The 144179-nt window shown below is 39.7% G+C and overlaps 2 protein-coding genes across 2 annotated transcripts; one reads left to right on the top strand and one right to left on the bottom strand.

The window, feature by feature from the left end:
* Positions 1–30464: 30464 nt before the first annotated feature.
* Positions 30465–110882, bottom strand: SHQ1 (SHQ1, H/ACA ribonucleoprotein assembly factor). The gene is made up of 12 exons (XM_032210713.1): positions 110783–110882; positions 104960–105132; positions 103235–103296; positions 102381–102503; positions 100594–100742; positions 91030–91142; positions 87741–87847; positions 79285–79439; positions 75971–76024; positions 75630–75753; positions 73438–73558; positions 30465–31486 (listed from the first exon to the last, which is right to left on the bottom strand). Exons 2-12 carry the CDS (start codon positions 105100–105102, stop codon positions 30904–30906), a joined length of 1734 nt encoding a protein of 577 aa, XP_032066604.1. The 5' UTR covers positions 105103–105132; positions 110783–110882; the 3' UTR covers positions 30465–30903.
* A 1300-nt stretch (positions 110883–112182) lies between these two features.
* GXYLT2 (glucoside xylosyltransferase 2) lies at positions 112183–142539 on the top strand. Its single transcript, XM_032212202.1, has 7 exons — positions 112183–112756; positions 127483–127675; positions 127928–128059; positions 134792–135043; positions 136769–136892; positions 137546–137718; positions 138312–142539. The coding sequence occupies exons 1-7, from the start codon at positions 112458–112460 to the stop codon at positions 138492–138494; spliced, it is 1356 nt and encodes a 451-aa protein (XP_032068093.1). The 5' UTR covers positions 112183–112457; the 3' UTR covers positions 138495–142539.
* The last annotated feature ends 1640 nt before the right edge of the window (positions 142540–144179 follow it).

Raw genomic sequence — 144179 nt, 5'->3', positions numbered from 1 at the left:
AAAAAGCCTGATTTGGCTTATTATCTGGGGAAGTCTTATTTTCGGGGAAACAGGGTAGCATTGAAGAAACTACCTAGGGCAGTCAGGAGGGTAACACTGAATGGTATAAGAAGCAGGTGAGAGGAAAGAAGTACTCATTTGTGTAAGTTTCTGTGATATCACAACCCTCATTTTTGACTCTTGACCATTCATGGGGTATTCATGTGCACTAAAATTGTTACACTGTTTTTTGTTATGTGCCTGTTAATCACATGAAATCTAAATACAATCAGGCTTCTTCTCCTTCACTTTCTCCTCCTTCCTTTTATATGATAGCAATGGACTAACTTGTGAGTCTTTATCTGTCATACAAACACGAATTGGGAGCGGAAGAAGAATGCTAAGTGAAGTTAGCAATAGCAATAGCACTTTGATTTATATACCATTCCATAGTTCTTTACAACACTCTCTGAGTGATTTGCAAATGCCCCCAACAATCTGATTCCTCATTTTACTGACCTCAGAAGGATGGAAGGCTGAGTCAATCGTAGGCCCTGTCGAGATCAAACTCTAAGCTGTAGGCAAAACTGCAATACTGCATTTTAACCACTGCACCAACATTAGATAATCCTTTAATTTTGGTGGAATCGGTGGCCAGAGTAGAGAGGAAATAAAGAGATTATCTAGTTTCTCCATGGCAGAAAGCACCAGAGGCCAGATTATTGGAGTTTTTATTTGCCTGTTCCCAAGAAAATGGAGTTAGTCTGGTGAAATTCTTGTAATTAGGTGTTCAACAATTTAAAAACCCTACCTTGGCCTATACATGAAGTTGTTCTGATTCCTTGTTCCTGTGCCAATCCAGATAAGTGACAGCAGCAGGAACTTCCATCAGTTGCATCATAGCAGAAAGATGGCGGTAAGAGGGCCAATTCTAGAGGTTTCTGGGAGAGGACCTGGAGTTCTTGACCTGGTTTGGTAGCTTGGATCACTAGGCCTGCCACATCCCCAAACTGGTTCCCCGGGTGGCACCATCTTGTTTTTCAGTTCTGCGCATGCGCAGAACTATTTTAATTGCATGGCACGCACACAAGCAAACCAGCAGTAGTGCCTGCTGGAACCCACCCGACTAGAAACTTGGGGTTCCAGCTACCAGATGTGAAAACTCTGGAACAGGAAGGAAGTCTTAGCCCCTCTCTGTGGCATGGATTTGCTTCTTCTTCATTTGTATCAGAATAAGAGCAATTTTCCTAACACTAGTTACAAAAGAGTCCTATTTAGGATTTGATTCATTTAAAAAAGAAAAAAAAAGTGTTCCAGACTGAAAACCATGAAATCCAATTTCAGTTCAGGCTCATAACAGGTTTTTTTTCTTGCTCCCTCAGAATTTTCACAGGTTGAATCAACTTTTCATGTTCAGAAGGGATTGAACAATCTACACTTTGCCCTCATGAGATGTAAATGTGATCCCTTTTGTATGAAATGTTTCAAATCATTTAATAGCACAAACCAATGTTTTCTGTAGAACAACATAGGGGAAATTCAATCAGCAATATATTTTTGTTGCTATAAAATCCCCTATAGTAGTTACACATTAAGCTGTTCCACATTGGCATGCTGCTAAAAATTTACCAAAAAGAGTGGAAATAAAATATGAGCCCTGTTGTAAGTCATACAGAAATTTGGGCAACTTTTATTTTTCTTTCTGTCCACAGAAGTACATTAAACCTGATTTTTCCCCCCTGTTTTACTTCCTTGTCTGTGCCATTTTGGCACCATGGTTAGAATGCAGCATTGCAAGCTAATTCTGCTGGTTTCCAATTGTTCAGCAGTTCAATTCTCACCGGCTCAAGGTCGTCTCATCCTTCCAAGGTCAGTAAAATGAGGACCCAAACTGTTGGCGGCAATATGCTGACACACAGTGGCAGATTAAGGCTCACTGGTGCCCTAAGCACTGACAAATCCTGGTGGCCCTCCTTCATACATGCTATGAAAATCTCCACTGGTTTTTTCTTTCTTTCTCAACTTTGTGGTGCCCCCTTGGGCCTGGTGCCCTAAGTATGTGCTTAGTCCGCTTAATGGTTAATACTGCTGACAGCTTAGAGAGGGCTGTAAAGCACTTTGAAGCTGTATATAAGTCTTAACTGCTATTGCGATCTTAGCTTTATTGGGTTCAGCCTAATTATACAGAAGGAATAACTTTATATTCTATTATAAACTGAAGTAACTATTGTATCTTTAGTTGTTCGTTCTGGTTTTACACCCATGATTATGCAAGCAAAATACATTTGTTGATTGCATTTTCTTTTCAGCTTTTTGTTTCCTTCCTCTTCCTTTCCTCTTTTCAGTTCTATGTCCTTCCTTTTGCACCTAAACAGCTGGACAGATGTTCACAGTAAATCCATCTATTGACTGTGACAACTAAGCAGGAATCTGAACCCATCCTCCCAACTTCTCATTCAACACCTGAATCATATTAAAGAGTGTCTCTAAGTATTTGTTTGAATTGAACATTACAAAGATAAGAGTTGGTGAAACGGCTAAATCTAATAAATTCCTTAGCTGTTTTCTGGAACTCAACCCCCAAAGCACCAATTATTCACATTTAAATGGATCTGGGGGCTTTCAGTCTAAACACAGAAATCGTCTGTGTAGCAGACGCAATCCCTGTGTTTGGCCTGGATCACCTTCATTTGTTCTCATCAGCTGATGGAAAACACAGAGACAGGAGGAGGCAAGCAATTGATAAAAGATGGAATCAGACCCACTCAGGCTAGGGGAAGCTCTTCAAGAAGCACTGGTTCTCACTGGGTGAAATTATGTGCAGGAGAGGGAGGGGAAATGTCTTCCCAACTGCATGAAGTGCTGCTCACTCAGCTCAACTTGGATTTCTTGGCCTGCTGTTGAACCATGATGGCTTAATATAATATACAAACAGACATGGATTTGCTTGTGGTTTATGTGATCTTGTATGAAAAGAACCAAGATTGATATCATGGTTTCCCCCCGCCCCAAGATATAAAACCACAATTTGAACTCAAGGCTTGTTGGCTTACAGTCTGCAATTGTAGCTGAGTATGAATGCAAAAGGGACGTGGGGGCTCACTGACTAATTTATTTATTTATATTTATTTATTTAATTAACTTGTATGCCGCCCACTCTCGGAAGACTCAGGGCGGCTTTCAAATAAGAAGGGGGGGGGGGATACAGAAAAATAAAAAACAACAATTAAAAAAATCAACAACATTCATAACTTAGGATGGGGCTGGATGGGGCCTGCCGGAACAGCCAGGTCTTGGTCGCTTTGCGGAAGGCCAGAAGGGTAGTAAGGGTCCGGATCTCAATGGGGAGATCGTTCCATAGGGCTGGAGCAGCTATAGAGAAGGCCCTCCCCCGGGGGGTCGCCAGCCGACATTGGCCGGCAGATGGAATCCGTAGGAGGTCTAGTCTGTGCGATCTAATAGGTCTTTGGGAGGTGATTGGCAGGAGGCGGTCTCTCAGGTAGCCAGGTCCAATACCATGTAGGGCTTTAAAAGTAACAACTAGCACCTTGAAGCGTGTCCGGAGACCAATGGGAAGCCAGTGCAGCTCGCGGAGGATAGGTGTAACGTGAGTGTACCTAGGTGCACCCACAATCGCTCGCGCAGCTGCATTCTGGACTAGCTGAAGTCTTCGAACACTCTTCAGGGGCAGCCCCATGTAGAGCGCATAACAGTAATCCAGACTAGGATGCTGAGCTTGTCGATCAGAAAGTTTGGCGGTTCAGCGGTTCGGCGGTTTGGCGGTTCGAATCCCTAGCACTGTGGAACAGAGTGAGCTCCTGTTACTTGCCCCAGCTTCTGCCAACCTAGCAGTTCAAAAGCACATAAAAATGCAAGTAGAAAAATAGGAACCACCTTTGGTGGGAAGGTAACAGTGTTCCATGCACCTTTGGCATTTAGTCATGCCGGTCACATGACCACGGAGAACTCTTTGGACAGTGCTGGCTCTTTGGCTTTGAAATGGAGATGAGCACCTCCTCCTAGAGATGGGAATGTAAAGGGGAACCTTTACATTTATGAATGCAAAGCGGGACAAACCATTTGTTTATGGCTTTCTTCAATATTCCTGGTCTGTTTGATTTCTCACTCTCAAGTTAATATGCAGAAAAAAGAATTTTTAAAAAGTAAGCTGTATTCAGAAAAAGTTGTTCGTGCTTTGCTCATCTGCAAGACTGACACAGGATTATTTCTGGTCACTTTGGTTAAAACAAGCAAAATACAGATAGTCCTTGGCATATGACCACAATTGGGACTACCTTGTTAAACAAGGTGGCTGCTAAATGCATCACACCCAATTTTATGACCTTTCCTCCCAGGCTTGTTAAGTTAATTACTGCTGTTGTTATGTGAATCAGGTGGTTATTAAGCCAATCTGGCTCCCACCACTGACTTTGCTTGTCAGATTTCAACTAGGAAGGGTTGCAAATATGATCACATGACCTCAGGATGCTGAAACATAATCATAAATATATGCCCATGGCCCAGGAGTAAAATCAACTTACCTTTGCTACCGGTTCGCAAATATGAGCGCACGCGCCACCTCCACGCATGCACAGGACCTTCCGCACATGTGCAGAGTGTCAAAAATGGGACACGATGATGTCTGGGTGGGTGGGCGGAGCCTCCTGCCGCCACCGCTACCGGTTCGCCCAAACCGTATAGAACAGGCTGAATTGCACTGCTGCAGTGCTCAAATTTTGATCACATGACAGTAGAGTTACTGCAACAGTTTTAAGCGCAAGGACCAATTGTAAGTCACCTTTTTCAGCACTATGCTAACTTTGAATGGTTGTTAAATGAATGATTTTAAGTCGAAGATCATCTGTACTGATGCATCGTAAGAATGCAGCCTATATTGAAAATACTGTGTTTGGTCCCAAATGCTGATTGATTCACATGGTTTTGTCCATGATATGCAGAAGCATTTCCTTCCCTAGACTGATCTGATGAGAATATAGGAGTAGAAAGCAATAAAGGCCATCCCAAATGAAGAGGAGGTATGGCTCCATTTTCTTAGGATAAACAAAAACAATAAGGAGAAGAGATATAAAGAGATTTGAAATGCAAGCAAAAAATTTTGGCAATCACCACAACCCAGAAATAGGAATCCATAGTAATGATTTATGGTGGAAGTGCTGGTTAGACATCTCTTGGATGTGAAGCAGCTGCTATATTGGAGAAAGGTGGCTTATAGTCAACCATCAAAGACTAAATTGTTTCTGTCAGTTAGACTGCTTTTGGATTCAGTGTAATGAGTAATTACTTGTACTACTATAAAATACAGGGAAAACTAGCCCCTTAGCAATTATTCCACCGTAAGTGTGAATACTCAAGTGCTTTCTTGACAGATGTAACTTCAGGGTTTAGGAGTACCTGTAAGATTTAATTGCCAGCATATTGGAAGGAGGTTCTTCTGTGTTGGAATGAACTGTCTATTTACAGAAAACAGAAGATTTAAAAGAAAAATCTCAGAGCTGCATTGCCTCTTAATTGTATGACAATATTTGGATGACTTTAAAAAAATTAGGAGATGTTTGCTTGCAGTCTTTCTTCCCCAAACCAACAAATCACAAAAGCAAATTGGACTTCTGTAAATATGACTTGAATGGGGGAATTATGGTAGTCTACTGAACGCCACATCATGTGTTAAATGTATAACTCTAAGCATCTTTCTAAATCAGATTTGGGTTCAGGGGTACATCTGAATATAATTACATAAGTTCAAAAAATTACAGAGCTGAGGTGGCGCAGTGGTTAGAGTGCAGGACTGCAGGCTACTTCAGCTGACTACTAGCTGCAGTTCAGCAGTTCAAATCTCACTGGCTCAAGGTTGACTCAGCCTTCCATCCTTCAGAGGTGAGTAAAATGATGATTCAGATTGTTGGAGGCAATATGCTGACTCTGTAAACCGCTTAGAGAGGGCTGTAAAAGTACTGTGAAGCTGTATATAAGTCTAAGTGCTATTGCTACATGTATTGTCCTGTTCAGAAGGTTTATATAAACTCTGAATTTAAAGCAAAGAATAATTGAAATTTAAGCTCAACCTTTTCCCACAGTGGCTGGGAATATTATAACACAAGTTTTATCTGGTTTGGGGAGATGAAAATGAACTATCTAAACAGTGTCATGCTTAATGGTGCAACTCTTAATGCCTTTTTGCTTTTTCCAGTTTTCTGTATTGTATTGTGTAAGACTTGCCTCTTTGCCTTTTCACACTTTACAGAGATAAAAACATCTTCATCCATTGAAGAGTAATTGCAATTAACCTGTATATGCAGTTAATACTTTTTAATCTTTCCAAGCCACCAGAATATTTGAAATGAATTATTTAACGTGGATGCATCAGCAGAATAAGTACTCAAACACTGGAACAAACGTAAATGGTATAATGGAGGAAGCCAACAGTCAGTTCCAACAATGGGTTGGATTCAAGTGGGTACTACAGAGAAGAAGAAAAATCAATCAAATATCAATAATGCATAGAATATTATTACATAACCTTATAATTTATTAAAATATATTACATTAAATTTGAGGTTGATCTTATACTTGGACTGTATGTTTATCCATTCTATTCTTCATACTAGATCATCCTAGCCTTGTGGGAGCACAAATTAAAATTTCCTACATGGCTGTGAGGGAAAGAGTCATCTTAATACACTCATCATACATTTCTCTATATTACTATCTGTAGAGAAAAACCATTCCCGAAAAATTCCCTCCAGTGCAGGGAAAAGCCCAAAAGATAAGAGAGTCAGATTATTGTCATATCCTCCATTCTAAGATACTCCCTCCCTTTTTCTTCCTAGTTATGCAACCAGATTACAGCTATTATGAAGAAGTTGGAAATGATTTCCAAAGTCATGCTCCATATGTCTTGAGTACCCTAGTCTTTTAATGATACAACATCAATATGGTGGCTACCACATTGGTTGCCAATATGCTTCCAAGTAAAATTTAAAATCCTGGTTTTAATCTATGGATTCTTTCATTGCTTAGTCCCTAGGTAACCTCAGTACCACCTCCTTCAAGTAAAGCCAATTTGTGCAGTGTACCTTTGCTAAATTGGGATGTTGAGGGTTTTCCTTATGTGAGGTCCAAGGACATGAGGACAAGATACCATGTTTCTCACTCTTTGCTCCATTCTTTGGAAACAGCCTGCCCCATAAGTTATGGCTGATCATACTTAGGAGAACAATAAAAGCAGATTTTTCTCCCATTGTGGAAATGTAGATTTATCAATTAAATTTGTTTGTGAAATGTAGAGTCCTCTTGATAGGTGGAAAGCGTGAGAAATCAACCAAGCTATCTCTATACAACCAAAACTCATTATAATTTTAATATTTTTGAAAATACCTTTTAAATTATGATAAGATATGTTGTGTGAACTTGCGCTTTGAGTTCCTATTATACCAAGCAAGATACTAAGGGATTAGCACTTGAGACAGGAATGAGATTTACTTCAGAAGAGTTGATGCCAGAGCACTCACATGTCATATCCTTCCCAAGCTACTAGAAGATCGGGTCAACCGGATGCTTCCTGTATGGCTGACCTACCTCAATTCTTCAGTGACAAAAAATGAAGCTCAGCACCGTAGGAGGGATTGTTTTGACTGTAAGCCAAGCCAATGTCAGTCAGAGCTGGGATGACTGCAGCCTGTCTGAAAGCACTCTAAATAAATCACTGCGGCCATTTACACCCACGCACCCTTCAGCTATGAGTAGACTGTTTGAGAAGAAGGAGTTGAATGCCAGCAGGCTGAGTCTGCTTTGAGGGGATGAAAGATTGCAGCGATCAGCTGTGTGAGGAGAAGAGATTTTTCTCCATCTGTCCATCCTTCAAGTCCTATTTCCTCATAAACTATTCCCTCAGTCACAGAGAAAATTGAAGTTGTTCAGAAATGAAAAAGATATTTAGCCCGCAAATCAATGAATATCTGACACAGTGACTGACTTCCATGGAACATATGGGAAGCAGTCAGCTGAACTGATGGATTTTCTGCATTCTTCTCCTGCTGATACTTTTTCTTCTTACTCCTTTTGAAATGAGACTTTCACAACAAACCAACCCTTCTCACAAATTCATAATAGAAAGTTTCCGGGTAAGACACCTGAGAACTTTGAAAATCAAAGTTGTATGGTCTTGTTACCCAGCCCAGGAAAAATAATGTGAAGACCCTAATTTGTTTTTGTTGCTACTGTTTAATCATAACATTTTAAACCAGTGTGTGTTTATTTAAACCAAACAGTGTGCAACTGGAAGCCTCAGAGCCCACTTGTTTCCTGAAAGTGTTATAGATATTGTAGCCCAGTGGTGGGATTCAGCCAGTTCGCATCTATTCGGGAGAACCGGTTGGTAACTTTCTAAGTAGTTCAGAGAACCGATTGTTGGAAGAAATCTCCTTTTATTTTTTCCAATTTTACAAGGCTAATCCTGTAAGGAAGGCAGGAAGGAAATATTCTAGTGTTGTTTCTAGCCTAATCTTTATTGACCTGCTTACAGAAACTGCCTCTCCGGTTAACCCTTATTACATTGTAACAGCTAAAACGAAGCATCCATCGACCTGAGTGACCTTGAGTTGGCCACGCCCACCCAGTGACATGACCACTGAGCCCCACCTACTCAGATGGTCATTAGGGCAGAGAACCGGTTGTTAAATTATTTGAAGCCCACCATTGTTGTAGCCCAAGAATCTAATCCAAAGTTGTTACCAAATTATATTTTTAATGTGACATATGCTATAACATTACTAAAGACAGAGAATTATTGATTTAAATATATGCAACTGTGAATGATTATAAATCTAGGAGTTAAATAAAGCAAGTTGACATATTGATCGCAAAAAATCAAGTTGACAAACTTGATTCCAGAAAATACGACTTCAGCAACAGAGTGGTCAACGCTTGGAATGCTCTACCTGACTCTGTTGTTACAGCCTCATACCCCCACAGTTTCAATCTCAAACTGTCTACTGTGGACCTCACCCCATTCCTAAGAGGTCCGTAAAGGGGGTGTGCATAAGCACACCAGCGTGCCTATCGTCCCAGTCCTACTGTTCCTATTTATTTGTACACATTTCCTGTGTTCATGTCCATGTTATACCTGCTATCTTGTACATGTTTGACAAACTAATAAATAAATAGAAATATCGCCTTGACAGACATACTGTACTATCATCCAAATGAATATGAATACAACTCTTTGAGATCTTCTGATTTAATGTTTGAGGCTGCAGTGAGGAAGATATGGGATTTTTAAGGAATTGTATGTGCGGGGGTGGGGGGAGGGGTACTGGGAACATGTAAAGAATAAGGGCGATGACCTTGATAGAAATATGCAAAAACAATTTACCTAAGCAAAGAGGACAGGGAAATAGGATAATATTCAGAAACAGGGGATTACTCTCTCCTTATATTTGGCCAAATGATGAACAGGACAATAATGAACAAATCAGAAAAGCATGCAACACCTGTCAGCCTCACTATGTACATCAGATCACAAAATCAACTCCACAGGAAGACTTGAGCTACACTTTATTGACATTAGTTATAATACAAATACTCCTCAATTTATAACCATTTGTTTAGTAATCATTCAAAGTTACAAAAAAGTGACTTATAACTGTTTTTCATACTTACGACTATTGCACCACCCCCATAATCATGTGATCAAAATTCAGATACTTGGCAACTGGCATGTATTTGTGACAGTTGCAGTGTTCCCAGAACATGTGGATTACTTTTTGCAACCTTCTGACGAGCAAAGTCAATGGTGAAGCCACTTACCAACAGCCTTACTAAGTTAACAACAGCAGCAATTCACTTACCACTATGGCAAAAGAGGTTGTATAATGGAGCAAGACTCAGTTAACAACTGTCTTGCTTAGCAATGGAAATTTTGGGCTCAACTGCAGTTGTAAATCAAGGACTATCCATAACAGAATCTTGCCAGCCTCCCTTCTCCTTTTATAATTCGGTGAATTTGAGATTTGCCTGAGTTGTTTCTGAATATTATCCTATTTCCCAGTCCTCTTTGCCTAGGTAAAAATTCTTGCATGTTTCTATCAAGGTCATATCCCTTATTCTTTACATGTTCCCAGTTGTCGTCTCCTCCACGCCACACACATACACACACAATTCCTTAAAAATAGCTTTACTCCAATACATGACCTGAAGGCAGAAAGAAAGGGAGCTAAACACAGAAGAGTCAGCAATATTCTGAGCTGCTGCCCCACTTTGTTTCTCATAGATAGGGAGAGGATTCACAATATTTTGGCTTCAAAGCTGTGTGTGTGTATAAAATTACCCTCTTGGCACCTGAATTTCCAAATCATGACAGCTGAACCCTCGCTCTGCTCAAGTGCCTAAAAAGTCAGACTAGATGAGGCATGCAGTTCTCCTGCCTCATAGTAGAGGCGCTTTTTCTTTATCTCTATCTCTCTCTCTCTCTCTCTCTCTCTCTCTCTCTCTATCTCTCTCTCTCTCTCTCTCTATCTATCTATCTATCTATCTATCTATCTATCTATCTATCTATCTATCTATCTATCTATCATCTATCTATCTATGCCAGCATGCACTCTCAGTGACTCTGAGTGACTTACAAGAAATCCAAAAGCTTGTATGCTATTTAGTGACATTTGAGATGAATAAAATCATCACCCCTAAGCTAGCCTGGGGAAATCCCTTGCTTTTTTCCCAAGGTTAGAGTTTGGAGATTCTGTCTAACTGGTCAGCTTTCAATACTGTATCTCCCTCTTAATTCTATGACCTGATCTGGCTTTTGCCTTCCCTTAGTGGTTTTTCACAGGTGAATGAAATCACCAGAAAAAGCTGCTGAAAGGATACTGAAAATTAAGGTCCTGCCTTACATAGGGAATCTCTCCTGGCGGGAGGTCACAGAGCAGAGAATAACATGTTTGCATTGAGAAGAGGCTGCCCGAAGCCAAGAATAACTGTTTGTTTTGGGTGATCCCTGTGTGAATTGCTTGCCTGATTCTAAATAACTGGCACTTGCTTTAAAACCTCCACTGGAAAGGGAGATAGATGTGCCTATGAAAACAAATAAAGGGCCATGTGCCACACTTTCCACATATATTTAGTTTATTGACAAAATTGGGGAGATTTGAAGTGGTGTGATGTGAGAGGATTCGTGCCTTCTGGACATTGCTAATATTTGGAGGGAAGTTGGTCACAAAACATGCGTGCAGTGAACCAGTACCATCTGGTACAGGAACCCATGCCTGGTTCTTCTGGAGCTTTTTTGCAAACTCCAAGTGGACTTTCATGTGTTTTGCACTGAGGAAAGGCTTCTATCTAGCCACTCTGCCATAAAGCCCAGTTCAATTGAGGGCTGCAATATTGGTTGTCCTTCTGGAACTCTGTCCCATCTCCACACAGGATCTCTGAAGCTCAGTCAGAGTGACCATTGGGTTCTTTGTCACTTCTGCCTAGAGAAAGAAATCTAGAAAAGAAAGTAAGGGGAAGATACAGAACCCAGACAATACACTATTAAATGGAAAAAAGGTGGGGGAGGGAGAACAGAAAAGAAAATACTAAATATACAATTACTGTACATATTCAAGGGTGATATATAAAGGGAAAAAACATAGTTAGGTTAGACTAGCAAAGGAAAGGGAACAAGAAATGATACTAAACTATATTTGAGTTTGTGGAAATACCATCCCAAGAAAACATAAATTGAGATTTGAAAGAGACACCTATAACAACAGAAAAAGAAAGGGAGAATGGAGGAGAGGACAAGAGTAAGAGGAGGGAAGGAAGAAAGCAGTAAGGAGAGGAGAGTGGAAGGGAGAGAAAGAGAAGGGTAGGAAGGGGAAAAGGAATAGTTGGAGTAGGGAGAAGTAAGGGAAGAAGGAAGGGGAAGGAGAGGAGGAAGGAAGAAAGTAGAGAAGGGAGGGAGGGAGAAAAGAAAGGGAAAATAAGGTGGTGTTAAAACAGGTGGATGGGATGGTAAATAAAGCAACCCAAACTGTATATTATAACCATTTAAATGGAATAACAAATGTATGACAAATGTAAAGAAGAAGAATAACTATGTAAATGTATACCTATAGTTATATGTAAGAGAATAAAAAAAATAAAAAAACAACAAATAAAGTGCCATGTGCCACACTTTCTTCGTCACTTCTCTTTAAAAAATGAATTTCAACAACTGTAGAATTAGGCTGCAACAAAACAAAATTGACAAAAGTGAAAGGGGTCTGAATACTTTCTGGATGCAATGTATTTGTATGTTTCTGCATAAAATGCCAAGTTCAAATCACATATTTAGAATCATCTTCATCCTTCAAATGCTTCAGAATTACTCCTTCTTTGTATGAGATTCTGAACTACCTGGGGGTGGAGTCAATATTTAAATATTCATTGCATTCCTTCTCCTTCTCCTTCTCCTTCTCCTTCTCCTTCTCCTTCTCCTTCTCCTTCTCCAGGAGCTCACAATCCAGAGCAATTGAACAGGGTTAAACATGTAAATGAATAGGAGTAATAAATATGAACTTGTAATAAATATGCCAATGGAGCTTTGAAAGAAGCTGAAAAGGAAATAAATTACAGAGCAGCTAAATTCTTTGAAACATAATAGGGATTCTTGTTACTGAGTTTTCTTGGCCCAGTGAAAAGGCGTCTAGATGATAATTAAGCATCTAGGAAAATTTAGAAGCAAGGCAGAAAGGCTAGGTCAAGAAATTGTTCTCTTTTTCTAAAAACAAAGCTATTTTTAGGTTTTAAAAAATGCAGTTAGGAAAAGCAGCTGTAAAGATAAAAATAAAGCAGGGATGAGAGACGCATGCATCTAACTGTTGAGCAGGAATTATGGGTAGAGGAAATGTGGGGAATGACAGAGGCATATTAAATAATGCATGACAAAGGAAATATTCGGCTTCTTGCAAAATACAAGAACTTGGGACATCAAAATGAAGGTAAATGACATGAGATTCAGGACAGACCAAAGAAAGTCTTCACACAATTGGTGGTGTAATGACGGTCTACATTTTGTTCTTTTAAAATATAGCAGACAAATTCATAGAACACAAGTAGCCACTAGTTAAGATCAATACATAAACTCTGCAGTAAATTTAGTAATAGTTGACTTGCATTGGTGCTTCTCACTGCCATCTGTTTGGCAACTGTTGGAACAGAATATCACATATTTATATGTCTTTGGTTCACTTCAGTCTGGCACTTCTGATGATTTTAACATCAAATTCCTAGCCTCATTAGCATAATCCAGAGAAAATTAGATCCAGCCTAGCAGAAATTCAACAGTTAAATTGCTCCGTTCAGAATATGACAGATTGGAGGGAGCAACAGTGGTGTGATTGAGAACCTGTACTAATCACATCAATTGATATAAATTACTTTGACAGCTCCACTATGCAGCTGCCAGTAGGATTTACACCTCATTAAGCTTCCAAGAGCTAAATGAATCAATAGGCTCAGCTCTACCATTTTTAATTAATTGTTCTAGTAATAGGGCAAAAGGAACATGGAAAGATTTCATCAGAACTTTGCTTTACTTTTGTAGCTCCAGACAAATTCACAGATACAGTCTACCAATTTGAAGATGATTCCTTTTAAAAACTAGAACAATAAGCAATGCATTGTTACTTGTGATTGATGTTGCCCTTTTGGCTGTCCAAAACACAAAGTAATCCTTGTTTCATTCAAACCCTTAGATCTCTGCTATGCTTTTTAGCAGACATATCTAAGCCCTGGAAACTGAGTGAAGGAGATGATGTATTCAAATGTTACATTAACTAATGGTTTAGTATGATATGAACAAATTGTACTGGATGTTGGTATTAAAAGTTCTATTTTTGCCATTATCTTTTCATATCCAGCTCTAAGACTTAGAAGTAAGGATTCACTGCTAAACTATCTCCAAATCTGGACATCCAGACTCAGTTTTAATCCAGGGATATATATAAACTCCATAATATGAGTCTTTAAGGTGAAAAAAATCTCATTCAATATAAGTCGAATCTCTATCCCTTTATCTGCTTTTCTTTTGCTTGGTTGAAGCTTGAGCCATTTGTCCTTATCCAGTTCATTAGCCATTGATTTATAACTTTGAGAACGGGAAGAGGCTGCTGATGGTTTGTAGGATGTAGTTGGTGTGTCTCTAGTCTTGCAACTTTTTGAGACTGGAAGATTGGAGACAGACTAAAAAATTTTTCCAGTTTGACAGTGCAGTAAAATACATATGAAGGTCTCAATTCTTTTTCTTTTTTCTTTAAATAGGAAAGAATCAACCACACTGGAATCACATCCACCTCTTAAAAAATAATTATGCCTACTCATTTAGCGAATTTTTCTTCCTTCAACATATCACCTAGTCTTATTAAAGCACATACAGTCTCATTTTCAGAACCTATCCAAATTTAAAGATAGTACAAAGTGAACCCCTGTCATCCATGGTATCTAAAATCAGCAAGATATAGTTTTGGTTATGTACAAAATATTGTGCAGATGTATCAAGGCGACTGATTGAGTAGGCTCCTTATATGGCTTAAAACTAAATAGGCACTTAGATTGTTTGGGGAAAAAGTACTGTACGTGTGTAGAAATATTAGGAAAAAGGAGAGGAATCCTAAGAACATAAGAAAAGCCCTGTTGGGTCATCTCAATCCATTCTTAACCAACATTTTTTTCTTATAATGGTTCTGAGTTACTCACCAGTAGAAAGTGGACATATATCCCTCCCTCATGGTTCTTCCTTTGCGAGTAGTATTTAGAAACATGCTATTCCCAACTAGGAGTAACAATCAATCTTCAAAACCAATAGCTTTTGTTATACCTATCCTCCATAAATGTATTCTATCACCTGTCTTCTCTCTCTCTCTCTCCCTCCCCCATCATATGTATTGTATATTAGCTGGTAACCCGGTTTTGCCCGGGTATTTATTTATAGGGGAGAAATGTCTGGACCAAAAGTAATGTCTAATGTTGGATTTTCCCCCTGACCAGAGGGAGCCCCCTTGTGGAGTACTGTGAAACCATTACCATAGCAACTCCACTGCACTGTACAGTAAAATCCATTTTATGGCAGTACACTAGAATCCATTTTAAGGCACAACAGGCTGTATCTTAACAGAACACACACACCGAGGGGTGTTGGGGATGTCCTACCTCCACAGTGTTTTTTTTCCAGAGAGCAAGTCATCTGTGTACCAAGTTTGGTTGAAATTGCTCGAGGTGTTCCAGAGTTATGCTGGAACATGCACGCGCGCGCACATACACACACACACACTTTTCACTATGTGAAGAAATGTTTTGTTTACTTTCATTCTTAAATGATATGCTTGGAAGGAGTTGAAAAACAATGGGTAATCGTGGATGGAATCAGGCATTTGGGGGGAAATCCATAAACTGCTCATCTCCAGTCTATGAATTAACAGCTAATTACATACCTAGGGCTAGGCATTCTCTCCCAACAAGTAACTTTGTTACTATGTACAGATTAGTTAGGGAAGTGCTTGTGCTTCTCTAGAATTCCCAAAGCTTTGAAATATCTGAAATAGAAGATAGTTTTCTTTGCGTTTACTTGGAATTAACAACGAGGATCATAGAATCTGATATTTGGCAGCTACCTATGACTGCACTAATATCACTCTTTATTTATCCTCATGGGTGTTGTTCTTATTATTCCTATGATCGGGAGCAAAATGCATCTGAACGACATCTTGAAAACAAATACCCGGAATGGCCATTGCCAGAAATTTTGCAGTCTAACAAAATATTCAAAGTTTGCTGTCCTAACTGCAGAGATGCCAGAAATTCAAACAAGATCTTATTGGGAATCTATTTCTTTTCTTTATAAAGTTGAATAGTAGCTGCTTCAGTTTCTAAGATACTTTTCTCTTACTTTTTCCATAGCTTTATAGTCCGTGCTCCTCAGTTAAGAAACTGGTGCTCAGGGTGAGTCATACTGAAAAATAAGGGATTGGAATTTCAATGGAAATTTTTTTAAAATTAATTAATACTCAGACAGCTCAATTTTATTAATGAAAAATACCAATGAAGGGACACAGTGGCTCAGTGGCTAAGACACTGAGTTTGTTGATCAGAAAGTTAGACAATTCGAATCCCTAGCGCCGCGTAATGGAGTGAGCTCCTGTTACTTGTCCCAGCTTCTGCCAACCTAGCAGTTCGAAAGAGTGTAAAAATGGAAGTAAAAAAATAGGAACCACCTTTGGTGGGAAGGTAACAGCATTCTGTGCGCCTTCAGCATTTAGTCATGCCAATCACGTGACCATGGAGACATCTTCAGACAGCACTGGCTCTTCGGCTTTGAAACGGAGATGAGCACTGCCCCCGAGAGCTGCCCCCTAGAGTTGGGAATGACTAGCACATATGTACAAGGGAACTTTTACCTTTACCTTTTTACCAATAAAGGAGAACATTTATAGCTCAGGGTTGAAATAAGGGATCCTTAGTCCTCCGAGCTTGCTTGTTTTTTTGTAGATGTTTCATTATCCTAAACTCAGAGAGCACCAAGGATCCCTCATTAATGAAAAATATTCAAGAAGTCCTTCATTACTTATTTTAATTTAAAATAGTAAAATCACAATTGGCTTATCATTTGTAAAGTCAGCTCTGTTTCTATTCCTAAGCTACAGAAGACTATTTTGTGGGGTGGGTAGAAGACAGAGAAAAATAACTGGGCAGTTTTTGGAAGTGCTCTGAATAAACCCTTCCTATTCTGCTTGATGGTTTTATAGAGGCAGCTAATACTTTGTATATGGAAAGGAAATGAAGGGGCATCTCCTTCCTAGTCTCTGGAAGCAAAATCTCTTTGTCTAGCCTGCCCATTAGCAACTTTGGATTTGGGGCCAGGGGTGTCAAACTCAAGACTCGTGGGCCAGATCTGGCTCATGGGTGTTTAGATCTGGCCCGCAGGGCTGGCCTGGAAACAGCAAAGCCTCCTGCAGTCCTCTGCCAGCAAAAACGGAGCACAGGGGAAGGGGGGCACAGGAAAGGAGAAAGAGGGAAGAAAAAGAAGATGGGAAGAGAGCAAGGAAGGAAAAATAAAGAAAGAGGGGAAGAAGAAAGAAAGAATGAAGAGGGAAGGAAAAGGAAGGAAGGAAGGAAAGAAGGAAGGAAGGAAGGAAGGAAGGAAGGTTGGTTATAATGAGAGTGAAGGAGGGTGTCAGGAAAGTCCTGCCTTAGCGCTTGGCCACTACAGGTGCCCCCGACATGAGTCCCATGTCATGCCCACCATGGCCAACCCCTAGGCCACCACCCCCGGCCCTTCAAGGTTAAACACAACCCTGATGTAGCCCTCAATGAAATCGAGTTTGACATCCCTGTCTTAGGCAGTCAGTACATGAATAGCGCTTTGCTGGGCTTCAAATTCCAAGAGGGAAAAGGCAGCCATGTTGGAAACTCTAACCACATCTTTTCTCTCTGCAGCTGAAGTAGATCCCAATACTGGGAAAAGATACATGTGATTAAAGGACTTGTCTACACATATTCCAAAGCACCTTTTCCCCTTCAAAACAAAGCACTGCCAAGCCAAGCCCAATAGGAGTCATGACATGAGATCATGAATCCACTATTTAGCCATTTATTTCTTCTTATGATGATGACAATTGGACCAGAATTTCTATTGCTAAATAAGGCAATTGTGAAGTGAGTCGTAACCTGATTTTATGACCTTGTTTTGGCCATGGTTCTTAAGTGAATCACTGCAATTGTTAAGTTAAACATGGAATCATTAAGGGCATTTAGGTTTTCCTATTGACTTCGCTTGTTGGATGCCGGCATGGAAGGTTGCAAATGGTGATCATATGACCCAGAGGATACTGCTACCATCGTAAATATAGGCTGGTTGGCAAGCACCTGAATTTTGGTTACATAACTATGGGGATGCCACGGCAGTGATAATTCACTTTTTTTCAATGCCGTTTTGTCTTTGAACAGTCGCTAAATTGATTGTTAGGGCCGATTGAAGGAGCTGAGGTGGCGCAGTGGTTAAATGGAGCACTGCAGGCTACTTCAGCTGACTGCAGTTCTGCACTTCGGCTGTTCAAATCTCGCCGGCTCAAAGGTTGACTCAGCCTTCCATCCTTCCGAGGTGGGTAAAATGAGGACCCGGATTGTTGTTGGGGGCAATATACTGACTCTGTAAACCGCTTAGAGAGGGCTGAAAGCCCTATGAAGCGGTATATAAGTCTAACTGCTATTGCTATAAGTCTAACTGCTATGTTAAAAGCGAAGGACTATCTGGAATGACTTTCCCAGATCACATTTGGAAAGAAGGCATATTTCAAATTAGGGCTTCATGTTCAAATCTTATTCAAATGGATTTTTAACTAACTGGTGCCTATCTGTATTGCCCAAGATTTCTACCTTGCAATTGGGCACTGTCAATTGAAAAAGCATTTTATGAAATACTATCATGAGACAAGGAGATAATTTGTTTTTAATTTCCTTGTTTGTTTCATTTCCTTCTCAAGGCCTCTCCTTGCTTCCATTTCCTCTTTTCTTTCCATTCTTTCCTAGATTTTTCACCCAGTCTGCTAATCCTATGGAGAGTACAAACTCCTGGAAAAACCCAAGACCTAGATTCGGTTTAGATTATCCAGAAGTGGGGATGAAGTTGTGATCAATTGCTGACAATTGCTCCCCAAAGCTCAATGAATATAGGCCAGTGATGGCTAACCTTTTTGTTGTTGCGTGCTGAAAATAATGCAATGAATGTGCAACCCTCCTGCACGCCCCGCCCCCAGACATGACCCCCTGTGCTTTCCCGCCTCCTGCACATACACGTGTGAACCCCTGCATGCACCCTGTGCATGAGTGTGCGACCTGCCAGCCCCTGCACATGTCCCCCACGCATGTGTCTCCCGCATGCACCCCGTCCCTTGCACATGCACGTCAGAGACCTGAAAACCAGCTGGCCAGCAGGAGGTGTGTGTGCATGCACATGCACAGCAGAACTGGGTTGGGGTGATTGCTCACATGCCTGCAGAGAGGGCTCTGCATGCCATATTTCGCACATGTGCATATGTTCACCATCATGGATATAGGCAGTACATTATCCAGAGGCGCATAAGTACTCCTTTCACAGACTAGGGAAAACAATCATTACTGCTTTATCTTCTCTGAAATGGATGATAATTTCAAATGAATATTAATCTTATTAGTCTTATTGGAGAATCCATTCTTCCAAGATTCTTCCATTTTTTCTTAGGGAAAACATCATAAAATGTAGTCGCATGACTGTGGGATGCAGCAAACATAAATATATTTGTGTTGCCAAGCACCTGAAGTGCAGTCAAGGGAACCCAATAGTTGGAACCAGGGTGGAACTCCTATTTGCAGACCGGTCGAAACTTCAAATGGATGCTAAGCAACCTGTTGTATATCAAGGACTACCTACCTGTAGGTTGCCAACAGTTAGGCAATTTCCTGCTGGGAAATTCCTGGCCCTTCCATCAAGGACTTCTTTCATTGATTTAGTCTTATAAAGCCTATAAAGAAAAGTACTTTGGAACTTCCTGCTCAGAATGATAGCTCATAAGAAAACCTTACAAATGGTTTGAAAAGGCAATTTTGCAATCTTGAACATGGGGCAAGTTTCAATTAGAAATGATATCTTAAAACCAAGTACGTGTAAAACATTCTGAGTATGAACAATTCTTTGTTTTGGGAAAAGGCACTTTATCTGGTCATATATTTCATGTCTGAATACAATGTGGTTTTAGAACGTATTCAAAGTTCTTTGTGGAGAGAATAATTTCAGAGACAGAATTGGTATCTTCTGCTTCCTCTTTCTTTTACTTCTTGAACACTCCTCACCACTTTGTAGATTGTTGGGGACAAGGGAGAGCAACTCTTCATTAGAGCAATAGAGCAAAGTGCTCCATCTCTTATATCCTATAAACTGACTAGTGATTGAAACTATTTTCACAACAGACAAGTCAAATAGAGTTACACTGAGAACTTCTGCATTGGAGACAAACTCGTTGTATGACTAATCACAGTTGGCCAATAAAGAATTCTGTTCCGTTCCATTCCATTCTGTTCCATTCCAATTCTCATCAGCTATCTCTGCTTATAAGCACAGGATAGGCTTTTTGGAAAGAAAAGATAAATTCTACGGTATCTTTTTAGGATTCAGATAGAATAAACTCTCTTAATATTGGTTTTCTTGTGATTGTGATGTAGCAAAAAAAAATAGAGGTGTCATTCATGTTTGTATGACAGATGAAAGTAATAATCGTGCTCACTCTTAATAGCAATGGAAAACATTAGACAAAGTGAAGCTAAAGTCCTAGCAGAAGATACAACATTTATCACTGATTAATAATTTCTTTTATTTATCCTTAATATTGCTGTAACTGAATTTATTTAAATTATTACTTAACCGTTTGAACAAGAATTCTTTCCTGCTCAAAATGTCACTGGTTCCTAAGTGAAATCCTCATGATTTCCTTTACAAATACAAGAATGTTTAAACAGTATTGATTCCCCTGGATTTAAACCACGTCCATAGAGAATAGAAATTCCTCTGCCTCATTCTGACTGCACATACATATCTGAAAAGGTGCCAGATCCTTTTATACACCCTAATTGCTTTGGGGTTTCCACTCAAGAGTTCTACTTGGCAACACAAAGCAAGGAAAAGCATGAAAACCATGTCCTTCTGTGGAAAGTCACTTCACACCTCAATTACAGCTTCTGCCAACCACTTCAGATGTGAAGTATAATGTTTTTTCCAGCAAGAGGATGCTATTAGCACAATATGCTGTTAACACCGAGGCTGCAAACTGAGCAGCACCAGGGGAAATCACCTCACAGTGGAAGCTCTGCAGATGTCAGCTTTCATACCACTCGGAGGAATTAGTTCCATGGATTCAAATGAGCCTCTTCCACTGCTACTATTTTGGCCTCAAATGACCTAGGTTTGTGAAAGGATTCAGGTCTGAAGCTGCCAGGTTAGGACTGAACATGTTTGCAGAAAGGCCTTTTGGGGCAGCTCTGAAACTTTTACACTGGCTGGGGAATTGTGGAAGTTAAAGTCCACAAGTCTTAAAGTCCCCAAGTTTGACGCCCCTGTTTTACACATTTTGGGGAAGGGAGACTGAAAATCTAATAGTTGGGAAACTAATTTGTTTTTAGTAATTTTTGGGTGGTGGTGTGGGGACTGGAAGCTCTTTAAAATATATCTTTAGTAAGGTAGAAAACTAGACTGAAAATAACTGAATAAAACTGAACAAAGACAAATGCAAAACTTTCCCTTAGGAAACAGAAGGGAGCTACAGAATGAAAGATACAACACTGGACAAAAAAAAAAACCCTTCCCTTTTTTAGGATCTTGACAAAAGTACTTGTAGAAATGTCCTTGGAATAACAATTCCAACTTGAACACGTTACTAAGTCAAATGTGGCTGAAAAACAGAGTTGCATCAATTGAGAATTGGAAAATTTGGCCACACCCAGATAAGATAGGAGGCTACTGTATTTTTCGGAGTATAAGATGAACCAGAGTATAAGATACACCAAGATTTTGAAGATGTAAATTTTTAAAAAAAGTTTTTTGCACTCTGCAGACCTCCCAAAAACAGCCTGTTTTTTGCAAAATTGGGCCCTTTTTGTAAAAAAAAAAAAAAAAAAAAAGGGAGCATGCATAGCTTTTAGGAGGCTTATAGAGTGCTCCTGGGGGCTGCAAGGGGCAAAAACTAGCAAAAAATGGCCCATTTTACCTCATTTCCGCCCTCCCCAGCCCCCAAGAGCACTCTGGAAACCTCCTAACGGCTATGCACGGCCATTTTGGTGAAGAGGGTGGGGTTTTGGGAGGCCAAAAATGCTGTATTCAGTGTATAAGATGCACCCAGATTTTCACCCTCTTTTTTGAGGGGAAACAAGTGCATCTTGTACTGCGAAAAATACGGTAATCTAGAGAGGCTAGAAGACTGAAAAGAACAAGATATGATAGAAGATATATTTTATCAAAAGCACATGGATTCCTTATTCTCCCCTGCTCTGCACTGGTGCGGTCAGACCTGGAAGACTCTGTACAGTTCTGGACACCACTTTTCTAGAATGCTATTGGCAGGTGGAAGTAGGCTTAGAGAAAGTCAACAAGATGATTCAGGAACTTGAGATTGAAGATGTGCTTAAACTTGAGGTGGTGCTTCAGGATAGGTTGAAGGAATTTGGGATGTTCATCCTGGAGAAAAGACAACTGAGGGGAGACAAGGTAGACAAAGTGGTCAGTTATGACGGACCTCTCCACAGTTCCTTATGAACCTATTTCAAATTCACCCTCCCCCCCTTCTCATAGTAACATCATTGCATTTTGGGTGCTTGGCAACTATCCTGCATTTATGGCTGTTTGCAGTGTCCTGTGATCACGGGACCATGGTTTATGTCATTTTTACTGGAAATTACATCTGGTAAAAATGCTCATTGAGTACAATGGATTTGTTTAATGACTGCTGCAAAAAACTTGTAAAGCCAGACAGTTACTTGGTGATCCACTTAATTACCGGTGTGACCTATGACTGTGATTCCAGTGCTGTTATAACTTCAAACAACCACTAAACGAATGTCAAGGACTACCTGTATATTGATACTGAAGTGCAGGATTTTCACTGAAAAAGAACCTATTACAAAAAGCAGGACTGAAGGCCAGAATGGATAAAATTGAACTGACCTGAAGTAAGAGATGGATGAGTCTGGGAAAAGAGACTGCTAGGAGAGTCTGAACTCCAGCTTCAGCTACAACTTTATAGGCACACATCCACACGAATGGAAATGTACAGGTTTTTCTTGCTACAAACACCAGCTCCAAAAGCATCACTTCTAGTAAGAGAGAGGAAAAGTGATCTCTACTGCATCTCTACTGTTCACTTCTCTGCATCTATTGTAGTTTCAGGATTCAGGGAAACACAGGAGCTCAGCACCCTTCTGTCCAGCTCCCACCTCTTTCCTTTTCCCACTGCTTCCATTTTGCTCAAAATCCTTTCCCTCTGTAGGAAGTTAGCACCCACCCCTCTCCTAGGAAAATGAGATATATTAGGAAATATTAAAAGGGCAGAATATTTCCCCCTAAAAGGGAGGCAGAAACTCAGCCCTTTGTCAATGGGCCATTAAGGCCAGAGCCAGTCTATTCTACATAACAAAGATCTACCTCCTTCAGGCAGAGTCATAGTAGGAATTGCCCGAAGCCAGAGGTGGGTTCCTACCGGTTCAGCCCAGTTCAGCTCCGAACCGGTTCCCTGGTCACCACCATCACCATCTTGTTTTTGAGTTCTGCACATGCGAAGAACAATTTCCATTGAACTGCATATGCGCATGCACTTGCAAAGCATGGACACAAGTGAACTGGCAGTAACGCCGGCCAGAACCCACCCTTGCCCAAAGCCCTTTCATTACATCATCACCCTGCAAGAGTCAACCAAGCTTGGGACACAGGACAGCCTACAGAGTTGCCCTGCATGGCCACATGGGAGTCTGACAACCAATCAGAATGCAAGCTCAAATTCAAAAGCCCAGAGAGGGCATAAAACCCAGGCACTCTCAGCATTACCCCCCTTTTTTTTCTTCACCCAACATCTTCAAGGTATGTGATCCTGTCCACCATTAAAACCATCTTTCTAAACAGCCACCATGTTTCCAGTGTCTTTCTTCCCACTTGGAACTGAACCCAGAAGGACATTTCTTCCCACACCTCCAAATCACTGAAGCCGACAAAATCAGGTGAAACTAAAGGAGAAAATCATGACAGAAATCCCTGTTTCCTTTCAATTCTTCAACTATGCCAAGCAGGACAAATTCAGCACTCTGTGTGTGTGTGTGTGTGTGTGTAGGGGCACACATGTTCATTTCCCCCCACCACACCCGGAAGAGACCGCCTGTTCCAGAGACACCTGTGTGAGAGATGCCTTTTCCTGCTCGCTACCCCTCCCTCCCATTCTGCCCACTTCCCTGGCCTCAGCTCTGCAGGAACAGATGGGCTAATCATTGTTCTCCTTCCACAATGAGCTCCCCCCCGCCCCCCCCCCCACTGTAGCTGTAAGCCTTCTGCAGTTGCAATACAACAGTGTACAGCAGGCAGAGTTACGTCCAGAAAAACACTCACTCTGGTTGATTCTAGGTCCACGAATGGGACTCTTTCTCGCCAATTACTACAAAACTGTGACCAGAAACTCATTATGCCAGTGCTGGGAAGTGGTATGGAGGGAATGGGAAGCCTCTCCAATCTTGGCCAACATCAAGAATATTTAAGGGTGGGATTTATGGGATTAGCTCCTCGTTTGGCTCGCAAGTGATTTATGCTTACAAGTCCCATTAACATTTATGACTCACTGACTGGAACCATCTTTGTATTCATGTTTAATTAGACAGCGCATTGCTCCATCTTGTCCCTAGCTTCAAGTGGAACGGTACGATTATCATTCTGTGCAGCCAGACTCCATGCCAGGAGGCTACTTGCTGCTCATTCACACATGAAACAGCATCATCAGGAAGGTGGTATCCTTGTGCAAAACTGCTGCCTGAAGAGCTCCCAGACAGCTTTATTGCCTGACGTCTCAGATTCTCAGCTTTCCAATACGGACAACTCGCAGTTCAGCTGCCAAGATGCTAAGCAATCTGTTATTAAAACCGTGGATAGGCAAGTGCCCACTGACTTCAATTAGGCAGAAGGGCTGCATTGCTGTATTGCTGCTGCTGCACGTTTTTTACTTCGGGAAAACTGATAGGCGTTCACAGGACTGGAGGATTAAACACGCAGTAAGTCTATATTTATAGAGACAAACACAAATGACATCAAATAATACCAATTAAAGGCACAGCTGATATCCAGTTTGATGAACAGATAGTCCTTGACTTATGACCGGTCACTTAATAATAGTTTGAGATTACAACAGACACTCCTCCCCCAAAGGTATTTACAGCCCTGTTCCAATAGCTCCACCCCCATCCTCCACCCTGCCAGGCAGTCATGTCACTGTATTTCAAGTGCTCAATGACCAGTCCACATTTTTACAGCTGTTTGCAGCATCCTGTGATTTATGACGTTTTTGTCAAAAGCCAACATTTAATTTTGGTTTTCAGCTAAAATATTTCATACCGAACTGTTCTGACCCCCTCCTCCGTCCAGTAACGAAAGCTGAGACAAGCTTAATTAGAATGTCCTTTAATAACAAGACCAGAATCTTGGTGTCTGAAAGCCAAGCAAACAAACAGATAAGGACCTTGGCAGCAAGTCCGACAAACCTTGGCAGCAATTCAGACAAACCTTGGCAGCAATCCAGCCTGCCAAATTAGTTACATTCTCTTTAGTCAATGTGTTGACTTCTGCAAGAGGGGCGTGTCACAAGCAGTCTTTTTTATAGTCTGGAGAGGAGCCTAATGACCACCAGCTGAGCGCAATTACCTCCTGTAATTGCGTAATTGTTCTTGACGCTGAGTAGCTCTTCGATGGCATGCATCCAGGAACAACTCACTGCTGGTTTCTGGATCACTCTCCCTTGCCTCCTCCACACTAGTCCAAGGCTCAGGTGCCACCTGGTGGCCAACAAGTCTCTCTGCGCCCTGCTTGGAGTTGGGGTCCTCCACATCTTCCAGGGCCGACTCATAGGGCCCCTCGCTGTCGGCAGCTCCAACGGCTCCTGCTGGGCCACAACACCGAACAATGAGTTTGCTTAATGACTGTGGTGTTCGCTTAACAACTACAGCATTCACACTACAACCGCCACATTCACTGAATGACTGCTGCAAAAAAGATTGGAAAATCAGCCGAATCATGTGATAACTTGCTTTGGCAGGCTCTACTGTGGCCATTAATCAAGGACTATCTGTTAAGGCATCAGGCTTGAAACCAGGAAACAAGGAATTCTAGTCCCACCTTGGGCATGGAGCCAGTTGGATTACTTAGGGCCAGTCGGTCCACTGAAGATGTTACCTAGCCTGATAACAAAATGTTTGAAAAGCAACCCACAAGCTCAGAGAACGAACCTTCATCCTCCTAACAGCAGTTCATTTAGTAACCGTTCAAAGTTACAATGGCATTGAAAAAAATGACTTACATTAATTTTTTACAATTGTTGCAGTATCCCCGTGGTCATCAGAGGTGGACTGCTCCCAGTTTGGCCCAGTTCGGCTGAACCGGTAGTGGCGGTGATGGGAGCCTCTGCCCATCCGCTTCTGAGCATGTGCAGAAGCAGTGCACATGCGTACAAGAACCCATGTGAGTACGAGTGAACCAGTAGTAAACCGGTTAGCAACCCACCACTGGTGGTCATGTGATCAAAATTCAAACACTTGGTAACTAATTCATATTTGTGATGGCTAAAGGGTCCCAGGGTGATCCCCTTTTGTGACCTGACAAGCAAAGTCAATGAGCCAGATTAACTTAATAACCATGTTACTACTGTTAACAACTGCAGTAATTCACTTAGCCACTGTGGCAACAAAGGTCATAAAATGGGTCAAAACCCGCTTATTGACTGTCTTACTTAGCAACATACATTTTGGGCTCAACTGTGGTCATAAGTCAAGGACTACATGTAATTGTCACTTGTCACTAATGGACACAAGCCACTCTTTTTCACGTCCCCTGAAATTCCATCTCGCACCCACTAGGGATGTGGGCACTCCCAGAGATTGGGAACCAGTTTCTATGTTCATTCTACTCCTCTGAGCTGCTTTGAGGATGTCCTGCCTGATCAGAGAAAGTCCCACTCGTAAACAGCTCGTAAACAGCCAACCCATTTATCTGCTTGACCTACATTTCCCCTGTTTTCTTTGGCCTTGACACAGTTTTCAGAACATTTAGCTCTGTCATTGATGGCAAGCTGCACACTCAAAAGTTACAAATCAATTGCCCTGGTACATTTGTTGCTTATTGAAACAATCAGAACCTCATCAGTGTTACCTTCACTTGATCCAAAATAAATTCTACATAAGTTCCTGGGATGAGAGAGAAAGATTCAAAGCCAAGTAAAAACTAATGTAGCACATTAGCATTATAAGAGTGTGGGGTATCATCCAGAAGGCTTTCCTCCCCTGAAAGTTTAGTCAGAATTTACTTTAGATAATCTGAACTGACAGGCCTTCTGTTTACACTAAGACACAACTGATTTGGCCCAGTAACTCATTTGAAAGGATTATTGCATTGACTTTCACATGACTTCAGTCTAACCAGTATTTGGCTTTATTGTATAGTCAATTGCCAGACATACTGAGAAGCAAAACATAAAGAAAGACTAATTCGGGGGGGGGGGTTCCCCCTTCAGTAGATCATTAATAATAAACAATGACTCCACTCAGGCTATGTAGAGGCTGCGAGGCTATGGCATTCAAAATAAAATAGACCTATTGCTTTTTTGTGGTTGTTGATCCTGCTTCTCTGACCAATTTGCTCTTTTCTAGAAAAAAATTATCACCTCAGATTACGTCTGCAATTATCAAGTATCAATAAAAGATTCAGATTTATTAACATGAGATAGAAAGTTTAACTACCTATTCACTTATTAACCTTGGGCTTTTAGAAGCTAACTCAAAGTCACAGTATTTTCAGAAATGCTATAGTTCTGTCACACCAAACTTAAGTTCCAGACAATGGAAGTTCATCTCTGTATATTGTGTAACATACACAGTGTTGTTAATTTATTTTTCCAGGATAGTCACATTATGTTTTGATGTTTTTGCTTCAACCAGATGATGGACTGCGATCTCTGAAAATTTAACTCAGGTGTGACTGACCCAAGATGGCTGGGTCAGGACAGAACAACTTGAACTGGCTAACTCTGACGTGAGGACAATTCAGTCCTCTGTAACTCTCTTCAGCCTCAATGGTGGGACTCCTGCTGGATAGGGCTGCTGCTGCTGTTGCAGTGGGGTAAGGTGAGGCAAGGAGAAGGACAGGACCGCCCTGATGCCCTTGGCTTATTTGATGCCCTGGGCTCACATCCAGCTGGCTATCACTGCCGGCCAAGGGGCCAACAGCTGCAGCTGCTGCTGGGCACCACCAGCCTGTGCGCTCACCACCTGTTCGTGCATGTAGGAGTGCCCAGTCAGACTGGGGTGAGCCGGGGTGGTGGGGGCCACTCCCTCACCATCACCAGAGTGGCCCTGTGGGCCAGATCTAATCATATCGAGGGCCATATTTGGCCTGTAGGCCTTGAGTTGATTTAAATGATCATAAATTAGGTGCCACCAGACCTAATTTTTGTTAAGAAGCTTCAGGATTTAATAGCACTTTGACTTTGAGGAAGAACATGAAATTTGGACTGAATATATGTGAGCATGTAGTTCTGTCAACAACCCTTGGAAGAAGCTTTATCTGTTCCTGGATTTGTGCAGCTGTCTTGGAATCAAGGGGAAATTAACATGTTATGTTTCAGGTGTTGCTAAGAATGCTAATATTTTACATTAATAAATACCAGTAAACAATAATCTCATGCATCTGTTGTGGGGAAAGTATGAAGACGACCTGAGTAGGAACATCTGCCCCACAGATGTTAAATAGGAACTGGTGGAATCATAAAGAGAAGCATGTTTTTTTCCCTATAAGTACTTTTACAAATATAATAAATGAATACATTTGGAGAGAAAAGCAGTAAAGATTAACAAAGATTGACAATCATCTTGATATCTGAGAGGGTTGTGATCATGGATCGTAGGGTGGTTAAAAGCCACACTGAAATAGGAATAAGATTTGATTGAGTTTTGAAGGGATTCTGCTCTGTCCACTTTAAAAAAAAAATATTTATGTTAAACCTATATTGGGCTTATGTGGAAGGAGTGTTGCTACATTATGATCTCATAGCATAACTGTTACCGATTATTGTAGGAAAGCACATTCTAATATTATTTTAAGGAAACACTTGAACATAATATGCTGTTTTCAGAGGCAGCCTTATGCCATGCCTAGAGCATAATTCAGTCAAAACAAAAACTAGTTCTAGAATTTCATATATTTCTAAAACATAAAGTGAAAGCTGTTGTTTTCTCTGAGGGGTAAACAATCATAAATATCGGGAGTGTGGGTGAAAAATCAACCCCCAAAGTCACAACAAAGTCAGATTGAAGTAAAGATTTTGATTATGTAGGAAAAGGGTGGAATAAAGAGTGTATTTTCATCAATAGAGCAGTCAATTCTCAATGAGGAAGCACACTTCATTGCCTGTCACAAAATGGCGGGCTGAAAATGAATAATGGGCCACTTACATTTTGCAGTAACAGTTCCAGTGCTTGAACGTATGTATACATGATATCTCTACAGTTTTATTTTCAAATTTGTACAAACTAAACATATTTACCTAGCTGGTGCCTTAGGTGCATTTTCTATGTAGTTTATTATTATCACTAATCACTGTGGAAATACATTATGAAAAATTGCAAATAATATGAAAAAGTATGCCAAAGTATGAATACTGACATACATATTGTGCATCTTGGATGCAAATGAAAAAATACAGCTTTGCCTATTAGTAGCAATAATATTAAAAAAGAACATGATTTGGGCATATAGCTGTAATTGAAAAATGTTCATCTGTGCTCATCACACTCATCTTTTATTAAGCCACTGATATAATTACAACTATATTATTTCCTACAGTTCAGATCTGCATTCTAGCCAGCAAATCCCATTTTCTTCAGCTGAGACATAGACCAGTAGCATAAAGATAATCTACAATCAAATGTTTAACCATCAGCAGTGAAATATAAATATAGTTACATCTCACAAATGAGGATTTTGATGGATAGAAATCTATCAATTTTACTCTCCATGAGTTTTAATCCTTCCATCCCAGTTTTTAAGTTTCCTAATCTTATTTTTACATTTTTAGCAAAGATTGGTAAGAATGTATTTGTACTTATAATTCTCATTCATCCAAATATACATAAGATAAGGTGGGATTTTTGACTATATACCCAAAGAGAATACATATCAATTCCTTCTCTTTTTGTCATATGTATAGCTAAAACAAATATCTTAGCTGTTATTGATTTTCGTCAATAACATTTACAAGTATTTCTCCTAATTATACCAATATTGTTGATTCAGCCTCTGAAATTTGCATATTGATTTTCTCTGTGGTGGTGAATGATCACAATAAAATATTTCAATATATATCATGCACACTGTATGATATAGCTAAGCATACATACACAACCTAATTTATGTTCAAATTTTTGAGAAGATAATTACATTTCATAATTTGCATAAAAATAAATATTGAGAGATATCTCGATTCCAATTATATTGTTTAAAGAATTGAATTTAGATTGGTTCATAGTAAAATATTAACTGAACCAATTTTTTCCCCATCACTGTCTGTAGTAAGTCCCAGTAAATTCCACAAAATTCAGTACTGGGAAATATTATTACCATTAATCTGAACAGATATTGAACATGCTGCATATAGAAATCAACTTGGAATTCAAAGATACTACATGCAAACATCTGGAAACTACAAGGCTTTTTACTTCTACTCAGGCACAAACACCTCAAAATAAACAAGATATTAAGCTGTTAAAAGAATTAATTTTAAAATACAAAAACAGTTAAGCATACTTTTTTCCATAAACCAATAACCTTCTTCCATATTTTATACTTTCCTAATGCAATTAAACTATTGTAATGTTAAGATTATAGAAAATCTTATTTTAAGTTTCAAAATTAAATTAGACTTTATTACTATTACATATTTATAACACTTTTATCTCATAAAGATCTTGATGAGGGACACCCATATTAAAAAAAAATACTAGTTTGGCTTCCATATATTAACAAATTCTCCCTAATTATTGTCTAAGAAGCTTCATCTGTAATACCCAAAAACTTTGGAGTCACCTCCAAGAAACATTCCTTTTAATTAGGATCCAGTAAAATGTTCCTTGTAATTAGGATCCTCCAGGCTGAGCTGTGCAGTTGGTTCCCATGTCTTGCGAAGAGCTGCTGCAGTCCTGGCCATCATCCTTTAGAGAAGGTGCAGCTTCAGGCAACTCCGTCAGCCTTACTGCCGCTTGCATTTTCTTTTCTAATTCCTCTATCAGTCCTCCCGAAACAGATGTAGACTGTAGAGAAAGCTTTGATTTTTCATTACTACCCTCCAGTGTCAAAGTCCCTGTGTCTCGCCTTAATCCATTATCGTCAATAAGTGGGGCTGTCCTCTCCTCTAGGAGTGTGCATTGCAAAGGATTTATTTTCCCATCTTCACTGGCTGAGGACTCTTGTTCATCCGAATCAGAGACTTCTGTCTCGTATGATGAAGTGCTGCCCGAGTCCTCGAATTCACTGGCATCTTCTCGGGAGGGAGGAGGCAGCTGCTGCTCAGAATTGCCTGCGTCAATCGCTTTTAACTCTTTCTCTTCCTCGTGTACCAGAAGCGCGGCTGTTTCCAGCTCATTTAATTCGAAACCCAAGTCCTCCTTACTCAGCTCTGCTTTCTGCATGGATTCAGCGAGTGCTGCCAAGTTCTTTGACCTGTGGAAGGGAAGATCCAAAATCATTCAGTGTCTTGAATGACACAAATGCAAAAGTGATTAAATCAGTGGCTCCCAAAATGGGCCCAATGCCCCACAGGGGGGCAATTTGATTTTTAATGTGGGCAATTTAAACTTTGTTTACACCATGTTAATGACTAGTAAGGCTTCCTCCACATGAATAGAGTTCACTTTTTGAGTAAAGTAAGAATTATATGTCTGGGCGGGGGTGTGTGTGTGCCAGGATTTTAAAGATGTTTAGGTGGGTCATGGCCAAAAAAAGGTTGGGAGCCACTGGACTAAACCAATGCAAATAATACACAAGACAATAGATAACAAGGCTCCCATGAGTAGATTTTCTGATTATTCATCAGCGGAGCGTCATTCATGCTTCTGGTTCTTTTTGTCTGTTTGATTTATTAAAGCACCTTTCCCCTTAATTCCATGATTGCTACAATTCCTCAGTAAATTCAGTACTGACGGGATGAAAGGAGAGACAACATTCTTCAGGGGGGGGTGAAAGCTTTGACAGCTGCCCAATTGTTAGGCTTGGCAATGGACAATGGGTTGACCGGGCCAAGAAAGCTTTTCTTCCTCCCTCCCTTCCCATTGTTCCTCTGATAAACACATATCCCTGCAGACTAGATTTATTTTTGTACTTGATGAGTTTATATAGCCACCCATCTCACACACATGCCTGTGGGTGGTATACAAAGATAAAAACACAAAAACAATAGAATGAAATAACGAAAGAAAAGCAAGAAAATTCATTTTAAACTTAAACATAATACAACCCATTATGTGAAAAGCATAATTTGCAGGACGATGAACTCATTTTCAAAGTAGCAATACAGCCACTCTGCAGGCTCCACACCCACTTCATCAGGCCTCCCTAGACCTAGTGACAAAGTCATCCCTTCAGGTCCTTCTGGGAGGCCAGCAAAGTTGGGGCCAATCTGACCTCAGGGAGAATAATGTTGCAAAAAATGGGTGCCAATGCAGAAAAGGCTCTTCTCTTGGATTCTATCAGGCAATACTACTTGCTGGATGGGATCAGCAACATGCTCTTTATGCTAAATCTGATGAGGCAGGTAAAGGTAATTGGAGAGAGGCAGTCCTTCAAATAATCTAGCCCCATGTTATATAGGGCTGTAGCAGTAATTACCAGCCCCATGACTTGAACACAGAAGCAAACTGCTAACCAATGTAGCTAGCAGAGCAGAGGTGTAAAGTGTACTGATCTAGGTTCCCATGTCATTCATTTTTGTACCAGCTGGAGTTTCCAGATGCTCTTCAAAGCCAGTCCCATGTACATCATGTTACAGTAATACATGTGGGAGGTGACAAGGGCATGAGTGATTTGAGTGCAGGGTCTCCTGGTCTAGGAATAAGAGCAAGTGGCATATGACTCAAAGTTGTGCAGAGTTCTTCCCAGCCATGATTGGCATTTGCTCATCGAACATGAGTCATGAGTTCCACAAGGATCGCCAGATTGTGCACAGAGTGTGTCTGGAACAGTACCACCCTACCCAAAACTAAAGATGGTAAATTCTCAAGTGCTGGTGGCCCTAAAAGCCGCCAGTGTTGGGCTGAAGCCTCTTGTCCCCTATCTAAATCCCCAAGTTGATATCAAGACAGGATATCAATAGCATTGCTTATTTCACTTGATGTGAAGCAAGCAATTTGAAAAGAAGTGTGATGCATAATGATGATACCTCACCCCATGGCTAAAGATGACTTATATCAATTGCTTCATGTAGATCAGGGGTGTCAAACTCATGGTATCACATTGTCATCATGTGACGTATCACGATTGTTTTCCCCTATGTTAAATTTGGGATGGACGTGGCCAGCTTGTGACACATCCAGCCTGCGAGCTACAAGTTTGACACCTCTGATGTAGATGTTAAACAGGACAGGAGATTTTGGCTGGGTCAGGATAGTTAGAAGAATAAAATGTGAAGTACTACCCTCTCCCACTGTTCTTAATCAGGATCAATGATCAAATTGTATTTTCAGGATTAATGGCAGTATCCCTCTGAATAACAACTGAGAGAGGATGTCTTCTGCATGTCCTAGCTGCCGAATTGCTGGCTAGCAGATCTTTATAAAATGCTTTTCAGACTCTCGCCATTGTATTATTTTATTTAATTATTTTATTTATTGGATTTCTATGTTGTCATCACAATCTGGTGACTCTGGGCATTTTTTACAATATGGCAACAGTTAAAAAGTGTTTAAGAAGTTAAAAAGCAAAAAAACCCAGTTAAAATAGAATAAAATTCTACATATTAAAATTAAAAAGCAAGATGATGATCAGCTTGGAACTTTTTCTCTATCTCATCAGCCACCTTCAATGTAGCGGACTCCTGTCAGACACCAGACCAAAAGGTAGACAAGTTTTTAGGCTCTTCCAGAAAGCCATTAGTGGGAGGGAGGGGGAGATTTCATCTCTAAGAAGAAGCTATTCCTGGTCTCCTCTAGAGGCTGGTCTCCTCTAGTTGCAATTCTTTGGCTGATGGGTAATGAGTGAGGTAGGTTGATCCCATAACACTTTCCCTAACATTCTCCTTTAAACATATGGATAATAAAAGGCTGCATTGATTTGTAATCTGGAGAAATATGAATTCAACAAACTGCAAAGGTATTTCTAAAACATTAGAGGGAAAAAGAGCAACCTCTTTCCCGCTCCCCTCAATATTCTAAAATCATTTCCTGATACTATTCAGCAGCCTGTAAACCACTGGACACTTTATGCTACATCTATTTACTCATGATAGCCACCAATATTTTAAAAAAATATAAAATTAACATAACTCTGAGATCAATTAACAATTACAAGCCTGATTAAACAGATGCAGGTTTACAGATTTTCTGTTTCCTGAAAGGGCCAGAGGTAATTCTTGAACGCTTTGTTACCAAAAAGGTCAATATCACCACTTCAAATTATGCTTGAGAGGGTCCTGGCAACAAATGCCCAATACCCTATTATACAAGCTTCAAATGATTCCTGTAAATTCAGTGACAGATGAAGATCAAGTTGCATTTTCAGAGTGAATACAGTATATATATTTCTTTCAGAAGAATGCATGGCTGTTTGAACTTTAATCCTAAATCAACTCTCTACTGACAATGGTAGTCTTGTGTCTGGATTAAATGGTAGCTTGTTCTCCCTCATCCATGTGTCACTGAGTTTAGACAATGCTTCCTTAAGAGTAGCTGGAAAGCAGAAACAGATCATTCCAAGTTCTGAATGATCACCCTCAGTGTTTCATGTAGCTATTGAATGTCAAGAGGGATAAGTTGGAATCTTATGGGATATTAGAGGTCAGAAATCCAGGCTCATATAGTAAACTGCAGTATTGTGCTTAATATCCAATTCTTCCTGACAATCATGAAGGATAGTCTTAATAACAGAAGTTGTGAGCAATTCAGGAAAATTAGCAAGTCTGTATTTATCCCATCCAATTTCAACCAAGACATTGCAGTACTTATCTTGCTTGAAAGCCCACCTGAAATGGATCCAGATAGTACATTTAAGCACCTTTACTGTTGGAAGCAGGGGTGGGTTTCAACCGGTTCGCGGTGGTCCCCGCGAACCGGTTGGTCAGCGAACCCGGAAGTAAGTAACTTCCGGGAACGGCGAAGGGCCCACCCGCCCGCCCTCCTTACCGGTCTTTGAAGGCTTCTGCGCTTCCACACAGGAGCATGGCACATACAGCGCCTGCGCGATTCTCCGCAAGCAGCTGGATGGCACATACAGTGCCTGCGCAAGTCTCCGCGAGCAGCTGGAGCATCGCGCAGGCGCTAAGACGCATGCGTGAACTGCGCACGTGCATGAGGACGCCGTTGGAACGGGATTAGCAACCCACCCCTGGTTGGAAGCAATGTGTGCCAAGACCATTATTCACTCAGCAAATGTAAACTGTGGTCTTCTTTATTTCCAACATCAACTCCCAGTACCAAAAATTAACAAGGGATTTCCCTTCCCACATCAACTTGCCCAGAAGCCAATCTGGGCATCTCTAATCTTCAGAGAGCAAAGGAAAGGCATAAGAGTTGTAGTGGTGCAGTGGTTAGAATGCAGTATTGCAGGCTAATTCTGCTGACTGCCAACAGTTCGATTCTCACCAGCTTAAAGTTGACCCAGCCTCCCAGTCTTCCAAGGTCAGTAAAATGAGGACCCAGATTGCTGGGGGCAATATGCAAAGCACTATGAAGCAATATATACAATAGGTCCAAGTGCTATTGCTATTGCTATAAATGGCTGCTTGTGGTGGGAGATGGAATCTCAGGAATGCCAAAGAAAAGAAGAAATATTTCATTGTAAATTAAAATTCTTCAGCCTCGCTTAAAAAGCACAGCACAATTAAGAGGACGTGGAAATATGCTTCTTAAAGAGCCCCCCAAAAAGGTTAATTTGTAATACTTTGTGCCAATGACATTTTCTTTGTGTGTGTGTATGCTTGGGAATGTACTTCCCCTTTTTCCTGTTTACATTTTTGGTCACATTCATTTCAGTCATGGCATTGCTTCAATTTGGTAAAAGCCTATTAATACAAGCACATGCAAACTGTTCAAATTAAAAAAAAGAAATGGTGCATGCCTCTTTATCACTCTCACTGGGTAGGAACAACACAGTCGCAATTAGCATCTCTCCCTGTCAGCATGGCATGAATGATATGTTTGAAGGCATGACAATTGTATAGATGAGCAGATGCAAGTGAGAATTGTTTCTTCTACAATCTTTTCCCATTTTATGAAAGCCACCTGCTTCTTAAATAAAAAAATGTACAGTCTGCACACTTATTTAAATTCCCTGTCTCTATAGCTATGTCATACAGGAACAAAATGTGTTAATTGCATTAAGGGAAACTGAACTGAAATTTTTATGTGTCGTTTTTTTCTTAAAGACTCTAGAGAATTCAATGTTATTTGATCGTTTTTAAATATTTCTACATAGATAATATTTAGGGAATATAGAAGAGCAAGGGCAGATCCTTCAGCATAATTATCATCATTATCTCCCACTCGCCAGGTCTGCAACAGCTGTTTCTCCAGGCTCTGGTTCCTCAGATTCTTTTAAGTGGCAGCATCAGGAATCTGAACTTAGCATGTGCTCTCCACACTTAGCTGCTGAGCTACCACCTTTCTCTTAATAGTCTTATAATTGGGGTTGAACATTCTGCTGGAACATGTTTTCAGAGGCTGCATTGCCCCCTGGAATGAAGGTAATTTAGAAAGGGCTGAGAACATTAAAAAGAAAAAGAAAAAACCCACGCCATCCAGTTGTCTCCGTCCTTTCCACGCACTTTTAAATAAAATTCCTTTAGGAGATTAAGAAATGCTCTCTGTGTTATACTGAGTAATTATCCCTCCTGGGAACTAGAATATAAAGATCTTTAAAATCATTCGGCTGAGAGAACAAGCACTTTTAACTTTTGCCTCACAGGAGTTGTGTATTACATTATCAGCTGCTCGCTCTGGTGTCACTGTGTCATGCCTCGCAGGTTAGTAGACTTTGGCAGAGGAAATGAAACCCAATCAGTTACAGCGGGATTTATTGCAGACCTGCTGTTGCAGGAAGTGGTGAAAAGTTGATTGATAGCCTGAGAAAAAAAAACCCCCAGTGCTGCAAAAACAAAATAAAACCCGAACAAAAAACTACAACTAAAACAAAAAATGCCAGCATGTGTCTACTATTCACACTTGATTTCCTTTTCCTCCTTACCCTTATTCTTGTTCATTTCATGCAATAGTATTGTTTTATTCTCTTCTTTGTAAAAAATGTATTTACATACATCCAAGAACTCCACAAATCAACCAGAACGTAATATATTTAACCTACCAACATTGTAGATTTTTTTCTACCGTTTAATTACATGACAGGACAGCTACAGCCATACTTAATATAGGGCTGTATACTTTGGTTATTTTAGAAATGGACTGATGTAAACTTCCCATTTGTCAGTTATCTATCTTTGACTATGTAGAAAAATAAACTTCCTATGACCTATATACTATTTAATCTCCCTATATAACCTTAAAGAGATATACAATAATTATATTTTGTATTTATTAAAGACTTTTTTGACACATTAAAAAGCATTTGTAAATCAGTTGCAGATTCCTTTTAAAGAGAAGAAAAAAATACTGTGTTCTTTGCTGTAATCTTTCTGTTTCCTCAGCATTAAAGATGGAGAGCTATTCAAGTATTTAAACTCTAGTGTGCAACAAAGAAACCTCGTAACAGCAGCCGTTCCTTTCAAAAGACAAACATCCATGTTATCAGAATGAATATTACATATGTTTGGCTGACAGCCAGATCAGCAAACTTCATAACACCAGGAGCATTATAAGCACTTCACAATTCTGGCAAGGAGCCAGGCAAACGTATGACTCATTCAAACAAGACACTGGTGTTTATTTTTAAAGATACAGACATAATCTCTTGTCTTCCATTTGTGCTGCAAATCACAGTCCTGACATCTTATCAAAAGCAAGGATATAACATGCACTCTGCTCAGAAAACAAGCACAACAGGCAGAATTTCCTGTCACATGGGTACCTCCAACATGTGTCTCTTTTCCTGACAAACAAGAGCAAGTAAAACAGGCCTTTTTCAAACAAATTCAGCCACAAAGTCAAGAGGATGACAAGTACATGCCATCTGAGGAAGACAGTTGTATTATCAAGAACCATTCCTGGACTATAATTCCTGAGAAGGAGAAACCTCGCCTGAACCAATTTCAAGCTATTCAGGGGGCTTCTTGGTGTTGTGCATATGAAGGAAGAAGCCTGGTTGAGTTGGACATAAATCCTGGGGAAATACAGGAGCACATCTGTGTATCCTCTCCACAATAGGTTGGGGCTGATTTGGCGTGGAATATTTCCTCTGGAAATATTTTTCAGCTTCCCGGTCTAGTCATTCCAGCATATATATTCCCTAGGTAAATAGTAGGGTGTAAAGCTAAAGTTCACCTTACTAGCCTTATAATTTAAAACAAATGGAAAAATTATCACTGGGGAAGCAAGAACATGCTCTTAGAAACAGATCTTCAGCTGTGCTTTCAACACTGTTCTTTTTGCCCTTTAATTTTTTAAGCATTTTTTAAAAACCTAGAATAATTTGTTTCTTGCTCCTAATGGTTTGCGTCAGTTTCTGTCTCTACTTTCCTGTCCACCTCAACCTTCCCCATCCAGTAGATCCTTTCTTTGAAGAAATCTTCCATCTCTGTCTTATCCAGCCTCCAGGCTTTCTCCTGAGCAGTGCAGGTATCATTTTCCTTGAAAGAAACTAGGAATAGACCCATTCAAAGTAATTCCACTACAATTTCATTACTATCATCACAAAAATCAAATTTCTTTGCAGATTTCCCCCCCTTAAATGAAGACAAGCATGTAGCCAAAACCCATTGTGAGTATGTTCCATTTATCAGAAAAAGAAAAATAGTGCTTTGATATGAGAGAAGACTTGGAGAAAAATAGTGCTTTCATGCTTCCATGAAAATATTGAGTTTACTATAGATAGTCCTCAATTTGTTCAGCGATTGTTGAAAGTTAAAACAACGCTGAACGATGGGGGACTTACAATGAGTTGTGGCTACCAGAGCACCCCCTCAGGACATGATTGTGATTCAGGTGCTTTGCAACTGACTTGTACTTACAATATTTGCAGCATCCTATGGTTACATATAAATCCAATAAACAAACAAACAAACAAACAAACATGATTGCCACCTGTGATCCTCACTGCTGATTTAGGACAAGCAAAGTCAATGGGGAAGCCAGCAGGAGGTCACAAATGGCAATTATGTGATGCCATGCTTAACAACTGTGTGGGATTGAATTGACAACAGTAACTGGAACTGGTACATTGACTTTCATAAGTTGTTGTGGTCATATCACATTGTGTTTTATGACTGTCACTAAGCAAGACCTCTCAGTCCCAATTACTGTCTTTAAACTATGGCTATTTATGCCGTAAACTGTATTTTAATGGTAACAGATGTATAGAAATGTTATACTGTACCTATACAGAAAAAAAACATGGGTTGCATGCTGGCTGAAATATTCCATAAAATGGGGGCCATCATTGAGAATGTCTGTTACCCAAACCATATGCCATGAACTCACAAGGTGAGAGGTACAGTAGGCCTTTTCTAGATTATTGGACTGGATGGATTTAATTTTGCCATTCAATGTTGATGTATTCCAGTGTTTGCTGTCAAGCTTTAAAATACTAACCAGCACTTGTACTATACCAAGATGTCTACTGACAATGTAGTAACTTTAGAATAGGTATTATTCTTGCTTAACTGGACTGATCCATCAGGAATCTAGTAGCTGCAGTTTGCACCAACCATTGCACTAATCAAGTCTGAGGGTGGTAAGTCATTTGTTACGTTGTCAAGACTACTTAGCACTAGCTGAAGCTGGACAAAGCCTGCCCTGTCCATGGCTTTCACCTGCTATTTAAGAAGGAAAGCCAACTTTAGGAGAATTTCCTAGTCATGAACCAACTCTGTGGGGAGAAGCATCATGTTATCCAGAGTATCTTTGGAGTAAATGTTATAAGATCACTACAACGTCTATGGATGACAAGCAATTCATAGAGAGGTTCTAGGGGCTTCATCACTGTAGGTTAGTGTGCCTTTTGGTGAGGTTAGGTTACCTTTTGGCCATCATGTGCCAAAGGCGGGGGGAGTGCAGGGGAGTCATGTATGGATGTGCCAACACCTATAATTCTATGCATGTGACCCCGCTGCACACATGCATGCATGACCTCTGCCCTCCCCCTGCTTTTGGTCCACGATGGACCCATTTCTCACCTTTCCCAGGCTCCTGAGGCTTTTTAGGAGCATGGGGAGGGCGAAAACGCCCCCCCCTGCCCCCCCCGGAGGGCGCTTTCAGAGCGTCCTCTGGAGAGGAGGGAGAAAAACAGCCCTACGGGCAACCCAGAAATCCATTCCCGAACTTCCGGTTTGTGCGTCAGGTTGTTTTCGTGTGAAAAACAGCTGAAAATGAAGGCCGAAATCAGCTGGCTAGTGCGTGCATGTGCGCTGGAGCTGACAGTGCAATGCCTCGTGTGCCCTAAGAAATGGCTCCGTGTGCCACCTGTAGCACCTGTGCCATAGGTTTGCCATCACGGCTGTAGGTTTTCAAAAAAAGACTGGGCAGTCACCTGTCTGAAATGGTATAGGGCAGTGATGGCGAACCTTTTTCTCCTCGGGTGCCAAAAGCACAAGCACTATCATGCTCGCTCGCATGCCCACCACATAATTTAATGCCTGCGCCATGTCCCCTGCGCATGCACGCTCATCCCCTCATCCCCTCACGCATGGCTTTCTTGGAGCCTGGGAAGGTGAAAAAGAGCCCAACACGCAAACTGGAAGTTCGAGAACTGACTTAAGGGTTGCCCACTGAGATGTTTTCCTTCCTCTGGAGGTCTAAAAACAGCCAAACGTGCAACCTAGAAGTCTGTTCCTGAACTTTTGGTTTGTGTGTTTGGCGGTTTTTCGCCCTCTAGAGGGTTCAGGAGGTTTCCCTGAAGCCTCCAGAGGACAAAAAACAGCCCAACATGCAAACCGGAAGTTTGGGAAGGGACTTCCAGGTTGCACGTTCAGTTGTCTTTTGTCCTCTGGAGGCTTTAGGAAAGCCTCCTGAAGCCTTCAGAGGGTGAAAAACTGGCAAACACGCAAACTGCCCACTGTATGTTTTTAAAAGAATATCGGCTCAAGCTGAGGTTACAATAGATAACTGGGGATTTTTGCCACGTTAATGATACGTCAACCATATTATGAATGATCTTCCCCAGAAATTTCTAGTGAGTGCTAAATAATATGGGGGTTGAATAACATGGGGGAAAGCACCAAACATCATTAAACCCTATACTGGGTTTTCCAGAGGTTTTAGTGCTATTCCCTGCTATGACAATTGATTTAGAATGCTCATTGAATTAGCAGTAGAAGTACTGTCAAACAATACCCACAACCTGTAATTCTCATAGACAATTTAGAAGGATTGAGACTGTCAAACATCATTAAGAGAACTAATAGAAGAATGAGTGTACTTCCCCTATTGAAGTACAGATGGAACCAACCAGAGTCACCAATGCAGCTCCTCTCCTATGACCAGATCCAAATCTTCTCTGGACAGAATCTAGGGAATCCATTTTCTCTAACTACTTTGCTGCCACCTTTTCAACTACTTTTGTAAGAAAGGGAAGATTGGAAACTGGACAAAAGCTGCCATATAAAGTTGCCTTCTTTAAGGTGTGATTTAATATCTAATAGACCTGAGGAGTACGGAAGGTGCAGAAATCTCTCTTCTCTATTACAGAAGAGAGTCTTGAATCCAAGGGAGGAGAATTGTGAGAAAGAGATTTCAGCAATTCTGCTGTCTTAAAATTGTGAGGGAGAATTACTCCGGTAGGCTTTCAAAACTTTCTCACATTATGCTGCTGGCAGTAAAAGTCTTTCCAGAAATCCATGTACTTTTGGTTTGCGAAGCTTGATAATGAAGTAGTATTGTAGTAATGAAGTAGTGAGGGTATAACAAGAAGCAATGGGTGGAAACTAATCAAGGAGAGACGCAATTTAGAACTAAGAAGTAGTTTCCTGACAGTTAGAACAATTAATCAGTGGAACAACTTGCCTCCAGAAGTTGTGAATGCTCCAATACTGGAAGTTTTTAAGAAGATGGAGAACCATTTGTCTGAAATGGTATACGGTTTCCTGCCTAAGCAGGGGGTTGGACTAGAAGACCTCCAAGGTCCCTTCCAAATCTATTATTCTATTCTATTACAGCCTCATCACTGACTATCTCCTAGTGCCAGCTGCTCACACCTCTTCCAGCATCCAAAAGAAGAGAGTCTTGCTTCAGCCTGCAGGTGGCAGAATTCAAACCATAGAGAACACTGTTAACTTTTTCAAGCTCAAGATGAATCAAATCCCCGGTAGCAACAGGGGTGGGTGGTGGGTGGAGGAGATACTTTTCATTAAAATAGATCCTTCCTAACTGGAGTGGTTATGAACAACTTTATCAAGAAACCTGAAAAAATATAACTTTCATACCAGTGGTGGGTTCCGGTACAGTTGAAACGGGGCCTGGCATCCTCCACATGAACGTGCACAGCGTGCACATGCGTCTTACCATGCGAGTGCTCAGAAGCACCAAAGACTTTAAAGACAGGTAAGGAGCACGGGGGGGGGGGGGCGCGGGCCCTCCGGAGCACCGTACTGGAACAGTACCCAGTACTCCGGGCAAGCTCTGGTACGCCCGTACCGGGGCTTACCGCCTGGAACCCACTACTGCTTCATACCTATGTTTTATCCCAAAATCTTCTCTAAAAGGTTAGGTTAGGTTAGGTTTAGGTTTATTTAGCTTGTATGCTGCTCTACTCCCGGGAGACTCAGGGCAGCTAACAATAAGAAGGGAAGGGGATACAAAAATGAAAACAACAATTAAAATTCAGCAACAGTCATAACATCAGATGGGGCTGGATAATTCAACAGCCGCAGGCCTGCCGGAACAGCCAGGTCTTAATTGCTTTGTTGATCATCTCAACAAGGCTTCAAGTGGACATCAGCAGTTAATTAAGTATTTGTATATTTAAGCTCTGTGCTCTTACTATCACTATGCCAGAGTGCTGAGTTCTTACCAGCATTCAGTCATGTCAACTAGTTTTCTCTGTTTTTTAAGTCACTTATTCCACCACAGCTGTTTAGTAAACCAAGGGACTGCTAGGGATTGGCAGCAGTCTCCTCAGTTCAACCTCATATAGTCATCTTCCCATTCCTTAAAACTATCAGACATGAGATAGAATTGCTTTCCAAACCCATACAGAAGAATAACAAAATCCATAGTAAGGTGTCCCACTACTCCTGACAACTTCCTAGCTAAAAGGGAGCATTTATTTAACAGCTAAATCTACACCAATGAGAACAGCTGTTGTAAGAATAGTAGCAGCAGTTAGTTCAAGAGGGTTGTGGGGAAGGGAGAAAGGAAGATTTTGCTCCATAAAACTAGGCATTAAAAAAAATTAAAAGATGGAGTTTGCCTGTGACTTCAGGCAGTTTAACTAATTATATAAAAAAGATGTGTCTAAAGCAAGGCATAGAGACTTGGTAAATGTACCCTGAAGTTTTAAACTCCTTTGATAATTTAGGAAGATTAACGCAACTCATTTTAATTTTCCCATGTGATTAATTGAGCCTAGTGAATACATTAAGGTGTACTCAAATCATATGTACATTTACAGCAATGATAGCTTGTTATTATGCCAAGAGTGATCCTACATAAACAAGCATAATACGACTTTTTCAAAATGTTGTTTGTGGTAATTATCAGTTGCTATGCTGCTAACCGCTTAAGGAAAATGTTTAATTGCAAGCTAAATGTATGCATGCTTTTATTTAACACATACCTTCAGGAAGCAGTCAAAGCAGTGAGAGGCAGCTTCCCAAAACGTGCCCATACATCAGGCATAACAACTGATATTTACCACTGCATTACTATGGGTGGGCCTGGTAGTTGCTTGAATTACCTGCCACATTAAAAACCTTTGAAAATTCTGCTGCAACGTCACTTATACTTTCCCTGTCTTATCCAATTCAGTAAGATAGGTTTGTAACATTTTTCAGTCCACCGAACAATGGAATAATGCAAATTCCTTTGCTTTTATATCCTGGACCTTCCTTCTGTTTTGAGGTAGTGGTTTGGTAACTACCATCATAAGCTACTACCATATATGAGGCATATCACCTTAAGTTCATTTCCTATCTGAGGTGTGCTTGAGACAAGAGGCTTCATTCCTTGGGTTGCCCTTCAGGCAATTAAGAAATCATAATGTTAAAAAAGGGAGAAAATATTCAATAATGCCATTTCTTGCAGAGGCATATGACTCACTAGAAAATTCAGCCTTTCCACCTCCAAACTTTGTTGATGATAAAGCACAGGAGATAAACAAAATCAAACTTTATTTTAAAATAGATTACATCTTCTTCGCTTCCATTTAAGGTTAAATTGTAAAACATAACTGTAAATATTTGGTGTTGAAGAAGAAAAAATAGAAATCGTCAGGTGGACAAATGGCAACTGGCAAATTGGTGGGGAAAAAAAAAACCAAAAATATATAAACATATATAGTGCGCCTGATAGTCCACAAGATGGCAGTGGTATGCTATAAATACAGTTCTCCCTGCCAGGGTCTCTTGAAATAAATTGGAAAGAGTGCATGAAACATTATAGCATACAAGAAGATTCTAATGTTAATGTATAGCATTGTGAAATAACTGAGAGGCTGAGAGCAAACATCCAATTTCTTAACTTGTCCACACAAAGAGAAATTATGAGACTTTAGCATGATGCAAAAAATATAAATAAATCTAGCATAAAGAAAGACCTATCTTTTTGGAAATGAGGACCCGGATTGTTGGGGGCAATATGCTGACTCTCTGTAAACCGCTTAGAGAGGCCTGAAAGGCCTATGAAGCGGTATATAAGTCTACTGCTATTGCTATTGCTATTGCTATATTTCTTTGCTTCAGTTACTTCTCCAATTTTGGGAGATATTTCAAGTGTTAATTCAGAAGCTACTGGAGAAATGGAAAACCTCACATCACCCACTTCAATCCATAGATACATCCCAAGCTTTCCTTTTGTTTGTTTTTTAAAGGGCTAAGTTGAGGTAACTTGAGTGTAGATGTAGGCATCACATTTCACTAATGGGGTATGGAATCTGCCATGCAGACTAATCACAAGAAATGTATGTATGAAATATATTCTATCAGTGCTTGCAACAATTTTTGTTACTCTTGTATTACCTATAGAAGACAGAACCAATCTAGACATTCAAATTAATTATATTATTTAATCTAGTGGTGGGTTCCGGGTGGTACGGCCCGGTACGGCCATACCGGTAATAGCCAGGAGCAGCGGCCACTGTATCGGTATGGTGGCTCATTTGGCCCACCTGCCCGCCCCGGTCCTTACTGGTTTTTGAAGCAAACGGCCCAATTGTGCACATGCGCACAGCTTGTGGTGCTTGCACAACCTCTGCCGAGCAGCTGGGTGTCACAGGGCAGTGGTGTGTGCATGCATGCGCAGTGCGCATGTCCAACTAAGACGCCTGGCCCCATGTGCACCGTATTGGTGGCGACAGGATCTGGAACCTACCACTGATTTAATCTCCTTGAAAATATATTATTTTGTGTTGGAACTAATAGATAAAATTGAAGGCTCTTCTTTTGATATTGTCAGCTTTCCCAGATAAACCAGATAGGAAAGCCAATCCTGCTTTATTATAAGGCTGCATTAACAGAATCTTGCAAGTCTGAAGGTACAAACTTGATTGATTAGAGTGAGTACTTCCAAATTTCTTTCTCCGACTGATATGCAACCATATTCCTCTGTCTGATTCATCTGTAGGCAGTATCTCTTCCCCTCTTCCCCAAGGAATGAGCAGAGTGTGAACAAGTCATGATAATGTTCCTGCTTTGCCTGTACAAGCCATATAGTTTTTCTTTTTTTAAAAAAGCAACCCTTTGGATTTGTTTACAATCAATCCCACCTCCATTTGAGTGCCATATCTGTAACCAGTATTTAATACGAATTTGATGAGGTTTCTGAGAGGAAATTTGGGAATAGAGAAAAATGGAACTGGAGAAAGTACCTGACATAGAATGCAAAGTTCAGAATATTTAATTATTTAATAGTACCTTCCCCAAAAAGTTCAAGATAACTGCAGTTTTCCCAATTGGGAGTCCCATCAAATAGTTTGGGGGCAGTTGGTACAGATTTTATCTTCTTCCTCAACACTGATCACAAAGATGCAGCCTGAAAACTTCACACAGACGAAACTCTGTATAGGGCTATGATGGCGAACCTATGGCACGTGTGTCACAGGTGGCACACGGAGCCTTTATTAGGGCACGCGAGGCGTTACCCTGTCAGCTCCAGCGCACATGTGCGCGCTGGCCAGCTGACTTTGAGCTTCTTTTAAGGCCATTTTTTGCCCTCCAGAGGTTTCCTTGAAGCCTCCGGAGTGTGAAAAACCAGCCCAATGGGCAAATCAGAAATTCAGGAACAGACTTCCGGTTTGCTCGTAGGGCCATTTTTTAACCCTCCAGAGCCTTCAGGAGGCTTCCCTAAAGGCTCCGGAGGGCAAAAAAGGCCCTACAAGCAAACAGGAAGTGACTTCTGGTTTGCTCGTAGGGGTTTTTTTTCCCCTCCGGAGCCTTAAGGAGGCTTCCCTGAAGGCTCCGGAGGGTGAAAAACGGCCCTGTGGCCAAACTGGAAGTCACCATTCCCAAATGTCCAGTTGCCCACTTTTTCAACCTCCGTGGGCTTCAGGGAAGCTCCTGCAGCCTCTGGAGGGGGCAGGGTGGTGTTTTCGCCTTCCTCAGGCTACTAGAAAGCCTCTGGAGCCTGGGGAGGGCGAAAAAAGTGTGCCAAAAACATGGGGGAGCACTGGTTGAATGCACATGTGCACGGGGGGGGAGTGTATCCATGCCCACTGGGGTCACAGGGATAGCATTATGGGTGTGGGCATGCCCGCATACAACCCTCCTGCACTCCCCCGCTTTTGGCACGCGATCCAAAAAAAACTTAGCTATCACTGGTATAGAGAAACCTCCCCTACCAAAGGAGAAGTGGAAGTCAAATATAAAATAATATGCATAGTAGTATGCAAGGAAGTTGGACCATATACTTTATATCATTCTGATAGTCTTCTGAAAACTTGGTTTCAACCTATTTAGGCCAGACTCCCCCCCCCCCCCCATTTTTTTCTCTCCAGGTTTGGTAAAACAATTGGTTAGGAATTCTAGGAGTTGTAATTTAAAGTTTGTTAGATGGAAAGTTTTGTTGAAAACTTTCTTTGGAGCTTCAGAAAATATGAAATGTAAGGTATTACATTTCATTGTGCATTGGCTAAAGTTTCAAATACTCACAAGTATTTCTACTTCTACAGTTGATTAATTCAAACATTCATGTAATCATTATGAAACACTCCTTTTGAAATATCTACTAATTTGAATTATCAATACTTATTAACAAGTTGTTCATGTTATTAAAATGTTGAATGGGTCGTAACAGTATCACTCAAGGAACTACACAAATGCCACAACTTAAATGACACCATTCAGCACATTCTACATCGTCATCTTTAATATCAATTGTTATCTTAAACCAACATTATTACAATCCATCTTTTAAAACATAATTCTCAGTATTGCTCTCTCATCAAAATACTGACCTGTTTTATTCATTCTATCCTGCAATAAATGGTACTAATTCAAAGTGTTGACATATAGAATCTCTTTTTCCCCAAAATGTTTTAATAACTATACTGATCTACTCTGAAGAGTAAAAAATGCTCACAACAACAACAACAACAACAACAACAAATCTGTCTGGCTTGTCTCAATATTGTCAAGACAATTTTGGGAAAAGTATTTTTGAAATGATGGTCACAACTAGTTGACTTTAGTGGGGTGCACTGTACAGTATCATTAAGGAAGTTGCCAAGTCTAAAGGAGGTAAAATTAATGTGACAATATTTCTTTATGGCAAGCTGGAACGAGGAAGAATAACTTTATTGTCACTTTGAATGTACACTAATCAACATACATTAAAATGAAATTTCGTTGCAAACAGCTCTCAAAGGCTTAACACCTCCAATATACACTAGATAAACATGACAAAATAAAAAGTATGCATATACCCACATATATGACACAGAGAAACAACACTGATGTTCATGTTTGATAATTAACACTGTTTTAAAGAGATTACAGATTAGTCTCTATACTGTAATTAGCAATCTTCCCAACTTCTGATGGTCAGATTGACTGGTTCCTAGTTTTCTGTAATTTCCCTTTTATTCTTTTTAAAGATAGTTATATTTTCTCTCCTATATTCAACCAGTATTTCCTCAGTTCTCTAAGATTTCTAAGTGATACTACATAAGGATTCAATCAAACTATTTCAGTAACCTAGGGTGCAATTAATTTGCTTCTGGAAGTTTAAATGTATTTAAGATAATGGGATTTTCTCTGATCATACTTCTATCAGTCTTAAGATTCAATCTGCCCTTCACAATCTTTTTTATTGTTGTTGGAGAAGACAGAACCAAAATAGGAGTCTATCTTTTCTTTGATAATTGTTAGCATTTGTTAGCTATCTCGGTTGAGCAATCACTATACGTGTTTTTTTCTGTTCCTTTTATTTAGAATGTATCAAAGGGCATTTTTGTAATGCTTTATATTCCTCGGTAATTTCTTTTTTCTGAGTTTTTGCTTTCCTGAAATTAACTTTATTGTTCCAGCATGCCTATGTAATCTTTCTCTTTGTCATCTGGCATTTTCCCACCATTTCCAATATAGATCCCCCCCCCCCCACCTCACAAAAAAGCTCATTTTGATTGTAGCCAAATTGACTTCTTTGTGGTATTCCATTCTAATTCTTGGAAATGTCTGCAATTATACTTTTAGTATCTCATTCTTTAAGAACTCCCACTCACCTTGGGCAACTTTTAACATTAACTTCTTCTTCCATGAGATCTTATTATATATTTTGGGAAGTCTGTGCAATTAACTATACTCACTTCTAATTTCCCTTTAAAAATGTCAGCATTTTATAGTCATTTTCTTCCAATATTTCTGCTACTTCTTAAGGAGAAGCTGAGATAACACTAGGTTGGTGAATATTTTTCTCGCTCCATATTTGCTTGGTTAATACCGAAAGTTTACAAAATAATTATTCCAGCTGGAATCACACAGCTTAAAAACATACCATATAAAACATAACATAAAAACTATACATAGTACTTCCAGACAGATAGCAAACAATTTAGCATAATTTAACTAACAGAAGTGCAACTGTACAAGAAGAATGGAAACATTAATTAAAAACTCAATTAAGTTGAGTTTAATTAACTTAATTTTTATGGGTTTTCAGGAAAGAAAAAGGAATCCTGAAGTAGTACTGTATCATAGTAATATTCAGGAATAATGATCGTGAAGAATATCATTTCTGTCAGAATTTGTGGTGTGTGTGGATGATAGTACTATACTATCCTATATATCTGGATTAGTCAACCGTTTTTGAGATGTGGCTATAATTCAGTCTTCAGATGAGTAGGTTGTGTTGTTATTAGTTACGAAGTTGTATTCGACCCATCGGCAATGTTCCTCCAGGTCTTCCTGTCCTCTACCATCCTCTGGAGTCCATTTAAGCTCACGCCTACTGCTTTGGTGACTCCATCCAGCCACATCCTTCTCTGACGTCTCCTTATTCTTTTGCCCTCAATCTTTCCCAGCATTAGGCTCTTCTCCAGTAAATCCTTCCTTCTCATTAGGTGGGCAAAGTATTTTGAGTTTCATCTTCAGGATCTGGCCTTCTAAAGAGCAGTCAGGAGCCTAGATTGTAGGAGGCTCCAAGTATCATGTGGTCAGAGAAGACGTAGGTTGAATAGTGGCAACCTGGGTTTTTTAGGGGAGTGGGGAGTCGTTTTGAGGTAATTTAAAGAGAGAAATAGGAATAATTTCACCCTCTAATGGACTTGTGGTCCCATATCTACACTTTATTTTTTTGGCCAAAAATCACTGAAATTGCTGATCAACAAATGATAAAGAGGGTATGCTGAACAATGCCCACTGCTGAACAATGCCCACTGCTATCAATGCCCACTGCTATCCTGGGTTGGAAAAATGGTCAAAATTCTGATTCAGCATTGAGAAGCTGTTAGGCTATGGATGAGAATAAACAAGTAAGCTGAATCTGAACCATTTTAGGAGAATTTGCAGAAACAATTAGATACTTTGATTGTTCCAGTGATAACTCTGGCTTCTAGACTTACAGTGACTGTCAGGAAGATTGAGACCACAATTAGTGGTTGCTTTGTCAGTTTTAAATGGGGCATAATTGCTTGGGATTCCCCATAATCTCATCTACTACAATGTACTTGGATGGCTTCCTGAAGGCTTCAGCTGTTGAAGAAGCCAGCCTTCTATCAGTATCTGCTTTCCTACAACTTAAGTTCATTATTCTGTGACCTGACATTTGGAATAATAAAGAAATCTTGAACAATCAATTAGATGTAGCATCCTTTCCACTTCTTCATCTAAATTATTAGTGAAAACATTAAATGACAATTGGCCCAGGAACAATTCCCATGGCTCATTATTTATGCTTATTAATTGAGAGAACTGTTGAGCGTTTTAAAATTTGCATTTGTTAGATGCACATCCCACCTTTCTACAGGGAGTTCAAGATTTTTCTTCATTTTATCATACAAGCAACTCTATGAAACATATTCACCTGACAGTGAAACTAACCCAAGCCAATAGCTGGGAATGGATTAGAACAGGATCTCCTTGTCAAATATGTAAGTCATTGTACCATATTGGTCTCCATTTTCAAACTATTTGTGAGTCCATGCAATGTGTATTGAAAAATTATCAATGCTTAGGTACTTGCCAATCAGCATGCCATGGATTTCTTTTTGTCAACCAATTTATTAACATTCAGATATGTGATGTCCATTATGTTTTCACATATGATTAAGAAATTCAGGATCACAATATAAAGACCTGTTCATGATCACCTCATGTGACTTTTAAGAACTGTCTCAATATTTTCAAAGCACTTGCTAAGTCAATTGCTTTATGAACTATTCTAAAAGCTTCTCAGATAACCATTGTCAGGCAGACTGATCGGTAGCCCGCCAATCCTCTTTTTAAAGATTGAAACTCCTTCAATAATTTGACTCGTCCTCTGTTCTCCAGCATTTTACAAAGATGATTCTATTTGGGTTACACTGATGTTAGCATCAGCAAGTTTCTTCAGTGTCTAAGATGTAACTAATTTGGGCCTGGAGAGCTAATAGCCTTTAAACATATTTCAGGGAATATTCTCAGTCTCGAGATTCAATCCTGTCCCTTCATCATGCTTTCTACAATATATTGGATTGGCAAAAATCAATAAGTCATTCTCCTGCTTCATTTCAGTTTCCAAGATATATGAAGTATATTTTGCTGCTTAATATTTGCAACTTTGGCATTCCAGTTTCCAGCTGCAAGCAGTACATCTTCCTTGCAAGTTCTGTCAATTTCAGATTGACCTTGACAATATAATTCAACTATTTCCTCTTCTGCACCAGTAGAGTTTAAACTTGAATAACTCTCATATTAGTTGTTCATGAAGTCTAACTGTTGTCATTCAGTCATTCACTGCATTGCATCCAAGCCCTATCTTTGCTATGTTCTTTCTGAATTTTTAAAGCTCTGAATAGTAAATGGACTAATCTTCTGAGTGAAAGTGCCCAATTGAAGTCCCTTTCAGTTTGCCGATACCCAAGATGTCAGTGTGTAATTGATTCATTTTATCTTCTACTGTGTTGAGCTTCCTCATGTTTGTGTTTTTTGCGTTTTATATTCCTGCTGGATTTCTGCCCTTGCAGCTTGAGATTTTCGTTTCCTCCTGGGTAACATCAGCAACTAGATGTCTCAAAGGCTTTAATCTTGCTATGTCATAAACTCCATTAGTATTCTGAAAAAGCCTCAGCTCCCCCTCAGTACCATGTTCATTGTAATCAAATTTAGGGGTCCCTCATCCAGCACTATACTATAGATCACTTTATAATGTTTATCAAAGTGTTTTTCATGATAAAGTATAGTGTGTTTTACTATGCCTTCTTCTGTACAGTATGAAATCATGCCTTTGTTTTTCTCACTAGAGTGTTAACTACCTCCAGCATCTTCCCATATTGGTGCTACCCAATATAGGTCTGAATATATCTTGGGCTTACTGCTGTTGTTCATCATCATCCTTCCAAGGAACACTCCTCCTCTATCACCACAATGAGCCGGCACAGCAACGAGAAGTGGGGAAGAGTTGTTGAACAATTGAGATTATTTCTTTTATTATCTGCTAGCATTTTGTGGGCTTCACTGAGCAATTGGCATATAGATATATACATTTTTAAAATTTTTTGACTATATCAGAAGAAACCCATTTTTTGTCCTTTGATAATCTTCAACAATTGCATTCTGAGCTTTAGTCTTTCTGATTCCTTACATTCCAGTTTATCTCTCTGTTCTCTTTCTTGATGGTCCCTTCCTCTTTTGAATGCTGGCATGTGTCCAACAGAATGCTGGAAGAAATTACATACTCTAATGTGGCTCGGAATTCAATTTCCAGCTACCTGTCTAACAATAGAATAATTTACCGAATAAAACAAAAGAAAAATCAAATTTGGCGTGGCAAAAGAAAGACTTTGAAATTGGCACTTTGAGATTTGGTTGGAGATTGCAGAGAAAAGCATTCCGGGGAAAAATATATCTTCCATTGCATCTTGAAATATTGCCAGGTGCTCTATTATTTTCTCCCATTTCTAGTATACATGAACAAAAATGTTTATGTATATGCATATGTAATCTACCTTATGCTTTCCATTACACACATAAATACACATAGATACAACATGAGGGGAAAATAAGAAACATACAGAGGCAACTTATATACAACCAGTCTTAATAATATCATTAGTCCTTGAAAAAAAACTAAATATACCTACACAGGCACCAGCCATTAATTACACAGAAGAAAACATGGTCACTAATTTGCAAATAAGCTGGGGGAAAAATTCCAGAAGCCATGTTCTTCATGCTTTCCCTATATTATTGAATTTCATATTTATATTAAGCTTCTTGAGAAAACACAATGGCTTCTTTTACCATCACCCTTAAAAAAAAAGATTTTAGTATCTGTGGCTCTGGAACTTTTTTTCCCTTCTGCTTCTTCTTGGAATTCCCACTTATTTGAAATTCTTTTTTTATACTTATAGTTTTAATAGACAAGATGGTATATAGCTCAAGGTAGAACTGTGGAGTCTATCAATCAATCAGAATAGAGCTGGAAGGGACCTTGGAGGTCTTCTAATCCATGCCCCTGTTGGAGGTCTTCTAATCCACTCCCTGTAGCAGGAGACCCTATACTATTTCAGACAAGTGTCTGTCCAGTCTCTTCTTAAAAACATCCAGTGATGAAACACCCACAACTTCTAACAGCAAGCTGCTCCAGTGGTTAATTGTCTTCACCGTTAGAAGTTTCTCCTTAATTCCAGGTTGCTTCTTTCCTTGATTAGTTTCCATCCATCGTTTCTTATCCTGCCCTCTGGTGCTTTGAAAAATAAGTTGACACCTTCCTCTTTGTGGCAACTTCTCAAATATTGGAAAACAGCTATCATGTCCCCCCTAGTCCTTCTTTTCTCTAGACTCACCAACCGTTCTTCTTATGTCTTTGTCTCCAGACCTTTAATCATCTTAGTTTTTCTTCTTTGCACTTTTTCCAAAGTTTCAACATCTTTTTTATAACGTGGTGCCCAAAACTGGATCAGTATTCCAAGTCTCACCTTACTAAGGCTTTATAAAACGGTACTAATCTTTCACATGTTTTTGATTCTACGCCTCTCTTTATACAACCAAAGATTGTATTAGCTCTTTTGGCTGCTTCCAAATACCACTGGCTCATATTTAAGTGATCACCCACTAGGACTCCAAGGTCCCTCTCAGAGTTACTATTTTTGAGCCAGGTTTTGCCTAATCTCTACTTGTACCTTTGGGGTTTTCTTTTGCCCAGGTATAAATCCTTGCTTTTCTCCACATTAGACACCCCTCTATGTGTGTGTGTGTGTGTGTGTGTGTGTGTGTTGGCACGCAATCTTCCCTGTCTTACATGTCTTCTGCAACCCTGAATCCCCTTCCTTTCTAGAAAAAGTATGCAAAATTTGCTGATTTTTTTGGAGTGATATGGGGGTGGAGGGGAAAAGAAGCAAAACATTGCATGTTTATGTTAAGGCATGTTAACATAAACCTGAAGCTCAATTGGCATATTTTGATTACAGACAGAAAACAAATGGTTGATGCAAAAGTTCAATCTCTATTACCTGACAGGCACCTAGAAACATGGAAGGATGTCCAACATTCTCTGAGTCTTGTAAATGTTTAAAGAACGTTCTAGCCCCAATTGTGGTTGTATGTGGAGAACTTTGTATAGGGGAACAGTCAACTGTGTAATTTGAGACTGTGGTTTTCTAATTACAGTACTTCTAAGTTTTGGAAAACTTTATTTTAGTTAATAGATAAATGAGATTTATTTGTCATACGTAAATCTTTAGCTTCAAATGGAAAACTGGAGAGAAAAACCAATTATTATAGCAATACTTAAGGTGCTATGCCTCTTATTAACAGGATAAATAGACCAAACTGTTGATTCTTGCAGAATTTGCCTATAACACATTCCTCCATTGGCAGCTGTCCCTTTCAGGCAGTCTGTGCTGCCACCCCCAAACCTTGCCCTCCAGAAGTATCCTATCTGCTCTTCCTCATGTCTCCAATTTCTTGTAGGAGAGATAATTGCTCAGCTCCTCTTAAATGAACAAGATTTGGCAAAAGCTGCACACAAGCCTGCTACAGATACACACAAGCAAGAGTCTGATAAGATTGTGGATAGGAATTTGGTGTGTGACATTCCATTAAGTTGTTACCTTCTGTCTGCCTGCATACAAGCTGGATTCAAAGTTTCTTGGTCTCTTCCCAGTTACCCAACAAAGTAACCCAGTGGCCTTTCATGGGCAATTGTCTGCTTCAATGAAGATTCAACCGTTTTTTATCAGTTCCGGCTTGTTCATGAGAACAAAAGAATAGAAAATGGAATTTTACTTTTTCTCTAGCAACCATAGCAAGCCTCTGGATACATTGTGGAAGAATGTGGAATATATTAAGGCTAATGAGTGCACCAAAATATCTGCTTATTCTTCATTTACAACAAACAAAGATCCTGTGATAATTGAGTGTGGAGAAAGAGATTGGACCACAATATGTAAGTGACTGAGTCAAGGGGTGCATTCTTCACTTAAATACATACACATGTATTATAAGAGTAGCAGAATTAGGAAATAATTAAGTTGGAATTAAGATTGAAGGTTGAAAAACTATCAGTTTAAGATATATTTTGTTAGCTAAAGTAAAGACAATTTACAAGATCCACTCAAAAAGTGAAAAAATCCAGATTAATGTTAAATATTAAGAAGACAAGTGTGACGTCAATCAGCATGTTTACTGGACTTGCAATGGATGTGAAGAATTGAAGTTTTGTTTCTAATTGTCAAGAATAGGCAGACAATGAGTCAATGAAGAGGGGAGTAGTTCTAGAGTGACAAAAGACTCTAAATACAAAACCCAAACTCATACCCATCTGTGGAGTATCTTTTGCATTATAATTATGAGAATTTCTTTGTTGAAATGAGCTGAGTTTCTACTGGAGCCACAGTCCCTAATGGGTGTCATCACAATTTTCCAAATATACAGTTGAGAAAAGAAAGACAGAAAATAAGTGATATAAATCAAAAAAGCTTTTTTTTTTTTGGCCTTGCGTGGAGAACCTTGCAAACTTGTATTATATTAGCTACAGAATTTGAAGAAAAACAGATAAAATTGAGTTGGCTTGAACTCTCTCATCAAATGGTACCAATTTATATCAATATATCCATATAGATGGATGGATGGATAGAAAAGGATGGACTTTCAACTATCTAATGGGCATCTTACATTTAGCTGCTGCCATAGATCACAGGCGGTTTTTCTTCTTGATAATATAGAGAACGATTGCAGAAGAGCTGATAGTGGAATGACATACCCACCCAAACCAGAGATTATCACTTCAATATGACATCAAAGGAAACGTGTGAAAGGAACAGTTGCTCTTACTTTCTTCCTTTTTTTTCCTGCCTCTGATCATGCAGGTTAAGTGGCTGATGGTAGAATTGCTGTCAAAGGATGTCAGCTCCTGACAAGCCTTAGAACAGAAAGACGCTATTTGCATGGAAAACAGCTCTCTCTCTTTGATCACAGCTGCATACTGCAAGCTGCACCTGCTTAAAAAAAAGAAACAGCTTATGCAGGCTACATGTTGCTTCTGTAGTCAAAACAGGAGAAACAGCGGATAAGTGCTGACTGAAAGGAGAGGACATGAATTGCTGACCCCCTTTTGCAAGTGAGTGACAAACTGCCTATTGGCATGCAACGTCAGAGAAATCAAAGCACAAACCCCAAAGAGACATCATTCAGACAGATGCTCGAGGAACAGGACAGTGGCGGGGTGGGGTTTATATTAAATGGAGAAGAAAGGCAGAAAGAGAGGAAAAAATGCCAAAAAGCAATGTGAATAAGTTGCTGGGACCATTTAAAATGCCAGGTTTTAAATCCCTGGTCTGTGGGACTGTTACGACCACAGATACCCACAAAGAAGCATGAAATACCTATTTTGCAACTCATTCCTTTCAGATCACAACCCAAAGGTGCTTTTTCAAGAGGCAACTTGACTTCCTTATTTTTCTTTGAAGAAGTTTGCTTCTCATCCAAGAAGCTTCTTGAGGTCTGATTGATTGGTAAGGAATGGAAGGATTTACGTATATTCTTTGCTGATCATTTGCATTCTTTTAGAGAGTTGTTGAGGCCACTTGGAGGCTTGTCTGTGTCCTCCAGTTGCCAAGCATCTGAATTTTGATCATGTGACCACTGAGATTTTACAACAGTTGTGTGAAAATAAGTCTGTTTTTTCAGTGCTGTTGTTAACTTTGAACAGTCAATAAATGAACTGTTGTAAGTTGAGGCAGATGAAACCACCCCCATCCACGGAGAAACATTCATTACTGCTCAGACTCTACCACCTGCTGTGGCTTGTGGCAGACCTTAATCAACCAGGAAGGACAGGGACCTAAAACACAGGTGGTTGGGTTCACAGCTCCAGTGACCATGCCCATTACATTAGGGCTAACAATTTTGAACTCTGCCCAGATAACTGGGCATGGATGTACCCCAGGTAATTCCAAAGGATATGTACAGTGGAGTAATCAACTTTGTTAATTTAATTATTTTGGTTTTGTGGAAATTGCTTTGTGTTGTTTTTGTAAACTGTCAGGAGTCACAATGAGCTTGCAGAATGAAAATACTTGTAAGTAATAAACAAATTTGGTTAGCTGTTGCTTTATCAAGATTGTGGGTGGGCACTGGGAACATATTAGAACCCATAGCATCTTGAAAGAATGGAAAAGATGAAAACTAACAGTGAAGACAGAAGTACTGAAACAAAAATGTTGTAAGTATTGTAGGAAGTTAAAACCCACCCCTCTACTAGAAAATGAAATATTTTAGGAAATATTAAAAGGACAGAATATTTCCTCCTAAAAGGGAGGCAGGAATTCATCCCCCCTTTGTCAATGGGCCAGTCTATTCTACATAACAAAGATGTACCTCCTTCAGGAGGACCCATCTAGCAAACAGAAACTCACCACATGACATCTGGGAAGATTATACCAGACAGCAAGGCAAACAAGCTTGTGTCTCAGGACAGCCTACAAAGTTACCATGTTTCCCCGAAAATACGACAGGGTCTTATTTTCTTTTTACCTACAAAATATGGCTTGGGCTTTATTATGGGGGGAGGGTTTATTGTTTTGGGGTTGCCGGGCGGCTGCTCTCTTGCGAGCAGGCTCCCGAAGAGCCGGGCACAGCTTCATGGGCGAATGGCTGTGTTGCGCTGTTGCAGCAGCGCAACCCAACAGCCATAAAGTGACCACACTCACGAGCAGCTACCCGACAAACCCCTTTTGCAGCCGGGCACAGCGCAATTCACTGACCTAGGGGTATCGCCAAGCCGCATGAGCGCCTGTTCGCTACCACCCGGCTCTCGCGGCTTGGCGCCTTCCAAATGCCAATGAATGGCACTCACCGGTGAAGAGGGGGGTTGTGCGAGTGGTTGTTCCGCTCTCGCTCATCCGCCTCCCAGTCTCACAATGCAAGGCCCAGCTCTCATTACGGAGCCAGGGCACCTCCGCCGCCGCTGCAATTCCAGCCTGGCTTTTTCCATGGCTTCCAATCCGAGTCTTTTGGCAGTAGCCGCTCTGGGCGCATGCTCTATGGTTGTGGGCCAGCCGCCTGAAGAGCGTACAACCATAGAGCATGCGCCCAAAGCAGCCACTGCCGAAAGACTCAGGTTGGAAGCCATGGAAAAAGCTGGCCGGGCTCAGTAATGAGAGCTGGGCCATGTATCGTGAGGCTGGGAGGTGGGTGAGCGAGAATGGAACAACCACTGGCTGTGCCCGGCTGCAAAGGGGGTTTGCCGGGTGGCTGCTCATGAGCGTGGTTGCTTCATAGCTGTTGTGTTGCGCTGCTGCTACAGCGCAACACAGTCATTCGCCCATGAGGCTGTGCCCGGCTCTCTGCTCGCAAGAGAGCAGCCCCCCGGCAACCCCCCTCTTTAGTTGGGCACAGCACTGCTCACCAACCTAGCAGTATCCCAAAGGCGCCAAGCAATGCAATCACCTTTGCCTCCCCCCGGGTTCCCGCGGCTTGGCACCTTCGGGATACTGCTAGGTTGTTGAGTGGTGCTCTGCCCGGCCAGATGTGGGTGGTTGTCCAGGGGGCTTATATGCGTGTGTGTGTGGGGGGTTATATTTTTGCCCACCAGAAAAATGTGGCATGGCTGTATTATGGGGACATGTCGTATTTTTGGGGAAACACGGTAGCTAAGCCCCCACCCCCAGGGAGTTTGACAATCAATCAGAATACATTTCTTACACAGGAATAGGAAACAGAGAGGTGGGGCCCAACAGAGGGCATAAAACTCAGGCTCTCTCAGAATCTCAGCCTTTTTCTTTTCTGCTCAGGCACTCAAGCCATATGATCCTGCTCAGGAAGTCAAGCCATATGATCCTGTCCATCATTAAACCATCTTTCCAAGTAGTCTCCATGTTTCCAGTGTGTTTCGGTGTGAACTGAACTCAGATGGACATTTCTTCCTACACTATAAGCAAATTAATATAAAGTATGCATCTATCCACCAGAGGATTTTTTTTTCACCCAATTTACTCTTAAAATGGAAGGACTGTTTCACTTTGCTGTTATTTCTTTTCTAGGCATTTTCATAAATTACAATATGAACGCCAAGAAGTGATCAGAAGATACATGATACAGCTGCATTGCTGAAGCTCAGTTCTGGATGAAAGAGGTGCTGAGAAATCCCTTAAAATTCCATTATGAAATAAATTATGGAACCTGAAGATAAAGACTAGAAGCCTCATCCAGAATTGCAGGTAAAGGTTTCCTCTCCCCCTTCTCATCAAATCCTTCACAGAACTTCCTGAAATCAGCATGCAGTAAAAATTTAGAAGAGGTGAAGTCATGGAAAATTGGATGCAGGAACCATATTGTTCTTCCTTTGTTTGCATTTTTACAGAACATCCAGTTTTACGTAGTTGGGCAGGCAACCATTCCCCAAATCTTGCTGGCAAGAAATTAAGGAAAGAAGGACCAGTATTTGTGTCTCTCCTTAAGCACTGATTTCATTCATGTTTGGCTTAGTTTTATTTTTTCTTTTAATCTAGCAACTCTATGTCTCTTTTATCAAATTTGTCTCCTTTTGGAATTTCCAACGTAAGAGTTTCTAATTTATTAAAGAGGTGTTAGTGGGGTGGGGTGTGTTTTCAACTTGCTCTTCTCCATTCAAGTCAAACCCTTCAGTTCTGAGCTTAAGCTTAGGTGTTGGTGGCACTTTCTTAAAGATCACAAGATTTGTGATCTTTGTCTTCAGCTGAACTCACTCCCCAAAAAAGCAATGCTGGCAGGTAATTACTATGCTCAAGGCACAACTTTTGGCTGCTTTCAGTGAGGTTTAGCAAAAATTGCCATGTGGGCAATCTTTTAGCAGCTCTGTATGTTACAGAGGTCCTGACTGTACATTCATTAAAAGGATCATACAGTTCAGACTAAAGGCTTACTTAGTCCAGGATTCTGTTTGCACAGTGGCCAACCGGAAGCCTGAGGGAAAAGTCTTTTTGAAAAAGAGGAATTTAACTGACCACAATGATCACTTAAAAAAAAAATCAGTTATGGCTGATATGGTTGGTCATGGGCTTTTTCAGTCCATTAATTTAGAAGATGAATCTATCTGATTTCTTGATGGATATAACAATTCCATTAGTTCGGTTTGCTGTTTCAGTTCTACTTCAAGACCCCTAGAACTTACTTTCTAACTTTACTTTAAATGTGCTATGAAATGAACGTATATTAGAACTGATTAACCTTGCAGTGCATTACATTGTAGACAATGCAGACATTTATAAAATTCTGCTTTCACTTTGTCATTATGGGGTACTGAGTGTAGGTTAATGAGGAAAAAAAAGGATTTTCAACAACTGTAGAATCAGGCTGCAGCATAACAACATAGACAGAAGTGAAGGGGGTCTGAATACTTTCTGAATGCACTGAGTATGAAGCCTTAAATCAAATTCAGATTAAAGGTAGTCCTTGGAAGCCTCAAGCTGTCATAAAATGTCACACTGCACCTTCTCTGTGGTCACATGACTGTATTTTGACCACTTGGTTTTATTCAACCCTCTCTCTGGTAGCATTCCTTTTTTAAAATGTGTTTTCGCTGGATATACTTTAGCAAACATTTATTTTACTTGGTTGTATTATTTAATCTTATTTTTTATGGATTGTAAAGATTGCTGTAGGATCTTCTAAGTCAAGCTTGTACAACATACAGCTTGCCAAGTAGCTTTGCAGAGCATGCCAGCTTTTTCTCTTTTTTTAAAGCACAATAAATTCACTCCTGTCAAATAATGCCATAAGGAGGGATTTGCCACCAATCCTCTGAAGGATATGCTATCAAGCATTTCTGATGCATGCAAACCTCACCATCATTGCTGCCTCCGATGCTGCTACCATTCTGCTAGTCAAGAGCCAAGGTGGCGCAGTGGTTAAATGCAGCACTGCAGGCTACTGCTAGATCAGCAGGTCAGCGGTTCAAATCTCACCGGCTCAGGGTTGACTCAGCCGTCCATCCTTCCGAGGTGGGTAAAATGAGGACCCAGATTGTTGGGGGCAATATGCTGACTCTCTGTAAACCGCTTAGAGAGGCCTGAAAGGCCTATGAAGCGGTATATAAGTCTACTGCTATTGCTATTGCTACTGCTATTGCTAGTCATGGAACAGCTGATTGGCATGTCGGATAGTCCTATGTGGTCCCTGATTATTTTTAATTTATCAAAATGGCCCCCTCCAGAGGTGGAATTCAGCAGGTTCTGGAGAATCGGTAGCGGAAATTTTGAGCAGTTTGGAGAACCGCAAATACCACCTCTGGCTGGCCTCAGAGTGGGGTGGGAATGGGGATTTTGCAATATCCTTCCCCTGGAGTTCATTTCATTTCATTTTCATTTCATTTATTGGGATTTATATGCCGCCCTTTTCCCTGAGGGGACTCAGGGCGGCTTACAACCACAGGGGGGGGGAAGTGCAAGGTCAAAACAAACAATTAGTGAACAAAAGAAAAATGATAAAACACAACTTTCATTCAGCAATCAAACACTCGGGCGGGTGATTGGAAACCTATTCCCAGGCCTGCTGGGAGAGCCAGATCTTGAGGGCTGCGCGGAAGGTCTGGATCGTGGTGAGGGTGCGGATCTCCATGGGGAGCTCGTTCCATAGGGTCGGGGCAGCAGCAGAGAAGGCTCTCCTCCGTGTGGTCGCCAGTCGACATTGACCGGCTGATGGAATTCGGAGGAGGCCTAGTCTGTGCGATCTAATTGGTCGGTTTAGGGAGGTAATCGGCAGAAGGCGGTCTCTCAAGTACCCAGATCCACTACCATGGAGTGCTTTAAAGGTGGTCATTAGTATCCTGAAGCGCACCCGGAGACCAACAGGTAGCCAGTGCAGCTCGCGGAGGACAGGTGTAACGTGGGCGAACCGAGGTGCGCCCACTATCACTCGCGCGGCTGCATTTTGGACTAGCTGTAGTCGCCGGATGCACTTCAGGGGCAGCCCCATGTAGAGCCCATTGCAGTATTCCAGTCTGGAGATCACAAGGGCTCGAGTGACTGTTGTGAGGGCCCCCCGATCTAGGTAGGGCCGCAACTGGCGGACCAGGCGAACCTGGGCAAATGCCCCCCTGGTCACAGCTGACAGCTGGTGGTCAAAAGTCAGCTGTGGATCCAGGAGGACTCCTAAGTTGCGGACCCTATCTGAGGGGTATAAAATTTGACCCCCCAGCCTAAGCGTTGGTGTATTAGCCAAATTATTGGGGGGGAAACACAACAGCCACTCGGTTTTATCCGGGTTGAGCACCAGTTTGTTAGCACTCATCCAGTCCTTAACGGCCTCCAGACCCTGGTTCATCACGTCCACCGCTTCATTGAGTTGGCACGGGGCGGACAGATACAATTGCGTATCGTCCGCATATTGATGGTATTTTATCCCGTGCCTCCGAATGATCTCGCCCAGCGGTTTCATGTATATGTTAAATAGTAGGGGGGATAAGACCGAACCCTGGGGTACCCCACATGTTAGGGGCCTCAGGGACGATCTCTGCCCCCCGACTAACACCGACTGCGACCTGTCCGAGAGGTAGGAGGAGAACCACCGCAGAACAGTGCCTCCCACTCCCACCTCCCGCAGTCGTCGCAGAAGGATACCATGGTCGATGGTATCGAAAGCCGCTGAGAGGTCAAGGAGAACCAGGATGGACGCATAGCCTCCATCTCTGGCCCTCCAGAGATCATCGGTCAATGCGACCAAAGCGGTTTCTGTGCTGTAACCAGGTCTGAAGCCGGACTGGAAGGGGTCAAGATAGCTAGCTTCCTCCAAGGCCCGTCGAAGCTGAAAGGCCACCACCTTCTCAACAACCTTCCCGATAAAGGGGAGGTTGGAGACAGGACGAAAGTTGTTTAAGATGGCTGGATCTAACGATGGTTTCTTTAGGAGGGGTCTCACCACCGCCGTTTTGAGTACGGCGGGGAGGTGCCCCTCCCGAAGGGAGGCGGTGACAACCGCCTGGATCCAGCCATGTGTCACCTCCCTGCTGTTAGCCACCAGCCAGGAGGGACACGGGTCCAGAATACAAGTGGAGGCACTTACAGCTCGGATGGCCTTGTCCACATCCCCAGAGGCAACTTCCTGGAACTCAACCCAGAGTTGATGTGGCAGATGATCCTCCTGTGTCTCAGCTGGATCTACTGCGGTGGAGTCCAAGTCCGATCGAAACCGAGCTACTTTGTCCGCCAAGAATTGAGCATAATCCTCAGCCCTACCCTGCAAGGGGTCTCCCGCATCCCTCCTATTAAGGAGGGAGCGGGTTATCCTGAACAGGGCGGCTGGGCGTGACTCGGCGGACGCAACCAAGGAAGAAATATATGATCTTTTTGCAGTTCTTAATGCTCGAACATAGTCCTTGGTGCAGGTGGTTAAGAGTGCTCGGTTTGCCTCGGACTTATCCGACCTCCACTGGTGCTCTAGGCATCTCCTCCGGCGTTTCTTCTCCCGGAGTTCCTCGGTGAACCAGGGAACTCTCCGGGATCCACTGACCCGGAGGGGCCGTAGTGGCGCAATCCGGTCGAGAGACTCCGACGCCGCCGAGTACCAGGCGGCAGCCAGAGTCTCCGCCGAACTGTGGGCGAGGGTATCAGGAATAACCCCAAGCTCCGTCTGGAACCTCTGAGGGTCCATAAGTCGCCTGGGGCGGAACCACCTGGTCGGTTCCTCCTCCCTACGGTGGGGGTTTGGCCTCCGGAAGTCGAGCCTCAGTAGGCAATGGTCTGACCACGACAGGGGTATGATCTCATTACCCCTCAGACCAAGATCACACATCCACTGCTCCGAGAGGAATACGAGGTCGAGCATGTGACCCGCTGCATGGGTTGGGCCCCGAATTACCTGGGTCAAGCCCATGGCTGTCATGGAAGCCATGAACTCCTGCGCCCCGTCAGAGCGTTCACCGAGCGATGGCAAGTTGAAATCCCCCAGAACAATAAGCCTGGGGAACTCAACTGCCAGCTCGGCTACTGACTCGAGGAGCGAGGGGAGGGATGCTGCAACGCAGTTGGGAGGCAGGTACGTTAGCAGCAAACCCACTTGACCCTTGAGGTCCAACTTTATCAGCAGAGACTCACACCCGACAAGCTCCGGAGCAGGGACCCTACGAGGTAACAGAGACTCCCGGATTACAATAGCCACACCGCCACCCCTTCCCTGGGCTCTCGGCTGATGAAGCACCTGAAATCCCTCTGGGCACATCTCTACGAGGGGGACTCCTCCTTCTGTGCCCAGCCAGGTTTCAGTAATACATGCCAGGTCTGCCCTCTCGTCAACAATTAAGTCCCGGACGAGGGGAGCTTTGTGAACAACAGACCTGGCATTTAGCGACAACAGCCTGAGCCCAGGGTCCTGACTACTCGCGCCATCTGGTCTTGGAGTGGGACTCCTAGGGCCGGAAGGAGGGATCTCTGTAATGTAGCGAACCCTCCTTCCCCGGTAATGGCCAGCCCTAAGGTCCCCGCCGTATCTGCCTCTCCCTGTCACGACCGCTATGCTCCGACCCACTCCCATGTCCATGGCCCCCCCAACCACCCCGGTTCCTCCCGCCTTCCCCAGCAGGTCCTCCGAGTCAAACATTCTCATTTAGTTGGGTGGGAATGGAGATTTTTCAGTATTCTTCCCCTGCCATGCCCAAGCCACGCCCACAGAACCAGTTGTAAAAAAAAATGTGAATTTCACCACTGGCCCCTTCCCCTCTATAAGTTGTGCAGACATGCTCTAGATGGTAGAAAGAGCATAAAGCTTTTTTTAAAAAATTACATCCAGTTTGATAAACCATAACAAGTGTCATTTTTGTGCCCCTGTATATTATCATGTGACCATAACCTGTTTTTCAAAAATCTTATATATGCCCGGGCAAACAATCTTTGCTGATAGCTAAAGCTTCTTCAGTTAGAACTGAAGAAACTTCTTGGATGAGAAGTAATCACTTTTTTAAAAAAACAACCCCCACCAAGAAAGTCAATTTGCCCTTTGGAAAAATCTTGGGACAACCATGACCTGGATGATCGGCAATTTCCATAGAGATTGAAGTATCCAAGACCAATTCTAAGAGACAATGAGAATAGATTGGAAGTGTTTGTAGAATAGCAATAGCATTTAGACTTATATATCACTTCACAGTGCTTTACAGCCTTCTCTTAAACTGTTTACAGAGTCAGCATATTGCCTCCAACAATCTGGGTCCTCATTTTACTGCCCTCGGAAGAATGGAAGGTTGAGTCAACCTTGAGCCAGTGAGAATCGAACTGTTGGCAGCTGACAGTCAGCAAAAGTAGCCTGCAGTACAGCTGTATCACTACAGCTCTGCTTCTCCATTAAATGGAAATGGAAATTAAATACATGATGAAATTCAGAGAAGCTTATGAGGAAACACTTAAGATATCTCCAATCACCATGCGAATCCAAGCCTTAGTCTTAAATCCATTCTATTTTTAGGATACTTTGACAGCTAAGTAAATTTTTGCTTACAAAAATTTACACTGGAATCCAAAATGCATGAAAAAACAACTGCTGCTAGAGCTTTACTGACCATAATCAACTGCTGACTGTAGTTAATCCGTTTTGTTTACAGGATGTTGTGCAAAGTTAGCCTGCTTGGTTAAATAGAAAGTTATTTGGGCAAACCCGGTCCTTAAGTTGTTGGAGGGGAAACAGATTTTTATAGCAGATGTATAAACAGAAAAGGTAAAGCTGGCTAACATCCATTAGATTTCCAAGATATACTTGTAAGAATTATACCATTGTTCATGAGCAGCCATATGATTTCATAGGTTACTATAGGCATCAATTAATAAGACCATAACAGTAAGGTAAAGGTTCCCCCGCACATGCGTGCTAGTTGTTTCTGGCTCTAGGGACAGTGCTTAGCTCTGTTTCAAAGCCGAAGAGCCAGCGGTGTCTGAAGACGTCTCCGTGGTCATGTGGTTGGCATGACTAAATGCAAAGGTGCACGGAACACTGTTACCTTCCAACCAAAGTGGTTCCTATTTTTCTACTTGCATTTTTTGCGTGCTTTCGAACTGCTAGGTTGGTAGAAGCTGGGACAAGTAACAAGAGCTACTCACCCCATTATGCAGCACTAGGGATTTGAACCCCTGAACTGCGATCTTCTAATCGAAAGCTCAGTATCTTACCCACTGAGCCACCGTGTCCTTTAACATAAAGGTAAATACTAATAAATTAAAAATAATTTTAAAATAGCCCATACCTCTCATCGAATTGACAAATATAAGATTTTATTTGAAAAAGGGGGATATTTTTTATTCTTGCAATTACAGAAACCATCTAGGTATGTCATGAGTGACACAATACCATGGGCACTGCATTGCCAGCCCTAATGTGATGATGAACTCTTTCATATAGTCCCGAATAATTCAAAGTCAGTAAAAGATGCAGTAAATTCAGCTATAATCGAGAATTCCTCCCATCTAGATGATGTCATCCAAATATGAAGGCCAACATTTGAATCTGTTCAGCTTCCAAGATTGGCCAAGTGGTACCACCTGTTGCAATGAATCAAAAATCTCCAAGCACCTTTACCTAATTTTAACCCTTGCAATGAGATTTTATTAAAAGAGGAGGCATGCATGCTTTCTTAGGAACATTCTCTAGACAGAAATGAAAAATAAAATCTACTAGACGTTTCTTTCTGCTCCTTTGTAAAATGGAAGTTGTCCAAAAATGTTTACATCTGTTCACAGCCGTACAGGCAAGTTACTCATGCATAGAAAGAAGATATGGTATAGTAAATGGATATAACCGCAAGATTGGTTCTTCATTTATGAATACCAAATGTCACGCCTACAATATTTTTGTAACCAACTGTCATGAAAAATGACATATTCTGTGACATATTCCCAGGCAGTTAGGAAGTGGTCAATTCTTCCCACAGCTTATTTACAAACCCAGTCAGCCAATCCACAGGAAGACAGAGATTATCTCCAGACAACAAAAGCGAGCTCAAGTAACAAACTCCATAGATTAGAGTCTAGTAAATCTGAAAATCTACAGGAGAGGAAGGAAAGGAGAGGGGGGAAAAAACTGGCATATTTTTATTATAGGAGCCTTGACTTAAAACCCCTTTTTAATATATTTTTCTTTATCTTACTTTCTCCATTTTCTTTGCTTGCACTTTTTATTTTTCATTCTCTCGCTGGGTTTAGTTTTCATTTGCTTTTACTGCTGTAATCTAAATAATAAAATTGTTTTTAAAAATTATTAATCATTATTTTTTTACTCTTCAACATTTTCATTAGTCATTTGGATGTTTTTATTAGAGCAGGTTGGACTTAAAACCACAGGAAAACTAATTTCAAAATTCTCAACTAAAATTATTTTCTTGGGATTGATTTTCCAAGAATGATTCATGTAGGTCAGCAATGTAACATAAGCAAGGATAAAGCAGAAAACAAACAAACAAAAAATCATTCACAAAATAAAGGGGACTGAATTTTGTTTGGCAATGTCAAGTCTTACAATGCTTTCTTAAGTATATCCCTCAGCAAATACAAAAGCCCCCAGGATTTAATGTCTATGGTGATTCTCAGTCATCCAGGTCATGGTTCGCCTAAAGGTGCCTTTTCAGGAGGCAACTGGTGTGTCTTGTTTTTCTTTGAAAACATTTGGCTTCCCATCCCAGAAGCTTCTTCAGCTCTGACTATACACAACATGCACACTAAGCTCAAGAATACACTAAGGCAGAAGATTCTCCACCCCAAAGATAAAACACTCAGACACAAACTGAGCAATGTGGTATATGCAGTGACCATGTGCAGATCTATACATTGGAGAAACAAAACAACTACTTCACAAATGCATGGTACATAGGAAAACAAACCCATCAGGACAAGATTCAGCAGTCCATCTGCATTAAAAGACATAGTCCACTCTTTTGAAGACATCGAAGTCCACATTTTGGACAGGAATGCTAATTTGAAAGAACGGTCAGAGGCAATCTATGTCAAAATTGAACAGCCTTCTCTCAACAGAGGGAGAGAGATGCAACATCATCTATCTCATGTCTACAACACAGTCCTTTCAGCAGTTCTAAGAAGGCTCCACAACCATTTGCACTACTCAAGTGATCCTGAGGACACAGATAAATCTGCAAGAGACCTAAAGGACTCTTTAAAAGAATGCAAATGACCAGCTGTCTGCAAGGACTATAAATCCTTCCATTCCCCACCATCCAATCAGAGCTGAAGAAACTTCTTGGATGAGAAGTGAAATGTCTTCAAAGAAAAACAAGAAAGTCCAGTTGCTTCTTGAAAAGCATCTTTGTGACCTCAAGACTTAGCTTGAATTTTTTTAGAAAAATCAAAACAAGATCAAAGATTGGCAGCCAGGAGTATTATGGACTTGTTTAGCAGAAGGATCAAATGGAGTGGCAACATGCTATACGAGCTCAGGGGTTAAAGATGCAATTTTCCACCTCGGTGCACTTGGCTTTTCAACATAAAATGCTGACAACACCTACAGAGATCCTTGGATGACCTGCTTCCTATGTTTGCCATGTAACCATTGTAATTTGCAAAGAGCTTTATTATCAACTCTATTCAGGTTTCAAATACTTTTTCAAGAATACATTCAAGAATAACTAATTACAATGGAACATTTGGTGGGGAGTATACAGTATAAGGGAGTATATAAGACAATAAGCATTAGAAAATTATTGGGCACAGGGTATGTTATTTACGGTGCTGCATATGCTGAATGTAATATTGCCAAATACTTTGTTGAATGAAACATGAAAAAAGGCCTTGGAAAGGAAAAACAACAAAACGAAAAAAGAGGCCAATTAAGCTTTTCAGACTAAAAGGTTCTTTCCAGGGAAAAATATTTTAATTTGCTCATTTTTCAACCCTGTCCAACACAAATTAACATATTGTATAACTGAAAAATGTTAGTTGATGCTTTTGCTTGGGTCTGTAACCGCTGGAGATTTTCTTTTAAAGAACTCACAGGAGAATTCAACATTTTCCATTTAGGGAGTTCAACCATATCCTAAGTGAAATCAAAACAAGTGCCTGGGATGGCAAAATTAGGCAGCCACTAGCCTTGTCATAAACCATGTATAAGAGCAGCCCCCAACCTTCTGGGCACCAGGGACCAGTTCTGTGGAAGGCAGTTTTTCCACGGGTTGGGGGAGTGTGGTTTCACAAACTGCCTGGACACCACATGTGTGTGGATGTGGCATCCCTTGGTTGTACAGCCCAGTTCCTGGCAGGCTGTGGACTGGTGCTGGTTCATGGCCTGTGGGCTGGGGACTCCTGATGTATAATAGCCAACCTGAAATGATCCAGACTATGACTGGTAAATTCATACATACATACAATAATATGGTTCAAAGGCATTTAACTCTTCAGATTTTCTCTTAAAAAAATGAATATAAATGGTTGAAGCATAATTTACTTAATGCAGATTTATTACATTTTGCTTAAAACCTATTTACTGTGCAAGCTTATTGAGATACAGTTCTACAAATTATTTACTTTAGCATAAGCATTATGCAATATCATTTTCCAGACAATGTAGTGTAATTCTCTCCCTCCGTATGATGCTCTAAAATACATAGGAAATCATTTCAACCACATTTGAAAGGCAACAGATTGTGGAAGATAAACTAGAAAGTCAAAACTTTAACCAAAAAGAAATAGGCAGTCTACAACTAATTGAACAATTTGAGAACTTATGTGCCCTGATGGTTCTCCTCAACCCACAAATAGAGCAATGACATGATTATTCTATTGGGCTGGAGAATAATAATAAAGAAATGAAGTTATTTTCAATTTAATTATTTTTCAATTAAAGGCAATAACAGGAACTGCAGTGTCCTTTGCAAAGGGCACTTATTAGAACGATAAATCCCTTCACAAGAAAGGTGGATTCATCTATAAGGATTCATGCTTCTCTAAATAACTTCCACAAAAATAACTACCGGTAGTAGATCTAAAATATCCAAATCATCACAGGATAATTGTCTTCTTCCTAGGCATGTTCCTTGAGCATGTGGTAGTTGACTGAATTAAGTTTATTGAATTATTTTCTGAATCAATTTCAGCCAGTATTTAGAACTACTTATAGTTTACAAGAGACCTTAGTTGATTTGTATGATGAGGTCTTCTATATCTGCAAACCACAGGCATGTTTTAGAAGAACAGAAATTTTGCTTTCTGTTTTCTAAAAGTACACAGTATATTGAGTTTACTATGACATTCACTCATATATTGGAGTTTTTTAAAATTCTAACTTATCAGGACTAAATAAGCTGATATAAAACATCAATTCTGCAGGATCTTCTAGTCAACAGAGGAAGCTGCACTAGTGTTTGATTTAATTTAGGGTTCCTAAATGTTTGAACTAGTGAGACAATATTAAGATTTTGAAAGATATAATGAACATTTCCCCAAAATATCAATGTATCAGAAGAAAAAGTTGATCCTACTTATCCTTTTTCAGGCAGCTCCCTCACCTCAGCTCCCTATCCTTCTTCAAGGTCCTTTGGGCGCACTTTTAATAAAAACAATCAGCTTCAGTCTATTTTTTATTTTATTTTTGAAAACAGCTTTGGCACACATGCAGTTTGAAAGCATGACGGGAAATAAAAATGTACATATAAACCTCATGTTGAGTTTAATTCCGGTAACTACATGAACATATCAATGAAGTATTGTGGACAAAAATATTTAAATGGTTTGTTACCTGTCTTCTGAATTTTTTTAAAAAAATCTAGAATTCTAATGTAGAATTTAACCCTGGAATTCCCCGTTAGTTCTAGGATGGGGCACTAACTTTGCTAACTTTACCTCAAAAAAGGTAAGCCAGGTATTTCCACCTGCTGAGACTTTCTTGAGAATAAAGAACTGCGTTCTGACTTCCATTTGTGGCATGGGAGCTTCCTGTTTGTTTTATTCTAAAGGTATCAGAAAGGGCATGATACTTAATGGATGCCAAGTGTCAATGGACCTCCAGAATTTGTGGGCATGATATTCTCCCAAGAAGCTGGGATCATAACTCAGGGCTTGGCAACTTACTATTGTGAAGAGACTCTTATATTTTGGAAAGCCACAAAGATGTCCTTAGACTTGCTATATAGAGACAGTTACAAAAATGTTTTAAGCCCAATAAAAGAAGAAAGCATTAAAACGAAACTCAAACTAACTGCCTTCTATTCCCTGGGGTATTAGAGAGGGAGAGAAGGAAAATCAGTCAGTTTTTCAAGATTCTGTTAACATAGATCAATAAACTTCCAATCATTCTTGAGCAACTTGTTTCCTGTCTTGGGGAAGGGATGATAATATAGCAAGAGCTTTTAAAGTACTGCACCCTACATATCTAGTGAATCAAGACTGAGAAATGAAACTTGGCCATTGTGCTAAAGTGCTTATTTTATGCAATTTATATCTCAAATGCATATAATAAGTACCTTAATAATAGCTCACGTTTCTAACACTCCCACAGATAATCAAGAGGAAAGCATAGCAGAATGTTTCTTAACTAAGGCAAACATTGATTATATTGTAGTGATACTAGGGACAAGGAAAGCAGTAGTTAAAGGACATATTAGCAGCCTCATCTTACTGCTGCTTCCTCATCAGTAAAGCATGTTAAGTACGGAGAGCATGCTAGACTGGATTCTTGGAAGGATAAAAAATGTAGATTTTTGTGCCTAAAATGTAAACTCCACAAGAAGAGAGTTTGTAATTTTTAATGCTCCTTTCCCCCCCACAACAACCCTGTGAGATGAGTTGGGCTGAGACAGAGTGACTGGACCAAAATCAGTCTCCTTGTTTCTAGCCTGGAGCCTTAATAATTAGACCAAGCAGGCTCATCTTTTGTAAGCAGGAAAAGAATGACACTGTTATATTCCAATATGGCAGGTTTTCTTCCTATTAACCCATATAATTTTCTATCATAGTTGAGCATATGTATGAATGTGGGGATATTACCTGCAATTTCTTGAGTCATCTGTAAAAGAGAGCCCTGTGAGGAATAGAAATGGTTAGCCTGCATCCCAGGTTTGATGTATAAAATTGGAAGCAGGGGTTTTAGGAATGCTTGTCCCCTTGAATTATGTATAAAAAGATAGGATAAAAGCCAACAATGGCTAAAGAACTTGTAGCTGTGATTTCACCTTTGTGTGTATATAATAATTTGTTTATCTATATTCCACACTGCTTAGCCACCCATATTCCTCCGAGTAGTGTACAATTTAAACAATGACCTCAAACAACAACATGACAAAGTAGCAACAATGGCATATTGGAAAATCTGCAAGAAATATCATTTGCCTTGCAAGCATAAACTGGTGGGAACACAAAATGGACAAATAGAAATTGAAGAAACTAAAGTGCTCTTACAATTCAAATAGACAAGTATCTGCAATGCAACACTTAACAATTGTTGATAAGAAAGACAAAAAAAGTCTGGATAGAGGATGTTCAAGTACTTGGGTAAGGCACAATAGAAGTAAAAACTGGGGAAAAAATAAAAACATACATAGATTTGCGAATAGAAGTAGAATGACTAGCAAAAGAAAGCAAAGTAATAAGAGCCTTGGTTCAATCCCAAACCAACTGTAGCGCAGTGCTTGAACACATCAGCCAATCACCAAAATCAATCAATTGCAAAAGGCAACTTTACTTGGAACTACCTATGTCCTGTGACAATATCTTTAACACTATCAACATCTGCCTACCCCAGGTCCTTGGGAAGAAGTCAATAAGTGGATAAAAATGCCAAGTCCGGTCTAAACTGCTGCCTGCCTTTGTGATCAACTATAATAATCTGTCAATTACAAAACGCCACACTGCTTGGATCCGCCCATATATTATGACATTCTACGTTCTTGGGTAGAACTTAATTTGTATGAAGGCCAACTCCAGTTGAAAGATTATAAGGTGCAATTTCACATTGTGGTGTATATAATAAGCATACTTTCAATAGACCTTTTTACTTCTTTTCTACAAAATAAAACACCCAGAATCATAAAAAGAAGTACAGATTTAGAACTTACTTAGCTTTTTGAATCCAAATGCAGTAATCTGTGATGTAAAGGTCATTGAGAATATATGCAGGATCATTCTCCCGAAAAATCTTGTGAATATCTAGCAGACACTTCAAAATGGCACTTTTACCTGAAAGAGGAAAGAAAACATTAATTCATATAATTACAATTATCAATTTATCACAACAACTACTCAAATACTTGTAGGCAGAGTAAATTGTTTTAAAGGTATTAGGGGAAATCATTAATTGTAAATGAGGTCTGTCCCATTCTTCCACCCCCATCTTTCCTATCAAAGGACAGCAAATGAAAAAAGAAAAAGGCAAAAGAATCACAGCTAAGATTCCTGGGCAGTGAACAATCACAAGCTCTGTGACCAATTGTAGGCACAACGAGATTCTCTCTTAACCTGAACTTCCACCTTTTATTTTTATATAAAGTCTTGAATCCATTACTCTCTAGCATTGTTTTTAAGACAACGCATTTACACATTTAAAGACAACAATATATACTGTTAGACCTGGAAGCCATCTTTTGCATTTGGCCTTCAGGCCTGCCACTATTTCTACTGTGGGAAAATGGGAGGAGGGATTATATGGAGAATGGGTAAGATATAGTCAAAATAACATTCTTTCTGAGAGAGTCAAGGTTACCTTGCCCTGCAGCTGCAATCGTGTGACTGGGATGGATCTCCAGTTTTGGACGGTGCCTGATTGGCTCATGTGGTGGACATGAGGGTGCTGGGCAGAGACTTGAACATTCATTTGGGTGGGGAAAACCTGGAAACTTTCAGATTCGGGTTTTCCCAGATGTGCCAATATGACATCTCTAATAAAATGGAACTTTGAGAAAACTCAAGCCTCGGAGTCTTCTTTCATTAGGGGTGTTACTTGGAACCCTGGCATATACATTTAAAAATAATAAAATGTTCTAAAAATTATTGCTGAGAAATGAAAAAAACTTTCATATCTCCCAATTTTCTTTAAAAATCTGTACTCGCTTTGTTGTTAATATGTTTGCTCTTCTATGTCAGAAGCCTTTTGGCAAATAAAGGCGGCAGGTTTACAGTATATCTCACAAGTACCATCAAACCATACCAAATGACTTACTTATATTTTATTTTAAATATTGTTTGGTAGTCCCTATTACTACAACAACTCATATTCACTCTTATTGTCAAATAATGTTTTATTATTTGCCTCAACTCTTCTGAAATCCATAATATGATCATGTACCAAGTGTAAAAGCTGAAAATTCACTCCTGTTAACTATTTGCTTAAGAACAGCCTAAGTTATTTCAATTCCATTCATAACACGAACAATGATCCAAATGAGCCAATCACATTTCATCTTACAATAGTTTCCTAGGTAACCTGAGACATCCAAATGAAAGCATCTGGCAATATGGAAAGAAATTAAACAAGTTTCATGTTGATTTTAAAACTGCTAAACATTTTTAATGAGTAGAGAGGCTAGACAACTCCAGGGGATACTGGGATGTTTGGCTTTACCTATTCTATCCAACATTTTTTTTTTGTTCCATGGTCATTTACAGGTATTCTAAAAAGGCTTTCAGTAGCACATTTTCAGAATTTGATCATAAAAATGACACATTATCCTTTAATATACATTTATGCAGCCTTCTATACAAATGGTAATGTTACTCATTGTTCGGTCTATCAAGAGGATATTTACTGGTGAAAAAGAAATCACTTCTGATAAGTGATCCATCAAAGGGAAGGACCTCTATTCCTCTTTGCATGTGTTACTTTTTGTACACTGTGAAACTACTATACCTACTATTTCTATATCTACTCTTATCAGGCCCAAATTTAACTCTAGAGGATTTGCCAAATAAACGGGGAGTTACAACTGGTTTTATATCTCACCCTGTATTATATACATAGATACCGTATTTTTCGGAGTATAAGATGGACCCTTTCCCCCTCAAAAAGGTGAAAATCTGGGTGCGTCTTATACACTTAATACAGCATTTTTGGCAATTCCATCTATAGACACATTAACCTACATCCAGCCTACAAACTCCTCAGAATCCAAATCAACCACACAACTAACCAGAGACAGCACTGACCCTCAATGAACCCACACAAGCGTCTCCCAACAAGTCCTATCTCTGAAGTATCTAAAATATAGATGTAACATTCAACTCAAAACCATTTGATAAAAATATATTATCTTACCTAATTTCAATATCATTATTGTGTCATTCCAGGCTCGTATCACTAACCCAAAGTGTCTGTAAAGTGGGTAGCACAGAACTCTTCTTCCAAAGGATATAAGGACTTCCGAAATGCTAGTAAAACTCTGCATGGAAGATTTAAAAACAAATGGTTATAAGAGATTTTTTTTAAAAAAATATTTAGTTCAGTATTGGTTAAGACTAAAGATAAAAAATTACCTGTAAAAAATCAGAACATAACAATCATGCTTTTAAAGAAATTTCTACATTTGTACTGATATATCTAAATGTATTTTCTTTAGAAAGATAACTTTAGATAGATAATTTTAGAACTTATCATACCTCCAACCAGCATAAAGTTGAGCTCAATTTCCGTATGTTCCATGGTGACTCGACCTTAAAGAGAAGGATATAGAGATGTCATTTATAACATAATTCTATAAACTGGGCTTAAGAAAAGATAACATTATGTTTATTTATGGCAATCCTGAGGATATGGCTATTGCTAAAATAAAATGAAACTATAATGAACATAATTTTGAATCATCTCCTATATTGTTTGAGCTTGTTAGTTTTCTGCTAACCAAACAAAATTGGCTAAGACCCAAATATCTGAAGAGGATTTTACAGGACAAGGTTTTTTTTAAAGAAATATTTATAAAATATTAATTATTTTTAATTATATTATTATTAAATATAAATAAGTATTAATTACTTTAGCAATGTGATCTTCTGTCCTTTTGGAAGAATTTTAAAAAATATGAAAAATTCAACAACAATCCTTTTCTTATCTACCATATTTATCCCAAAACATTTCTTTTATTTGATTATTGAATGTCATAGAATAATAGATGTTTTTAGCATTACTAAAGAATGTAGAGTACACAGTAGAAGCTATGGAAACCACCATATACAATAAGTTGGAGCAAGCATTTATATCACTCATGTAGAAAAGTGAATACCTAATTCCGGGGTAAAGAAATTTTGGGAGCCTATCATTGCATTTTGGGTGTGTGTGTGTCTGGGGACTGCAAAGTTGATAGGATTGAACACTTGGGAGAGGTGATCAAAGGTAAAAGTAAGTACCTCAAATCATTTTTTCTCCAAATAGGGGAAAAAATCATCCTTCTGAGGAAGGAATAGATCAGGAATGGCTAACCTTTTCCGGACCAATTCCCAAAGTGCGTGTAAATGCAAGCACGCATGCTCAAACACCTAAAATGCAATGTTTATGTCTCCCACACGTGCCGCCTCCTGCACATGCACGGCAGAGGCCCTTAGACCAGCTGGCCAGTAGGAGGTGAGCATTCATATGCGGCGTAGCTAAACTGAGGTTACGGCTCGCATACCCACAGAGAGGGCACTGCGTGCCACCTCTGGCATGCATGCCATAGGTTTGCCATCATGGGAATAGATCCTTTCTCAAGGATCTATTTCTTTAATAGATGCAATGGGAAAACTTGAGTCCCTTACCTTATAAGTTGAAAAACTACTTCACACATTACGGAGAATGGGATTGTAGGGGCTAACAACAGGAAACATGGATTATATGATCCATGTCTACCCTTGTATTATGTGAACAACATAAAATGGAATACAAGTATGCTTTGCAGGAGGGCTGAGGTACCATATTTTTCGGAGTATAATATGCACTGGAGTATAAGACGCGCCAAGGTTTTGAAGAGGCAAATTAAAAAAAAGTAGGTAGGTAGATGTTTCCAGGTGTATTTATCCATGTGCTGGGGAAGGAAATCGCTGACAATCTGCAGCACCTAACTTTGCTTCTGCTGGCACAGCACTTGATCAATGTAATTCTCATCAATCAGTTAAAGAACTTTCCAAAAGGGAAAAAAAAAGTTTTTGCACTCTTTGCACTCAAACCTCCCAAAAACGACCCGTTTTTCATGAAAATGGGCCCGTTTTTTTTAAAAGGCATGAGTAGCCTTGGAGGGGCTTGCAGAGTGCTGCTGAAGAGGTGGGAGCGCCAAAAATGAGCAAAAAAGGGCCCGTTTTTTGTCAAAACAAATTGCAGGCACAGCCTTATGGAGGCTTATAGAGTGCTGCTGGGGACTGGGGGAGGGGGAAATGGCCTGTTTTTTGCTCATTTCTGCACTCCCCAGCCCCCATGAGCTCTTTGAAAGCTTCCATAAGGGTAAGCACAGCCATTTTGGTGAAAGGGCGGGGCTTCGGGAGGCAAAAAAATGCTGTATTTGATGTATAAGACGCACCCAGATTTTCAGTCTCCTTTTTGAGGAAAAAAGGTGTATCTTATACTCAGAAAAATACGATAAGTTTTTAATCTCCTGGCATTTGCCTGGACAAGTCTCTGTAATTTACTTGGCAAGATTTTTTGGAAGTGGTTTGCCATAGTCTGTTTCCTACATCAGAGACAGGGTGCCCACCCCAAGGTTACCATCTTGCTTTGTGCCTAAGGATGGACTAGAACCAGTGGTGGGTTCCGGATTCCATTCCAACTGGTCCAGTTGGAACGGCCCTGGAGTCACCCACATGCATGTGTGCAGTGCGCGCATGCATTGTAGCATCAAATGACGTTTGCGCAAGCCTCAGCAATGCTCCAGCTGCTTGGTGGAGTGTCGCACAGGTGCCATACGTGCCATGTGCATGCGCGGAAGCGCCAAAAGCTTAAAGCACAGGTAAGGAGCTCAGGCAGGCAGATGGGCCCTCCGGAGCACCGTACCGGTACCTGATGCTCCAGGCAGGATCCGGTAAGCCCGTACTGGGACGTACCACCTGCAACCCACCACTGACTAGAATTCACATTCTCCTGGTTTCTAATCTGTGCCTTAACACCCGGTTAGACCAAACTGGTTCTCTTATGCTTTGTTTTGCTTATTGAACTAAAAGTTGGGAAGAAAAAAAAATCTTTATATTGAGGCAATGTTGCTATACATTCCTAATTCTCATTTCTAATTTTTATTTATCTTGTATATATTTTGAACTTGGAAGTCCATACTGAATGCATCGAATACAGGCAGTCTTCAACTTACAACCCTTCTTTTAATGACTGAAGTTACAATGGCACTGAAAAAAGTGAATTATGATTGATTCTCACACTTATGACTATTGCAGCATCCCCAGAGCCACATGATCAAAACTCAGGCATTGGGAACTGAGATGTATTTATGACACCTGCACTGTCCTGAAGTCATGTGATCATAATTTGTAAACTTCCCAGCCTGCTTCCACTTAACAATGGAAATTTTGGGCTCAATTGTGATAGAAGTTGAGGTCTACCTGTAGTATTCTTGGCCTGGTTTGCTTGTTTTGTTCAAAAAGAAAATCCTAGTTTATTTATATGAACACCATCAACTGCTGTTCCTAAAATATGTCTATACTTTTCCAACACACATTTAAGCCAAATATTTTCTCCAAATCCCCCCTTCATTTTCTTTTCTGCTAAATTTAGTCCAACATGCCTGTCAGACCAAGATTAAATCTCCTATTCATTTCTGTTTCTTCACACAGCAAGCTACCTAGTGATAATACCCTGCAGTTCTGTACTTCAGCAAAGAACAAAGTCTAGTTTAAGAACTAAACCTCCCAAATTACAGAGTAGCTCTATAGTTTTCATGATGGAGCCACTTAACTAAAATACCATACTGTGAAGCAAGTGAAGAGAAGAAAGACTAACTCACATTATTTTCTCCTTCAGTGGCACAGACCTCATAGCAATATGCTAAAAGTATATCAATTAAGCTCAGATAGACTTGTTGGCTGGTTGTTTTATCAAGCAGGAATGTCCTGTTAGTGAATTTTCTTAACTGTTCTTTCTCATCTTCTGTAAAGGAAGCTGAAAATAGGAATGTTACTTTAAGGCACAGTACGCATAGCCATTCTAAAATATATTTATCCATGCCTTCAATTGACAAAAGATGATATTGATGAACATGTTCTCTAAATTCTGTAACTATTCTTAACTTAAATGCTTGATTTTCTCAGTACCTGCCCAATTATTTTTTCTCATTCAGAAATAATTGTTAATACATTTGTTTGCTTCTCCTCCCAAAGGCACCCAAAGCGCCTTTAAGCACCTTAAAAAAGAAGAGTCTTTCATAACCATAACAAAAACTGTTTTTTTAAAAAAAAAAACATTTTAAAAAAGAAAACAAAGTTCCTTTTAAAAAGGAAAAGAATTCAATTTAAAATCAGTCTGGTGTTGGGATAATTTTTTATGCCATAATGCTTAGGTAAATGAGAATGTCTGAAAAAAGAATGTGGGATAGCTAAATATCTACAACAACTACCTCATACTTGGTTAAGCATTTACATACTGGCTAAAGTCATATAACACACTAATGTTATTACAATTTGTGATTTGTTTGGGCTTAACTTGGAATAGTGCCTGAAGCCTGTTCTTGTTGTTGGCATGATATAGTTTATGACTTAATGTGTTGTACAACGCTAGGCAAGTGTAACTTATTGAAACAATTCTTAAACAAATGACAACATAACATACTTATGAATCCAGAAACTAAAAAAAAAAAGAAATTACCCAATGTTTTTCATAGGAAACATGGTTTTCATTTAAACGATAATTCTGGACCAGATGTAGCAACAGCATGCACAAATCCAATAGGAATCAGCTCATTTCTAATCTGCAGGTAGTTTGCAGGATTCAATCTGGGTTGGTCACCAGCACCAGATATTTTGTATTCCAAGCTTTCAGATTCGTGTTGGAGCCCATCTTCAGGGAACGTCTCTCTAAAATTGCTAATTAGATCCTGCAACATTATCCCGAGACATGTATATTTACCTTCATTCATGGGTAATTTACTCAAGTAAGGAGTTGTGTTTTAGATTTTAAATATTAGAAAAATCTATTTTTACTTTTTTTCTTTTAATTTTAGAGAGATCAGTTCAAGATAAATCCTATACTCATTCAAAGATGCACAAAACTATATACTGAATCATAGAACTGGAAACATTTACTTAATGTTGCTTTAGGGATTGAAGTAATTTGGACTAGAGAAGTATAGAAATGATAAAACAAATAAGCACCATTTTATAGATATTGATAACTAATAATAATACAGCTCCTACATCAAAATAACAAGCTGTAAATTTCCTTTTTAAAGTTAAGACTGTGCAAATGCCCAGTCTTTGAAAATTAAGGGAATGTACAATGTTGATTTCCAAGTTAATTAAAAGGTTATACACTCTTATTACTGTGTTACAAGAACTTGAACACAAATCTAGAATCCTGAAACAAATATAAGCTTGAAGGGAAGACAAGAAATAATTTTCTGAGACATGGAAAGGAAAACGGGCAAAAATATTTTGCAGAAGTAAATTCTAATAGCAGTGTTATGCTTGAGGGTTCCAAAATGTGTAGAGCATAATAATACTATATTAAAGTCATAAGGGAGGAGATCAAGAATGGGAAAAGGAATAAAGAAAACCTATATGTTCCTTTCTCTTTATGGGTATGTCCAAGCTATTCTATGTAGCATTTTATGTCTGAGTTCCATATCATCCTAACTCATGCAAAGAAGCACCTATTTTGTTTTCCTTTCACTTTTGTGCAATAGCTCATATAGAAATCAAATAAAATACCAACCAATATTTGAAAGTGAGTTTAGGTTCTGTAAAGAGGGGCATACTTCAGCATACCTACACTCTCTATATAATTTGTACTAATAGGCTAGATTATGTCCCGTCAAATTGATGTAAACTCTTAGTGACCACAGATAGATTTTCTCCAGAAAGATCTGTCCCAACAAGACTCTTTAGGTTTTTCACTGGTACACCCATAGACATTTTAATCCAATCCATTCACCTTATTTCTAGTCATCCTTCTTTTTCCTTACAAATTTCTTGTATAAAGTTTTTTATTTTTCATTTTCATAACATGTAACCACATGTATACTATTACATAGCCAACATCGTATTGTATTATTAAATGTTTACATCAATTCATCTTACCATTAACTCCCAAAAACAATTATTGGGTCTCCTGCTCTCCATACATCATATTTCTACCTTATCCATCACTTTCTTCACCCTCTCTCCTCTTCCTCCCTGCCTCCTTTCTTCCCTGTCATCCTTCTCTTCTCTACTTCCCCTTCCTCTCTTCTTCTCCTCTCTCCCATTTCCACTCCTTCTTTCTCTCCTCCTCTCCCTCCCTGCTCTCTCTCCTGTCCCTCTCTTCTTCCCTTACCTCTCTATTCTACTTCACACTCTTCATCTCATTTACTTGGTGTATTTCAGCTTCTGAGCGAGCTCCATTTTATGTTGATGGTATTTATAATTCCTTTTCAATATACATATTTAATTTTAACATATATCTTCCTCCTCCTTTTTTTTAAAAGAGAGAGAAAAAAGTATACTTATATAGTAATTGTACTTTTAACCCACCCCCCTGCCTAATTTTGGCTGAGATGTAGACCTGGTTACAATTCCCAGCTACTCTCATCATTATATTTATATAATTATGCATCCTTACACGTCCCAACTTTGTTATTCTGTCTTTAAATCTCAATAGTTTCCCATTGTAAGTATATATCATGTTCCCTCTCCATTTTTCCATATCTTGGTTTAGGTTACTCTTAATTGTCTATAAATGGCAATCCTTACTGTTCTTTTATATTTCCCTTTGTTGGGGCGTAACCTCCTTCTTCAATTTTTTCTTCTATTTTCCTTATACCACTGTCAACCTCCGAAACATCTTTTGTCTGATTTTTATTTCCTTTTGTTGGGATACATCCTCCCTTTTCAATTTTCCCCATACCATTGCCAGACCCAATGGAGTTTTTTGTCTGCTTTTTATTTCCACCGCTTCTACCCCTTCATTATCTCTCCCCCATTCTTCCTTCCCTTCTTCTTTAAATACCTGCTTCTCTGAGTTCAGAATTATATTTAAGCTTGATTTTAATGATTTTAAATGATTTGCACATATTTTTTATAATTTCACATATTCTTCAAATTCCTATCTTTCCATAATGTCCAGTTCCAAAGTTACAGTTAATTATACAGTTCTTATTTCAGAGTTCTGGTCCACCTTAAATTTATCTAATTCAACTGCTGTGGAGAAGAGTGGCAGGAGCCATCTTGGTCTTTTGTTCTTCCTTAATGTCCAGTTCCAAAATTGCAGTTAGTTATACAGATCTTATTTAGAAGTTCTGGCCCACCTTACATTTAGCTAATTCAACTAATGTGAAAATGGAAGAGATGCTGGAGCCATCTTGATCTTTTGCAGAAAAAAAACTTCATATTTCTCAGTTCTTGTTTTTGTTATTATTTTTTCCCTTGCTACTTTCCACCTCTCTTTAGTTATAGTTGCTCAAAATATATTAATTGGAACAAACTTGCATACAGCCAAACTTGGGTATGTTTCTCTTCGCCTTCACCTCACCTCCTGCTTTTCCAAGTTCTGATTTATGGCAGTTGGTTAATAAGAACTTCCTGCACAGGCAAGATTAAGGTTATCAGTTGTCAGTGAGAAAATAGTGCTTTTTCTTGATCTTTCTCCCTTGTTGCATTCCACCTCTCATTAATTAGAGTTGCTTAAGATATGTTAGTTAGAAGAAACTCGGACGAAGTAAATCTTCACACTCCTAGATTCCTTTAAAAAATGATCTTTTCAAGTCCAAAATCAAATTTAGAGTTTGTGTTTGAGAGGGTTTGTCACCTCTACTTTCTCCTTTCTGTCCAAATTGTTTCAAGCAAATGGCTTTCTTTTAAGATCGTGATTCAACCCTCTATTTTCCCCCTTTTCTCTTTCTTTCTTTCTTTCTTTCTTTCTTTCTTTCTTTCTTTCTTTCTTTCTTCCTTCCTTCCTTCCTTCCTTCCTTCCTTCCTTCCTTTCTGCCAAATCCCAATCTTTCCATCAATATTATTTATGCTCTCAAGGTTCTTTGCCTTTTCCAAATTCTGATTTATAACTGTGGGTTAATAGATCTTCTTACCAGGCTTTCATCTCGCCTCAGCACTCTCCTGCTCAGCTGCTTTGGCCTGAAGCCAACTTCTTGTGTAGCAATGTTGCCATGCTGCTGCCCCAACTCTGATTCAGAGGGAAAATCTCTGACCAAGAGGGACCTATTGCACTCCCTCTGGGTCTGATGAGACACTGCCCCTTCTTCATCCCTCCCCCCAGGGAGGTTCTGATCCAAAAATGGATCTTGGAATTGGTTTGTCAGACAGGGTTCACCCAACATCTGTTCAGCTAAAGAACTTCTGGTCGACTCCCCCTTACAAATTTCTTAAGGAAGCTGAGACACCAGAAAGACTTTAATCTCACCTCATAAATTTCAGAATACTATCTGAAAAATAATCAAATCTTCCTCAATACCATACTCAGTGACATCTGACTGAGAGCCCATCAACTGGCATTGTATCACCATATGACTTTCTTGGTGACCAATATTTAAAACAATTCCAACTATGAGGGTTTTTTTTGGTATTATTTAGAATATTGGTAGTAAAGCCCAGGGAGATGGGAAAGATTAAATAATTATCTGCTTCTGAAATTTCTCTCCAGTGCCAGTGGATTCATCTTGCAAGGTTGCTAAAATCTCTGATAGGAACATTTTGTGTGGGAGGAAAGGAAATACTTTTGCTTCAGATCCCATTTGTCTCCGTCACAGTATAAAACTTGGTTTATTTTCCTGCTTCTTACCAAAGGCTGTGGCAATTTATTGTTGGTGTCATACAGAACCAAGTTATAGGTAGCATAAATGTCTTAGCTTAAGATACTGATCGTATCACAGTGATTCAGTAATAGAAGATCCTCAGAGTTTTGTCTTTACTACCACAATTCTGTAAGACATTGTCACTGAAGCAGCTGGTGATTTACATGGTTTACACCATCAAAAGTAGGTGTTTACCTGACAGGTGAAAAAGTGATGCAGAAATAACACAGCTTTTATGATCTCCTTTGGATTCTACATAGAGCATAAGTGCCTGATTTTGAAATCAACTGTTAAAATGAAACTTTAATAGGGTAACTGAAATAAGGATTTGCACATAGAATAAAACTCAAAATTGATCAAGTTATTCATATCATAGAATTTGAATACTGAATGAAACCCAAAGCCAATAATCCTTTGCTGATGGCAAGTTTCAATCACATATCCATCATACATCCAGATGCAGTACACCAGAAATGGTTTATTAAGGTTGAGTGAAGCTTCAAATAGGTGCTTCACTTTTATGAAGCTTTGAGCAAAAGATGTTCTCAAAAGTGCTTCAAAAGTAAATGAGGTTCAATACCAATTTAGAGCACATTCTGCACTCTACACTGGAGAGTATTCAATTGTTCTTCTTCTGCAAAGCATGCCCAATGGGAAAAGATGAAGCTTTTTTTCCCCTGCAGTGTTAAATCAGGAATCTTCCAGGCTGCACAGCTAACACCATCACTCAACAAAACTCTCTTTGTTTAGCCACATAACTCATGACAGCCCACCAAATTCCAAGAGGCTTCATGTTGTGAAGCTCAACCACTAGACAGCTGGAATGTGGTTGAAAATGTATTTCACGTGCTGTTGTCCTCTCTCAATCATTCACCAGGGGTCAGAAGACAACCATCAAGAAAGAATTGTTGCCAGTGCTTCAACTGTCTAGGTATAAAGAGCCTTGGGATGCAACAAGGAGGCTCTAGACTAACTGCTTCCACTACACAATGATACTAGTCACCACTATTGTGGTGACATGCCTCCAAACATGTTGTGTATATATGGAGAAGGTTTTAAGGAAGAACTACCCTTATGTGCTGACAAGAGATTTCTCCCATAGCATTGCCATGCACAAACTGAGTTCTACTAGACTTGATGGAGTATTTGTTGAAGCCATCTTCCTGTACGCCTTTAAACCGCCACTCCTGAAGCTATCCAGGGCACCATTATTTTAGGAAGAAAGGTGATAGGAGTCTTCTCCTGCAGTACTGAAGATGTGAGGTAACTCAAATTGTTTGTTGAAGTGAATTAAGTGGTCTCTTTGCCTCCTCAAAGCAAGTATCTCCTAAGGCTGACCCATCATCAAAATGAATGTACATCTTTTAGCACAAAAACAACTTCAGAGGATCCAAAAGCCAAGCTGCCAACTCTGTTAAAAGTACTAAATTAGGCAGGCCAGAGGTTTTAAACTTCTGAATATGCAAATTAAACATATGCAATGCAATTATCTCTGCATTTTGTAGAAGATTTTTAATACTGATAATGAATAAAAATGACAATGGCCTGCTCTTAAATTATGTTCACTTGTATTTTTGAAAAGAATTCACAATGTAAGATTTCTGGCAGAATCTAAAAGGAACTCCAGTTTCAATTATTTAACTGTGAAACTAATTATCTTTCAGCAAAAAAAAAAAAAACCTCCACAAACTTTTCAAGCAATTTGCTCAAAGTTTTTTTGAGGTTTTTAAAAAACATAATTATAGATACCACCTTTTTTTGCTTTTCTTGAAAAAAAGTATTTATCCCATAGTGTGTTTGTAAATATTATCAATTTAGAGCCTCTAGCTTGACAGTGTTTGAAACATACAGCACTGAAAATGATACTTGTCCTTTTGTTATTCTTCTTCCTTGCTGCATAACTTTAAATGACTTGCAAAATATATATTAAGTCACTTCTTAACACTGTCATTTACTACAATTAATTTTCAGATAGTAGGCCATAAGCTAGGAGAAAAAACAGATCTATCAAGAATTTAAAAAGCCCCTTGGCCACAATTTTGCTCACTTAAAACAAAAGGCAGCTTTAACTTAAAAACATATTTTTCACCATAGATTCATAAATATATAAAACGATCGTTAATGTCTTCTGTCTCATGAGTATATTCAAAGGAATTGAGAGCTCAAACCTTTTGAAACTGTCATGAGTTGAATTTCTGAAATTAGCTATTTGTTAAACTTATATATTAAGCATAGATATTAAGGATGCACAAAATAACAATAGCACTCAGACTTATATACTTACAGCCCTCTCTCTAAGTGGTTTCAAGAGTCACATATTGTCCCCAATAATCTGGGAACAATGGAAGGCTGAGTCAGAACTGAACTCTTGGCAGTGAGCAGGCCCGCAATACTACATTTTAATCACTGTACCACTACAGAGAGAAATGCAACATTTCTCTTCTGGACCATGCTGTTCCAGGAGTGGTCCATTGATTTTCTGAATATCAATCCTCTGAACCAGCAGTTATTTGTTCAAACATGATGTTCAAGATGAAAAAGAGTGGTTTGGGTTGAATAGCCCTGGAACTCCATAAAACTGTTTTATCAATCCCCCACAAATGGGCAGATTGGGTACTGAGTAGGAATAGAATAGTAGATTTTTACCAAAACTATTAGATATAACTGCTTTCTGTATATGTTCTGATGCACTGTAAATTTTCCTCAGATTACACTGGTGACATTGATGCAAATGTTTAGTCCTGACTTGTTTGTCTCTTACTTCCCTCCCAGCCCTTTGCAATTTGAAAGTGCCTCTGCTTTGCTCAAGAGCAACTAAATCCAGCCAGTAACATCATTTGGAGTGAATCTATCCAAATCTTGAAACTTGAGATGATTTTGAATTGGTGAGAACAATTAGTGGGCTTTTTTGTGATGATGGGGAAGAGAAAAATGAGGGGGAAAGGGGGATTCAAGAAAGATAGTAAGAGATATCCAGCAATTCATAATGTAGATCATTTTCTTAATTTTTATAGACCAAGAATGGGTAATAGTTGGTATATCAAGGGCCAAGGCTTTGCTTTCAACCTTCTAGAGAACTCACAGAAAAAACATAACCATAGCTCTGTTGATTATGCTATGCTGATCCCTTAATTTTGAAGGGGAAAAAAAAACCAAGAACAGTTTCAAAATTTACCAATTTCTCTACCAAAAATCATCATAGGATGCTTAGAATCAGAAAATACATGGAAGGAGGAACAGGGCCTGCATGTAATCCACAGACTATCCATCCATTACAGATATATAAGTACCAGAAAAGCTCAAATATTGTCAAGTAAATTTTCCAGTCCTTAGAAAAAAAAAACAACTGTGTTGAGTTCCTTTTACAACAGTGGGAGACCTATTATGTCAAGTAGCACAGACAAGAGGGATTTATATAAGCTGTAGAAATACAATCCTACCAAGTGAGGATTGATTGTACTTACTCCATGAAGTGTTTTCTTGAGCATTCATCATCAACTCGTAGGCGTTAACCCACCAGGGCTTATAGTTCAACAGACGGTGAATAGCTTCATCTTCAAAAAAATCAGCTCTGGAAAAATAGAAAAGCTTGTGAATTTGATATGAGGATTGTACACATGTAGTCACAGTAATCCTACCTTAGAGACATCTCAGCCACCTACATCAGCTTTAGACTCTTAAAAAAGTACAACTTCAATACAAACTGAGATTTCAATCTAAGTATGAGAGAGATTTAAAATACTCATCATTTTGGTACATTTAAAAGTATGTCTGACTTGATATATTTCAATATACGGTATATATGCATATTAGTCTTCCAATATTAGTCCATGATCTATAAAAATTGGAATGTTTTGTTTTGAACAACCCGGTTTGAGAAAGCAGCCACAGAAGATTAAAGAACTGCAGCAGATAAATTATATTGGGAAATGTATATACCTGTGATGGTGAATCTATGGCATGCGTGCCACCGGTGGCATGCAGAGTCCTCTCTGCGGGCATGTGAGCCGTCGCCCCAGCTCAGCTCCACCATGCATACGTGTGGTGTCCAGCTGGTTTTTGGGTCTCTGCCGTGCATGTGTGGGGCGTGGCACATGTGCGGAGGTTGCACACACATATACAGAGGAGTACTGGGGAAAGTGTGTGTGTGTGTGTGTGGGGGTGTCACACACATTGCATTAAGGCTGCGCCTTCAGCATGTGACAATAAAAGGTTAGCCATCACTGCCATATACCCGTGTACTGTAGGTGTCTACAAACATGGTCATGTAGCCTCAATCTCTCATACAAAGATCTCTGAAATCTCCTGTTGTATTTTTTTCCCTGAAATTTATGTGCTCTATTTCCTAAAGCAATAAACTACATCATTTTCTCTTGAAAAGTTAATATAAATCTATGCTTTTTCCTGGATTATGAAGTGCTGCATCTGCAACAATTTTTTTAAAAAATTTTTTAATGGTCTGGAAAGCTTCCAAGCGAAGTGCTAGTCTACAGCCATCTCCCTTTCTTACTCCAGAAAACATTTTACTGGCGCACCTGAGATTTTTTTTGTCAATATATGGAACTTAGGCAGTTTCAAGGAAGCTTATTATAAGTTTCAGGACTGTAAACAGCCCAAACATCTAACTAAATCAAATCCTGCTAATCAAGCAGGGTTACTTCATCATAGAGGAGGGGATAAGGTAAAAATGTTTATTAGACCTGTAGCTTTTGATTGTGCAAAGGTAGATCCTGCTGTAATTATTTCATTAGAAATAGCAAAACCTTTTAAATTAAATTTATTAGGGAAAATTTTTATTTTTTCCTTTTTTTTTTAGTAATTCTTAAAGTGGATTAAATATGTCTTCAAAGTTGCAGAAGAGAACTAGAGGGATTTTGTTTAACAGTTTTTATTGGGCCAGAATTGTCCTCCCCACCCTCTTTAATTTGGAACTTCAAGATACAGACATGGCCAAAAGACTGATACCCCTCCACTTTCTCTGAAAGAATCCCAATATTTTTATTTTTCACATTTCTGAACTGCCATCTTCAAATGTTAACAATCAAATGTTAACAAGGCAGTATACAATAAAATGTTAAAATATAAAACAGTATATTTTTATCCCAGATTGGATCCTGCTACATTATCCTGGGACACATGCTTGCCTTCATTCATAAAACAATAAATGTAAAAGCTAAAAAAATTAGGAGCAATAGTGATTAAGCACTATGAAGATTAGTTCAAAGGTAGGGTTTTCAGGGGACTATCTAGCTTCATGGCTCTTGGCTCCTCTGGGCTCCGCACGCAAGGCCATCCTTTAACTCCTTTTGCAAGGTCAAGATAGAGGTAGGGGGGCTCTTCAGTTTGATGTTTGCAGGTAAGGAGTATACATTCCATTATATTCTTTCTTTCTTCTGGGAGAGATCATGGTCACTTACAATAGTGGGGGAAATGCCTTCCTACTTTTATCTACAAAACAATGACTTTGATGCCAAGAAAGTGTGACTGACATAAAATTGGCAAATGAACTCTGTTGTGGCCAGCAGGATCTGGTTGAGCTGCTGATGGACTCGGATAGCGAGGAACCATATGAGTCTGCCATGGAAGATGTGGAGGATCCTGTGCAGGGTTCAGACTCAGAGCAGGGACCAGAGAGGCTGGTTGGTCACCAGGAGGCGCCCGAGACGTAACTCCGTAGGCAGTCTCATAGAAGATAATTAAGCACCAGTGGTTGTGGATTGGCCCCTCCCAAGAGGGTTTATACCTCCCAAAGACCTATTAGATCCCACAGACTAGGCCTCCTCCGGATTCCATCTGCCGGCCAATGTTGGCTGGCGACTCCCCGGGGGAGGGCCTTCTCTGTGGCTGCTCCGGCCCTATGGAACGATCTCCCCATTGAGATCTGGACCCTTACCACCGCAAAGCAACTAAGACCTGGCTGTTCCGGCAGGCCTGGGGCTGTTGAATTATCCAGCCCCATCCGATGTTATGACTGTTGCTGAATTTTTAATTGTTGTTTTTATTCTTGTACCCCCTTCCCTTCTTATTGTTAGCCGCCCTGAGTCTCCCGGGAGTAGGGCGGCATACAAGCTAAATAAACCTAACCTAACCTAACTTAAGTGAGGCGTTGGGAGGGGACATTTGCAGGAAACCATCTGAACTAGTAATTGAAGAAATCTGTCTGCATTCTAGCCATGTCATGTGGATTATCTGAGTTGCTTCATTTGAATTTTCTGGGTTGCTGCCAAGCTATTATCTTGAACATGAGTTGCCTGGACCCTCAGCCAAAGGATTTGTTATTGCATTAATTAAATAGTGGCAAACAGCCAAGCCTGTGTTCTAGCTTATTCACAGGCCAGGGGGGTTCAGAACAGAACTCTATGCATGCCTGAAGGCAGTACTAGAAACAATGGGTGAAAACTAATCAAGGAGAGAAGCAACTCAGAACTAAAGAGAAGTTTCCTGATATTCCATTCTAATCCATTCCATTTCTAATTCTATTTCTATTCTATAGAGTCTTTAGTCTTCTGTTGCATTTATTGATAAATCTAACTCTTTCATACCAACATACATACAATTAACAAAAGCCTTTTTTGGGATATGTTAATTTGTTTAAATGTAAACTGAGGTGGGAAAGTCCAGATGAAGGAATAAGAAAACTGAGAAGGGCAATGAAGATCAATGGAAAAGGTTAGGGAAGATTTAAATCCATTTACACAGTACAGTAATCCTAAACTATTTATTGCTAGAACACATAAGCAGGGATAAACATACAGGTAATGATCAGGATCAAACTTGGCAGCTTCTGCTGCAAGTCGTTTTTCTCTGCGCTCAGATGCAGATGTTATATCTGGGCTTTTAACATCAACAACTTCATTAAGTTCATCCTGTAAGGAAAAGAACAAATCAATTAAGAATCACTGGCTAAAAAAGAAAAGAAAAAGCAAAACGTACGTTCTATAGACTGAGTTTAGAAAGATGTACATCAAGATAATAAAGATGCTTTGGAAGTATAAATAATTCTTCATGAAAAGCAGTTAAATATTCTAAAACACAAACAGCTCCGTACAAATTGCCCACCCTGTTTCTGCAAAGGTAGAGTCCCCACTTGGAAGACGATCCAAAGAGGGGAAGGGGATGCTGCAGAAAAGGCCACCTTCCACCTGAGCCACCAAGGCTTGGGGCTCTGAAGCAGCCCACTGGCTTCCCACCCACTCAGCCACCTGCCTGCTCTCTTTGCAGATCGCCTTGGCCAACCACTGGTGCCACTCCGGGAACTCGGCCTGTGGAATCCGGTGTCTGGGGTAAGGAGATTTCAGCCACGGTGCTGCTTCCCAAAAAAATGGAGCTAGAGGTGTGGAAGCTGTTGGTGGCTGGGCGCCAGCGCCTCGCACAGGGAAAGGGCCACCACTGTGGAGCCTGGGGAGCTTTCCCTTTGTCTTGGGTGGCGGCCTGCAGCACGTTCCCTTCAGCCTGGGCAATGGTGCTTCATCTGGGCAAACACATCACTGCACTTGTAGTCATATGGCCAGCCGGAGTGGGACATGGCATGGAAGGAGAGGCTGATTCAGCCCCTGCCAAGGCAGCCCTGGCCGAGCGATCCAGTGCAAGAGGTGCACTGGAGCCGCCTTGCCCACCTTGCCCGGATCCTCCATGCACTCCATGCACTGGGCTTGGAAGGGGCCACTGCTGCCGCTCTCGTCACCCTTCCTCCCTACCTGGTTGCAGACGTCCGCTGCCTTCCCGGACCACAACCATGGAAACACTGTTCACTTTCGTTTTGTGGTGGGAGAAGGAAGAAAGCGAATGGCAGTTCTGCGTGGTGATCGCATGGCCAGGGCTGCCTTGCGGGGTCTACATCAGCCTCTTCCTGCGCCATGTCCCGCTCCAGCTGATTCTGCTATGACAAGTGCGGTGACGTGGTGTTTGCCAAGATGAAGTGCTGCTGCCTAGGCAGAAGGAAAAGTGCCATGGGCTGCCGCCAAAGACAAAGGGAAAGTATGCGGACTCTGCGGTGGTGCGGCCTAGCCCTCTCCCCGTCAAGAGGGTTGCCGTCCAACCACCCGCCGGTGGCTTCCATGCCTCACGCTCTGTTTCTTCGCTGGCAGGAAGTGGCACTCGGCAGTTGGTGAGACCGATCTGCAAAGAGAGGAGGTGGGTGGCTGGGTGGGGAGCCAGTGGGTTGCTTCGGAGTCCCAAACCCCGCGGAGCTGGCACAGAAGGCACGCTGACCAGGTGAAGGCAAGAACCAGAAATCCTTAACCCATGGTCAGAGATCAATGGCAGAATACACTCAGGAGTTTCGCGAGCTGGCTGTGCACATGCAGATGATTGCATCATGCAGGATGCTCTTGCATAGATGGGAGCCAAGTTGTATGTGCCTGCTAGTCTAAAAAGCGTTGACCTCCAACAGGCACAATTCAAAAGTGGCTGAGCATTTTGAATTTGTGAAGATGTTACATTTGGTTAAAATACAGTTTTGGTGGCCTTCTCTGAAAAAAGAGATAGAATCTTACGTTGCTAGATGTCCTGTTTGTGCTGTGGCAAAGAGACCACTAGGAAAGGACATATTCCAGTACGTTGCCAGACCTGGTGCCCCTTGGAAGGAGATATCAATGTTCTTCATTGTCAAGCTACTAGAAAGTAATGGCAATACTGTCATTTGGGTGATCACAGATTTGTTCTCCAAGCAAGTGCAGTTCGTGCCCTGCTCCGACAACAAAAACGCTGGTTAAACTGTTCATCCTATATGTGTATAGGTTACCCGGTGTTCCTGAACACCTTATCTCTGACAGAGGGGTCCAATTCACTTCCCAATTTTGGAGAGAGTTCCTAAAATTATTAGGCTTTGCCCAAGGTCTAAGCTCCGCCCACCATCCACAGACAAATGAAACTTGTGAATGGGCAAACTCAGTTCTAGACAAGTACCTCAGGTGCTATGTCAATTATCAGCAGGATAATTAGGCCTACCTTTTGCCATATAGAGAGGTCACATATAATAATTCTGTATACAGCAGTACAAGATTGATCAGATTCAGTGTTTGGCCAGGACTTTGTGCCTATCCCTGAATTGCCCCAGGACAAATCACAAAACCTTTCCTTGTCTGAGTGGATTAAACAGCTACAAGTTATCTGGCCTGTGACTTGTAAAGCATTAGATGAAGCTCAGCAAGCATGTGAAAAACAAGCTGATAAAAAAGGGTGAAGCCAAAAGAATACCAGGTTGGGGATAGGGTTTTCTTGTCTACTATGTATCTTCAGACTACCGAAAAATTGAAGAAACTTGGGTCCTTTCCCCATTGTCAGAATTCTTACCAGTTACAGTGCAGTTGGAACTGCCCAAAACCCTTAGGAGAATCCATCCCGAGATCCGTGTTAGCTTACTGAAATGGAAACATACCTCCTTAATTCGTCTGGCCCACACCCCTCCTCCTGTCCCCCTCCTTACTGAGGGAGAACAGCATTTTGAAGTCAGAGATCCTTGATTCCAGGAAACATAGGGGGAAAATACAGTATTTAGTGGCTTGGAAACACTTCCCTCCTCCCATAACATCTTTTCTGCAGGAGGGCCGAATGTCAGCGTCTATATTGCTTATTTGCTATCAGCTACCATAGTAACGGGGAAGGAGGGGGTTTAGGTATTTGGGAGGGAAATTGTGAAAGAAGGAGTTTTGTTTTCAGCATCTTCTGATTGCTGAAGGCTTGTGTTTGGGTTTGGTCAAGGCCAATCGTCTCTGCATATCATCTGGATGAGGTCATCTGAAGATGCATCCCACATGACAACCTTGGGGGTTGGAGATTGGACATTTAGACTGGGATAACTAGAGCGATTTGGGAAAACTTTTGATATGTACAAGTTTGCGCCTTTTTGCCTCAGATCTTACTCTACTTTCACGTCATATCCAAATACCTTTTCTCTAAACCAATGGTGTTGGAGGTTTCCTTTCATGGATTTTGAAGGAGGCACACCTGACACAAGGAGAGGGTAGGAGGAGAGAGAGGAAGAGCAGAATAGGGGAGAGGCAAGGGAAGAAGGAAAGGGAAAGGAGAGGAGGAAAAAAGTAGAAAAAGGGGGAGAACGAAAAGGAGAGAAAAATAGGGTGGCGGTAACATAAAATAGGTCTATGGGATGGTATACAAAGCAACCCAGAATGTATATTATAACATTTTATATGGAAAAACAAACATGTAAAAGTGATAAAAATAAATAAGAACAATAACTATGTAAATGTATACCTGTAACTGTATGTAAGAGAATAAAAATTAAAAACTTAAAAAAAAACTATAGCATGAGTCCTAGCCTCATTGTCTGTAACACTCAAGTATCCGTGGTGGTTGCTTCCCATTGGTTGTGAAGAATTTTAATCGACCCCCAATGGGAAGGACTGTTAGAGAGTCACTTGGCCCTGCAAAAGGGCCTGGTGCTAGACCGTTGAAATCGCTGCCTGGTCTGAGGTTGCTGCCTACCTCTGTCATGAAACCCAGACCTGTCCTGTGACCTTTCATTTCCCTAGGAATAGCCCTGCTGGTACTGGGGGGCAATGAAGCTGGGGTCCATTGCACGAAAAGACTGCCGGCGAAAATATGACGGAGCCCTGCAGCCTGCACGCCGGTGTAAGCATGGCAGCACCTTCCTTTTGTCCCTATTCCCAACTAGAATGGGTTCTAGTGACTCTCCAAAGAGATTACCTCCCCTGAAGGAAGCTGAAGCTAGGTGCCATTTCAAATGCATGTCTGCCTGCCAATAGAGGAGCCAAAGCAGGCGTCGGGAAGTCACATTAGACGCCATAGCCCTAGAAGCAAACTTGGTCACTTTGAGGGTTGCGTCGGAAGAAAATTCCGTGGCTGCCACCAATTTCTTTACATCTTTGTAAAGGGTGTCATTGGGTGGAATTCTTGCCTGTAACTGGCAAATCCACAGCAGGGATGCTCTATTAAAGAAAGACGCAGCAGTAGCTGCCCATATCGCCCAGTCTGCCGCCTGATGCCTTTTGCGGAAAATCATCTCCGTCTTATGGTTTTCCGCCTTTAAGTCCCCTGATATGTTTGAAGGAAGGACACCGGAACAGACTAAGGTGGCTACAGGAGTGTCTACCACTGGGACCTTCAGGAGCTCCTCCAATTCAGGAGCAGAGCTGTACATTCTCCAGTCATTGTTACTGGGCACAGCCAGAAAACCAGGTTGGTTCCATTGCTGTTATATGACATTAATGAATAATTTGGAGGTTGGAACAGGCAGTGAGAACTTCAGTAGAGCCAACCTCAGCTGGGGCCTCTGTCACCCCCATGTTGGCTATTGCCTTGGCCTTGTAAAGAAGTGACTTGAACAAGTCCGGCCGAAAAAGTCGTGAAGAGGCAGGCTTCTCTGGGGGCAGGTCTTCATCCTCTGAAAGTTCTAGTTCTTACTTGCTGCGCAGGGAGGGGCGTGGGGAAGGAGGCCCCTGTGAGGGTCCCAAATATGCCTGATCGAGTGCCTGGAGGTCGTATGGTTGGTCCCTCCGTGACAACATTGCCTCTATCCCCTGTGATATAGCCTGAGATATCAGGGCACATATATCTTGAGTGAGGTCTATTCCTTGGCTGGCACCTGGGTGTGACCCCACAGGTATTGGGGCATAGGCGGCTTCCTGCGCTGAACTCATGGTCATGGAAGCAGTCTCTATACCCGCGGTCACTGAGACGGTGACTGCGGTAGATTTGTCCCTTGATTGTCCCCTGAACGGAGCCCCGCTGCAGTGGGTGTGAAAGTGGCTTCAGGAGTCACGCATCTAGTCATGTGAACAGACCCCAATATTACGGACGTTAAACAGGCCAGGGGGTTTAGATCTGGCATATAGTCTGCTGCTTGATAACTTTGCACCTCAGTGGCACCATCTGGAGACCAATCCTGCCCTGCCTCAATGATTGAAGGTGAGCCTTCTGGCTGTTGCTGAGGAGGGAAAGACTCAAACTCTGAAGTGGGTGGCTGTCTGATTGTCTCTGCCTGTCTTGTTGCTTTGGAGAATTGCTTTTCCAGTGTTCTTTCAGTGTTCTTTTAGCGTCCCTGTCTGCAGCTGCTGAAGCTGATCTGGATGAATACACTTTGGCCCTGTTCCTGTCTAGGGCCCTTCTAGTGGCAGCTCTGCCAACCCTAGGAGCAGGTACTTCATATAATTGTTGGGGGGAAGGTTGCTCTCCCAAGCTGCTGTCTGATATGGGGTGATCAGCCATCTTTGCTGATAGAAGGTCCCTTGATTGGCGCTGCCACTGCAAACAGGCAGGCAGGCAGGCGTGGGAGGTGGCGGCAATCTGACGGTCCCGGGAGGGCCTGCACACATGGCACTGCACAAATGGTGCTGTAGAAAGGGCGCAAAAAAAAATAGTCACAAAAATTGCTCAAAGATCACTGGCATCACAGAGAAATTACAAGCCTCAGTGTATAACCCAAGTGATCCGGCAGTGACTCCGGATAGCCTCGGGCCAGTAGTCAGGCTGCGGAGAGTGTTGCCACATGCAAACAGGTCAGCGCACAGAAAGTAATGGCCGCATGGCAGGCAGCGTGCATAGGTGGAGGCAGGTCTTCATGGAGATGGATGTCCCCCTTTAAATTTGGTGCAAGAGTGGTAAACCGACTCTCCTGGCACTGTAGACAAGCGGCGGTTGCTGTAGAACAGCCCAAGTGATTTTGCCATAGATCCGGTGCCCCGGGCTGGAAAATGATGTTGCGACCTTGTCTCCTTACCAGGAAGCCGTGCACTCACCAGCAGCTGAATTCCTGGTCGCAGATGCGGGGGATTTCTGCCTGCTCCTCTGTTGAGAGGAAAAACCTCTTGCAATGTAGAATCCAAGCTGTGATATTTTCTGCTCAGACTAAGTAAGGAGAAAAAGAATTCACATCTCTCTAGGCTAGCACTGAGCTCAGACAAGCAGAGGAGGTGTGGCCAAGACTTTTTCTAACTCATTCTCTGGGCAAATAGGCAGAAGTTAATCCATGCTTGGATTCTCCAAGCAGCGTACAGGAGAATGTAGTCAATTCTTAATGGCATGCTAAATGGATTTGAAAGGATTGTTGTGCCATAAAAGCTGACTCATCAGGTTCAGATTTCAAACCTCTTTCTCTATTTATTAAATAGAGAAATATTGTATTTATTACAGACGCTTGATACAATACTGAAAAGATTATTTAGGTTTAAAGTGATGTGGCCATACACCATTTATCAAACGCTGTTAGCTGTCCCTTGTCTAGAGTTCTTTACATATCTATAAAAACGTAGTCACAATAAAAAGAAATGGCTACAATTATTGCTGCAATTTTGCAGCACAATAACTCTTTTAGACTGACAGGTATATGACAGGTATAAACAAAGCCACAATGATTGACTACAGTAGAAATTATTTTGTTACACTTCTATAGTATAAAAGGAAAAATTCCCAAAGAGAAGATAAAATCAGGGAATTGATTAGTTATCTTTTGTTTAACAGTTAATCATTTTCTTTAACTTTAGTGACTGTTCAATTCTCAGCATCCTGATATTTGGCTAATATCAATGCATAACTAACTGAAAAGCGGGCAATTGTGTCCCTTGGAAGCTATAATGCTTTACGATAAGGATTAACATTCACACAACCACATAACATTTGCTTTTTGATAAAGAGAATAATTTAATTTCTTCTTGTAAGCCTGTGTTTACCTGTCCATGTGCTACTTGTATCATTTTCTCTGGAACCTATTCTTTATTATTTCCTTTTTCAGTTTGCTGCTATGTTGAAAAAAGGCCTTCTCAAGGCTTTGAAGAATACATCTATAAATTTGGCCACTTTAAACTTACCCTTATCTTCGTGTTATTTAAGGGAACATATTAAAACACGTATCTAAACATAAAGATGTATGGATGTAGGGGATGTCATAATGATTAAAGCAAAATGGTTCATTCATCACTAAAGATTTCCTTTCCATGTTTTATCTTTTTCAAACATTTAGCTTTACTACTTTAGCTTTTTCTCTTCAGTTAAACAGAAATATCTTTCTTAAAAACAAAGCATTAGAAAGTCTGTCATGCTTGAGCAATGTTTTAAGGTTTACAACTTACACTTTTTAATATAAACTGCATAATATAGAATGAAACATCTTTTTTCCTCACACTGTTTTCCATTAAAGGGAAACTACTTTAGACTACAAAATGCCATAAAATGGCAAATTATAAAAAGGAATTTTATTAAGCTCATGAAGCAAGTGAACATTGTTATGGGACTTTATACACTTCTGCAGAAATTCCAAACAAATAGTGCATAAAGTTTCAAAGTAAGTAATCTTTACAAATATACATGTCAATATACATATACCCGTAGTCATCTCTGAACATCCCCAATTAAGACCAGAATTTCTGCTGCCAAGTGATGCGGTTAAGAGAAACATGTGTCCGGGATTGCGTAGTGATGACAATTTTACTAGGCACAATTACAGTCGTTAGGCCCAGATTGTGTCACCATTAGGCCAGGGCTTCACATTTTTCCTGCTCTGCTGCACTCATCCCCATCTTTAGCAGAAGAGATGGGTCTATATAATTTATTTTTGAAAAAGAATTTTGGGAGCCTTGTTTCTCTATTAACATGTACTGGAGGTGAAGAACTTTTATTTAAATAAAACAGTAATGCTGTTTCTTGCTGGTAAACTATTGGAAGATGCCTTTTAGCACAGTGGTCCCCAACCTTTTGGGCACCAGGGACGGGTTGCATGGAGAGAGGGTTTTCTGTGCACCAGAGAGGTCATGGTTTCACATGCTGCCTGCATCTCAGGGATGGGGCTTCGCTTGTTTGTGCAGCCCAGTTTCTGGCAAGCTGCAGCCCAGTGCCGCTCCACAGACCAAGGGTTGGAGACCCGTTTTTTCATATTAAGAAGTGGTTTATTCTCCTTGTTTTATTGAATAAAGTGACAAATTCTATTATGGATTGGATGTTAAGTAAAATTAAAAGATTCCAACTTGGGTCTTAATACCTCTACTGTAAAATTGGGAAATACTGCACCAAGAAATATGGAGACCAGGCAAGACAGATAATGAAGCATGAATCTGGCTTAATCTGCTTTACTATTCTGAACTGTTTGTTTGTTTGTTTATTATTTATAGGCCGCCCTTTTCCCTGAGGGGACTCAGGGCGGCTTACAATTTGTGGGGAGGGGAATACAAGACAAGAACTGTGACCCATTTCTGCTGCTATCCATGCAGTTCTGGTTACTGAATATTTTCCACCTGTGATCTAAATTGAGGATATCACTTTCCCACCATCTACCTATCTCCTTCCCCCCATCTCTGTCCTGTCGGTGGGAGTGTATCCACAAAGGGCCAGTAGCTGGTCGGATCCAAACTACTGTTATGTTTAGTATAGATCTACTGACATCAATCATGCTTGCAGTAGGCTGATTGAAAACAGTAAGGTAATTTATTTATCATTGTCAGGCAATTTATATAATATAGATTACTAACAGATACTATATTCTTCCTAAACTGTTGTGGAATCAAGGCTTATTTATCCAGTGGCGTTCAAGTTCCATCTTTTCCAAGTATTTCTTTCTCTCCAATTTAAGATTCAAAGATTATAAAATGTTTCTTCTCAGGCCCAGCCCGAGAACAACATCAAACAATTCAGTTAAAGTGCAGTTTTGTTCATAGCATAAAACAAAATCTTGCCAGACTAAACATATATTACTCTCACCCTAACATATATACCCCAGGGGATTCTAGGAAGTGGCTATCCTAAATTACTTCCTCTGTCTCCTATCCAGCTCTGGATTATCTCTTGTCTCACCCCTTCCTTGGAATGTGCTCCTCCTTTTTTTCTGGGAATCTGCTGCTTCGCTATTGTCCATTATAGCACCTCCCCCTTTGTAAACACATTCCAACACATTTCCCATGAGCCAATTTCTATTTCCTATTGATTTCTAACACCATTTAAAAAAATAAAATTGAAAAGATTTAAACAATCTTTTAGACAATCTTTTAACTTACACAGCAATTGCCATCAAGAATATGGCTATAGGGAGCTGTGGTGGCGCTGTGGTTAGAATGCAGTATTGCAGGTTAACTCTGTCCACTGGCTGGAATTTGATCCTGACAGGGCTCAAGGTTGATTCAATCTTCCATCCTTCTGAGGATGGTAAAATGAGGATCCAGATTGTTGGGGGCAATATGGTGACTCTGTAAACTGCTCAGAGTGCTGTAAAGCACTCTGGAACAATATATAAGTCTAAGTGCTATTGCTTTGCTATATTTTATATTTATATTACTCAGCACTTTTTCAGATATCATCGTTCTGTGATGTGAAAAATATATCAAATATCTGTGTTTATGTAAGGTTTCTTACCTGGAGACGTCTAAAAACTCCTGATTTCTGACTTCCAAATCCATAGGAACCAGTTGGACACAAGGAATCCTCCAAGTTATCTTTCTGAGGAGTTTGTTCTATTTCCCAGTAAAATTCCTCCTCTTCTTCCATGTTCTCATTTGGAGCATCTAAATAAGCATTGCCATCAAAAGTTACTATTACAGCAATATTAAACTTTTATCATCATTTAGAATGTATTGCATGAAATTCTACCTAAAATATATATTTACTTAATGAACAATTTTCTTAAAACATTCTGAAAGAATCAGGATCATATGATTTACGCTGTTTTTCAGATTAATCACAAACACATAAGATCAGGATCAAGATTTCCCCCACTGCCAAAATAAATAAAATAAAAAATAAAAGAAAACACCTAGTCAACACAAAAATACTTCATAGTAGTTCAAACCTACATGATAAAAAAGCTCAGAGTTACCAGATTGTATGATCTGGCTAATATTTCTCTGCTCAATAAATCACAGAAAAAAATTATATATGTGAAACTATGTATAAGGATCTTGTCTTAAAGTCTAGTTTAATGAAGAAATTTACCTTAGGTCTGTTCTGAGGGCAGGTTTTCCCCAATCCCCCCATTTACCCCATCCTCTTAGCCTTTCTAAAGCATTGGCTGCCTAACATATATGTGAGAGAATAAGAGAGTTGGAAGGATCTTGGGGGTCTTCTAGTCCAACCCCCCCAGCCCACCCCCAGGCAGGAAACCCTATACCATTTCAGACAAATGTTTGTCCAATCTCTTCTTAAAAACATCCAGTGTTGGAACAACCATAACTTCTAGAGGCAAGTTGTTCCACTGATTAACTGTTCTAACTGTCAGGAAATTTCTTAGTTCCAGGTTGCTTCTCTCCTTGATTAGTTTCCATCCATTTCTTCTTGTCCTGCCCTTAGGTGCTTTGGAGAATAGCTTGACTTCCTCGCTTTTAAATCTCCTTATGGATACTTATGGCTGATTGTTAGGCTACCTGTATTTTAGCATGGGATGTTTGTGTGATTCAGTGTGTTTATATGTTTTTATATTCTTTCTAGTTTTCTATATTGCCTAGTATCCAATGGAATTGGGTGAACAATACATTTAAATATTTTTAAAAGAATTTCTAAACCACTAACATGGTTTACTTGGGTTTAAAATAATGTCATGTGTCAATTGATGTGATTTACTTAACAAATAATAGTGAAAACCATGACTTAGTGGAAGTGGAATAGTAGCCTTTCACAATTCTCCACCAGCTTGGTGGAAAGCTATACCAAGGATAAGTTTTACTGTATTAGTTTTAGCTCTTCTTGTTTCTAAAAAAAGAGCAAAGCAATAGCCTGAATTTAGTTCACAGATGGAAGATATTCAGTAACCAAAACTGTAGAGATAGCCACAGAAAATGATCACAACTCAGTAGTAAAGCAAATTTAAAAGATTAAACTCAGCTCTTAATACCTCTAGGTAGAAATGGGATATATGACTACAAGAGATCATGGAGAAGAGATAGGACAGACAATGAATAATGAATCTGGTTTGTTTTCCTTAACATCCAATCCATAATAGAATTTGTCACTATATTCAGTAAAACATGAGAATAAACCATTTCTTTATATGTTAGAAGGCATCTTCCAATACATTTTTCATCTAGAAGCAGCATTACTATTTTATTCAAATCATTAAAAGTTAACTTACAAAATGTCCTAACCTCCAATGTATGTTACAGGGAAACAAGAGCCCACAAACCATTTTTTAAAAATAAAATCATACAAACCCATCTCTTCCACTAAAGGTTTAGCTGATCGGGATTTCTTTGGTGCTAACAGAGCTGTCAACATATCTAAGCCATCAAATTTCTCTCCAGGAGTTTCTTTGGGAAGGTGAATTGTAAATATTCCTGGAAATAAAAGGATGAAATCAACCAAAGGCATTTTTCCCCGAAATGCTTTGTTTTCATATCTATTTCTTAAATGCATTTCATTAAGAAACACTAGTACGTATTCATAATGTCCCCCCCTCTGCTTTTTCCATTTTCTATAAAAGTTTGGATGGGCAGAGGACGGGGATGGGATTGGATTACTTCTTACATTACCACACATTCCTCCAAAACCTACACCAGAGGTCTGAGGAATCCCTCAGGGCAAATTCTAATAAAGTAAAATAAATGTAGGGATGTGTAAGATAATGAAAAAGCTCAACAGTAAATGTAGTCTTCCATTTACATAATATACACATTAGGGTTTTTTTGGATTTAGTACAACAAAGAAAACCTTCATCCTACTTGGCTTTCCTTCCTTCTATAAAGGGAAAGATCAGGAAATCCTCTTTCCTTTCATTTATTATTTACCCATGTTCAGAAAAAAGAAGAAAATGGATGCACCAGCAATTCAAGTTTCTTTCTGAATAGGGTATGATGTTATTTTGGTGAAAAGATATTTGTAACATGGGAATCTTCCTTATCTGTCTAGTGGCCATAAATCATTTTAAATGTGTTGTTTATCTCTCTGCAGAACGGCATTTTAAATCAAGGACCTGCCAGAAGCCAAGATAACATTGGTGAAATTGGAAGTAAATATATGCTGCTTCTGCTGCAATATATCTATATATGAAAATATTTGCAAAGCAAACCTGAATCATCATAGGATGCTTTCTCTCTTCCATCTTCTACAACTCTTCCAGGAAGTGTCAATCTGTCAAAGGAAAAAAAGCAAGTATTTTATTTAATATCTATTATTACTATAAGAAAAATGAGCTAGCAGTGTTCAGATGTAACAATTTGAAAAATCAAATTACACAGACTCTACAATGTATGGTAAAACAAGTCCAAATAGTAAGTTATATATAGATGGCAAACAGAAAAGCGAATATGATTTGTGAATGGACAATTACTAGTATTACTTTTATCAGGAATGTCAGAGTAATCACCATGTCCTTGGCAGAGTTGTGAATGGAACATGCTGAAATTCTGTCAGACTTCAGCCGCTGTTCATTTTTTTTTTGTTTGCTTTCTCTTTTTTGATCTACTCAATTCAAGAAGAAAGCTTGTTTTATTTATAAATTTCAAATGCCAAAAGATTCAGGGCACTCCATTCAGTTCCAGATAACATTTATGCATGCTATCTAGTACTGCAAAATTAAAAACAACATCCAGTGACATAAAAAGCAACTATTATATAAATTTGAATTTACTGTATATTTGGGTTTAACAGACATTACTTCCCTTCACCAAATAATCCACCGAGTTTCTACTGTAATATATAACATCTATTTAAGAGAACAAGAATTATAGAAATGGAGTGTTAAATATTGTGTTTCAATATATACATAAATGTTAAGTATCTTATTGTTACACTGTCTGAATCTGTGTTTGAGTGAATGAATTTTAAAATAATAATTATAAACTAAAGTGCTCTGGGACTTTAGACTTCAAATAAACAGGCACTTGCAACATAACACCGTCAGTTTGATACCCCTGACATAGAACAACTGTGGCAAAAGAAAGCAAAGACAGCAACAGTAGTAATAAGTGCTTTGGGTACAATTCCAAAACATCTGGAGAACCAGTTGAACACTACCAGCACTGACAAACTGCCATCAGTTAATTGCAAAAGGCATCTTTGCTTGGAATAGCTTAAATTCTGCAATAATACCATTTAACACCATTAAACAACATCGTCTGCCTATCCCAGGTTCTTAGGAATGACTTAGGTAGATAAAAGTGCCAAATCCATCTGGCTAACTGTGCGATGTACCATAATTATAATTCCAGTGTGGATTGGTAGATAAATATTTTTTAACTTCCCAGTTTAGGGCTGTGAGAAAATGACTGGCACCAAATCACCAAACCAGCTTCGAAGTAGGACCAAGTAGCAGGATTTCTTTACTCTTAGCCCAGCAACTTAATTACTGTACCATACATGTTCGTGTGTGTGTGTGTGTGTGTGTGTATGCATACAAAGAAATTTCTCCATATAGTTACCTATAGCAACCAAACATTGTTTCAATTCAAAGATATGTCACATAGGATTTAAAATAAATTATTTCATTTTTCTCTCCTATGCAGGAGATAAAGAAATGTAATGCTGTTCTGTATGCTGATTAAAACACTTCTAATTTGCATATGAGATACTGTGATACAAACAAACCATGTTTAATTGCCCAACGTAACCTCCAAACCCGTAGCAACTTTGTCTGTTATCAGTTAACAATCTATGATCTACGATATTCAGCTGTGCTGAATATTTAAAAAATAGCAGCAATACTCACGAAAATAGTTTATTAAACTAAATAGACAAAATTAAGTTGAGAGATCAGATGATAACAATATATTAGATGAAAACTAATATGGCTTACCTAAGAAAGTAAGGTTTTCCATAAAAATGAAATGAATTCCCTTCAAAATGGAGGTCAAATTCTGAAACTCGTGCATAAGGTACTTTGATAATTATTGTGAGAAAATCTGGATCTTGACTCAGTTCAAATACTGGAGTTATCATGATGAATACCAGAAAAATCAATACCACCACCTATAAAAGTCAGAAAAAAAACAAAAACAAATTATTCTTGGGACATATGTATCAATAGCATGTGAACACCTGAAAATAACTGAACATTTCTAATAAAGTATTTCCAGTTGACTGAAAGTTATTCATTAGAGCCAAGGTGGCGCAGTGGTTAAATGCAGCACTGCAGGCTACTGCTAGATCAGCAGGTTAGCGGTTCAAATCTCACCGGCTCAGGGTTGACTCAGCCTTCCATCCTTCCGAGGTGGGTAAAATGAGGACCCAGATTGTTGGGGGCAATATGCTGACTCTCTGTAAACCGCTTAGAGAGGCCTGAAAGGCCTATGAAGCGGTATATGTCTACTGCTATTGCTATTGCTATTATAATCAAAGAAAACATATTTGTGGGGTAAGATTAAAAACATCCCTATATTTACTTATGCTACATTACTTAAACAATATATTTAATTTTATATCCCATCATTCTTCAGTTAAGGGAGGTACGATAAGTTCCTGAATAATCCTTATTCAGAACAACCAGATCAAGTTAGCTGCATAAAAGTATAAGTTTATTTTTACCTCTTGGAAATCTACAAATTTGGGAAGGACGTATTATAATGGATCCAGATTTTTTTTATTTAGCAGGCAGCATTGTTTGCAAGCTGTTCTACTCAAAAGAATCCTAAAAAGGATTAATCTTTGTTGTTGTTGTTATTAGTTTTATGGTTCCTTCCTTCTGCAGTCTCAGCATTGCTACTGGTAAAAAGCTTGGGTCTCCAGCATAATGCCTGAGAATGTCAATGCATCTTGCCAGTTGCAAAATGCCCGGTCCCTCTTGACAATTTATATCTTTCTAAATTATTTTAATTTTAGAAACAAAGAAACTGTCACGCTGCAAGGAAAATGTCATCTTTATGTGCAGGATTCCCAATACCATATACCAGCTGCATTTTTCCCATTTTTATTATTTTGAATATTTAGCAAAGAAGACACACAGAGAAACTTTAAAAGCTCATATAAAGGTAGTCCTCAACTTATAACTATTAGTTTGTGACCGTTTGAAATTACAATGACTTACAACCAGTCCTTGCACCTATGACCGTCACAGCATTCCTACAAATCAAAATGTGGGTGCTTGGCAATCAGCATGTACTTATGACAGTTGCAAGATCTCAGAGTCATGTGACCTTCGTAGCTAACTTCCCAGAAGTAAATGGGGGAAGCTGGGTTCACTTAACATCCACATGATTAACTACTGGGAGGATGTGGCAAAAAAGGGTCATAGAATTGGACAGGATTCATTTCATTCATTAATTCTTATTTAGCAATGGGAGTAGTATCTGTTCTGTTCCAATTAGGGTCGTAAGTTGAGGACTACCTGCATACTGTTAAACTGAGGAATATTTAAATATTTAAGAAGCTCTAAAATCCATATTTTGTAAATTAGACAATTATTTCATCTGGCTGCCTTATCACTATCATTTAGTATTGCACAGCAGACTTTTTCCATTGAAGACTGTATACTGCACGAGTCAAAAAGAGGGCTGTGAAAATATCTATAGACCCCTCACATCCTGGACATAAATTGTTTCAATTTCTACCCTCAAAACGACGCTATAGAGCACTGCACACCAGAACAACAAGACCCAAGGACAGTTTTTTCCCGAATGTCAACACTCTGCTAAACAACTAATTCCCACAACATTGTGAAATTATTTACTAAGACTGTATTACAATTATTCTTCTCATCCTTCCTAGTACCTATCTCTTCCCACTTATGACTATAACCATGTTGCTTGTATCTTTACATTTTATAGTTTTGTTTCCTAGTATGATTTGATTGCTTATTAGTAACCCATGACTATCACTAAATGTTGTATCTTATGATTCTTGATGAATGTATTCTATTTTATTTTTCTTTATGTACACTGAGAGCATATGCACCAAAGACAATTTACTTGTGTGTCCAATCACACTTGTCCAATAAAAGAATTCTATTCTAATTACCTAGAAATTATCTAGTGTTATCATTGAAGTTACAGATCTATAAACAACATGTCAATTCAGTATTTCTGCATAAATATAACATAAAACATTATGGGTTTTTCCACACAAATCCCAAAATTATATGAAAAGAAACAAATTAAATAAATGAGGCAAAAACATTACACTTGTTTATTTACTGAGAAAAATGACCCAAAGATACATATTTGCGTATGGAAAAAATATGTGAACTTTTGGTTTGGTTTATTGGATTTATATGCCGCCCTTCTCCCAAGGACTCAGGGCGGCGTACAACATTAAAAAAACACATAATACAAAAGTTTTTAAAAAATTAAATAGAATATCCCAAGCAAACCCAATTAGGATTAACAATAATATTTTTTAAAAAAGTTCGATTAAACTTTTGCTTTCAGGAACACCACACTGATGGCAATAATTGCAACTAAACATTTTCAATAACTATTGATCAGTCCTGCATATCAGCATTTCTCAAAATTGAGAAATTTTACACTATATCCCTCGTTACAGAACAGCTGCAGCCCAGGGAAAATGGTAAAAATCCTCACATCAACTTCAGATTGTTCAGTAATATTTTTATAGAATTATAGTCAGGCCATTAACTTTGTCATTTGAAAATATTAACTTGGTTCTCCTTTAACCATGATTTGATTATATGGCTTGTGAGTTTTGGATCATTATCTTGCTGCATGACTCACTTTCTCTTGAGTTTCAATTCATGAACCGATCAATATTGGTCTCTACATCTCAGGCCCATTGGCTGGATCATGTGCCTCCCACAAAGAAACTTGCCCAAATAATGCCTGACACATTCAAAAATGCATGTCAAGTTTTGGGGGTTCCTTATAAACATGAGTTTGTACATCCTGGAAAAATACATTTAACATGCTTTATTAAACACAAGTTTAGCATTCTTTCAAAAGAGCTTTAGACCTGTTTAAAAAACAGCTTTAATGCTCACTTCAGAACATCACAATTCTTGTGCTGCACAGAAAGCTGATTTAACCCAATTAAAGGATCCAGATAGAGGCAACTGCATTCCAGATTCTTATCCTGGTAAGTGCATTATAGGTAGTCCTCGACTTACCTATGGTCAAGGACTACCTTTATGGAGCCCAACATTTCTGTTGCTGAGCAAGACAGTTAAGTGAGTTCTGCCCTATTTTATAACCTTTATTGCCACAGTTGTTAAGTGGAATCACTGCAGTTATTAAGTTTGTAACATGGTTGTTAAGTGAATATGGCTTTCCCATTGGCTTTGCTTGCCAGAAGGTTGCAAAAAAGAGATCACAGGATTCTGGAACATTGCAGCTGCCATAAATATGAGCCAATTGCCAAGCATCTGAATTTTGATCAAGTGACCATGGGAATGCTGCAGCAATCATGTAAAAAAAACAAACTGCCAGTCACTTTTTTCAGTGCTATTGTAACGTTGAACAGTCACTAATGAGTAATTTCACAAGATTATACTTGTTTTTAAAACTTGAAAAGAAGTGCTGCCCTTTTGCCAAAAGACTATATCTAGTTGCTGCCATCCTTGTTATTTCGTGGCAGTAGTAGGCAAGGATGAGGCTGACTCATCACTGATGGACCTGATTCACTCTGCACCTCTTGTAAACTGAACTGGCAAATCACAAAGGAGATCTGGACTGAAACAAGGATGAGATATTTTGTGGGAGAGGAAATGAATCCTTGAGCATTCACCAATCACTTCTAGTTATCCAACATTAAAACTTAAGAACAGCAATACCCTCTGGCCTGGCTATTCGGCCTTCAGTTTAATTTATGCTTATGCACTTTTCTGCAAGTCCCCACTCCCACCCCACACCTTTTGAGAGCCAGTTTGGTGCAGTGGTTAAGGCTTCAGGCTAGAAATTGGGAGATCAAAAGTAAAGTTTTGCTTTAGGCACAAAACCATCTGGATTACCTTCTCAGTTTCTCTCAGCCCTAGGTAAAAAGCAAATCACTTTGGGGGATTAAAAAAAAAACTTGCCACAAAAACTGCAGATTTTTGTCGTCTTCAAGAATCAGACAGGAGTGAAGGTTAGAAAAAAAAAATCCCTTCCTGCCAGCTGAGCTCTGGAGTAAAGCAAGGATGAGATATTTTGTGGGAGAGGAAATGAATCCTTGAGCATTCACCAATCACTTCCACTTATCCAACATTAAAACTTAAGAACAGCACTACTTTCTGGTCTGGCTAATCGGCCTTCAGTTTAATTTATGCTTATGCACTCAAGAATCAGACCGGAGTGAAGGTTAGAAAAAAAATCCCTTCCTGCCAGTTGATAGGCTGCCTGTATTCTGTGTCAATGAAAAATTGACCCTTATTAATTTTGTAAGCCTATGTACACACACACATGCATGGCTTCCATGCTTTTTTGAGCGGACCTTTGCTCAACCTGGCAACTAAAAAAGATGTTGAGACTCTAGAAAGAGTGCAGAGAAGAGCAATCAAGATGATTAGAAGCTAAAACATTTAAAGACCGGTTGCTGGAATTGGATATGTGTAGTTTAATGAGAAGGAATAAGGATGACATGATAGCAGTGTTCTCAGGGGTTACTACAAAGAGGGAGTCAAGTTATTCTCCAAGGCACCTGAAAGCAAGACAATAAGCAAAGAATGGAAATTAATCAATGATAGAAGCAACCTAGAATTAAGGAGAAATTTCCTGACAGTGAACAATTACTCAGTGGAACAACTTGCCTCCAGAAGTTGTGGTTGTTCCAATACTGGAAGTTTTTAAGAAGAGATTGGACAGCCATTTGCCTAAAATGGTATTGGGTTTCTTGACTAAGCAGGGAGTTGGACTTGAAATCCTCCAAGGTCCCTTCCAACTCTGTCATTCTATTCCAGGGGTCAAACTAAGGCAACGGGGGGGGGGGGGGGGACATGGCCCGCTGAAGCCATTAATCCGACCCGCGCAGGACCACGAGGTTGCTCCACCCACATCGGCCCACCTACCCGCTGGCCCATACCCACCTTCTGGAGGCAGGGGAGGCCAAAAATGGGATGCATGGAGACCGCAGAAGGCCAAAAATGGACCTGTTTTTGGCCTCACCAGCCTCAAGAAAGAGAAGCAGGGAGAGGGAGGGAGGGAGATACACACACACAGACACAAAATCAGAAGTCCCTCACAGCCCCCACCACCCAAGCAGCCACATCCCTTCACTAACCTGCTTTCCACCCCCAGGAGCATAACAAATTAAAGTTTAATTTGTGTGTATTGTTTAATAGACTACTATATTGGTAAAGCGCACCGAATCACACGACCACCCAGCCGGTCTGCCCCCCCCCCCAACAGTCTGAGGAACTGTGAATTGGCCCCATTTAAAAAGGTTGAGGACCCCTGTTCTATTCTACTTCCAAATACGCTTGCAATTCAATCCTATGATTTCCAGCATGGCCAACTGATGGGGATGGTGAGCTCTGTAGTCGAACAGCTCACAGGAAGGCAGTTAATATATGGAAACTCTGAGCTGCCCCCCCCGTTCCCCCCTACATTTGGGATGAAAATGACAGACGACCGCTATTAATTGGCCCTTTCTCTACGGACTGCCCAGCGGACTTCTGCGGTCACTCCTTCATCTACACGCTGAGCAATTAAAGTAAGGAAGGCGGCGTGCCGCCAATGAACCCCTCGCCAACACTCACCGCCCTTGGAACCTTCAACCACTTCCACGCGCATCTACCGGCGTTTCCGCGATTTGTTTCTCCGCCTCCAACCTTGCGATTCTCTGACGGCGATAAGGGTTCCCTACCGCCAATCCAACTGCTCTTCAGCAATAGGAAACCGTAAAGCGTATAGGAAGGCGGTCTCTGAGGGGTAGGAGGGCGGAACGAAAGCTCATTGGAAAATGTTACCCAATCAGAAGTGGTCAAGGTAGCACGAAAGTGATACGGATGCTGGAAAAGGAGGGAAAAAACAAAGCCGAACGACCCATGCAGCCGAGGACTCACGTGACAGATGCCAGGGCGGGAGGAATACCGGAGTTCTCGTTCTGCGCGTGCGCTGCATATGAGCTCGCGCGGCTTTTCTTCGGTTCTGGTCGTAGGAAGAGCGGGGGGGGGGACGCGGGGTGGGGTGGACCGCGGGGAAAACGCCTTATTTTTGACTCGCTTTGTTGATCGATTGTTATTAGCTGTTTTACCAATACGGGCGGAACGTTGTAGGCCATATTGACTGACTGTATTAACGCTATCTCGCTAATAGCATTTAAATAATGGAACCTAAGTTGGACAAAACACGATTAAACAATCCTTAACGAATGAAGAGGAATCTACATGTCTCAGGATAATGTTGCAGGAAGCAGTCTGGGTGAGTTACCTCTGGTCCCGGTGACCCACCCAGATTGCATCCTAAACAATCCTTATCTGGGAGTTTTCTTTGCACGGGGATTTAAATATCAGCAGTTAAAGAGTGGCATCCTTTGCACGTCGTTTCACCACAAGAGTCCTCCGCTCCTCTCAACAGAATAGCTTATGCCACCAGACTTGAAATTTTGGCCTTAGACAATTTAGAACTTTGCTGTCTTCGATCCCACGTAATCGTAGTACCTAAAATTACCTGCTTCAATGTCCTACCTGTCAATGACTACAGTTTCAACCACTACAACACACAAGCACACAATAGCTACAAACTCAAGGTAAACCGCTCTAAACTCGATTGCAGAAAATACTTAAGCAACAGAGTGGTCAATGCACTACCTGACACTATGGTTTCTTCCCCAAACCCCCAAAACTTTAATCTCAGACTGCCTACTATTGACCTCACCACCCCATTTCTAGGAGGTCTGTAAGGGGCATGCATAAGCGCACCAAAGTGCCTACCGCCCCTGTCCTACTGTCCCCATTTATTCGTACTCATTTCATTTATACACGTTTACTCTGATACCTATTATCTTGTAAACGATTGACCAATAAATAAATAAACAAACAAATAAATAAATAATGCATGAGGAAACGAGAGAGGCTGCGCAGCAGATCGCCACGTGCACGCTGCCCTGGCATGAAACCCGTGCCTGGTACGGTGCCGAAGCTATATGGGTTAGACTCATCCACAGCCCCGCCGCTTTGTAACCGAGGTGGTTTTCTGAACTTTACGGTAAGGGTCTTCCTGGCCCCACCCCCTTGGCCGCTGAACTGCGGGGCCAATGTGGCGCTGCTGCGCGCCGCCAACTCCCTCCTTCGCGCCCGACGCTTCGGGCAGCGGGCGAGCGAGCGAGCGGCTTTAAAATGTCAAAGCTGGATCCAATTTGCCAGCGCGGGAGCGAAAGGATGAGGGGGACGTCTCTTCATCGGGGCTGAGGCAGCCCTTGCTTGTCGGACGATGAGGCTCTCTTGCAAAGTGGTGGCCCTGGCGCTCTGCCTGGCGCTCCTGCTGCTCCTCTACCTCTTGGTGGGCAACGCCGACGAGCCGCCTTTGCCAGCGGCGGGGGAAAGCCCCTCGGGACCCGTGGCCGCCGCGAACAACGTCGCCTCGCCGCTCCAGACTCGCTTCAGACCCGTCCAGCCGGCGGAGCCAGAGAAGGAAAAGGCGGCTCGGGTTTCCAAGCGGGAGCCACGTCCCCACCGAAAAGCAGGCAAACGCAGCGCGGGTCGAGTCAGAGGGAAGTCAACGAACCTTCGGTAAAGCCTTTCCAGTCGATCCCTTTCTTGCGGGTGGATCGTGTCTTGAAACAAAATGGGTGGGTGGGTCGGTCGGTCGGTCGGTGGGGATTTGGGAGAGATGGGGCCTCATCCTTCTCTCGGCTCCTAGGGCGGGAACCGGGTTTCTCCGAGAGGTACGCCCTGAGTCACGCTGGTAAACTCCGTGGGTTTTGCTTTGTAAGGGGGGGAGGGGAGTCATCGAAACTTTATCCGATTGCGGTTGGAATTCTTATTTGAGGGATTTTACTCCAAAATACAAATTGGTGCCTTCCGTATACTTTCAAACATGTGAAAGATGCATGGCGCAAGTATATTCACAGGGATACTAAGCCAGCATGCAGTTTGTATTTAATAGGGTAGAGTCCAACAATCATGTTTAATGTGCCATTTAATAATCAGGATGTGGTGGTAGGGAAATGTATATTTTTATGCATAATTTGTAAAACTGCTGATTGTATGTAATGATGTTAGAACTGTGTGTGTGTCTGTGTGTGTGCGCGCACAGACACACTAACAGTTAAGGTCCACATCTCTCTCTCTTTTTCTGGAACATACATATTTGCTCATAAATATAATGTTTTGTGAGGTGGACTCACAGCTGTATGCAGGATGTTAAGCAGCCTTTAGAGATCCACTCAATCTCAATATATTCTCTAGTTTTATACCCATTGATTAGTAAGTGAAAAAAATAATCAGTTGCCCAAACTGATTTCCTGAAAATGTTTCTGTATCAGCAACTGAAGTCCTCCATGCTTAATCCTTTGTTTCTGGAATGTTTATACTCTTCTCTGCTTACTATTGTTTCACTCTTAATGGTTTTCCTCTGTAGAGATAACATAGTTTTGAATTACTTGGAAAAGATGACATGCATTGGCTTCCTGCCCTGTGTATCTATTCCAACTAAATGCTTATAGTAATGTTCATAACTGCTAGTTTACATGTTGCTGGAAGCTATGTGGGAATTTGTCAGCAGTTCCACATTGGAGTTTTCTGGTGTCTGCTTATTTGGGAAAAGAAATAAAGAAACATGGCTTAACACAATATTCAAACAAATAGAGAGACAGTTTGGTCAAATGATTCTAGCCTGGTGCCAGGCTAGAAACTAGGAGACTGATTTCTAGTCCTTAGACATGAAAGCCAGTAGGGTGTCACTGGGTCAGTCACTCTGTTAGCCCAGCTCACCTCACAGAGTTGTTTTTGTGGGGAAAGAAAAGGAAGGAGGATCATTAGGTATGTTCACTGCCTTCAATTATTTATAAAAAAAATAATAAAGGCAGGATATAAATAAAATTAATAATGTCCCAATTCCAGATCCTTGGGAAGGACTTGACAGGTGGATAAAAATGCCAAATCCAGTTTAAATATCTGGGTGACTGCAACAAACCATAACATTAAAAATAGACACTTAAGTTCTAAATTTTATCAGATGCATGGAGGTTGAACTAGAAAAAGAGAAGAGCAATAGAGATGATGAGAGGCTGGATGTTAAATCTTCAGGAAAGTTGAAAGGACAAGGTGTTTAGCTTAAAGAAAAGAAGGCTAAAGAGAAGCATGATAGCAATCTTCCATAACTTGAAGGATTGTTGCAGGGAAGAGGGTGTAGATTTATTCTCTATAGTGTCTTAGCATAAAGCAAAGACCAGTTAGTGAGATGCAAACTCAAAATAAGGAGTAATTTTTGACTATGAGATCTATGAAGCAGTGGGATCGGTGCATCCTGCAGTCATCTTGAATGCTCCATCGTTGGAATTTTTTTAGAAAAAGGTTGTGTCAGGGTAATGATTTGAGAGCTGACCAGCTGCTACAATACTATAATATTGGGAATGAGTCAGCAAGCTTTTTGGGCTAATATCACTTTAAGAGCCTGTAATAAGAAGAGGCCCTCTTGGGGGGCATCTCTCTCTCCTTGTGTGCTGTAATTGCTGTTTGATTGAGGTCTGACTAAAGTACATATATGTATATATTCTTTGTAGATAAAACCACTATTTATATATAAACCTTGCTTTACTGTATTTGCTCCTTGATTGTCTCACATGTTCACACTGTGCACACTCTGACAGGTTGGTTAGGCATTTCCTTAGGACATGTGAGGATTCCTGCAGTGGATGGATTCAACCACCAACAATGATTCGGATCAGGATATTGGTGCCAAAGCAATTTTAAATTTTTTAAATTTTATTTAGTTATTAAATTTGTATGCCACCCATCTCACTATCAAGTGACTCTGGGCAGCTTCAAGTACCATAAATAATAAAATAAAAGATTAAAACATTAAAATATGGGGCATTAAAAGTTAAAACATTAAAACTAATATTAAAGTAAATAAAAAGAAGCAATGTATATTTGGGTGGAAGTGGGACTTTCTACCAATATATTAGCCACATCTAAAATGGGACTGCCCCATCAGGGTCCCAAGCCAGTTTGCTGAACCAGATTTTATGGCCCTTTTGGAAGGTTGAGAGAGTAAGATCTCATCTTGGAGGTCAATGATATTCCAAAAGATAAGAGCCATGGCAGAGAAGAATCTTCTCCTGGCCCCATCAACCACAGTTCTTGGGCCAATATGATCTAGAGCATGCCCCTTCTCCCAGAGTAAATGGGGTGGGATAATCCTATTGGGCTGAGATGATTCCTTAAGTGACCTGGACCCATGCCACAAAGGGCTTTAAAGATAATAACCAATACAGTGAAGGAAACCTGAAAGTAAACTGGGTAAAGCAATAACTTATTTTCCGTATGGAAATAATGGAACCAAAAAAATTACCATTAGTTTATCCAGCTTAAAAGCCCTATTTTTTTCATCCAAATATGGACTGAGCCTTACTTTTACCGTATAAAAGATCAGTCTTAAAAAGCAGCTCTTGATTTGTTCATTCTACATGGTTCCACTGATTACCAAATGTCACGACAGGTGTGTGGCTTTACCGATGCTCCTCTGATAATACGAGGTTGAATAATTAACCAAACAGTCAACATGCTTTTAATTTAAGACATTAATTACAGCTTTTTATATAATGGCAATTAGAAAAACATACTGCAATTTATGCCTGTTATGCTACTTAAGAAAAATAGGGTGAGAATAAAATTGCTAGACAATAATAGGCTTTTAATTTGGTAAAGTACAAATAATTGCTGCATGCTTTCTCTGGGTTGAAATAAATTGCTCTCACCCCCTTTCTTAATCAGGGCGACCTCATCTATCAAACAAAACAGGTCTGCCTTTGATTCATGGTTGCACAGAAATGAAAGAATGCCCCATTTTCTGAGATCTTATTCTTTATCCTATTAAAGCTCCAGGTTCCTAACTAGCCTTGTATCTGATTGAGAAGAAAGAACGTTTACTGTGACCACTAGTGAATCATGGATGGAATTCAAATGGCTGCATTAAAGCAGGATTCTTTTTCTGTTAGCTGCTGTGCCTTCTGAAGTCATTTTTCTTCAGAGCATATCTTAGATGATCAAGAACATTTCAGCCAGTAGCAAATGAATACATTACTGTGGGGAAGGGGGAAAAAAAACCTCTGGTGAAAAGGACAAGAAAGGATGTAACCCTACATTATAGTTAAGCTGACTTGAGGGTGGTGGAGGAGAAGGATATAGTGAAAGCCTTTACATGTGAAAAGATCAAGGCTCTGCTTTAGCTAAGGTGCTGGAGACTTACTTGGATAAGTTTATTTGAAAGAGGTTGGAAGTGGTTTTTCCTTCTTCTCAGTCACTGAACTTTCCTACTGTGCTCCCATCCTTCGCTCACCAGTTCTGATCCTGCTCAACTTTTCTGAACTGAGATCAAATAAACTAGATGTCCTCATATGAACACAATCAGAATTCTTACCTTGCATGAACAGAATATTAACTGTGCCTCTGTCATCAGAAAGATATTGGGGGAAAATGACAGGGATTCGGCACATATCTGTGCTGGTCGAGCAGTTAGAGCAAAGACAAAGGATGAGTAGGATAGAAGGACAAACTACCTTTTGCTTGCTGAATATAGCAGAACTGGGGTGTGGTGTCTGCCACAAAATTGGTGTGAGGGAAAGCCTCCCATTTAGCTGAATAGAAAGGAAAAAGCAATGGTAATTAAGAATAGCTGCTTTCAATGGAGGGCATTCCATATGCCACAATGGAATGTAACCTATGTTGCAAATCAGCACTGGGTTTTAGCAATTCCAACTCAAAAGGTTTACAGCCTTTAAAGTTCAAAAGGGAACTTCAGAAGAAAGTGCTTAAGTCTGTTTACTGCACACATGTGGGAATGCAAAGCAGTATTTCCCTTCGTAGAACATTAATGGCCAGCTGAACCTGGAGCTTCTGTTGTTACCTCATTCAGGGATTTTGTGCTATGAAGAAGCAATGTGCATACAAGGGATCGTCCTTGTTGTAGGCTGAGATGGGTGGTGTATGGTATAGCACCCTTATATAATCCTATCTCTCTTCCTTACATGCAGGTAGTCATTGATTTACTACTGGTCAATATGTCTCCCAAAAAGTAATTAAGATTCTAGTTCTGGAGTTAGAATGTACAGCCCCAGAGTCACATTGACTGCATTTTGGGCACTTGGCAAACAGAGTGTATTTATGGCCATTTGTTGTGCCCCATGGTCACACGAATGTGATTTAATGACTTTTTTTTTAATAACCAATATTTACTTCTGATTTTCGGCTAAAACTCTCCATAGTGAACAATGGGTTCACTCAGTGATTGCAGCATTCACTTACTAACTGCAGATTCATGTAATAATGGTGATTCACTTAACAACTGCCACAAAAAGTAATGGTAAAATTGCTTTATAACCATCACAATTTACAATCATAATGGATAGGCTCCATTATGATTGTAAGTCATTGGAGAAGTGCTTTGCTAGTCTTGCACTGAAAAATGAATACAAATAAGGGAGAATCTCTTAAGGAAGGAGAATAGGAATTTATCTCTTAAAATTTATTTTATCTCTTTTGTTTCCTGAAACTTACAATATTGCCTACAATGCCTAAATTAATAAGTACATTGTTCTCTAGTGTTATCCCTTTATATGAAGAACAGCCATTTTTGCTTAATTTTCCATTAATTGAAATAATCCCAAGAAAAATCCAGTATTTATTTTATTTCATAAGCATATGTAATACTAGGCAGTTGGTATTATGGCAGCTCGGAACATTAAACATATACCACGTTAATCATATAACTCTTAAAAACTTGGATGATGAAAAAGAAGTTGCTAATCATTGTGTTCTGCCTTTCCCTAAAATTTCTGTGACTCTGCTTTACAAATTAACTGAGTCACCAGATTCTGACTGATAACATTCTTGGTTTCTCAGATCATTCATTTTCTGCAATTGTTATAATTGATCTAAAATGCTGTGTCAAAGAAATATGAGAACAGTACTATACAAAAACTTTCAGAGTTTTAAGGGTTTTTTCCTGTTAAAGGACATTGGTATGTAAATGTAATTCCCTGCTGTGAATTACACAGCTACAGACTCATGTCACAGTTTCTTTCCAGGCTGCTGTTAGTATCCCTTTTGAATTAAAATGTTCGGTAAAGTTCTTCATTGGCACTTCTTATTGGCCCCTTCAAACTTGGCTCAAGGGCTTATCAGAGAAATCAACAAGGTAATTAAACTGATTGTCTTAATTCCAGTCCAGTCCAAATTTAGGGATGGTATACTATGTTATCCTGCTAGTGGAAAAAATAGGGACAGTTTTAAGTTGAGGTAAATGTTCAATATTTACAGGTAGATAAACAAAATTGTAAGAAAATCCATGGAAAGTTTTGATAGTTTATGGTTGCATTGCATTTTTTTTGCTTAATCTATGAATCATTCCTTTGAAAGTTTTCATGTCTGAAGTGATGAAATATTTCACATTTGATCTTAAGCAGTTTGTTCACATACAGTATGCAAGTTATTTCTTGATGTTTTACTTTTAAAGACATTAAATTTATTGGCACAGTCCAGGTAATTAGTTATAATTACTTTTGATGTCATGGATTGGTCCTTAAAGCCATAATCTTTTTTTACTGGATTTGATATCTGATTTAGGGGTGAAATGCTACTGGTTTGGACCAGTTTGCTGAAACCGATAGTAAAAAAATGCTACTGGTTGGGGCCAACCAGTAGATCTGACAATCAGCTGTGCAACAATCAACTATACTGCGCAATTTATATTCGCTAGAAATTAGGAAGTCCTGCTTTCTAGCAAATCTAAATCTTGCGGCACAGCTGTTCCCCCCCCCTTTGCTGTTCTACTTAGCTTTGCAGACTCAGAAAAGGCTTCTGACTTCTCATTTTTCAGCTCTGCGTGGTAGCGCCTGCTTCGCATGTGTGCGAAGCAGACAGCGAAGTGAACCGGTAGCAGACTTCAGAGCATTTCACCTGTGATCTGATCCTGTTATAAAGGTTTTGAAAAATGTTTGTTTTCAAATCAAATGAGCATCCTTAATTACCAGAGGAGTATGGAACCAATACTAAAAATTTAGAAAGAGTTAATGTTTAACAAAGTAGAAAATCAATCAATGGTTCTAAGGCTAGAGAGAATTAACAGCATTTCTCAGCTGCTCTGAAACTATCAAAAGATTGGTGAAATGTTGATTATTTTGTAAAGGTGGGAGGGAAAAGCCGTTGATTTACTTCTTTGTGGTGTTATAAAGGCTAACAGCAATGTAGTATTGGTGGAAAACTATTTGAACATAGTATGTTCAAATTTCAAAGCATGCTTAGTGACAGTAAATGCAGTACAATATCCTGACTGTGCTGCTTAGAGCATCAAGTCAGCTCTGGGTAATTAGCGGCCTTAAAAGATTTTGGCTTTTTTCTGGTATTAACTGGCTCAGTGTGGTATGTTTCCAGGGCACTTTGCCTATAAAATTTTTCACATCTGCTTTAAATTGGACTCTACATTTTGTTGCATAATCATCTTGGGAGATATCTAAAATTTCACTCCAATCTAGTTGAATTTTATTTTTTCAGGCTGAGAATACTTACAACTGTCTTCTGTGCAACCTCTCCTTTAAATCCTTGCCTATTGACGCTGCTAGATAATTGCAGCTTGACAGATCACATTTATCAGAACGTTGATCATTCGCAAATATGGGTGCTCTTATGCTAATAAAATAATAATAGCCAGTTAACTATTTTCATTCCCTAAACCAGGGGTGCCAAATTCAAGGCCTGGGGCCGGATTCGAGTTGCTTAGATCTGGCCCGTGGGACTGCCCTGGAAGGACTGGCTCGCAGTACCTTTGCCAGCAAAAACTGAGCTCCAGAGGGCCGCATGCTGCCCTCCTAAACTCCGTTTTCGCTGGCAATGAGTTGTAGGAGGCTGTTGCAGCCGAAAAAGGAGCTTGAGAGCCTGTTTTCTCTGGCAGAGCACTCGGGCCACCACAGGCATCCACGACATGAGTGACGTCGAGTTGGCTATGCCCACCCTGGCCACATCCACTCCACCCCACCCCTGAGGTCAAACACAACTCTGTTGTAGCCCTCAATGAAATCAAGTTTGACACCCTGTCCTAAACTGTCATTTTTTTTTAGTGTTGGGTCCAAGTTAGCAAACCAAGAAGACAGATGGCCAGAAACAGGAGAACATCCTTCTTTCTTATCCAGAATCACCTCATCTTCTCTAATGAGCCTCAGCGTAGCCAGGCGTGCTTCCACTCTTCCATTTTCTTTTCTAGTTTGCCCTTGGTGCAGATGTAGGAGTTATCCTCCTGATGCAGGAACATACCTCTTGTACCTAGCATTTGTAATAACTTGACATACCAGTATGGTTCATTGACATTGCAATACCTGGAGATGCACAAATTGAAGATAAACAGCAAGAAAAAAATCACAAAGTACCAGGAGTTGCAAATTGAAGTTGAGCGACTGTGGAAAAAGAAATTGTGTGTTATCCCGATTGAAATTGGAGCCCTTGGAGCAATACCTAAAGGGCTACCTTTCTATTTGGCAATTTTAAATTTATCAGACTTGAACATTCTGATTCTACAAAAAACCACCCTACTTGGAACAGCTTATATCCTCCGCCGTTACCTTAACAGTTTCTAGGTCCTTGGTTAGGACTCGAGCTGTTGAGCTACCAACCAACCCCATAGGCTGTGAATCTCACCAAAGATTAACCACATAATAATAATCATCATCAGTGGGTGCAGCAAAATTTCACAAACTGACTACCTACAATGCCATGACATTGCAATACCTGGAGATGCAAGAATTGAAGATAAACAGCAAGAAAAAAATCACAAAGTACCGGGACTTACAAATTGAAGTTGAGCGACTGTGGAAAAAGAAATCGTGTGTTGTCCCGATTGTAATTGGAGCCCTTGGAGCAATACCTACAGGGCTACCTTGCTATTTGGAAATTTTAAATTTATCAGACTTGAACATTCTGATTCTACAAAAAAAACACCCTACTTGGAACAGCTTATATCCTCTGATGTTACCTTAACAGTTCCTAGGTCCTTGGTTAGGACTCGAGCTGTTGAGCTACCAACCAGCCCCAAGGGTTGTGAATCTCACCAAAGATTAACAACAACAACAACAACAACAACAACAACAACAACAACAACATAATAATAATAATAATAATAATAATAATAATAATAAAAAACATGAAAAAATCACAAAATACCAGGACTTAAAAATCGAAATTCAACGACTATGGCACAAACCAGCACTGGGTGCTATTCCAAAAGCACTGGAATTACATTTAAAACAGTTAAAAATTGACAAAATCACCATCAGTCAAATGCAAAAAGCCGCACTGCTTGGATCTGCACGCATATTACGAAAATACGTTACGATGTCCTAGGCCCCTGGGTGGGGCCCGACTAGTAATCAATGCCAAATCCGGTGAAACAACTGGCCGCTGTGATGCAATTGTATAATAATAATAATAATAACAACAACAACAACAATGGCAATAGTGTTCCACATATTTATGCTGTTATACTTTAGTTAGCCACCCCTGGTGTTGAATTATGAAGCAACCTGGGAATTTATCCCCATAATAACAACCATGGGCTTGTCCCACACTGTCATGGCTGCAACACATATGGGTAGTCACACATTAGGTCTTGTTTTTGTTTCAGAACAGATGGTATCTGATTGGAGGATGGTGGAAATTTAACACCTGCCTTTTGTCATAGGCAGATGTTCTTTGACTGCTGCTGGGATGAATAGGGCTACTGATTTCTACAGGAAGGATGGACCTATTTGACCGCTGAGCCTGCTGGAGTGGTATATAAGTGTCAGTAACAAAAGGAATAAAACAAATGCATTTAAATAAGATATATAGAAATATTCCCTAGTTCAATTTTCCTGTATTTATAAAGATAAAAAATGGAGATCCTTGGGGAATAAAACAAAGGTTTTCTCTTGATTTTTTTTCCAGCCTCTTTCTCTTCCCACCTCCTCCCCTTCTCATCCCAGGAGAGTAGTTTCTTCTGAGTGAACATAAATTGAATTTTGCTATGCCTATGCTTAGGATTGTAGTTTCAATTACGTGCAACAAAAACATTGGAAAAGTGCAAATATATTTTCATGCTGCGATTGGCATTGGTTTCAAAATAAGCACGATTAACGTAGACTAGAAGATATCTGGGACTGTTTTTAGCAGATAAGTACTGCTTTACCAGGCTTTGAAGTGATTGGAACTTGATAGGAATCAAGTTGAGGATGACTGAAATTCATGCTTCCGGAAAAGAAAAACTATTCTGTTAAAGTTGGTCTTTTGCCAGAGAGTCCATAGGAGATCCTGATAGCAGTGAATCTGCTTGGGGGCTTGAATGGTTGGTATAGTGCCTTTCCCAGAGCAGAAGGAAGATTGTTCTCTGCAATTATTTTTCCAGGGCTTCACATAGCATTGCTTGAAGTGCTTAATGCTTGCATTGCATAGACTTGCAATCGTATTGTCTTTCTTAAGGGATGCCATGTAATAGAGGCACTTGTCAAATCCTTATTTTTAATCTTCATGCAGCCATTGAGAATTTGTCTCCACCATCCTATGATCCATCCATACCACCCTGTCCTCTCCAAACAATCTGCATAAGTTCTGCTTATGAGATCTAATGAAGTGAGTCATAAAACTTCAGTAAAATGTTCTTTTTGCAATTTTGCTGAGTATAGGTGTCTAGCAGTGACGTGCGGTGAGGTTTATGGCTGGTGAGAAAGCAATTTTTTTAGACTTGTGGACTTCAACTCCCAGAATTCCACAGCCAGGCATGCTCAGTTCCGATTTAATGCGACAGCATTTGTTTTTCTCCTTTGCTAAATAAATTTCCTTCTTTCTTTTTCTTCTCTCTTCCCCTCCTTCCTCGATCTCTCCTTCCCCCCTCTCTCAAACACACACACACACACACACACATACACACACAAAGTTGCACCAGGATTCAGAAAATTTAGGTTTTCCTCCTCAGCCCAAGTTAGCAATACCACTAGCAGCATTTTGGCTGACAGGTGTAAATAGAAGTGGAAATTCATTCTACTGAAAACATTGTTTTTGCTTATGATTGGATAATTAAAATTTCAGAAGACCCAAAGGCATAGTATTAGAGTGTTACATAGTGCATAAACTAAAGAACTGTCTCAATATGCTCCCTCCCCCTCTCTCAAACACACACACACACACACACACAGTTGCACCAGGAGGATGAAGTTTGAATTCCTCCCTCTCCCTCTGACCCACACGTACCTTTTCCAGCTGTTTCAGAGAGGATTTCAACTCTGCTCTTGCCTGCCATCATGAAAAGAAAAAAAATGTAAAAGGAAAAAGGCAAGAGCTGAGGTCTGGCTGAGCTAGTTGCTGCCAGAGTCACCATGGATGACTCTGCTTAGTGCTTAACTGTTTAAAAAGCCTCTAAAAAGCACCCTCTACAGGAGGAGGCAAGAGAACGACGTGCCTCATCTACGTCAGGAATTTTTTGGTTTTTAACTCTTGCTTAACTCTGCTCGAGTGATCATAAAACACCAGACTAGATGAGGCACGTCATTCTCCTGCTGCCTCCTGTAGAGGGCACTTTTTAGAGGCTTTTTTAAACAGTTAAGCACTAAGCAGAGTCGTCCATGGTGACTCTGGCAGCAACTAGCTCAGCCTGACCTCAGCTCTTGCCTTTTTCCTTTTTCCTTATTTTCTTTTCATGATGACAGTGGTGAGGCTCTGCCTCCCCTGCCTCCCCTGACTTGCACGTCCCTGGTGTCTAGCTATCTCAGGTAGAAGCAAGGAAAGAAACCAGCAATCTACTCCCTAGTCATGTTGATTCAGAAGGTCTTACCAAGGTGCACCCCATTTGTGCTTTTTTCAAAAGCTGCCACCATTACTGCTAATGGCAACTTATGTATATGTGTATCTATCCACAGCACAGGGATAATTGTTGTGGTATGCATTACCTCTATTTCTTTTTATGACTTCTTTTATAAAAATAATTTTTTGGGGTTACGTTTTGCCTTTTAAAAGTTAGCTAAATCTAAAACTTAATAAATGTAAATGTTAGGTATTTATTTGGCTAAGGACACCATGGAAGATTTATTGAGACAATAAAAACATAGTGAACCAAGAATGTTTGTGAATCTTCTTTAAATCCGAATTCACATCTTTGAGGAATACTAACTTTCGCACTTAATTTAAGGCCAAGATATGGTTGTGGAGCAATTTCCAGATTGTTGTCTGGAAATTACTAATCTGGAAATTACTAGTTAATTGACCAGGAGTATCTATTTCTCTACTTATCTGAATGTATTCCCTCTACTATCTTCAAAGACTGAGGTCGATAACAAAAACACTCAAAGTACATTTGAAATACTTCATGCATTTAGTTTAGAAGTTGATTTTAAAAATCTAAAAACTGCAACTGATCTTAGACTCTCCAAGTGTATAAACAGTTGATGCTGCTCCCTAATGCTAGATATAAATTCTGAGGTTGAATTTTGTGTGTGTTCTGCAATATATAATTGTTAGGAATGTTTATAATATTGACAATATATTAAATTACAGCAAACCACTAGCTAGGTTGCAAAAGGTGAACAAATTTAAAATAAAACAAAAAGTTTTTGATTGGAATGAAGAATGATCTAAATGAGTCATCCTGGAATAAAAAAAACAAGGTGCTACCAAAAAGAAGGTTCTCTCCTTGATATTCAAATAGCTGAATTTGCAAGATCTTACCGATATGGTTTGGTGACTGGGCTTGGGAATATGGGAGGTATGATGTTGGGGTTTTTGTTTTGACTGCTAATTACACATGTATTGCTGTTTTGCTATCACATTTTTAATATGGTGCTTTTAATTGTTGCTGGATGCCCAGACTCTTGAAATGGACAGCTATATTCATTAAACTAAATACTTCCAGAGTTACACACCTGAAATGTGGACAATTGGGAAAGCTAAATTTTTGATCTGTTTTGACAAGCTGGATTGAATAGTAATTGATGAATTGGTGGCAAGTTTTTTTATTCATTCATTCATTCAATTTCTATAAGCGGCCATCTCTGGATGGCTTACAGTTCTAAAGTTATAAACCAATTAAAATACAGGTAGCCCTCGACTTACAACCATTCTGTTAGTGACCATTCAAAATTACAGTGGCACTAAAAAAAGCAACTTATGACTGCTTTTCATACATTGCCATTTGTAGCAATAGCAATAGTACCTAGAGTTATATACTGCTTCACAGTGCTTTACAGCCCTCTCTAAGTGGTTTACAGTGTCAGCCTATTGCCCCCAACAATCTGGATCCTCATTTTACCAACCTCGGAAGGATGGAAGGCTTTCTAATCTTGAGGCGGTGATAATCGAACTGCCGAATTGCTGGCAGCTGGCAGTCAGCAGAAGTAGCCTGCAGTACTGCGTTCTCACCACTGTGCCATCATGGCTCTTTGTAACTTTCCAGCTGGCTTCCAACAAACAAAGTCAAGGCAAGAAGCCAGATTCACTTCACAATAGCATAATTCACTTAACTGCAGTGGTTCGCTTAGCAACTGTGGCAAAAAAGGTTGTAAAATGAGACCAAACTTACTTAATGCAGCCTTGTTCAGCAACAGAAATTTTGGGCTCAATTATGGTCATAAGGCGAGGACTACTGCCATTGGGCCACCAGCCATCAAGGTCCAGATGCATGGCCATAAGTCGAGGACTACTTATAATTAATAAAATGGTAAAAACTTCCAAAAAATACATTTGAAATAATTTATCAAGTAACAGTAAAGGCGATTTCCCTATAGTTAAGATTAGTATAATGGAGCCTGTGTTCTTCTGCTACTGATGATCGTTTAGGATTGAGTTGGCATCCAAGACCCTGGATGCCCTGATGTTTCCAAGAATCCAAAGCTAGGCGCCATTTTCTGCATAAAATTAGTGTTCTTGGTTAAAGGGTCATTGGCACGCTAGACTTTTAGGGGTTTTCATGCTTTAATGGGAATGCATAGGCAACAGCCACCTCAGTGTTGCATTTTTGGTATAGAGCTTGATTTACTGACACAAGAACAAGCCTAAAAGAAGTGGGCAAAAGATATAATAGTCAGAAGGGGGAAAGAAAGAGCACGCAAACTAGAAGCAACCAATTATACACTTTAATAATTCAGTAGGCTTTTCACTAATTGGCTGGAAAGTAAATACTATTTGCATAAATGCCTTGTGCCATTATTTATCCATTGCAGAAATAGAGGTTTAATTAAGACAAAAGCCTATGGACTTTTAAGCAATTAATTAAATATATTGCATTGCTGAACTAGTGAGGTGCTGAAATCTAATGTCCCTTAAGGCACAAGTAGATTTATGCTGCAATATGGAACAGCAGTTATTACTAGACATTTTAGTTTCTTGGTGAGAAAATATGGGCACTTTTTTACGGAAGAAATAATCTGAACACCATTGGTATTTTACATTACAAGAGCCAGGATTCTGTGCTGAGAGCCATGTTTTCAGATTAATAACATTATTATAAATAAACCATTTCTATCTGCATGTCAATTCTGGGCATTTCAGAAGTCCTTTTAATTTGTGGTCAACACAGTGTTAAACAGGGAGCTGCATTTATTGCTAAGTGGTTATATCAGTAATTCAGGCTTATACAGAAAAGGCAGAATGAGTAAAAGCTGGGGGGAGAAAACCATTTAAGTAATTCTGCCTCTAGAACAGGGAGACCTTTGCCATGTTGAGCTGTGGTGGCGCAGTGGTTAGAGTGCAATACTGCAGGCTACTTCACTGACTGCCAGCTGCCTGCAGTTTGGCAGTTCAAATCCCACCAGGCTCAAGGTTCACTCAGCCTTCCCATCCTTCCAAGGTATGTAAAATGAGAACCCAGATTGTTGGAGGGCAATAGGCTGAGTCTATACCATTTAGAGAGTGCTGTAAAAGCACTGTGAAACTGTGTCTATTGCTATCTCCACAATCAGCAAGGCTGCTGATCTGATGTTAGAACCATTTTCATGTCTCACTTGTGATTATTTTCTGAAGCAACTGAAACTACCCAGATTTTACTTGATAACAGTAAATATTTTTTGTTGCCTCTGCTATGCAGAGTTCCCTCCATATAATAACACTCAAAGTAAATTTGATAGAAAGCAGTTGAGGAAGATGTTATCTTAATCACCTGTTGATTCAGTAACCTAAATGAAAATAAGCGGTGGCAACCTCTTCTAATATATATATTTCTTTAATCACGGTACCTCTAAAACGTTGATTATGATCCATGTACATTTTTAAATAATTACTTTTAGGAGACCAAAGGACCAAAAGCATTCTGCAGCCCAGTTTTCTTCAGTGCAATGGATGCATCTTGCGGTTGTAGCATGTGGCGACCGGCTGCTAGAAACTCTCAACATGCTGAAATCAGCAGTTCTTTTTAGCAACAAGAAGCTCAAATTTCATATTTTTGCTGAGGATTCCCTGAAGCCAGAATTTGAGAAGAAAGTGAGTCTCTTTCAGTGATTTCTTTGTTTAAAAACAACCGCTAAGCCTCAGATTTGTTTAAAAGGCTATAGATTCCCTTAGAAAGCTCTGTCAGCCGTGAGTTAATAGTGGCTGAACTTCTGCTCCTAAACTCTCAGTAAAGCTCAGCCTTAGTACATGATGTTAGTGGAAGAAGTTTGAATAGCATTTCTGCTTCCATAAAGGCACCCTCCCTGTAATGCTAATTCTCCCTTTCCTTCTTGTGCTTTGCAGTTAGAGGAATGGCCTACCTCTTTCTCAAAGAAGTTTGAATACAATGTCTACCCAATCTCCTTCTCAGTTGGAAACGCTGAAGAGTGGAGAAAATTATTCAAGCCATGTGCTGCCCAACGCCTCTTTCTTCCGGTAAGGTACTCAAAATGTCATAGGTGAAGCTGAAAAGACATAAAGAGGCTTTATTGGTCTTAAAGTTAAAAACCTAAATGCAAAGTGGTATTATGGTCCTTATGCCCGCAGTTCCTTTATTGCCCTGTTGTATCTTTTCAGAACAAGGAAATCAAGATCGTTGTTCCATACGCTTGTTCAACTGAATACAGTACAATAACAAAGAGATGTAACACATAACATCTAACTTGTCTCAGCCAACAAGAAAAAGATAGGGATTGATTGGTTTCATGCTTCATAGGTTTTATTTCAAGATTTGTATTATGAGGTTAGGTCAGAAAGGTATCAAGTAGATGAAAATATCATTTACTGACTTTGTGGCTGATTGCAGTCTAAATTGAATTTCCGGTTTAGATAACCATTCTGAAGACCCAATGTTTCCTGGATATAGGTCCCCAATATCCATCATTCTCATGCCTACTGGGAAAGATGGAACTTATGAACTAACACATATTGGGATTATTGTAACCAAGGCATGAAACTGATGGATAGCCAGGGCAGCAGTAGAATGCATTGGAAAAGAAACTGATGCAGTGTGGACAATACATGTTTATTGAACTGGTTCTGATTCTGGTTTAAATTACCTATGTTTAATTATGGTTTGGAGGGGACGCGGTGGCTCAGTGGCTCAGCCTTCCATCCTTCCGAGGTGGGTAAAATGAGGACCCGGATTGTTGTTGGGGACAATATGCTGACTCTGTAAACCGCTTAGAGAGGGCTGAAAGCCCTATGAAGCGGTATATAAGTCTAATTGCTATTGCTATTGCTATTGCTAAGACACTGAGCTTGTCGATCAGAAAGCTTGGCAGTTTGGCGGTTTGAATCCCTAGTGCTGCATAATGGAGTGAGCTCCCATTACTTGTCCCAGCTTCTGCCAACCTAACAGTTCAAAAGCATGTAAAAATGCAAGTAGAAAAATAGAGACCACTTGATGGTAAGGTAACAGCGTTCCGTGCACCTTTGGCATTTAGTCATGCCGACCACCTGACCATGGTCTTTGAGAGACCAAAGACATGTCTTTGGACAGCGCTGGCTCTTCGGCTTTGAGACGGAGATGAGCACCGCCCCCTAGGGTCAGGAACAACTAGCACATATGTGCAAGGGGAACCTTTACCGTTACCTAATTATGGCTGGAAGATTGTATTGTAAGTAGCACCCAATTAGAGAAGGGCCTTGGTAATAGTTGGGATTATGGGAAAGAGAAATTTAGCTTACTCCTCCAGAGCTTCATGTCTGAAGACAATCCATTCTCTGCAGATGCTGCTGCTTCTTGGGCAAATTCTCCAGAGATGCTAGTGGGGGATTTCCTCTGTGCATATATCAGACTGCAAGAAAGATTTTCCCATCAATTCTCAGCAGGAGGAAATTAATTCACCTCTGTGCTTTCTGCTATTCTGGTAATTACCAACTCCATCCATTGAAACTAGCAGCATTTATAATCAATGAAGCACATAGTGTCTTCTTTGGGGCATTCTTTGGCTTTTTCAATTATCCAGGGTCCATCAGCAATAATGACTTATATTTCTCGGCTTTTTCTAAACACAGCTTGAACATCTGGTGTCTCTTTTTCCATGCAGAGCTATAATCTGCATTGGATGATCCCAAGTATTATTTTGCTAGCATGTCAGATTAAGGATATTGCATGATAGTTTAGTGGCACACTCTGTTAAATATCTCCCTCTCTCCCTCCCTCCCTCTCTCTCTCTCTCTCTCTCTCTCTCTCTTTCTCTCATATTGGAATGTAGATTGACCTCTTTCAGTCTCTCAACCACTGTGTCATTCTCTAAATTCACTGGCATAGCTTGCTTAGAAACTTTACTGATTCTTCTTCTGCTGCTTGTCATATTTCAATGGGTATTTCCATCAATTCCTGTGGTCTTGGTGATCAGTGATTTAAGTGCAGATTTAATTTCATTTTCTGTACTAGAAGTTCTCATAAGTAGGAGATATTGTCTAAGTTACTGTTGTACAGTATTTCAGTATATTCCTTCCATTTTGGTTTGTTCTCCTTCGAATAGATCATTATCTGTCAACTAGTCTCCTTTGGCATATCACTTCCAAGGTTGGAACTTGCTTCTGGACTCTCAGATTTTTAAAAATATTTTCCTTGTTTTTCCGTGTCTGCTTCCATCTCCAGTTTGTTTACTGATGTTGTTGTAATACTGCTTCTTGTCTGTTCTAACAGCTCTCTGAAATCCCTTGTTAAGATTCTGAGATGTTTGTTTTTCTTGGCTTTGACTTGTCTTCTTGGCAATTTCTATGGTTTGTTCTGACATTCAGTTTGCTTTTTGTTTCCCAATTTTAGGCAATCCTTTTTCATATTCATCTTTAACAAGTTTTTAAAGTTCACTCCATACTTCCTCTGGTTCTGTTAAGGGCAAAGCATTTCTGAAAAAAGTTGCCATGAAAATTGCAGGGATTTGTCCAGGCAGTTTCCAAGAACTGGACATTGCTGAACAGACAAAAAACGATTACACTAAATAATGTCTATTCCTGTTAGGTAGAGCATCGCTCACATTAAAATAGTGTGACTCTTAGAGTTCCATGATCCAAACATTCTTATTTGTTCTGTACAATAGAATATATATATATATATATATATATATGAAATTGTCCACTTTAAGAATGAGTTTGTTTCTTTTAATAAAGTTGGTCTGTTAGCCTCACCTGCCTAAAGGTAAAGGTCCCCCTCGCACATATGTGCTAGTCATTCCCGACTCTAGGGAGCAGTGCTCATCTCCATTTCAAAGCCGAAGAGCCAGCGATGTCCGAAGACATCTCTGTGATCATGTGGCCAGCATGACTAAACGCTGAAGGTGCACAGAATGCTGTTACCTTCCCACCAAAGGTGGTCCCTATTTTTCTACTTGCATTTTTTACATGCTTTCGAACTGCTAGGTTGGCAGAAGCTGGGACAAGTAACGGGAGTTACACGGCACTAGGGATTCAAATTGCCGACCTTTCGATCAACAAGCTCAGTGTCTTAGCCACTGAGCCACCGCATCCCTGGTATGCATCATGTGCCTACCTCAAGGCAAACTAAGATTGAATAAGATGACACACTCAGTTTTATATTGCAGCTATTTTCACTGTTGCATCCAGAATCAGAATAGAGCTGGAAAGGATGTTGGAGGTCTTCTAGTCCAGTCCCCTGCTCAAGCAGAAGGCTGTTTATAACACGGCTTTCCAGACTTTTCTTAAAAACCTCCAATGATAAAGAGAGCTGCCCTTTCCAAGTTTGCCCTTCTGATAAATTTTTCAGTATTTTTATTTAAAATAAAAAGAACATAGACCAAACCTACTTTTATAGACATGTGCATTCTGGGAGAAATTTACTCATCCTACCTAACTTTTCAGATATAATACTTTGGTGAAATTGCACCAGCTCTTTCTAGGTAGTATCTTGAGAGAGTAATAGAAGTGTTTACACAATAAGATTAGAAAGTGACAACTGTCATTCTTAGCAGGAGGTATTTTCTCCAAGAACTGTAGCATCCAGTTGCTGCTTCAATTTTTTTTTGTCATTGTACTGTTTAGGAGCTTGCCACTTTTTATTTCAGTGTACTGCTCCTTTTCAGTTAATAAGACTCACAGTTCATGCTGTCACCCCTGTACAGACTTTAATAAAGTGCTGTTCATATTCTGACACAGATAATATGTTCGTTTCTTGCTGACTTGCAACACAATCTGCTTTTTGTTTTGGAACTCTTCAGCACTTCTGCTTATTTATTAGTGGCAGTTTTATAATGTACTTTAGCCAAAAAGGCTGCTAGAATGACTAATGTATAATCACTAATATAAGACAGTCTGTGCCTTGGTTTCATTTCCATCTCCCTTTTTAACTTCTTTGTAATATGAAATAAAAGGGAAAGGAGGAATGGGAGAAACAAAATTAATGTATTTTTCATGTTACGGGGCAGACAAGCTTTGGTGACTAAATTTCAGAGAAAAGGAGGGGGGGTTGATTTTGATTTTGCCTTAGGTTTTTAAGGCAAAATAGGAATCTTAAGCTCAATGGAGGCTTCACATACTTTCTGGAAAGAATGGAAAAAACCCTCAGTACAGGTATTCCTCGACTTACAACAATTCATTTAATGACCGTTCAAAGTTACAACAGCACTGAAAAAAGTGACTACTGTTGCAGCATTCCCATGGTCATGTGATCAAAATGCAGACGCTGGACAACTGACTCACATTTATGATGGTTTCAGTCTCCCGAGGTCATGTGATCACCTTTTGCAACCTTTCCAACAAGCAAAGTCAATGGGGAAACCAGATTCATTTAACAACCACATTACTAACTTAACAACTGTGGTGATTCACTTAACAACTGTTGCAAGAAAAGTCATAAAATGGGACAAGATTCATTTAACAAGTGTTTCTCTTAACAGCAAAACCTTTGGGCCCAGTTATGATGTAAGTTGAGGATTATCTGTAGATGGCACATTAAACTTGGTGAATACTTATGTTAAAGACATAAAAGGGTTATATTTTGATTCAGAGAGAAGAATCTGAAGAAGTCCTAGAGTTCCTTAGTAGAATATCGGGTTCGGTAAACATCTTGTGTAAATTACTCACTTGCAAACCAATGAAAGATACACCCCAAAATAATCATTTGGTTCACTTTATTTTGATTATTTAACCTGTCACTTTTGGTTATAAGAGTATGCTCCCATAATTATTCAAGAAAGGCAATGTATTTTTAAAAAAGGGATGTTGGTATTTCAAGGCTCATACAAAGGATGTCTATTCGTTCGTTCAATTTCTATGGAGGCCCATCTCTATCTATGACTGTAGGAGAATTACAATTCAGTTGATTTAGACTTAGCTTTTAAGAGTTTTCTTTATTGCCTATATTCCATGTCTCTCGGTCAGGGAGATGGATGGTTTCTAAATTAGATAACTAAAACAGATAAATAAAACGTATTTTTAAAAACATGGCAGCTAAGCTTTTATATCTGAGTACATTCCATTGTTATTACTAGCCTAAAGATATACCTGGCTTTATGTATTATATTTTAGCTTACCCATGCTGCAAAAACAAAAAGGAACATGGGGTTCAATCCCCAACCTTCTATTTGTAAGTTAGGATAGTAATATTTAGGGTTTGCAAAGATAGAACTTCACTGTAGTATTCATGATATAGTGCCAGCAAATTTAATCAGAAAGGTTTTTGGGGAATAAAGACAATTAAAAGGAGGTTTTTTTTTTATAAAAGTTAGAGGGGAGATAAACTAGGGAAAAGGCATTATGAAAAGCCTCAAATCTACTCTGCTGTGTTGTTTAAAATTAATGAAATTAGGGGTAGATTTATAACGAACATGATGGCACAAGAGGGTATATGACAAACAAGAATTAATAACCTGATTATCATCCATTCATTTGATATACTATTATCAATATAACTAGTAAACCAGTGTCTTCCATGACAATTCTTTCCAGCAGTTCAAGCTGGGCAAAGAGCTACAGCTCAATCACAGAACGCCCTGCATGTATGCTGAAAGATTGGAATTCAGTTCTTGATCACTTGTTTGTTACAGGAAGATATCTGAAACAACCTCATATTCTAATAAATCCACCTCCCCTAATTTGGTTCCTTCAGGTGGGCCAAACATGAGCTATCATCATCTCCAGATGATGTAATACATCAGGTCTGGGCAAAGTTATGATTTAGTAACATATGGATAAGGCATAGAGTTTAAAAGTCGAATTGGATCATTGTATGGCAGGAGATCAAAAGGAAAAAACAAATTGAGAAAGACCGAAATGGAGTGCAGATATAATTGCTTTTGTCTGAACAAGGAGATATAATAGGATCTTGAAGTTTGTCCAGCAATCTGTGCTGAATGGAAACATAGGTTGTTCCATTATAAAACTAAAATTCCTGCTGGAGTAAAGAAAACTTTGTAGACTGTGCCTTCATAAACTCTCTAGTGCCTGACATGGCTTACGACTTGAACAGATGTAACTTGGTTCGTCTCTAAGCCCTCTGAATAAGGCAAAAATAGGAGGGTTGGCAATTAAGAAAGGAAGACATTGCTTGCCATTTCAAAGGAGATTTGTGAAGCAAGTAATGGATTCCTCTTACAGGTTTGGTGTTGTTAGCTGCAAAGTCGTGTCCAACCCATTGCAACCCCATGGACAATGTTCCTCCAGGCCTTCCTGTCCTCTAACCATCCTCTAGAGTCCATTTAAGCTCACACCTACTGCTTCCATGACTCCATCCAGCCACCTCATTCTCTGTCATCCCCTTCTTCTTTTGCCCTCAATCTTTCCCAGCATTAGGCTCTTCTCCATTGAGTCCTTCCTTCTCATTAGGTGGCCAAAATATTTGAGTTTCATCTTCAGGATCTGTTCTTCTAAAGAGCAGTCAGGATTGATCTCCTCTAGGAATGACCGGTTTGATCGCCTTGCAGTCCAAAGGAGTCGCAGGAGTCTTCTCCAGCACCACAGTTCAAAGGCCTCACTTCTTTAATAACTATCAATTCTAAATCTATTTTCCTTTTAACTCTTCCTTGTAACTGTTAGAAAGTAACTTCCTTAACACTAAAAGGAAAATAAAGCTGGTGGACAGAAAGGCAGGTCAGAGGTATTGCCTTGTGATTGGTATATCCGTTGGTGAGTCTTCAATATATTTATTTTTGTTTTCCTGTGTATATGGCTTTCTTAACCATCTGGGCTTTCTCAACCAAGATGATTTTGAAGGATGTGGATTCCCTTCTGTATGTGGACACCGATGTCTTATTCCTGCGACCCATTGATGACATTTGGGGCTTTCTGAGAACTTTCAATGCCACCCAGCTGGCTGCAATGGCACCAGAACACGAAATACCAAAGATTGGCTGGTATAGTCGTTTTGCTCGCCACCCATATTATGGAACCACTGGGGTGAATTCTGGTGTCATGCTAATGAATTTAACCCGAATAAGAAATACCCAATTCAAGGTAAGGAGATCATTTATTTCTTTTGGGAAGAATATCTTTGTTGGGGTATAGTTGATTTTTACTCCATTTCTTGTTAGTCGTGTAAAACTTTGACAGATTGTGGACTTTAGCTTCTTTCTGTACAGATGGCATTGGCATGATGAAAATGTAACATGGACTATGTTTTTTTAGAAATGTGCACCACACAGATCAATAAGTACGCAAACTGGTTCTAAGACAGATAGTTAAAGAATAGTTATTTCGGTAGAAGACTTAGAGGACTTAGAATAACTTTATTGTCACTTTGAATGTACATTAATTGGCATACATTAAAATGAAATTTTGTTGCATACATCTCTTAAAGGGTCACCACCTCCAATATGCACTACATAAACATGATTAAATACATACATACATACATACATACATCATACATATGCATATATCCACATATATTAAATGGCACAGAGAAATAATACAGTCTAGTTCAGATGTATAGATGTATATGGTGAGAAAAACGAATCTTGCAAGTTTATCAGACAGATGGCATAGGGAACAAAGCTGTTACAGAATCTGGTAGTCCTGCTTTGAAATACTTTGAAACCTCGTCCTAGAGGCGAGGAACAGAAACAGACCATAAAGTGGGTCTGTGGGGTCTCTAACAATGCTTTGAACAATAATCACATAGTGCTTATAAGCAGTATCCTGAATGACAGGAAGCGAGCTTTCTATAATCTTCTCCGCTGTTCTTACCACTCTCTGTATGGACTTTCTATCTGAGGCACTGCAGCCACCAAACCAAACAGTGATGCAGTTTGTTAAAATGCTCTCAATTGTGCCTCTGTAAAAGCGCATGAACTATAGGCCTTCAAATGCTTCTACACAAAGGATTGCCACACTAAGAATACTATCGGTGTAGCCCAGTGATGGGCAACCTTTTTGGCGTGGTGTGTCAAAAATCGGCAAAAAATCGAGCATAACTCGCGTTGTGTGTCACTTCGACAAAAACATAATTTTGCGCAATTTATAGTTGCTGCTAATGGCGCTCACAGTTCCCGTTGGCACTCCGCTGTTCCCTGCTGTGGTGCGGTCGTAACCGACAGTCCCAGGAGTAGACTCTCTGTGCCGGCCTGACTGGAGAGAGGCACGCACTGTTCCCGCGCTCCTCTCCTGCGGGTCCTCCCTCGCTGCGCTGATGACGTGTGTGCGCATGGCACGCACGCCTTACCAGCAGCCCCTGCGCTCAGAAAGGGGCGGCGGTGATACAGTAAGTGAGTGTGGGTGGGGGAGATCACACGTCCCGCCCCCCCCCGTTCCTCCAGCACAGATTCTTTCATCCTCGGCGGCCGTGCAGGAGCCGAGGATGAATCGCACGAAATCCTGTGCGTGTCACCCCAAATGGCTACGCGTGTCAGCACTGACACGCGTGTCATAGGTTCGCCATCACTGGTGTAGCCAGTCCTTCTGGTACCCTTTGGATATGTTAGACTTCAGCTCCCATAATCCTTAGCCATCACATCCAGTGGGGATTGAATATTTGTCAGGCAGAACACTAAGGTAGGTTTCTGGTTTGTCATATTTAGAAGAAATGACTTCTCATTCCTATCTTGTTGAAAGCAACTTTTTTCATATTGTTTAGTCACTGAACCCAGGTAGAAGGTACACCATGGCTATAGCTTCCTCCTGCTACGATTGTAAATTTGTGGTTACAATTTCTTTATCAAATCATTTATTTCTCTATTTCAGAACAACTTAATACCAACAGGCTTGAAATGGGAAGAGATGTTGTACCCTTTATACCAAAAGTATAAAAATTACATTACGTGGGGAGACCAGGACTTGCTAAATATTATTTTTTACTTCAATCCAGGTGCATACTTTATAAGTATATGATATTGTAATATAATGATAGCAATATTTTAACTTTGAGCATAAAATAATAATTTTAAAAAATTGAGACTCTCCAAGTATGCGGGTTGCATTATTGTTCCTTTATGCCATAATACATTTCTACAACTTTTTCCAATCATTGGAAGTCTCCACCTTTTGCAAATTCTATCTCAAAAACCATACTGATTGGAGCAAGCAGGAAAAAAATAAGAATTATGTATATTTGGATTCATCATTTATATAATATTATTACAAAATTATTATTTTTTCTGATTTCTTTCCATGTCTTGTATTTAAAGCTAATTCCTATACATAATTCTATTCCTGAATAATAGAGTAGTGTGGTGCCTAGGGGTGAAGACGGTTGTCTGCCACTCAGAAAGCTGAGAGTTCACTCCTATGTAGTGGAAGATGTCTCTCTCCTAGGGCAGAAAGAAAAAAAATCTTTTGAGAACTCCACATGGTGTCAGAGTCAGGAAGGACATCTGGCCAATAAACTCTCAGCTTCATCCAGTCTCCCTCCTCTCCCCCCCAAAAAATTAAGGGGTTACGGGGGTCATAAAAAAAGAGTCATTCTACTCTTGGCTAATTTTTTCTCTCTCTTTTATATGCTTTTATTTTACTTCCTTTTAGAATGTCTCTATCTCTTTCCCTGTCAGTGGAATTATCGACCAGATCACTGCATGTATGGCAGTAACTGCAAAGGAGCAGAAGAAGAAGGCATTTCAATTCTGCATGGGAATCGAGGTGTCTATCATGATGATAAACAACCTACTTTCAAAGCACTCTATGAAGTGATACGTGATGTAAGTGATGTTTTGCGAAAACACAAGTTCTTGCATAAAATAAGGCTGCAATATATTGTATCAGTAATGGGTTTTATTGTTACAAGAATCCCGGAAGGTAGAATAGGCTAAGAGCTTCTAACTTACTCAGAATTTTCAGTGAATGTTATACTTGCATAGATGCTTGAAATTAGGACCTCTTGCTCCTATTATAGAACTCCATCCATGATACCATATTTGTCCCCAGAGACTGTCAATTTTTTACTGTAATGCAATGCCAGACATATAAAACACAACTTCTTCAGCCAGATTCAGAATCAAGAGCCCCAGTTCAGTTTATCCCAATGTTCAAGTAAAAAAAAAATTGAAGGTGGTACTTTTCTGAATTAATGCTTAAATATATGATGACAAAAAATAACGAAAAGTTGGGTGATAATGATATTAAAGTAATATAAAAAATTACTAAAGATGAGGATGAGGAGATGGAATAAATAAGAGTCAGACTATGTGTTTTATATTGGTGCCAAGTAGGAGTTGATGACACTTGTAAGTATCAACCATGAACCAATGATTTAAGGTTGCTGATTACATTTTTGTATCTTTTTCCTCTTTAGTTTTCCTTTGAAGACAATCTCTTCCAGTCGATGTACTATCCTCTCCAGACCAAGTTCCTCAATACTGTACACACTTTATGTGGGCGAATTCCACAAGTTTTTCTGAAACAAATTGAGAGAACCATGAAGAAGGTCTATGAAAAACATGTGATTGTCAATGTTGGAGCCAATTTCAGATTATAATCATAGCAATATATTTTAATGGAGCTTTTGTCGCCCATCATATCCCACCTTGGGGCTGTGAACTAAAAGTTCTGTGCTGGTTTTTTTGCTACAGTTCTGTAAACAGGTACCTGGGAGTAAGATTCATAAAGCTTAGTAAGATATTTCTGACCAGACATGTATAGGATTGCATTGAGTCAGTTGTTGCTTAAGCAAAATGGGAAGGCTTTTATTTAATTATAATAATGACCATGCCATTCTTTAGCTTGATGGTTAAGGTATGGCAATGGTTTGAATTCTGGAAAAAAAGAAAAGAAAAATACTGTTGCAGGTAACTTGAGGAACATAAATATTTGGAAACTGTAAGACACAGATACAAGGAGAATTTCTCTGTAATTCTAAGAGAAAGCTCCTACAATATTTCTTGTGCTGGAAAATAACTGTGCTGATAATACCTAATGATATAACTTAGCTTGTACAATCACAGAGGAATGGATTTTGCAGCTCATCATTCAATGTATGTTGTTGCTTTGATGCTTTGCTCTTTGATGTTTGTATCTTTTTGGATTTTGGCATTCCATACTATCAACTCTCTTCAAACCTAGAGTAGAAGATGCCTTTGGTTTTTTTTATCCTTCGCTTTACACCAATTCACAGAGTATCCACTTTTGGTACCATATAATTGTCTTTGAGATGAACCTAGTCCATTCAGCTGTTTCAGCAGGGGAAATTAGCCTTCCTCTTTCCTTCCATTCATGGCATTTGACTCACCACAGGATGTTACTTATCTTAAAACCAGAAGGATTGTCAACCTTGCTACTTTGACACTTGAGGATAGTAAGGTGAAGGTTAATTTCTTCTTTTTGCTAATGTTTACATGATAAAATCAGCAACTATTGCTGGTGTTATTTCTTTACAGATTGGTGGAAGGACTGTGTGTAATGAACCAAGCAGATTCTTGTCTGAAACATGTTTTCACTAGTTATTAAGGTGATATTCTCCACTTTGCATGATGTAACATATAGTTGTATTTATTATCTCACCAAGTTTTTATATATCAATTTTGTTATCTGCTATCTTTGCTACACGTGATTAAGACAGCTATTATTCCAAACACAGCTATTCTTCCAAACACCTTTATCCATTCCTGAGTTAAAATGAAGAACAATTTACAGGAATATATTTTTGTCATTTTGCATATGGAATTTGAGGAACAGATGTTTCATATAGAGTTGTACAATATGTTCTAGATAGCTTTTTTCTGCCTCAAATATTTTTGTAGTAAGGAGAACATAAGGGACAACCGTATTTTTCATTATATTACTCTCTGAAGCAGCTTTAGAACTGTTTCCTTCTTTACATTCTTGCCAAATATCTGCTAAAACATAGGACAGAATTTACTACACGTTGAACAAAATCTCACTTTAGTAATAAGATGGTCTATGGGGGTGAATTTGATGTTAGTTAGTGTGGCCTGTTATGACTGCAACCTGACCTGTAGAATGGAACCATATGAGATGGTGAGCTAAGAGATCAACCAGAGGGTAAAAGAAAATCTGGTTGGATTTGTATGTGTCACCCTGTGGATAAGTTAAGTGAATTTGAAACTGCTACTATACTAATGCCAAAATAGTTTGTCTGATGCTATTGCTCCTTAAAGTGTAACAGCAAAACCAAAAGGGTAACAGCATGCCACATCCTCCTTTGTGGATTTGTGTGTTTTTTGTCTCTCACAAAAAGGTCTTCCCTTTTGTACCTGTTTTTAAAACTGAAATCTCACTTGAGTATAACTTAACTGCAGGAAAATTCAGAATGCTTTGCCTAGCAATTATTAAAAAGAAAGGGTAGATTTTTATAAGAAGTATTAGAAAATCAAGCCCATGGAAGAGGAAGAAGAGCTACAGTAAATGCGTATTTTATAGCATATATAATATTCAAAGGGATGAAAAGATCTAATATTATCCCCCCAAAGGATAGAATTAAAAAACATGGAAAATTGATATAATTTTGAAACGTGAGTTTGGCCATTTTTCACTTCGTGAATTACAGCCTGGATCAGTTGCTCTCTGCTAAATCTCCATTCATGTGCAGGATCTCAGGTGCCCTGTAAAATATTTCAAAATCTCATAGTGCAAAGATTTTTAAAAGTGGTATTTGATACAGTATTTGATTCCAGGACAGATTTAGAATTTGTCCAGTTCAATTTCTCAAATAGAGTGTCTTTATTTAACCTTTTTATATCTCCTGTATGATACTCACAAGCATATACACATCTCAAAGAAGATTGAAAAATACTTGGATATACATCACAAAACTCTCTGAGATTTGCCATACATTGAAGCAACATTGCTGTTGCGGTTTTCTTTGAAAGAAAAATAACCTAAAGTTTGTAGTAGGAATTCTGCTCCACTTGAACTTTTGATTTGAGTTACTTTAGTAGATGTATTGGAAATTGAATTCAAAGCATAGACATGAGGATTATCATTATTGTTCAAAGTCAATAATGAATTCTGGTGTGTTACCAGAGCAGGTTTTTAAAAATCATTTTTGTGAATTCAAATTTCTTTTCAGAGATAGTGTGATTTTAAACATAAAGAAGGAAACAGTTAACTTTCTTGTCACATAAAGTATTATCTCTACCATATTTTGATATGTTTACAAAAAATGCAATGTTGCATTATATTTTGGATTGCTTTTTTAAAAACAAGCAAACCTAAAATACTTTTTATATCTTCACTTGATTTATAAAGAATTTAATTTTCTAATAGTGAATTAACACTAACAGTTCTGCAAAGTATTAGTAGACTTATGCAAGGAAAAATATCAGTTTGCGTTCTGTTCTTGGGGCATTGCTAGTAGACTACATTGCAAATCTCTTAAGAAAAATTTTAAAATAATTATATAAATATATTTACTGGATAAATGCTTAACTTGTTTAAATAAATAGCTTGCAATTTTCAGCACATTTCATATTATAATTTTAATAACGTTTTTTCAATGTTAATATATACAAAATATTAATTACTGATTTTAAAAAAATAACCATTACATATAGAACACATATAAATATTTATTTCAATTTCCTCATCTACATGCTGTGTTATTTTTTACATTAGGATATGAGAAGGGGATTTGCTACCTATTGTGATTCAGTAGAAAGACTGCCATCAAAAAATTGTAAACCAAGGTAAATTAAGGTTACAGGACTGGAGAAACGAGTGAATTTATATTCTTGTTTTAATAATTTTGTGGTAAAACTATGCTTTAATCTCTAATTGCCTTATAGTCGCTTAATTTTTTCTGGTTGATGGCTCTGTACATTAAACTCTGTCAGTAACTGAATAGCAAACACCCAAATAATGAACTATAGGGCTGTAATAAATTGTTTACATCTACAATTAAAAGGAGAATAGTTATATTGATGAACTGTCACCAGTTCCTATCCTAAATCTCAATCTTAAATACATTTCTATCTGCAAAGTGTTACCTATAGCTGATTGATCCTTTGCAGACCTAGACATGTCTATACCTATTGATTTTAATGTTGAATGTGCCAAAATTCCTTTTAGTGCCAACTGCAAGTACACTTGCTTTCAATAGCTGCCAGATTATTATCTCAAAGACTTGAAGAATCACAACTCAAAATAGCCTGTCAATATAGATACAGTTCTATGTATATAGAGATTCTTAGTTATCCAGATCATAGTCATCCCAAAGGTGCTTTTTTAATTGTGATCTGATGTATATGAATTTAACCTTGATTTGGAAGGAATTTGTCTTATTGCCAAATTACTTTAAGGGATCCTTGGTGCTCTTTGAGTTTGGTTGTTTTCTTGCAGACTTTTCATTGCCCCAAACTGTTGTGTAATGACTGCAAGAGTCACTACATAGGACAAGCAGGTAGAAGACTGATAAAATACATCCATGAACACCAACTAGCAGTCAGAAGACATGATGAAAACTCCCTAATTGCACAACATATGGGCAGACTTAACTATAGTTTCAACTGGGAAACTAGCCATCCTAGACCAAGCCAAGTTCAAAAATGCTAGAGAATTTCTAGAAGTCTGGCACTCTGACAAATTAGCCATTGATAGAGACATAGACATAAACAATATCTACATACTATGCAAAAGAGACACTCAACAAGCCAAAAAGGGAACAAAAAGACCGAAACACCCCCACCCCACCAGCAGTTAGCATCCAGATGAATATAGATTTAACTCCAAGATTAACATCAGACCAACAATCAAGAAGTAAACAATATCCCAATTGAGGAATTCCCAAACAAGCTAACAGTAAGCAGGCCAGCCACGGAACCTGTAAAATCACTCCTATCAACATGTCAGGGCAAGTCACTAGAATATAAACTGAGATCAAATTCCACTCGTTGCTAGCACTGATATTACAGAGTTTGTGTAATAAAACATCTGCAAAAAAAGCAACAACCCTCCAAGCTCAGAGGGCACGAAGGAGCACTCTTTTCAACCCCGAATTACAAATGTTCTCCTTTATTGGCACACTGCTTTAATTTACTAGAATAATATCTTTATAATGTTCAGAATGCCAGAGTCACCAGAATGTTGATACAACTTAAAAATTCATTCTCACCTTATTTTTTTTGTTCTAAATCCGGTTGTAGTCAAGAAAAAAATATTTTTAGCACTAAGAAACTTCTTGATGAGATGTAAAGTACAGGTTTGATCTCCATCTGCTTCTAAAGTTAGTTGATAATTGTGTACCTATAGGTTTTCTACATGGCAAACCGTTGCCGATTTCCATCTAAGTGGAAAATGAAAAATGGAATTTGCATTACTTGTGTCTGTAAAATTGCAATCAATGTCATGTCACTTTACTAACTTGTATATTTCTGTTTGATGACGTGCACTGAATATTTATGACTCCTAAGGAGGCAATTATAGTGTATTTAAAGTCATTTATAATTTTAGACCTTTCAGGTAAATAAACCAACTTTCAGCAAATATGAGCCTCTGTTTTTCTAGAACAAATTAATAGTTGTGTTCAATCTTGTATACATGCACAGAAAACACATTTGTTCTAGCTATGAATAATTTATATGATAAAGTTATGGTTGGTTTTGCATGAAAATATTAAGGGTGTTTTCTGACGTTGATATCCAACCAATCTGGATCTTTGACAAACTAAACAATAGGATCACAAAAAAGGACTAAACAAAAAGAAATAGAGGATAGAATGCATAATGGGACAAGTTTCTGTTATTCTGAATAAATAAAGAGCAACGGATAATGTCAAATGTATCCAGCATTGCACACACACACACAAGCAGTGAATAAAGCTTTCTTCTTGTTTGCACTATCTTCTATATCAGTAGGTAATGATATAATTTTGACTTAATGACAAGTCAAAATATCCTTTATTTCTGCTTGCTAATTTATTATGGTAACATTTTTATTTCTTCTTGCTAATAATTCAAATTTTTAGCTATGAGTAGTTTTTTTCTTAATCCTCAAAGATAGGTGACTGGATGAATAGAATTAGGTACAAAATTGACTTGTCAAAGCTTAGCAATGCATATTTGTCTAGCTCCAAGATTTCCCCAAAACTTCTTCTTTGAAATTGCTCCCAAATTGTAGTAATTATTAATAATCTATTTAAGATGACAAATCATAGGGCATATTTCCTCAGAACCTGATTACCATAATCCATCCATGTCTTGGCTAAGGA

The sequence above is a fragment of the Thamnophis elegans genome, chromosome 2 (genome assembly GCF_009769535.1).
Source record: "Thamnophis elegans isolate rThaEle1 chromosome 2, rThaEle1.pri, whole genome shotgun sequence".
Classification (NCBI taxonomy): domain Eukaryota; kingdom Metazoa; phylum Chordata; class Lepidosauria; order Squamata; family Colubridae; genus Thamnophis; species Thamnophis elegans.
Note: the sequence above shows the minus strand (reverse complement) of the source record. Positions and strands in the feature narration are given on the sequence as shown.

Coding starts and splice junctions, on each gene's coding strand:
- SHQ1 (XM_032210713.1), bottom strand. CDS start 105,102: ATGATAACTCCAGTATTTGAACTGAGTCAAGATCCAGATTTTCTCACA. Junction 102,504..103,234: donor AGCATCCTATGATGATTCAG/GTTTGCTTTGCA, acceptor TTTTATTTCCAG/GAATATTTACAATTCACCTT. Junction 100,743..102,380: donor ACCTTTAGTGGAAGAGATGG/GTTTGTATGATT, acceptor ATGCTTATTTAG/ATGCTCCAAATGAGAACATG.
- GXYLT2 (XM_032212202.1), top strand. CDS start 112,458: ATGAGGCTCTCTTGCAAAGTGGTGGCCCTGGCGCTCTGCCTGGCGCTC. Junction 127,676..127,927: donor AGCCAGAATTTGAGAAGAAA/GTGAGTCTCTTT, acceptor TGTGCTTTGCAG/TTAGAGGAATGGCCTACCTC. Junction 135,044..136,768: donor TAAGAAATACCCAATTCAAG/GTAAGGAGATCA, acceptor TCTCTATTTCAG/AACAACTTAATACCAACAGG.